Consider the following 144,179-nt stretch of genomic DNA (forward strand, 5'->3'; position numbering starts at 1 on the left):
ACAAGGAGAGCTGAGAGGCAGTAGCAAGGAGCTTCACGACGGGAATAAATCATTTGACCTCAGATCAAATTGGTATAAACGCCCGTGAAAATGACAGTAAAAAAAGAGAGAGATGAAAGTTTATTGACATAAGCGTTCTGTGCGCGTGTGATAAGTGATATCAGAAAGATCCCCGCTGATGTGTGGTAAGAATAACGTCAACCGACAGGGGATTATTTTTCATAGGATGAGCAAGGTTCAAACATTTTTATCATATTTCAGAAAAAGTTATTCATTCAAACGTTGCACCCTGCGCCCCCCCCCCCCCCCCCCCCCCCCCGCAGGCGGTAGCTACGCAACTGCAAAGATTGAGACTATCATGTGGTGTTATATCAGAATTATCGGCTAAGTTGACATTGCTAAACTTTATTTGGTAATTTGTTAATATCCCATTGAACCTAAATAATAAGTAAAAAGTAAAAAGAGTACTCGATCGCATCATAATTATAATTTTAGATGTGTAAGTTGTAAGTTGTGAGTACTGTAATATTATATGGAATATGATGTTTATAGAAAAAGTGTAACCGACGTTCAAAGGGACGTTAATTAGCAGTCGTACAATGATAAATGATCAGTCTGATTATGGTTATACTAATACAATCAGGAAGATCGTCACTGTGTTTAGTGGCCATTAGGATTAATGTCCTCAACCAACATATTTAGGGGGTGGGCAAATGTGGTACATCTAATTGCAAAATTTAGATATAAGGGGAGGAGTTTGGAGAGGGGGGGGGGGGAGATAAACAAACAAATATACATGTATATGTATATACATAGGGAGGGAGAGAGAGAGAGAGAGAGAGAGAGATCATACGATCAATTTACATTTTAATTCATCCATACTTATGGTTTTCTTCGGTGCATCGTTTTCTCCATAATTAAGATAATGACAAGGAAGTGTAACAAATGAAACAAAAACAAAGTAAAATTGATTGAATGTAGAAGTCGACTATGTTTTTGTTTTCCACGGAAATGTTAATGATTAATTGACAGTAAAGAACCCAAATTGAATTATCTTGAGAACAATGAATGATCAAGGGCTATCGTTTGCAGGCTACTGTTTGCGGACAACCGCTAACATGTTTTTACTTTTGATAACTGCTAATCCCATTGCCCCTGGTTCGCAGTGGACCTACGATTCCACACACCCTGTTACAGCTCCAGACAGGTGTTCTTATACCGTCTGCCCTTAACCATCCAACACCAGAGGAAGGGCTCTCTGCATGCGACTACCTACAGTGCTGTTAGAATAAACGTAACCTTTCGGAGTCTGGCTGTGATTTGTCGCTCTCCGTATATCACTCCCAATGAACCCTCTTTGTTGATCTATATCATGTTCTTGCTGTTGAATGTGGTGATTTGATCATTATCTGTGCTAGACAGCAGCTTTTGTATGATATAAACATGAATACGGAATGCATACTATATTCGAGGATTTATTGCTGCTGGAAGGATGGAGGATAATGCTGTTTTGAGGATGAAATCATTGTTTTATTCATAGTTTGAACGCGTTTAGTCGTAACAATGGCCAGGTATTATTATCTCATCAGTGTATTGCTACCTTTCTTGTGTTTCTCATTGTCTTTTGTGAGAGGACTCCCGGCAAGAGCTCCAGACTTAAAGCTGCTTCTCGCTTCAGGAGTAAATATCTCTTTTCCAGATGAACATCGCCAGCTGGAATTTGCGGATTACCCTCAAGCTGATGGCTTAGTCAGCCAGCCCCGTCCCGCCGACGATCCGTTGCCTCTCCCTCTCATCCAATCCTTATCCTACCTCGATATCGACCTGGAACAATCTCATCATGAGCTTTATGAGGCGCTCTGGAGGAACGCAGACGTTCCCATGGATACATCGTCTGCTACTAAAATAGATGTCCTCGGGTATCTTCTCAAGAAACAAGTAGAGAAACTCCGTCGTGTGAGCAATGGTCAAGTCGAGTTGGTCTTTCTCGTCGACAGCTCGGCCAGTGTCGGAATCGAGAATTTCTTCAATGAACTAAAATTTGTGAAGAAACTTTTGGCGGACTTTACAGTAGCACCCGATGCGACACGAGTAGCTATAATCACTTTCTCATCCAAACATCGAGTTGAGTTGAACGTTAACCAGCTTGATAATAGCATCGCAGGTAAACATCATCATAAATGTGCTCTCTTGAATGAAGACCTTCCCAAGATTACATACGTCGGTGGAGGAACGTACACAAAAGGAGCTTTCGAGCTTGCCAAGGTACGTATTGAATGGTTAAGAGATATTCATGATATTAAAACAAAATTTAATATGCTTTTTGTTAAACCTCATGAATCATCCTTTTGAAGTTTCACTACAGACGTAGACATTATATATTCATGTAGAGAAGAACTCCAAATCAAAAGATAAAAATTGGAAGATAGAATTACAGTCTTCAATTATGTTATACTAGCTGGTGCACTATTGTAGCCTGAATTACCATCCATTTAATTTTCAATAAAGATAAAATAAGATGAACAGTTGGCCTCTATAATTTACTTAAACTCGCGTAGAGTCTAATTGGGAAGGGAGAGAATGTCGGTATTAGCATTCGAAGAATATATATTTCCTTAAAATTTGTACATTGAGAGTTGATTTGTTCAACGTTGTGTAGCATTACATTTAATACAGATTAAACCAAGCGCGAAAACGGTTAGTTTTTGGCATTTATTTCTACAATAAATATCACGAACGGCGTATATATCGATTTCAGGTAATAATTTGGGGTCATCAATGAAAGGCTAAACCTCTTCCTTATAACTATTAAGGTCCCGTTAAAGCCGCCCAATAGAGCAATTTCATGTCTTATCTTTTGTTGGCAGTAATACCTACAACCGTGTAATATGTTCACGAACATAATTGCATGTGCAGTTTCTTCCAAGGAAGGGAGATTACGTCATATTGATTTCCGGGTGACCTGAAAGTAAATGGTATAGAGGATGATTTAAAAGTCTAGACGGAATAATCAACTTAAACCATGGTCGTACGTTTCGTGCTGCACAAAGATTCAATCAGTTTAATTTTGGCCATTACAACTACAAGTAGTGGGTTATTGATGTAGACAAGTGCTCATGTACTTGTTACAGCTCATTTTATGTATGTTATTACCAAACAAAAAGAGATGTCAGTCAGTCACTCAGTAGTGTCTGACAGTGAAGTCTAGAAGATAAACGGGCTTCCTTGCATAATTTTGATACTAGGACACTGCTAATGTTTGAATTTCACAGAAAGGACATACATGACATATTCATAATTCCTGCAAAGTTCTACGGAATTCGATGTTAGCTGCAAAAGGGACATAATAATAATAATAATATTTAGCTTTTATATAGCGCTTAATACAATGTCTCTAAGCGCTTTACAAATATACTATTACCCCGGTCATTGGATTCAGTATCTTTAACATCGAGAAATTTACACAAATCACTTCTGCATTTTGACCTTTAAATATCTGTGTTCTCTCTTTATGTTTTCGCAATTCAATCTAATACGATTTCCTCCACTTTGATTAGGAAACCTCTTTGTGAAATAAAATGTTGAGACTTTAATTGGTCATATGGGTTCTAAGTTCATCGATATATCAGGTACACCACATGCAGAGCAGTATGCAATTAGAAGTACATATACTCTCTATACTATATGCATGGTACAGAACACAGCATTGTTCAATTGCAGTAGAGAACCAGAAGGGCATATTAACAATTAAGTTAATGCTTTTCTCGCTCTAAACAGACGGTTTGTTTCATTTTTTAAAGAATATTTCACTCATGTCGCAACTTTCTTATTACGTTCATGCAATGTTCACATTTCATGAAATCTGTTCATATGGGAAAGAAAACATATCTATGACATCGTTCGATAGTCGCTTGATACAAAAAATTGTGTAAACGTTTGTGGTTAAGGCACTTTTTGACATCATGTTCATGGATATAGAAGCCAACCTTTTTTTTCAGAGCATACCTTTTGTCAAGTGTCCCCAATATATTGCTCGTAATATTGGGGAACTCGGCTATAGTGAGTTTGGCAATGTACTCGGCAATCTGAATCTGAAAGGGAAACGGTCTTTTCGTAATTACAGGGCATTAAACAAGCAATCAACCTGCAAAGAATAACAATGCGGTCTTTGCGGATAATATTCCGGTGTTTTGAGAGGGAAATCACGGCTGGATTTCTTTGGTCGCTTTCTCAAACCAAGCTAGTCCTAGTTTATATTGCAGCATATTGAGAGCTGCTTGCCTTGCACACATGGAGCACAGTGTGAAAAGTGTTATAATGCCATTAGGTTGAAAACATTGGCCCAATTTTAGTGGCACGTTCGGTTTTTTCCTCTTCTTCTTCTTTTTTTAAATACATTATTCACGTTAAAACTAGTTGTCTAGTTGCAACAACTGATTTTGTTCTTATCACCATTTCATAGATTACATTGAGGGATTTCTATTTTTACAAGATTATGAATAACCATCCTGCATAGGCCTTGTGATTTTTCTAATAATCATTGATAGCAATAGATTTCAACTCTTAAGTTCTTTATACCATTGACAGTGTACAATTATCAAACACTAGATTGCTGTGTCTGTTTTAATAGATAACTCTTAATCCCGTATGGATTGATATAATCATGAACCCTACAGAAAATGGCTTTACAAGCTAGGAATTCAAAGAACAGAATGGATATTATTAAACTATATTTCAACGGAAAGCAACCAAGAGATCGACTTGTGCGTAGTAAATCATAACACGTCTCAGAGAGTAAAATAATAAATACCTGCTTCTATTCCGGACCCCCATACCACTCTCACCTGTAACACACATGGATCGAGGATGTGTTTATATTACTTCCTCTCAGTATTAGGGGTGAAAACACTTGAAACAGGTGTGAAAAGAACATTCTGTTTACAAGAGCTTTTTACAGAGTGTTACAGTATATCCAGACATAAGGGCGGCGACATTTGGGGCGGCGGGGCTGATGCCCCCCCCCCCCAATCTGCATAGAAAAAAGTGAAAAATTCGAAAGCAGTTGTTGAGGAAAGGCAGTATACCTTAACTCAAATGTGGAGAATATGTGGGTGTGGCCCTGGTAAAAAATGATAACATTTACTTCTTTTTTTTTTGGTCGTACTTGTTCATTGTTCATTTGTTTGCTTTTTGGTATTTTTCCCCGTTTTTTTCTTCTTCGTTTTTTCATTTTTCTTCTTTAGCTTGTCAGCTCTTGAAACTTGTATGCTTTTCATTCCTAGCCACAAAATTCCGGATTCCCTAGTGGAAAGATGAAAAGGGGTCAGCCACCCTCTTTCAGTTTCCGTTCCCGGTCCCCCACCCTTAAACAGACACACACCCGATATTTCGTCGCCCCTGTTCACATCGTCAAGGGCGATAGAAGGACGCGCGTGCCCCTGAAAATATTTATGCGTCTAAATCTTTTTTTGTTGTTGCAAAGATCCAGAAATACCGAATCATTACGATTTTGTATGCATTTCGAAAAAAATAAAAACTCAAAGGAATATCTCTGCAGGTAGAAGAATGATCAATAATCACATGAAGAGCAATTAACCTACCAATTAACAAGAACGTTCAAGACAGATGGAGTAGGCTATTAAAGCCCGTCTGCACTAGTTTGGCCAGGGGAGATTAGACCTCTCTGCAAGCCTCATTGACAGGTAGTTATCTCATCAAATCACCCTCTCAATTAACATAAGAAAAAGGGGATCATGGGGGACCAACAGGCACCGAATAGGCATTGTTTGTTATAGGGCGGAAGTATAGCTAGTACAGAGTGGCTTTAAAAGTTAGTGACCGAGGAAGATACTTGTAAGATTTTTCGTGTGTTCAATTGATTATATCAGTTGAGGGCGGAAGAGGTGAGGTTCAGGTGTTGATTATTATCCTGATTGAAGTGTTCACAGCTTGTATGCCAGACATTACCTCCAAATACACGTCAATGCCATCGGAAGTGTTCACTCATACATATGACTTCACGGTAGACAAGACCTGAGTACACTGTTGGCACGTTGATCGGTCACGTGATCTGTACCATACAGTGGTTGGAATGGAGATTCAGACAAAAGGTTAATTAACACCTTTCGTGACCACACCCATTGTCATGCACAGCACTTTTAAAATATGTATTCAAAAGCGTAGCCAGGAGGCACAAGGGGGCCATGGACCTCCTCCCCCGTTCATCCGCTGAAGTGTGTTTGTGTTGACTTATTATGAAGATTGTAGGTTGATCGAAGTGATAAACCATATTTAAAGATCCATTTCCCTTCCTAGACCAACGTGCAATGTATTTTTTATGCAAACAACCATTGCAAATTAACTGACAATGTGCCATGTGGTGAGAACATGAAACAGCTCTGGGGCTTATATAATTCATATTGTCTAGGCCTCGTACTGGCAGATTATCATATTTCTCTTGATTTATGGTGAAATTTCAAAATACCAATCATTTTTGATAACTTTGAAGTTTCTCATTGGGGGGGGGGGGGGGAGCTAGGTGGGGTCGGGGAGGTCCTAATGAAAATTTCAGAAGTTGAGTATCGGAGGCAAAACAGTGGATTTAATGGGATAATATGAAATGAAATATATCTACTGTCGCTCAGTTTTTAAGGGTTTAGACTTTGATGTGAAGTATGACTTTAAAGCTATTATTGCATTTCCCACATTATAGTGATAATTTTCATTATGCATTTCGCTTTAAAAAGAAATTAGGTTGAGTTCCGGGGAGAGGTGAAAAAAAAAATATGAGCTTTTTCCTTGTAATTATGCAAGTGTGGAAGAACATCAGAGAAAAAAATTTCACTGAAAAGCATAGATCTTCAAATGCCTTTATATTATAAATATGACATGTAACACTAACAGCTTAAAAATGTGGGCCTCATTTTTATTCCACATGTTCGTGTAGTCCTACATATTTTTTCTGTGTACAGTGCTTGTTACCTTAACCAAGACTGGGCCAAATTTCGTATCATTTGATGACTCCAGAACTTTGCAGTACACACCAATTTAGTTATATGCTATATAAAATAATCAACCTTTTCTGATCGATTCCACACTGTTTCTTTCACAATGTAATCGCATGACCAGAACTCAACTTTATCTTTAAGTTGTCATATATCCTTCCCGTTTCTAGTTGTCCTCAAAGCACGTGCTGATTGGACTTTTTAAACTTCCTTCCCTAGTTTTGTGGTTTTCCTGTAAGAGCAGGTAGAAGCATTGGTGACGTTTAGATAAGCATTTCCCAGTGCGACATTTCTAGAAGAAAAAAAATATACATTTTGATATAGCAAGTTACCTCAAGACGATTATAACCCATAACATAATACAAAGTCAACTGTTAATACATGTAAATAGGAAAGTTGTATAATGTGTCCAAAACGTTTGCTTTGTATGTCCTTGTTTAACATCTTGAAATGATTCGAATTACATTGCATTGTTTCCTTATATAGTGGCGATGGAGACTGGTGGGAGCGCATTAAAATTATATGTGCAGCTCTCTATATGATAATTGATAACCTCTATTGTCTTTTACTCCGAAAATTTAAGGTCTTTTCCCCAATGTAAATTGGATGAGCTGAGAAATTTAATTTGCTTATTGAAAAAACGTAAGGTTCCCTTGCCTTATCCCCTGTTCTGACAAGCGCCACACCACCCCTAAGCCTTCTCCAATCTGTCAGGATAGACGGATCTAGACGGATATTAGATGTTACACATTTCTAAACATATCACCTGAAAAGGGATCAACAGAGGCCTTTTTTTTTTATCAATGAGAGGAACAAAATCAGTTTACTCATGAATGAATATATATGTACTTTAATCAGACGTGGCGGTTATTTCTATTCGATTGTGGAAAGGGTATAAAGGGTTGCGTGCCCCCCCCCCCCACCCTACCCACTTTCCGTACTCCGCAGCTGCCCCGTACACCTTTACCATTTATTCTGTAAAGAGTTTATTCTTATGCACCTTTTGCCAGAAAGTGCTGCAGGGGGCTCGTGCCAACTCGACCCAGGCCGTGTTCCTACTAACAGATGGTCTTTCCAACGGACCTAACCCCGTACCCGTAGCAGTCAGTCTCAAGGATGATGGTGTGGAGGTGTTCTCATTCGGCATCAGGGACGGCTACATCCCAGAACTGCTTCAGATGGCCTCGGAGAAGAAAGATGAACACTGCTATATTCTCGACAGCTTTGCAGAGTTCGAAGCTTTAGCACGACGGGCTCTTCATGAAGGTGATGTATACCATTATGACAGGCTTGTAGACAAGTTGGATTATTCTACCAAATACATTTTATTCTACAATTATATTTTACTTTTTGCTCGATGTTACGTCGGGCAACGATACACATACCAGATTTGAGTAATATTGCTGATAATGTTCTCCTTTTTTTTTGTCTCTGTATGTCTTGAAAGAGCGCTGTACAAATGAAATTTATTATTCTTCTTCCTCTTCCCCTTCTTCTTCTTTTTCGTCTTCGATCTTCTTTTTCTTCCTCTTCCTGTTCTTCTTCTTCACCTCCTTCTCCCTCTTCTTCTATTTTTCTTCTTTTCATTTTATTATTTCTGCATATTAGTGTGGAAGGAGTGCGGGTAAATAGACGAAAAAACCTCGATCTTGAAAAAGCGCTCTATAAATAAATTGTATTATTATTCTTCCTCTTCCTCTTCTTCGTCTCCTTCTTCCTCTTCTTTTCTTTTTTTTTTCAATTCGTGTTTTAAAATTATTTCTGCATATTAGTTTGGAAGGAGTGCAGGTAGATAGGCGAAATATATATTTCAGAAAAATGTGAAAGGCATGGTAGCGAATTCTATCTGCCTGAAATAGTGTTGTGTCACAGACCACGGAGATAATTTACAATGTCAGAGTCCTAAATAGATTTTACCTGTCATTGCTATCAGATGTATGTGGATAAACTCTGACAGTAGCTCTATGATCGAGGTCATACAATGTAAGTTCTTTGGATAACAGGTGTAGCAACATTTTCAAAGGTCAGCCCAACGTCCTTCTTGTCTGTGGTATTCTTCTAGTTATACTGAAATCATTGAGATCAGAAGACTTTTAATGTACAACGTACATGTATTTGCAATTTATGAAAACCCTCCTCATTCACAAAATATCTTTTTGGGGGCAAGGAGGCTTTCCCGATGCTGAAAGTAAATATTATCTCGGGTGATAAACCATTTTCGTAAAAAAACACATCTAAAAACATACTTCTACAATTCTTGATTTGTCTGTAGAGAAAATGTGTTGTATAAATCCAATTTATCTTCTACTTCTCCTTCTTCTTCTTCATCTAATTTCTAATTATTTGTAATATTATTATTCAGTATCATTAATATTGTTGTTATTATTATTATTTTTTCATTATCACTATTCATTATTCATTATTCATTATTCATTATTATTAATATTATTATTATTATGATTATCATCATTATTATTGTTATTAATATCGTTATCATCATCATCAAATTATAAGTATCCCAGTCTATCAATACATCACACACTTCTTCCGCAGATCTACGGATGGGGGAGTTTATTGAGGAGACGCCAGAGAAATGTTCATCTCGATGTCTAGGCGAGAATCACTGCTGTGATGGGATGGCATCGTGTAGGTGTGGTACTCATACAGGATCCTATGACTGTGTATGCCCTGCTGGCTTCTACGGCAGTGGACTTCGAGGGAAATGCACCCGTAAGTTCAAAGCATTACATGAAACGGGAATTGACCACCATTGGGAGTTGGTGTCGGGAGAACATGACCCCCCCCCCCCCCCCCCCAAAAAAAAAAAAAAAAAAAAAAAAAAAAAAATACTGTAAGAATTAGAAAAATTCATTATCAAAATTGTCCGTGTGCTCTTTTGTCTGGATTTGCTACCGGGAGCACAATATGTGCTTCATTTTCTAGTTGTACTTATGGTGTAAATTCTGCTCCTCTAGCATGGTGGCAGCAGTGGGATATATAGACTTCACGCTATCGGAATGACTGGTAATTGAAACTGGTGGAGGTGTAGTGACATAGTGGTTCACTCACTTGATTCTCAATTTAAGGGTCGAGGGTTCGAATCCTGAGCGTCCTTTGGCAAGATATCAATCCACATTTGCCACCCTCTACCCAGGTGCAAATGGGTAATTGGCAATTGTCTAGCTAGTGGAGTAATACTAAATGCAAGCCCCTCATGAAAAACAGTTTCGTTGCCGATGAGGGTTTCCTGGGTAAACAAATGGTTTTTGTTATTAAAAACCCATGATGAAATGTTTCATCGTATTGCCTTTATCGATTGTTCAATATCGCATGTCAATCCTGTCAACCAATATCACAACAAATAGAATTGGAAAGGAAATAATAAATATATATCCATATAAACAAAGAATCAGTCATTATAATGTCATGAATGTTATGGAAGTTAAGCATATTGAAGATTGAAAGTGAAAGAAAGTTGTTTTTAAGAGTGTCAATTTCATAATTCAATTTTAAAAGAGAAAAAATAAGAGGGAATATACCACATTATTTTGTTTCTATCTCGAAGAAATTCATTGACAAATGTTTCTTTGTATAACAACTTGGCCTGATTTCCCTCCTATTCCAGCTTGTCCAATCGGAAGCTACAAACGAGACGCTTTACCCGGCGGGATCAACACATGTTTACCATGCCCTGATCAAAACCATGTGAGCCCTTTTAACAACACTAGTCCTAACATGTGTGTATGTAAGGATGGATACAGATGGGATATAGCTACACACAGGTGCAAAGGTAAGCCCTCACCTCACCCACCCACCCCTCCCACCCCACCCCCATTCCCGTTTTACCAGGACTAAAAGGTGTACAATTGTGTTTTTTTTAGCTGCTGATAGTAAATTTTACTTTACTTGTACTGTACATGTAAGAGACCTGTTGCTGAGCTAGCGCCATGAGCGTCCCTCCATGGTGCGTGCGCTCTTTTAAGTTAACACTATTATTAAAACGATTTACTATTCACTTAAAGTGTATTTTTCCTGCAATATCTCCTTGTATGAGTAATATTTGAAGCATATATTTTGAGAACAGTATAGCGACATGGAACCCCTTACACGAAGAGCAAAACATGTTTCGGGGATTGGTACACTTGAACTAAAAAAAAGGTTCTGACCTATGGGGGGGGGGGGGGGGAATTGGCAATGCAAACATTTTCCCATCTTTTTGTAACCATTTTTCAAATATAGAAACAAAATTCCTGTTTAATATTGTTTTTTTGCTCTCCTAGTTATCCATTGTCCTTTACTACAAAGACCAGAGAGTGGAGAGTTCGTCGAGTGTAGCAACGTAGTGAATGGAGCCTGTGCGATTCGATGTAACCGCGGATATGAAGTGACGGGTAGCAGTATCCGACTCTGCTTCTCAAATGGAACATGGTCTGGAGAGGGTTTTGATTGTCGAGGTATATCTATCAATCATATATTAATTATGTCAGGCGTATAGTTAAAAAATACAAAAGCTCTTTGACATTTTCATGTGTAATTTTCGTAAGCGTTGAATATTCTGTAATGCATCTTATAATGATTGTATCAGTCTTATGTAACAGTTAATCAGGTGATAAAGAATCCCAGTTATATGTTTTAAAAAAGAAATACAGCATATTCTACAAAAGAGCAAAGAGAAGCATTCGATATTTCGATATATACCGTATAACTAACTATTTATGTATGATAATTACATCACTGGTCACTGTTGGAACTCGTGCAGCCCATAAATATTCCAACCAGGTCGGCACACACCAGTTTTATCTAGAGGAGGGGATTGCCCCGGGGGATTGACCCAAACATTTGACTGCTGTAGCGACTTGTTTACGATTCTGCGATTATTCTTTAGTTTTGTATACAGATGCACTTCTTTTTCGTGCTGATGTATAATGTTTCTGTTCTGTTTTTTATAATAGTGAATGGTAGTCATTCTCTACACTGCTAGATAGACGGACAGCACAGACTACAATTCGTAATAGTTCATATCTCTCCCTAGAGCCTCTTAATCTTTATTGGTATAAGTTGTTTTTCCCCTTAAAGGTAATACAAAGTTTTGGGAAATTTTGAAAATTGGATGGATAGTGATTCTTTACAATTTTGATATATTTAGATGCCCCTGTGGGTGTATTATAAGCACTAGAAAATTTAGCTCCTGAAACACTTTTGATTTCATGAAAAAAATTAATATAAAAATTTACCGGTGCTCCCGGTAAATTTGGATAAATTTCAAATAGCGCCTACGGCCGTGTCGTGGTAGCTGCGGCCATGAAAATCTCAGAATATGTAGTTGTGATATATAATTTCCAAACGGGAATTCCTAATCGGTCGATTTTAGTCAAGAAACATTGTTTTATAGCTTAATTAATATTTTGACCTGAAGAGGGAGCTATACAAAATAAAGAGTGTATTATTTACAATTTCATAACTTTAGACTCGATTTCAACCGCGATAACGATCACTGAATATTGTAGGATCGCATATGCTTCCAATATGTTTATTTGAACCAAATTCATGACCCCATACCAAAACTTTGTATTACCTTTAATGTTCATTACAGTAAAGACCTGTGAGGTATTGACTGCCCCTCTGAATGGATCCCTTCAATGTACCTCTGATGATTATGCGTTTGGTACAGTGTGTGCTGCTACGTGTGATTCAGGTTTTAAGCTCATAGGATCACACTCAAGACGCTGTCTACCTATCGCCCATTGGGATGGACTACCTGTACACTGCAGATGTAAGAATACCCTCATAAATGACATCTAACGCAATCCTAACAACTAGACCCTGTTTCATAAAACTTGTCATCGAAACATGTGCCACAGATCTATGATGAATCTGCTCTTTGCCAATCAACTGTAAGGATATCAGTAGCTTATAACAATTTGTTTATCTTGCTATCAGGCGCGTACGCAGGATTTTTTCAGGGGGGGGGGGGGTTAACATTTATAAATCAGGCCGAAAATTTCGCAACGACTCAGCTAGCCGCTTGATAAGCGGGGCGGGGGGAAGAGGACACTTTTTGTTTTCGTTGGTCCCCCCAAAATCGCAACGACTCAGCCGACCGCTGAATAACCGGGGGGGGGGGGGGGGGGGGGGGGGGGGTAAGAGGTCATTTTTTGTTTTGTTTATTGGTCCCAAAAAAAATCGCAACGGCTCATCCGACCGGTGAATAAGCGGGGGGGGGGGGGGGAGAGGAAACCATTTTTTTTTTTAATTTGAAAGTTTGCCATTTTGCCAAAGGGGGGAGGGGGTTAGGGGGGTTATGGGGGGTTTACACACATAAAAATACCAAAAGGGGGTTTAACCCCCCCCCCCCCCCCCCTGTGTACGCGCCTGCTTGCTATAATGATAACAATTTTTATGAAACAGGGTCCTGGGATTCCAAGACCTGATGATAAGTCTGAAATTGTAAGAAATCTGTTTGGAATATTGGCGTCCTTGAAACAGACAATTTATAGGATCAAACCAGACTAGAAAAGCCCTTGTGTAAATCTCTGTTTTCGTCCGTCTCTTTTTCTGTCAGTCTGTCAGTCTCTGTCTATCCGTCTCTCTTTCTTTCCCTTTCTCGTCAATACTCACATTCCATTCTCTAACTCTCTGTCTGACTCCCCCTCCCTCTCTCTCTCTCTATCTTGGAGGCTTTTACTCCCTTTATAAAATAAGATTTAGATTTCGTAACGGAAGATACAAAAGAGTTCTGACAGTAGCAATCATGGTGTAAATTCATTTCAGCCATTCAGTGCCCGACGTTGCCACCTATTCCCCATGGGTTCATGACGCCATCTCACTGCAGTACACAGCGACAAGACTATGGAAATATATGTAAGATTGCATGCACTCAAGGCTTCTACCGGAGAGGGCCTAGGAAGAAAGAATGTATGGCTAATGGGAGCTGGAACAATAAGTTTGATCCAAGTCAGGCGTGTATGGGTGAGTAGACGTATCCTTTCAATGAACAGGCAAAGAACACTTTAACAAATATATATATATATATATACAAACACACCGACAAAAAAATTAGCGCCACTTTTACCATACAACTTTTGACAGCTCTTTTAGTATCTTTATATCTCTCCTGCTCACACTAAGTCTTTATACTTATTACAAAACATTATGATTATCAAATTGTATCAGCAATAGTATCAACCACTTCATAGTAGCTCTCTTTTGTTTTTTTTAATTTTATGGTCGCCCTAAACTTTATAAATTCACTTAAATACAGTTATAGAACTTCAACTCGAACAGACATTCATTGTCATGTAGCTCTTCGATAAACGTGCCCTCATTTTCAACTTAGTTGCTTGGAAGTAGAATGATGATTTTATGGACCCCTGTTGTAAACAGCTATCAGCTGACAAGGGCAATCCAACCCATGAGTGGTAAATAAATAAACCACATATATCCAAACATTGCCTGTGTTTTTTGCAACCTATCCAGATTACATAGCACCTTCTTTAGAGTGTCCAACAGCCATCTCGACGGTGACGTCACCGCACCAGGATCGAGTAGTCCTCGAGTGGGACATACCAAGACCTACAGACAACTCCGGAGAGATGCCGCTCCTACGTGCTATTCCCAATGTACACCCGCCCTGGACATTCCCTCTTGGTCAATGGAATATCACATACAGCGCAACTGACCAGGCGGGAAACATCGCGCAGTGTGTCTTTAGTGTGACTGTTGAGGGTAAAGAAATATTGGCATACCGTTTTATAAAGTAATATAATTTTATATTCCCAAGTGCCAATACAAGCACTGCTTAAGGTAGGACCTGAATTCTAATTCATCAGATTTCGACTCAGTTGGAAAGAGAATTAAAAAAACACTCTTTGCACCAATAAATAAAAATCATTTCAGAGGCAATTAACCAAATGTCTTCAAAAGACTTGTTTACCATAGCACTGGTGATAATTCTTTATACCATTAACGTTTTTTCACTTGATTTTGTTTTTCTTCTCCAATTTGCTAGATCGAGAGCCCCCATCAATCCGGCGATGTCGTTCACCTAGTACCTTCATTACATCACAAAGAGAACATAGAGTAACTTGGGAAGAACCCTTGTTTTCAGACAACTCTGGTGGGGACATCACAGTGATAAGGTCACATGACCCTGGCAGCGTATTCCTATTGGGTACAACGCTTGTGGAGTATCTAGCGACGGATGAAGCCGGAAACACTCGTTCATGTGTAATTTATGTTGATGTACAACGTGAGTAAATATTTCTCTACAACCTCTAATCCGATATGAATGCTATGTTGATACTGATAAACATTAGATTATCATTTTTAAGCACTTCATTAAAACTAGCACCATCGATCATGGCTAAGGGATTAATCTTGTTTTCGAGTTTTTGTTTGTAATGCCATCCACAATGTAGAATTTCAGTTTGAGTATTATGTAAGCATAACATTGTATTTGTTTGGTTGTAGTTTACCTTGTTAAGGTATAGAGATAGTATAGTTATTATGCTCTTTATAAATTTGTTTTTATTAGCATGATTATTACTATCATCAATGTCATCACCATCATCATCTTCATCGTTCTCATGAGCACAACCACGACGACTTCGGACTATCATCATCACAATCAACACCACCACTTCCATCACTGCTCTCGTCGTTATCTGTTTTTCTCGAAGACGAACTTTCAGGGTATACTAGAGTTGATGATTTGTTTGTTACCCCCATACCGTCCGTTTCTATGCCGCTCTGAAGGGAGCAGCATGACTCGAAGGTCACGTTTATTTTAATTATTTGTAACTTGTCTCGCAAACGGAGGGCACGTATTGTACTCCAGAAACGCCTGCCTCTCTTACTGAAAATCTTTCTACTTTGTACTTTAAAATCATGTTTTCTTATAATTATGTTCTTAGAAAATTTGTGTCAGAAGCCACGTGACCCAGTAGGTGGATCTGCGATCTGCTTCCACACCACGCAGGGAATGAACTGCTCAGTGACCTGTGGACCCGGTTATGCTATGTCTACACGGCCCCGGAAGCTATACTTCTGTGCCCTCAACGGTACTTGGTACCCTGATGGCAAAGTACCATGGGACGACTGTTCAGGTAGATATAAACATTTCTACATTTACATTTGGGTGTGGGTGTGGACATGTGAGGGTGAGCAGCGCGAGTGTGCGTTCGTGCGTGCGTTTTGTTTTTGAAAGATATCAGTCAATGTTGATTGTGTACTACTAGGGACGGATCTTACTTTACATCATCATCTGTAACAACCTTTCGCACGCAATAGCGACTGACAGATATTTTGGGAAATAGTAGAGAATCACTATCAGTCATGGCCGTTCTCCCTTCGTGTTTAGAATAAGGTTTTCAGAAACGAAATGTATATAATTCTTCACTTGAAAGATGAATCTCTCAGATTCATGAGGCATTTCTCGACAGAGAATGAATGGTCATTTCGGACACGATCGATAGGGTCCGGAACGAGTAGTATATAAAGATATATTAAATCAACGAATTAACATAATTATGTTATCTTTTCCTCTTCAATACCTTTTTCCTTAATTCTAATCATGATTTGCAGAGACCCATCATGCTAAGAATGTTCTACAACCCATGACGTTTCTTTACGAGACGTCTGACTGTGACACTGTGTTTGCTCGGAACATCGAGAGAATATTGGCAACCAACCTTGAGGAACCGGTAAAACATATCATACATTCTGTTCTTCTTAGAACTTAAGTATGGCTAAAAAGGTCCGAGAGAATATTGGAGACCAACCTCGAGGAACCGGTAAAAGATATCATACATTCTGTTCTTGTTATTGGAATTGATCTTTATTTCATTCATCATAAAAACATCATAAAAATCATATAAAATACAAAATAAAGCGGACACATTAAAGAGGAACATTTACAATAGAATACAATAACAACCAAAATGTCATATGACTGTGGAGACAGCTAGGAAAGCCAAAGGCTTTATTGGTGCTGCCACCGAAACATTAAAACAGTATCATATTGATTATATTGAAGTTAGTACTTCAGTATGGCTAAAAAAGTCGGACGTTTCTTAAAGCGATGTATCGCACTGCAGTTGAAAGACAATGTGTGCTTAATGATGCAGCCGAGCGTATACAAAGGCTATGTGTTGTTATCCAAAAGATCTGAAAAATAAAACAAAGAATCCTAATGTTATGATAAATGTATCATTTGCCTATAACGCAAAATGTAGATATTTTCTGTTCTTTTTTTTTTCTCCAACAGATTCGTAATTACTGTGGAGAGAATGTACAATGTGAGCTTTCCAGTGTAAAGGCTAACTGCGAAGACAGAGGTAGGTTATACATATCTTTGCAATTTCTTCACGAACTCTACTACTACTAACAATAATAATAATAATACTGACGGTTTATTTCATTGCGCACATGTCCGTCACGTCAAGACGTTGCTGGCACTCCACATGATTATCTGTCATACCTGTCATGATAGCTGGCGGTCAAAATAATGTAGGGCTTTGGAATATAGGATGCTGATTTACACCCTCAGTTATTGAAACGAAAATGCAGTGTCCACACTCTGAAATATATTAAATTATGTTGAAGTTGGTTCTCATTTGACATGAGACAATTTGAAACAACGTGGTTCACGATTGAATATATTGTATCTTCCTTTTTGCATTTCCCGATCTTATTCGGTCCGGGGGTATGCTTCACTTAGTATGGTTCAGAGTTACGAAAATCAAAATGATTATGTTATAAAACTCCTCCATCAACACGGTTTTCTGTCTAATAAAAAACATGTTACCGTTTTAAAAAGCCTCCATAGACATTGTCACATACTTTCATGTTTGTTAGATCCTATACCGTTCTTACAAGGTGCACCATCTAGTCTCCAGCAAACAAGCCCAGGGGCAGATTCACGTCTAGCTCTTCAAGGTGCTGGTGAGGTTAGCGTCACTGCTCACAGACTCAACATCCTACAGTCTCCTAATCTATTCGTCAACATTGTTGTTAATGGTGAGTCTTGATTCGGTTTTGTCTTTTTCCAGATGTCTCTTTGTTTCTCTTATCCTGTATAATTATGAAATAGGAATAAACCTTTCTAAAATGTTACAAAAAATAATGGAAATATTCAAATCTGTATACTATATTATTGTTTTCTATATTTTTTATAAAACATAGAAGGAAAACCCATAATAATATTGCTTACAGTTTTTAATGCATTCAAAAGTTTACTTTTTCCTCAAATAAAACGAGATAATTATTTGAAAATTTTAGAATTATTGTTAGCATTTAGCAGATAGAATTGTAATGATATATTTGCTCCAAGCTTGAATCAATTAAAGATGAAACTAAGTACTTTTGAATTTCCAAACACTAGATAAAGAAGGCTGTATGCATTTAAATTCTCTTTTTCCATGGTATGCTGTCTAATTTTTGTTTGTTCTCGTCACCATTTTGTAAGGTTTCTCTTCCGCATTTTTGTTCACGCTTTCATTTTCAACGGTTTGTGTCTGACAATGTATTGTCTGTAATCTATGATATGGACCTTGACGCAGATTACCCTTGTGATAAACAATTTCTCCAATAATGTCCACTACCACTTATAATAATATTAGTTGTGGTACTTAGAAAGTTAGTAGAGTGAAATAATATATACGATTTATAGGGTAACCTTTCCAAATGATCTATATGTTGCAAGATTATAAAGCCCTTTTCAAAAAGCTTTTCATCTCTATAATCGGCAGTTCTCAAAAGTATAAAGCTTTTTTCATATTCTTATCGTCTGGTTACAGCATCTGCGAGTCCCAACGAGACAGCAGCATTAACCAGTCCGACAGATCAAACTTACCAAATGGTTGTAGAAGTTGCCGCTTCGGTTCCGGAGCAAATACAGTCTAATTTCGATAATGGGACCATTATGACCAATTCTAACAGGAGTAGCGAGAGAACATTTCAGGTCAATCGGATAACCGTCTATCGGGAGGATATTCAACCGGTTTGTTCAGCCGGTGCGGTTAGACGTGGTGAAGGTGAAGGCGCTAAATGCGGTATGTATTGAAACAAACACAAAATGATATGATGCCTAGGATATTAAAGATCAACTAATAAATACCATCTTTTTCGATACGTATGTTGTTTAAAATGTTTCCTTTGTAGGCTTTTTGTATGCATCCTGGGCTTCCTGGCGTTGGCCCAAATTCAAAATGAAAGGCACCAAAAACATATTGATTTTGTTTTCTTCTCAAAAGTGGGCCCTTTGAACACTTTTCGGGTCCGTTGGCAAAAGCTAATCAGATGTGAACAGAAGGAAGAAAGAAGCAGGTTTCCTACGAAGTATATTTCAATCATCCTGGCGTGATTAATTACAATATCATTATGTTCAGAGCGACAGGGAAATTTTATAACAAACCATACCTGAATAATAATTTACACGAATATCAGTACATAAGGAAAATGTTACACACAAGATAAATATTACTTAACAAAGAAAACGTATTTCCTCTTCTCTTTGTCAGTGCAATGCATCCCTGGAACATACTTCGATATAGTTACATCATCCTGTGAGTATTGTGGGATCGGTACTTACCAGAATCAGATTGGACAGTTGTCATGCTTGCATTGTCCAAATGGAACCTCTACAGTCAACACAAAATCCACATCACTGGCAGACTGCAAAGGTGGGTGAGGTATTAGATTGGAGGATATTTAACGTTGAGTGAGTTGTGTTAGATCATACATGTAGATGTTTAAGAGATTTCATGAATGATATTGAAATGCCACATTATTAATGTCACATTTAGTATTTTTTTTCATATCCAATGATCAAGAAATAATGAAATAATTCACTCAATATTCTGACTGGGGAATCGGTATGGAATCAAATGATTTCCGTCCCTTGTCTGAATAAGATTATAAATCATTATTTCAAGCATTTGTATTTGCAGTACATTCGAAAATTGTTATGTTCGACTTATTTCTATCTTGAAGACACAGCCACATGATGCAACAAAATCAAGCCATTTCATCTTTTGGTATGATTAAGTTATTTTGCACAGTCTAGACAAAACGATATGCTCTTCTAGGAGTGGTTGAGCAAATTGACTTCGATATCCAGTAGCTTTGATATTTTCAGGTTAGATTATTGTGTCATTACATGTGAAAGTGGATTCGTTCAAGATGAACAGTGCAGATATTGCTTTAAATTACAGGCGCATATGCTAATTGTATTGACAGACGCGATGGGCATAGCTTATAAGACAGTCAAATTTTTATATTCAATGGGTGTAGTGGTGTTTTTTACCCAATGGTTTCAGTGTGCTCGTCACATACTTCCATTGAAATTTATCGCCATGAATATTCAAGATTTAAGTTTTAAGTGTTGAAACTACTTGTTATATTAATTGATTCCACAGCACATTGTGAACCTGGGAGTAAATCATTAACTGGTTTAGAGCTGTGTGAGCTATGTCAATTGAACACCTACCAACCGAATAGGGGTAGTACTCAGTGTGTTGAATGTCCGAGAAGACGACACACTCCCTCGCATGGTGCAAGGAAACTGTCAGATTGCAAAGGTATCATTAAGAATAGATCAATGTGTTTATGAAAGCTTTTTCTAAGGATGACTTTGTGAATATTTTATGATGGTTTATATTTACAATATTGTCGTCATTTGTTTTTCAATCTCAATTACTGTACTTTTGGTCAATTAGTAAAGATCATAGATATGTAGTGCGAGACATGCCAATACTCTTCAATGACATAGGATTTTTATTTTGTATGCAATTCTTAAACATACTTCCCTAGCCTGCAGGTTATTTTCCTTTTGATGTCTAAGATTATTTATCTTGAAAATAATGCAAGAAAACAAAATCTATACTTCGACTAAATAACAGTAATTATTGCATGTCATATATTTAGTTTCAATGACAGCACGTTCATTGACTAGTCATTTCTGTCTGTTAAAAACAATTGATGAATACGATGCTTCCCTCCCTCGCAGCTTACTGCCCTCGCGGTAAAACCTCCGTCAATGGCTTAACACCCTGCCTGCCATGTCCGGCGGGTACATTTAAGATCAGCCAACGATCCAGCTACTGTCTACTATGTCCTGAAGATTATCCTCTCTCTAATCCTGGCTCTATCACAATCACATACTGCAGGAGTAAGTTCAAATTAATTTCAAAGTAGCCTAAAGATACTGAGAAATGTAGAAAAACGTAAAACCTTTATTTGCTTCTTTTTTTAAACAAAAGATTGCATCCAGCCAATCAATTATTGTCTCTCCTCTATCTCAAAATTTCTTACTGCGATAGGTACAATTGTTAATTGACCAGAAGCGACCTTTTGATAAATAGCAGCGGTGTTTTAAAAAAAATGTATATTTAGTGAACGCCGTATGTATTCTTTTTTTTTGGTGAATTTATATTCATTAACACACCTTTTGATCAATGCGGACTGAGCAATTCATTTTGAGCATTCCTTCGTGTCAATCTGCCAGATTCTTTGGATGGTAAGCTTGTAGTGCCATGAACTCAGTAGTAACAATCTAAGTCAATCTTTATCATTCTAATATCTCACCCTGCTATCCATATGGATTGCATTATTCTAATTTCAATCTGTGGGCGAGGTCCAATCTTCTACCAAAATCACACAAGGGGTCATTGGATATTACATGTATTCTTGTGTATGGATTAATGAACGCAAGATAATCTTCTCCTATCCCACTAAGATTCCGCCAATGAGCGAAGTCCAGCTGGACGTATGATGTCTTTGAGATCTCTACCATTCAGTGAATGCTTTTCATCACCCTGTCGTAATGGAGGATCTTGCGAATCTTCACCCGGCGGTTATGTATGCACCTGCCCTGCTGGTTACACTGGTATGCATTCATGTACATGGATTAAATGGGTTTATAGAAAGTAAGCAAGGTCTCAGGAAGGGAGCGGGTTAGAGAAACAAAGAAATGTTGATACAGACAATGTTCATTGGTTGGGGATAACCATATAATGTAATTTTTGAAGCTTCTACCAACCTTGAATTTTGTGGGCAAGCTTTTGTCCACTCCTGTGGACTTTCTCAAGCCAAGTGATCAGTCACACGTTTTCTCAGTCCTGCCTGGTGTTGTTTTTATTCAAAAGATATTTCCTTCTTATCATCAAATAAATACAAAATAATGAATACAATTTATATTTGTATAAATGGAGGAAAGGGGCACGAGGTTCGTAATGGGGTCGCCTGACGTAGATTCACAAAGCACAGTTGAAGATGAACTTTGATTCATCGTTAAGATGATTTGGATGCTGCCTTTTTTCACCAAAACTAGATTCTCCCCTGCATGTAAATTGTAAGCCTAGATTAACTTATTTGATATACTGCCCAATATCATGAAAGTAACAGAAGAAGAGCTTTTAAAGTCCGTTACAGAGGACTTAAAACCATCAGTAAGTTGCTTGCTTTGAAAGCATAAACATGCTTTCTTAGCAGTCGGATAAAACAAACCTATGCATATCTTTCCGTACATGATGAACCATATCATATAAAATAAACATAAGAGTATTTTTGTTATTAATTCTCAACAGGACCGCGATGTGAGACGGATATCAATGAATGTGAAACAGCAATGTGTATGAACAATGGTTCCTGCCGTGACCTCATAGATGGTTATATGTGCCATTGTCCAAGAGGATTTACTGGTGAGTACTTCATTCCTTACTGTCAGTTCTGTTCATCATTTTCTGAAAACTCAATCAGACATAATTATTGGTGACACATGTGGTTGATGAAAAAGAGTTGAAGATTTACACAAATATTTTATGACAATAAAAGAAGACTTATGTTTGGTATTTCTAGTCCAATTGGCTTAGAATTCAATTGTTATTTTCATTCTAGGAAGTATAGCCATTTATTGCTAAACAGTATTGTAATCAGTTTTAATTTCGTTTTATGTAGATATTAACATCAGAAGCCCTTAGCATTTTTTATAGTTTTTTCTAACTACTTTTTAGTCACATTCACATGATATTAGCAAAGTTGTTCATTTTATATCTTCAAAATATTGGTGATAGTATGACAAATCGTTTCATTTTAAATATTATAACTACTATAATAATTCTTTCAATCTACGAAAACTAGTATGATTAAAGAAAGAGTGTTATAATCGCTAATAATTGAAGATACTATCTTCTTGCTTTACTTCATACAGGTAGATACTGTTCAGAAGACGTAGATGAATGCCGTACTAATCCGTGTCATAATGGAGCGACTTGTATTGATGGACCACAGTATTACGAATGCGTCTGTCCTGATGGATATACAGGTTGGATTCATTTACTTACATCAGAATGGTTTATATGTAGACACTGTGTGTGTGTGTCCTCCTTAGCCAAGTTAAACTATTATTATACGATAATTGTGATTCATCTATCAATGCTACATCGTCGGAGTATATCTCTCTATGTTGGTTTGCTCGTTTTTCCTCTTTTATTTTATTTTTGACGTAAGGAGTCCTGATTATTGGATGCGATTAATATGCATTTCCGATCCCAAGTATATTTTCAGGTAGCTTAATGTGCATTTTTGTTCAAATGATGGTCTGTATATTTGTCTTTGTTTAGATTGGTTCAAATCTTACTTTGTATCTCGAGAATTAGGTCAATTATTCATCCTGTAGTCACTATAGTAACATAATTATGACACCCTTACTTTCCGCCACAGTTTATAATTTTACATACTCTATTTCAGGGAGAAACTGTGAGGAAGATGTTGATGACTGTGCCCTAGATCCTTGCTACAACTTTGGTACTTGTACAGACTTCATCGGGGGTTTCCAATGCACCTGTCAAGCTGGTTACCTTGGAGACCTTTGTGAGATGGAGGTTGATGAGTGTCTCTCCTACCCGTGTGATAACAATGCCACCTGTAAAGACATGGTCAATGAATTCCGGTGGGTAGTTCTGTTTCTGTATACATTGCAATTCTTGAGTTGAAATGAGAAAGACAATGCCGAGGTGCATGACAATTTATTCATTCACAGAATCCTCTCTCTTTTTTTTTCATCATCATTCCCCTCTTCTCTCTCTCTCTCTCTCTCTTCCCCTCTTCTCTCTCTCTCTCTCTCTCTTCCCCTCGTTCTCTCTCTCTCTCTCTCTTTCTTGACATGTAAGCTAACTAAATAACAACAGTACTGGTATAGGACATACCGCAAATAGGTTCTATTGATCACATCTGCAAGTTTTAAGCCTGTATCAGTTGTTTTAAGAGATGCTAACAAAAGTCCTAATTCGTCATTATTACATCATTCAACTTTATACTGAAGTTATTGATCACTCTATGTATCACAACTCTAATCATATGTCCATTGTATTTAATGGATCAAATGCACGTTTATAGATTTATTCTACCGGGTATTATACTCTTTAATCATATTAATTTTCCTGTGCAGATGTGAGTGTCTTGCTGGATTCTCTGGAACCCTCTGTGAAATCAACATAGATGAATGCGCAACAACTCCCTGTCTGAATGGAGCGACCTGTAAAGATCTTATCGCTGGTATCGAATGTGTATGCATGCCTGGTTATACAGGTGTATTCTGTGAAGAAGGTATGCATTCTTCCCTCTTGGAGCACCTCTGTAAACGTTTCTTTACATTCCATGAGACCTATAACAATTATGCCTGTATTCACATACACATTTTCCTGCAAGACAACACCCTTATTGTATTAAAAGTATGGTTTTATTTTTGGCATCATTTGTGATACTATTATAGGAATAATTCATTTTAAGTTAAGTGTATGTCTTGTCAAGCAAAGCATTCATTATGGCATAAACCACAGTGCTCGTTCTACATGCGCATGCCAATCAGAAATTGTAAAAAAAATGTATTTACATTAAATAAAAGACACACACCTTTCCTAAGTCTAAGATCACTTTCTAATATTACTTCCCATATAAAGATATATACACAATCGCCAAAGACCCCAAACTGACATATTCACATTTTCCCTCTACGTGATTCATAGTAAGTCAGATCTATTAGTGGTACTTTTACCAATTTCATTACCATTGATATCACCATACAGTTTTAGTTCAAGATTGAGGATCCCAGGGAGCATCCCTTTCCACAGTTTCCTAATGAAAGATACCAATGTTATATCACCTTAATTCTTTTGTTCACATGTTTCTTTTCATTGTTTGGCTTGGACCCCTTTGAAAAACAGCTATTATTTGTAAATTGCCACCCAACTCATGAGTTAATCAAAATCAAATCAAAAACATTTTCTATTTTTTCCAGAGATGACTTGGGATTTCAACATGGTGTTTGATAGAGGCGGTATAGATGATTTTGTAGTACTGGAACGTGATTTTCCAACGCTCACAGCTGTGACCATCTCGTTTTGGATGTTAACTGATAACACAGGCAACTCTGGCACTGTTTTCTCCTACGCTGTCAGTGATTCAAGTGATAATGCTTTGACTGTCACAGACTATAGCGGGTAAGGTAGTAGACAGCAATGTTTATGTTTTGAGTTTTAGAGTGGATGTTTGTTGCAGAAGTACATAATTTACATGCTTGAAAAACCCTATTTAAGACAGGAAATCATGTATCATTGTCATAGACCAAGGAAATTATTTTTGTTATCAAAGTATTCAGAAGAAGGGGATCAAGGTTACATCTTTCAAGGTGTTTTTAATATTGTTTTTAGAGAGGATGCTAAATATCAGTGTTTACTGATGCCATGATCTCCAAACCTAAATCATACTTGCTGAAACTATCAATTTTTCATAATCTTTTTTAATGTCACATAGAACTCTAGTATATTGAATATCAACTTATGCCTCTTAATAAGTGCAGAACAGGGACCCGTTTCACAAAGCCTTTCTTCAATGACAAATGACAAAAATCAGTGACAACTCTGCTGATAACCAATCAAAAGCAAGGATTTCAGTAGCTTATAAAAAAAGCTGTCATTTTTCACTGATGACAATTTTTGTGAAACGGGGCACAGGAGTGGTCTTCTAGCAGTATCGGATCACTAAGTCAAATACTGCATCTTTCCTTTGAACTTCTGTTGCTGTTCAATGTGTAGATTCGTCCTAAAGGTAAACGAAGAAACCATTGTGAGTGACATCACAGCGAATGATGGGAGATGGCACCACATAGTGGCCACTTGGGATTCCAATGGAGGAACCTATACAATGTACAAAGACGGTGTTCAACAGGCTAATGGTACAGGGCTTTCAAATGGCATGTCTATACCAGGTAATGAAACACTCCATTCGTGCTTATATTCGTGTACATCAATGATTAAATCTATCTAATTTTCATTATACAGCAAATGCCATAGTTGGATAAAGAAACCAGTCAAATCATAAGCGAATGTCTATTAAGAGAATTGATGTGTGGAAATGCTAGTTCTTTTAGTGCCGATCTTATCTTTTACCATTTAGATAGGGGTATGAGATTCATAATAAAAACATATCCACATGAATAGCACACTCATCTCATGTTTAAGTATGAAATTATTATCGATGTAATATTGGTTACCGTTTTGCCCATGATACATCATCGCCGGGAAAAATAATCTATTAAACTTCATGTTTTTTGGTAGGATTATCTTATTATTCAGAAATGGTAGTTCTCACTTGGAGCGCTTTGACAGTGAAACTCGAAGAATTACAGTAGTGCATAAATTTTGATTATATACAAAGAAAATGTATTATTTGTAAATAATTGCAAGCCTAATTTAATTAATAAAATTAATGGGCATTACATAAAGAGAGGGGGTACTTTAGTTATAGAGTGTCGCAATGGGTGTAATTATGTAACCATTGACTGTGTTACAGGTGGTGGAACGTTGATCCTGGGTCAAGACCAAGACACCCTAGGAGGAGGCTTCACACACCTTGAGTCTTTCATTGGAGAGATCACCTATCTTACTGTTTGGGAAAGGGCTCTAGGAGCGGCAGAGATCTATGAACTAGGAAGGACCTGTCAAAAACCATCAGATGTCATCATGGCATGGCCAGACTTTCTATCGGGAATGGAAGGCCAAATTGAAAAGCAGAATAATACCTTCTGTCAAGGTATGTGAGAATGCTTTATTTTTATAGAAATGATCTAATCATGAAGGTTCTTTTTTCCCTTCTTCTTTAGCATTTCATGAAAAAGAAGAAATCGTCACTTATTTCAGATGACCTCTCTAAGGGCATTATCAACGAAACTACATATATTAGTTTTTTTTTCAAATTTATATAGAGAAAACGACCTTTAATACTTGTATAACATTTTTCCTAATTGGGAGTATTATTTCAAGATCAGCAGTGTCTGTATTCGAAAGTATGCCATCAATTCAGACATATTTTTAAGAATTAGTACACATTCTATTTTGTTGTCAAATATTAGGGGTGACTACTCATGCATACTACTCTTGTATTTGTGTTTTGCCTTAACAATTATTGAAATGTCTATCTCTGGGTTATATATATGTATGTATGTATATATGCATTGCCGTACCTTGACTCATATTTTTATGCTTCTCGTTTTAAGGATGTCCCTATCCCACTGCACCTGAGGCTGGCTTTGTGAAGGGCTACCAACCATCACGACCTTTGACCTCCGTGACCTACCACTGTCAGCTAGGCTTTGAACTCCCCAGAAATGAAGTCACTCGTGCTGAATGTCAGGTATCAGGAGAGTGGAATCCGGGTGATCGAGCATATTGCGACAGTTAGTATTACATGTTAGTCCTAACCATTAACAATGATTAAGCATTATATTTCAAAGATATAAGTTAACCCTTGTATCTGATTTGTAGAGTTCTTGTTGATATTTCTTTATGCCATAGGGCATGTTAGTAAATGAAATCGTAATAGACTTTCCCGCAAAAAGTCTTTAAAAATTATTAACAATCATATTGTCGTGTCGTGGATGTCGTGGATGAGTGGATACGTCGCCGGACTGTCGATCACAAGGTCCGCGGTTCGAGTCCCGCCGCACCACTAATGTCCTTTGGCAAGATATTGATGTACATTTGCCACTCTCCACCCAGGTGTTAAATGGGTACCAGTAGGAAGGAATTCCTAAAAATACTGTGAGCGTCGAAATCGGCAGCCTAGCATAGCCGGGTAATGTTGGAGCGCCTTGAGGACCTTGTAAGGTCGATACGAGCGCTATATAAGAATCCAATATTATTATTATACCTAGGATGGCCAAAATCATAATGATACGTCTCGTCCTACTGACCTTGTAACCATCGTTTCCCCCAGCAGTTGCTGATCTACAGCAAAGCGAAATGATTATGTTAAATATATGAAATAAGATGATTTGCCCTGAAACCAATGCCTCGAATTTGGTTCGTCTTTTTACATCTTTTTTAATGTCATTAATGCAGGAATAAACTGTGGATACCCTGGACATCTTAAACACGGGTATGTGATTGGTAGGATGTATCTGTATGGTGACCAAGTTTTCTACACCTGCGTCGAAAATTTCACTCTTGTTGGTCCTTTGGCGAGAGAATGTATGGAGACTGGCTATTGGTCAGGTTTCACGCCAGAATGCAAATGTAAGTTCACAAATTGTATAAATATAGTTTCCTTTGAAGAAAATACTCAGAGTTGTGTTTTTCCATGTTCATTTTATCTTGCCGAATCAAATAGACAATGGGGAGGGATAGTTGCAATATTCCCTGGTCCAGCTAAACTTTGTGATTGCCTTTTCAACATTTAGCTATTTTCACGTTCCACTAGGTTTACTACATTCAAGAACAGCACACTCTCAAATATTAGCCTACCGGTAAATACTTTCAATGTCAGTTTGAATAAATGGATTTAGTTGTAATATCTTCATATATCTACTACTTACCTCTTCCTGACAGATGTGTTTTGCGGAGAGCCACCGCATGTTCCAAATGCTGTAGTCTTTTCTTCTGAGGGTGAGAGACCAGTCCACATGGCATTCCCAAGACAGAGCGCAACATACCAGTGTGCACGGGGTTACCATTTGATCGGTTTGCCTAACGTTACATGTCAGATAGATGGAGAATGGACAGCACCACCGACCTGCAGGATCGTCAGCTGTCCACCTCTGACATCATCTCCAAACTCTATGCTCATTACCACTAACGGGACTGTGTTCAGCAGCATCGCAGAATTCCGTTGCATCACTGGATACAGGATGACGGGGATGAATGTGCTTCAGTGTCAAGAGACTGGAAGGTGGGACAATGCAGAGCCACTTTGTAAAATTCTGTCTTGCGGACATCCACCTAATGTGCCCCTTGCCACCTCCACATATGACGGATTGACGTATGGCAGCAGTGTTTGGTATACCTGTAATGAAGGATATGAGGCGGACCGGACTGTCATCCATTGTGGAGGGAATGGAGTGTGGGAGCCTTCTCTTCCTGAGTGTAGACGCATCCAATGTTCCATGCCTCCTGCTGTGGCAAATGGCTCAATGATAGGAGGGGACTTTGGATTCAACGCTACTGTCATATATGACTGCGACAGAGGTTACACAGTCGCTGGTAATAGAGAGATTTCATGTATGAGCAACGGACAATGGTCAAGCAGCCCCCCTGTTTGTCAGGCAGTTTCCTGTGGAGAACCTCCAAAGATGAACAACCATCAATTAGTCGCAGACCAATCGCCAGAATTCACATATGGAATAACTGTGGAATACACCTGTCCCTCAGGATACCTGTTTGATTCTGACAGTACTAAATTGACATGCGGTGCAGGCGGACATTGGGTAAGTACCCTGTCCGACTGTATCCCTGTATCTTGTGGTCCTCCGAATGACATACCTAACAGTAACATCAAGGGTCAGGACTACACATACAACCAAACTCTGGTATATACCTGCAAAACTGGCTTCATCTTGTCTGGTGTCTCTGTCATCACGTGTCTCGCATCTGGGCAATGGACGGAAAGTTCTGTACGTTGTGATATTGTAGAGTGTGGAGAGCCACCTGCTGTTCCTCATGCAGTTGCCTCACATGGAAGACTTTACAATGAGTCAGTGACGTATGCATGTCAAGCTGGGTATGTTACCAGGAATGCCCCACATCTTAGGTGTTCTGCAGAGGGACAGTGGTGGGGTGAACTTCCAGTATGTGAACCTATCACTTGTGAGGTACCGTTAGCACCTGATCATGGCTTCATCGTTGGAACGAACTGGTCCTTCCAGAGTGAAATTGTAATGGAATGTGACTTAGGATATCGTCTACATGGTGAGGCAACCAGGCAATGCCAAAGCTCAGGCCAATGGTCAAACACCTCAGCTGAATGCATTCTAATATTCTGTCCAGAACCTCCTGTAATTCGCCATGGCAATGCTCATTTTGACAACCTCATTTATGGAAGCTCTGTAACATACAAGTGCCATGAGGGATACATTCTTGAGGGGGAATCGTCTCGAAACTGCTCTGCTCAAGGTGAATGGACTCAGGAACCCCCATCTTGCAAATTATTGGAATGTGGCAGCCCTCCTTTGGTAGAGAATGCATATTTCCTCGGAGACAATTTTACATTTAACAATACGCTTATCTATTTCTGTGATGATGGATTCATCTTTGGAGGTGATGTTGTATCCATGGAGACCACCTGTCAGGCTGATGGAAGGTGGAGTGAAGAAGAGATACGGTGTGAGGCTATCAGCTGTGGGATGCCAGTTACTCCACCTCAGGGTTTCATACTAGGAACCAATTTTAGCTACCTTAACAGTGTACAGTTCGTGTGCAACCCTGGTTATGTCTTGACTGGTATGTCAAATTATCTCTTTTGTTGCTTTATTTTAGAACGACATACTCAAGGATGTACAAATACTTTTATTAACAGCTAGATAATATTACAACGGTCTGTCCGAAATGATTTTAGGCCTGGTTATGATGTCAAATATTGTGATATGTCAGAGACAACATTTTGCGCTAGAGAGCTCACGGTGGATATGTAAATAAAATGCAATGATAGTCCTGTGCATTATCCTTAAATGATACAATTTGTCAATCAACGTTTTCCTTTCTTTTGTATAAAAAAAAATAGGCCAAACACCAATTATTTGATGGTTTTGATGTAGGGTATGATAATGATTTTATAACCAAAATATATTTAATCCGTAATAACTGCATAATTTATGTTCATCACAGGCTCTAAATCAGCAACCTGTACCTCCAACGGTACATGGAGTCACTCAGACACTAGATGCAAGCCGCTGGATTGTGGGTCACCTTCAGACGTCAACAACGCAGAATTTGAACTGAATACTAGCACTTATGGATCCACCGTAGCATACCAGTGTGATGTGGGTTACAAGGCCATCTCTAAGCTGATGATTGAATGTGATGAAACAGGTGTATGGAGTGGAAATGTAACCAACACAAGCTGCCAGCCTGTCCCCTGCTTAGAGATTCCTCTCGTTTACAATGGGTTAATTGAAGGTAACATTCTTTTGATTTTGTTTTCCCCCATTAATTCTTGTTGACTTTATGTTTCTAATTGATTGATATTGGACATCTTTGAAAAAGTTGGTGCACAACCACATGCAATTTCAAGAATAGTATATTTATAAGCATGGTGTCTTAGACATCGAAGATAATAGTTATCACAATGATTTAGTTGATCTCTTGATGCGATTCGGCTGTAGCCTTCTTTTACTAACCCGGCTAGGTGTTTGATGTAAACGCATATGCATGTAGCAGATAATGTTATGTAATTATTCAATTAAATCTTTCCTATTCTCTGGTCCAGGTGAAGGCCTTTTCGTGTATGGAGACATTGTCAGAGCTCACTGTGATGAAGGTTTCAAATACCAAACCTTACAGGAAATGCGGTGTTCTGAAAATGGAATATGGGATCCTGCGAACATCACTTGCGTTCCAATAACATGTCCACCTGTACTTCCACCAGACAATGGTTTCATTGCAGTAGATTCCAACTCATATGGAGAGGTGATGGTATTTGATTGTAACGAGGGGTTCTCCATTGATGGAAATGACACATTGCTGTGTGAGGAAGATGGAGAATGGAATGGAGACATGCCCCAATGTTTACCCATCATTTGTGAAGACTTGGCAATACCTCAAAATGGATCCGTACAGTCAACAGGGGTGTCCTTTGGTAGCCAGGTGGTGTATACTTGTGACGATGGATTCGAATTAGTAGGAACGAGCGTCACAGAGTGTGCCGGTCAGGGTGTCTGGTCACACCCACCTCCCGTTTGCACCCTCATTGAATGTCCAATGCCTATCAACCCCGCCCATGGTATTGCAATATTCCTCAACAATCGATACCTGGATGATGTGAGCTTTGGATGTGAACCTGGATATCACTTGGTAGGATTAGCAAGGCGCCGCTGTCAAGCAAACGGAACCTGGAGTGGCTATGAGCCAAAGTGTAGACCAATCGACTGCAGGGTAGAAGAAGCCTTCCCCCTTGGAATTGTCATACGGAATCACACTGTCTTCAACGGTGACAAGGTGAGATATCTTAGTCCAGCAACATCATTCATATACCAAAGAAAATGCAGTAGATGACAGAATATTGCAAGCTAACGTTTTTTTGCTTTCCCCAAGCATTTAATATTAACTTTTATTTCGTCTGACTTTAAGGCCATTGTGTTAAAATACTTAAAATTTATGTGGGAGAGAATAATTTACATCTCGATTCCAAAAATGACTTCATCTGTTTTTAACCAGAAACCAAACCATGCCTTACATGATTTTGTTACGTTTGATACCAAATATAAATGTTTATTTTGTATTTCATCCTTTGAAGGTCCTCTATTCATGCAATCCTGGTTACATGATAGCTGGTCAAAGTTTCAGGATCTGTGGAAATGACGGGATACTTAGCGGTCAACAACCTACATGCATCCGAGTAACATGTGGTCCTCCTCCAAACCTCTTACTCGGCAACGTAACATTACCTAGCGACAGGTATGAAAGCAATGCCACTTATTCATGTTCTTTGGGATTTACTCTTGATGGACCATCTTCAAGACAGTGTTTGTCGAATGGATCGTGGTCCTTTGCCCATCAGGATTGTAGAGTGATAGAGTGCCCCAGCCCACCACCGATTCGACATGGAACTCTACAGATGAATACCAAGATTCCGATATATAGATCAAGTGTAACATATACATGCGATGTAGGGTATGCTGTGAAAGGTGAGAGCATGCTAACGTGTGATGAACATGGATCATGGAGCAACACTATGCCAAGTTGTGAACTTGTTTCGTGTGGACAACCGCCGTTTTTGGAGAAAGGAATTGTTTCCTTTGATGTGACGACATTCAGTTCACAAGCAACATACCGTTGCTGGACCGGTTATATCATTGCAGGCGAAAGTGTAAGAACGTGTCTTGCTAACGGCTCATGGAGTTTGGTCAGTCAGGTGTGCAAACCCATATCTTGTGGACCGTTGTCTTTGCCATTGCATGGAGAAGTAACAAATACCAATATAACACTTGATGGCATTGCAAGTTACTCTTGCGATCATGGTTATGTGCTCATTGGATCTAGGACACGTACCTGTAGTGTAAGTGGAGAATGGTCCGGGTCTACACCTGAATGCCAACCTATCACCTGCCAGCAGCCTGATGATGTAGAACATGGTATCATTATCAATCTTGGTAATATGCAACTGTTGGATGAAATACAGTATCGCTGCAATGAAGGGTACAAGATGCGTGGAGAAGATAGGAGGATATGCCAGGCAGACCAGACTTGGAGCGGGTCTTTGCCTGCCTGTCGCCCAATATCATGCGATACACCGCCAATAGTAATAAATGGCGTACGTTCCTACAAGGCCATAACTTTCAACAGTACTGCAGTTTATGACTGTCATTCTGGCTACACAATGCACGGTGTCCAGGTCGTCAGATGTACAAGCGACGGGAGCTGGCTACCTTACCCTCCACAATGCCGACCTGTCAAGTGTGGTCCTTTAACCAACCCACATAATGGAAAGGTGATACTAGAAAGCAAAGTGTACCAAAGCCAAGTTCATTATATATGCCATGATGGTTACTCAACGAATCAGCCAAGAAGTAGAACATGCTTAGCAAATGGAACTTGGAGTGAGAAGGAGCCCCAATGTTCACCGAACCCTTGTCAAGCTTTACCTCGCATACCACATGTCATCTACCCGGCCGATAAGACAAGGTTTGTGGTTGGTGACTTTGTACAGCTAGAATGTGAGAATGGTTTTCAACCATCATCAGAAGGTATGGCCGAGTGCCTTCCAGATCAAACGTGGTCATTGACAGAGTTTTCATGCGATCCTCTAGAGTGTCCGCCACCTGAAGCACCTGAGAATGGCCATGCAGAATACAGAGCATTGTTCTTTGGATCCATTGTAACATATACATGTAATAGTGGATACACCCTTATAGGTCAGGCAACAGCATCTTGCAATGCGAACCAAACATGGAGTAACCCACTACCACTTTGCCATCTTGTGACTTGCCCAGATCTCCCAGTCAGTGAAAACATGGTTTATTCAAGTACTTCAAATGCAGTTGGAGACACCGTTACTATTTCCTGTAGCAATGGTTTTAAGCTTGTTGGAACCAGCAGGATTCACTGTACCTCCGAAGGGACGTGGAGTCATTCCTTGCCCCAATGTGAAGCCGATGGCTGCATACCACCTCCTCCGATCGATAATGGAAGAATGTTTGGAGAAAGCTTTTCTCCTGGAAACGTTGTCAGTTTCAGGTGTAATCGAGGATTCTACAGGGTTGGGAGTAGTTCTATCAGATGTATGTCAGATAATACATGGAATGACTCGATACCTAAATGCGTTGGTGAGTTAGAAATTTATCATCTTAATTTATAGTTTTTTGTTAATGTGATACATGTATATGGGCCTTTCTTTTTGTGGGCACCCATTTTCAATATTATGGCAAATTATTAATTTTTGGCCCAAACCTTTATTGTGCTATTTAATTGATAATTTTTTGTTGTTTTAAAGCCAGAAAAGCGGCTTTACACGATTATACTGAATGTGATATGAAATGAAAATAAGATGCCAATTGAATCAATCAATCAAAGATATTTTAGCAGAAAAGCCTTACAGAGTAAAGACCAGACAATTGTATGCTACACGAATCCAATTAAATCTATCTACTGCGTAATTTGTAGCGACTTTTGAAATATAGACGAAATGGGCATCATTTATTCCTCATGAATAGATATATATCTCATTTGTGGAACTCTTTCATAGAATTCACATTATTACACTATAATATTAGTCTTTAATCTCCTTAACTAAGTATGGTTAGCCCCTACCACTGTTTGAAATTAATGTGCAGTGTTATTAATTCATTTATTTTCTGATGATTTATTACTTTTTGTTCGTTTTTTTCTCCCTTGATAGCCTTTGGTTCTCTTGCATCTCTTGAGAGACCAGTATGTGTGTTACCCTGCCTCCATGGAGGGAAGTGTGTGGGACCATACAGCTGTGAATGTCCCTATGGATTTACTGGTTCTCGTTGCGAACATGGTAAGAATCAGTAGGCTTTTGTCTTCCATATCAATAACAGCTTCACAATAAATAAAAGATTGTCTTGCTCCTTAAATCATTTATATCTCCTTGGTCGATTTGTTGAACAAAGATTTCTACTCAGATTTAACAGAACTTTCAATTTAACCCTTACTGTACTGGGGGGGGGCCTGGGAGGCCCCCCCCTCGACATTTTCGGAGATTGCGCCGCAACCGCTTGGAATTTTGAATTGTCGTTTCATGACTATTTTCCCTCAAGTCTTACGCACATTTTGATACCATTTTCGTCGAAATCGGATATACCTGTAAGGAGTTACATAACAATTAGTATGCGCATGTCATCAAAAAAAAAAAAAAAAAAGTGAAAATCGCATCAAAATTTGCATAAATTATCATTATTAATTACATTAAAATAACTTTTTTGTGTTAGAAAAGAAGTTTCATATGAATAATGAGTTTCAACAATCAAAAAGTGGAGTTTGACACGTTTTCGGTAAAATGCATAAAATTAGCGCATTTTGCATAATTAATTAGGCTAACGACAAAAATTTGCATATTCGGAAAAAACTAATTATACCATCTTGTTCCTTACGTAAATATCTACAAACATGCAAATTTTCGTGTTCATCGGACAATCGACGGCCGAGATCATAGGGGGGGGGCCTCCCAGGCCCCCCCCCCCCCCCCCCCCAGTCAGTGGGTGCTCAAAATAGCCCAGTACAGTAAGGGTTAATGGAAATAAAGAATGCTTCAACACTGAAGTGTCATGGGGTCAGTTGTTGGTTAAAAGATGGGGAAGTCAAACTTCCAATCTTTCATATACAGGGATTATAGGCAACATTACATATTAAATGGTCAGTTTGCAACAGTTTATCTTTCAGTTTTCTACCACATTTATATTTCATCTTTCATGTTTTTTTCCAGTTCTCTGTACTACCCGCTGTATTGGAGGTGCACGTTGTAAAACTAGACATCCAAACTGCCGAACATGAGACAGTTGATGTGATGGAGTAACTGACCCCCTGAAATCAGTCTGAATGGATTCCGTATTTCCGAGCAGGATCTCCACCCACCAACCCTGACCAATTATAATAAACCAGCCCAAGGACTTCTGCAGTCCCATTTGTTGCAAGAGAATGTTAATTGTTGTGTGTTTATATATGTCGGCTTCGGTTGATCGGTAAAAGTGTCAAATATGAGGGACGTCAACTGTTAGGCGTTTTGTAACAGCCAGGAAATGCACCCTTTATAAATACTTTATGGAATGGTTTGTTTGTTATTCTTGTTGTAGATTAACATGACTATGGAGTATGCATTTCTTTTTCAGCTCTCAAATTTATCAAATTGAAGGAAACGTGTTTTTATCTCCCAACGTTACAAATATAAAATATATATTATTTTTATTTCAATAGAATACAAGGTGAAACTTCAACAACAGATTAACAAAACAATATGTGTAATTTAAGACACCGAAAAATTAATATATGATAGTCAGTTTGGTCGCTTTATTGTGAATTTGTGATGAGCATATTTAATTTTGTTTGCTATTTCTTTCAGCAAAAAAAATTCACGTTCCAAAGCCGAGAAGATAAAATTGCAGTAAAAACGATCAGTCAGTGAATATATAATTATCTTTTGACGTTTCAACCATGTACATCATACATTGTACATCAGCATTTGAATTATTTATTTTGCTGCACTTATATGGTTGAAAAAGTTTTTGTTTGCTGCTGTTTTATTGCATTGTCTTACGAATATGGTGTGATATAGTTTGGTTTTAGTGATCTACATTTCACGTATTTCCGACTCCATGATCTTGAAACTGCGATCCGTGCCATTACAATGTAAATACTGGATAACGCGAGATTGTTTTGCATTAACATTGGGTGTTTGTAAGGCCGTGTGCGCTTTCTTTAAAAAGAAAGCTAGCAGTTTTTATTTCTGATTTGTTTTCATATGTGTCCAACAAATTGTGATGTTATATAATTTCTACATTAAAAAACAGAAACAGATACAACATTGTATAATTATGGAATAGAAGGTTGTTCACTTCCCTTAGGTTTACTGTCTTGAATCGCAGTCCATGAAGACCCTAGCTAATCTGGACCATTCTATTTTCAATGCGCAGTTTTTACACAATTACAATACGTACATTTTTATAATCTCTTCCTTCTTTCAAACTAGCTTTATATCTTTCCAGTATAAATCAAAATCTTGTGATGTAGACTTTGATGTAATGTGAGCTTTGAAACTACATGTAGTTGAATAATAGTTCTAGTAATTCTAGTTTTTGTATTTCACGATATAATTGATGTTATTCACAAGCGCATGGCCACAAGATGGTTTAATTTATTTATGATTGATCTGACCCTCCCTTTATATATTATAATTTCAATCTCTCTAAAGTGTATCATATCTGCCTTCTCTCTGCTCCTTCTCTCTCCCGTTTTCTCTCAGTTCCTCCCTCTTGCTCACCATGATCATTTTCAAATCTTGAGGTCCCTGTATCCATCAACCCCCCCCCCCTTTTTTTTTTTCCTATTCTCTCTCTCTCTCTCTCTTACTATTATTTGCTACAATTCATATCCATATATATCTCCCCTCCCCTTCCCTCCCCCTTTCTCTCTCTCTCTTTCTCTATATCTCTTTCCTACCACCCGCATACATGAATTTCCTTTACCATTCTTCCACCTCAATGATAACTCTACCAGTGCAAATTATGACAACACCTACGTTCAAGGCTATTTCATCATCTAAATGTACATACTGTATCTGTATATTAACCTTGTAAATTCAATTTGAAGTAATAAAACCTGAAAAAGTATGAAAAGATTGTGTGTGACCATTATATGTAGAGTATGTGTATCTGTTAACTCTTTTTGTGGACAAAGAAAAACAATAAAGAACAATAGAAGGCAAGAAAGAAAATTTTAAAATTTGTAGATCAAACTTTTCTAACCATCATCTTTCTATTATGTTCTTCTTTTTTTTTGTCTCCCACAACAAATAATAAACAAAATTTCATACTTTGAAGTTATATATCATTATATTGGTATTTATTGGAAAAATCTTAGACTATTTACATGTATTTTATCCTTTGAATCATGTTAAGGTTTGAAAATATATACAAATAGTTAAAAAGTTAAAAATTTGAAGCAAATACATTGCACACAATATTAAAGAAAGAATTAGAAATCAAGTTTACATTCTAAAATTCATTGTTTAAATTCCATTAGTAAATTGAAGAAACCCGTGTCAAAATCTTTCGTGTGTCAAACCATGACAGCAAAGATGCCAACTTTGCTAATACAATGGCAGGATTCTAATGTATGAAAACAAATATTTTGGAGTTGGTATCTCTGTGGTATATGCAATATCGCAGAAAATACTCATGACTGTCTTAAATCTGTATATTGCCATTAGCGTTCAAATGTTTTCATATTTCAGTTTCATGAATACTACAATTCTGAACTTCTTAGAAACTCCCGATGCAGGGATATCATCCAAGTATACAGTATTTTAAAAATAATAGGTTCCCCCAAATCTAGGAAACACAGATCCCTTGAAAGTGGAGAAACATACAGAGTAATATGTTGAAACTTTACCCATGGAATTTTGTCACCTCATTGCTGTTAGTCATCAAAATAACCTTGGTTCACTACAGGAGAAAAGTGCATATATAGAGTCGAACCCTAATATAATTTACTAAATAAGACATGGCATTTCTTTTAACAAGGCTAAAAAATATTCAAAAATGTATAAACCTTGATAGAATATGCAAGAAAGGGATTGGCAGCATTACCTTGTTATAATGAACAATTGGTGTAATAGTGATCTTTAAATAAGGTTTTAATGTACAATTAAAATGACACACACATGTGCCTCACTGCCAGCATCATTAGTTTGTTACTCCCTGAAATGAGAATTAATTTGGTATTCCAGTGGACTTGAAATAATAATAATAATAGTAATAGTGGGTTCTTGTATAGCGCTCATGTCAGTCAGATTTGACCCTCCTGGCGCTCCCGATTATTACCCTGGCTTTAGCACGGCTGCCATACGGCGCTCTAGCATGATTGATTGAATGATTGAATGATTGAATGATTTGCAATTATGCATATCAGTTACATTTAAACATTGATACAAATAGATATCGAATAGACCATACATGTACAGAGGACCAATGGAACATCCCCATGCATATACTAAAATATTTCTCTATGCACACCATGTCCATGAATTGGACATTCAGATTTTTGTTTTTTCTTTGAGAAACTTTGAACAGATATTTCAAAGAATTGGGTCCAACACACAATGCCATTTACAATATCCCTGCTCTTAACATGGATATAGTTATGATGTCACATGTGTTGATAAGGAAAACACAAATAATCATTGTTAAAATACCCTGTGTGTTAAAACTTCTCTATGGAATTGGCTTGCACTCCTGATTCTTTCAGGAAAGTGATCATGTCATTTTCAAAAGAACGAGTTCCACAGACTAGCACCCTCACAGGTCGACCCATGGATGCAGCCACCTCTTTGGATAGTCTCTTTTGAGTAAAGCGGCCATATTGAATGATCTCTCCGTACTCTGTGGGATGGCTGCCTGCTAAGCTCTGCATAAGATGCAAATACAAGAAACAAGGATTACTTAACCCTTACTGTACTGGGGGGGGGGGGGGCCTGGGAGGCCCCCCCTCGACATTTTCGGAGATTGCGCCGCAACCGCTTGGAATTTTGAATTGTCGTTTCATGACTTTTTTCCCTCAAGTCTTACGCACATTTTGATACCATTTTCATCAAAATCGGATATACCTGTAAGGCGTTACATAACAATTAGTATGCGCATGTCATCAAAAAAAAAAAAAAAAATGAAAATCGCATCAAAATTTGCATAAATTATCATTATTAATTACATTAAAATAACTTTTTTGTGTTAGAAAAGAAGTTTCATATGAATAATGAGTTTCAACATTCAAAAAGTGGAGTTTGACACGTTTTCGGTAAAATGCATAAAATTAGCGCATTTTGCATAATTAATTAGGCTAACGACAAAAATTTGCATATTCGGAAAAAACTAATTATACCATCTTGTTCCTTACGTAAATATCTACAAACATGCAAATTTTCGTGTTCATCGGACGATCGACGGCCGAGATCATAGGGGGGGGGGAGCCTCCCAGGCCCCCCCCCCCCCCCCAGTCAGTGGGTGCTCAAAATAGCCCAGTACAGTAAGGGTTAAAGATAAAGTTGAGTTCTGGTCATGCGATTGCATTGTGAAAGAAACGGTGCAGAATCGATCAGAAAAGGTTGATCATCTAGCATGTAAGTATTGGTGTGTACTGCAAGGTTCTGGAATCATCAAAATGAGAAGAAATTTGGCCCAGTCTTGGTAAAGTTACAAGCACTGTACACAGAAATATGTATATTGGACTATACAAACATGTGGCATAAAATCTGTCCCGATTTGTATGCTGTTACATGCCATATTTAGAATATTAAGGCATTTGAAGAGCCATGCTTTTCAGGGAACATTTGTTATCTGATGTTCTTCCACACTTGCATAATAACAATGATAACGCTCACAATTTTTTTTTTCACCTCTTCCCAGAACTCGACTTTCTCTTTAACATGCAGGCAAACATGCTTATTTCCCACACATAATCAACCACAGATAAGTCAATGATAAGGCACACAAATTAACAAAATGAACCTGTCAGTTCAATTGAACATCAAAGAATGCATGGCTTTTTGGAAGAGCAATACTCATGAATCAACATTTTAAGCTCCCATTTCTCTGTTTCTCTGCTTCGGCAATAACAATATGTACATACACATAGGTACGTTTTTGCTGCAAATCCCAGAGCTCTTGCCTGAGCTAGCTGCATGATTTGTATTTGATTGTAAAATAAAGAAAAAACTCTTTGATCCAGAAGGGATTTGAACTTGCAACGTGTACTGCTATCTGGGCAGCAAGTATGCCACTAGGTCATTTCTGATCTATGGCACAGTTCATAGGTGACTGTACAGGGAATACTTATCAACAACTACCGGTAGTCAATTCCTTCTTGATGTACAAATGGATGAGTTTCTTAGCGCATTGAAATGTTGACAGAACAAAGAACAAAGTATTATATTATTACCTGAGTTAGATTAAAGATAATGGTGATATTCCAGTAAAGAGCCAACTCATTAAGAGTTTCCCTGAGAAGAATCTCATCATAGTTGCGACAGGTGTAGAGAAGTCTGAAGACTGTCTCATCCTCCTCATTCTCTATAATATGCCTCATCACCTGAATGATGGGAGTGATACCGGTACCAGCTGCTATAGCTATCATATAATGGCCCTGTTGATAAAAAGTTGTATTTTTATTTTTATTTTGTATTTATTAGAAAACTTCATTCACATGGTACATTAATGATGTGTTATACAATACATAGGCATAATAATTATTACAAATATGGAAAAACTCATGTGAAAGATACATGTAAACAATACCGGTATATACATGTACAATTGTATACACATGTACATGTAGGTATGTATTTACACATTATTTCAAATAAGATTAAATGTTGAGAAAATGACAAATGGTAATGAATATAAAATCTTTTGTGTACCGGTAAATGATTTAACTGCATGTTTGCATTAATAATGGAAAATTGTATATGAGTAAAAGATTGAAATGTCTCCTATTAAGTATCACTGCATGAAATTAAAAAAGTTTGGGGTAACATTTCATTTTGTACTTTTTTTAATAGAAAATGCTCTATTTCAGAAGAATATGTAAATCTCACTTATCTACAAGGTCATTTATTGAACTACTCTCTTTAGTTTGCCTAAGGCTTGCAACGTTCTATCGTGATAAACAAAGCTCCTCAATAACTCTTTACCTAAGGGTACGAGGCAAAATATTGGGAAAATGTATACACAAAACAGCTTTTTTTTTTACATATTTAAGGGGTCTGTGTGCATCGGATTTGTTATATTTGAACAATGGGATACATCTTTAGAAACTTCATTTTCTTACGTACACTCTTTAATGAAAAATAATTGAAAAAATTCTGAAGGAGAAATACACTTCATAAGTATATCTCTCTCAATCAATTTGATGAAATACTAAGGTAAAAAAAAGGAGTAACTTAGGTCTGGAAACCTTCCACAAAGTGCCAAAGAGGATGGCTGATGTTTTCAATAGAAAATCAAACCAAAATGAATTGTTCTCTGGCTCCTATGAACTGTTAGATTACCTTGTTTGGTTGGTATGTAAATTAATTGTACTCTGGCTCCTATGAACTGTTAGATTACCTTGTTTGGTTGGTATGTAAATTAATTGTACTCTGGCTCCTATGAACTGTTAGATTACCTCGTTTGGTTGGTATGTAAATTAATTGTACTCTGGCTCCTATGAACTGTTAGATTACCTCGTTTGGTTGGTATGTAAATTAATTGTACTCTGGCTCCTATGAACTGTTAGATTACCTCGTTTGGTTGGTATGTAAATTAATTGTACTCTGGCTCCTATGAACTGTTAGATTACCTTGTTTGGTTGGTATGTAAATTAATTGTACTCTGGCTCCTATGAACTGTTAGATTACCTCGTTTGGTTGGTATGTAAATTAATTGTACTCTGGCTCCTATGAACTGTTAGATTACCTCGTTTGGTTGGTATGTAAATTAATTGTACTCTGGCTCCTATGAACTGTTAGATTACCTTGTTTGGTTGGTATGTAAATTAATTGTACTCTGGCTCCTATGAACTGTTAGATTACCTCGTTTGGTTGGTATGCAAATTAATTGTACTCTGGCTCCTATGAACTGTTAGATTACCTTGTTTGGTTGGTATGTAAATTAATTGTACTCTGGCTCCTATGAACTGTTAGATTACCTTGTTTGGTTGGTATGTAAATGAATTGTACTCAGGCTCCTATGAACTGTTAGATTACCTCATTTGGTTGGTATGTAAATGATCCAAAGGGTCCTCTCCATTCTACTTCATCGCCTATCTTCCATTGCTTAATATACTGAGACATATCTCCACCGGGGTACAACTGCAAAAAAAGATAAATTTCATATCATGACAAATTAATAAGTATGTAGGCCTCTATAATCAAATTTAAGCACAATTAAGATCATGTTATGTTTTCTCATTAGTGTGAGGAAAGATTTATTCCTGTATATGTCCATTAAAAAAACTTGAACATACAAAGCAGACAATGGTCGAGTTGAGTATACAGGTGTAGATGTTGATATGGTAGGGCTATTAAAGAAAGAAAAACAAAATTATTCAATTCATTTTCTTCCTAGAACTGTAGCTATAAACTCTAATTTTGTTTTCACCTCTTACAGTATGCTTATAAATATACAGAGAGCAAATTCGATTAAAAAAAAAGAATCAGTACAAGTACTATATATATATATATATATATATATATATATATATATATCTTCTGTCCTAACCTCTCATTATGTTTGAGAGTTTCATACAACACAATTTAACAGCCTCTCACGAATGGAGTACCGAAGCTCTGACGTCATAAAAATCTAGTTTTAGAATTTTTCAATTTTTTCTTCTTCTTCATTTTCCAAAAGAGCATCAAAAATAATGTCTGAATGTCGAAAACCAATTGAATATGTTAAGTATTGGCCGAGATATGACCATCTGAATAAATAGATGTCCTATAGGAACTCAGTGTTATATTGCTCTGGCTTGTAATGTTATGAACCAGAGCAATATAACATTGAGTACCTATAGGACATTTTTTTATTCAGATGGTCATATCTCAGCCAATACTTAACATATTCAATTGGTTTTCGACATTCAGACATTATTTATGATCCTCTTTCTTTTGAGAAATTCCAATAATAGCTTTTGGATGACGTCACACTTCACCACTCTATATCCCTCTGCATACCTTAATAAGGACTTCAAAGAATCCTGCATCATGTGGTGATGAGATGGGTGTGTACTGCCTGGTTATCACCTTTCCATTGTGTATACCCCTATGAGGATGATACCAAAGGAGAAACAAAAAGAGTGCCACCTGACATTATACGAGATGAGCAGGTAGAGAGAACTTTTACACCACTCGCAGACACAATATAATACACATAAAAAGATTCTCAACAAGATAACAAGATACATGTACATGTACCGTAGACCCTCGACTGCGCACAGTCAAAATATGATGCCTCCGCCATAGAGCAATTTTACAAACCAAAACAGAAGCAATTTGTAAAAAAATTCAAGTTTGATTGTATGACCCTTTGATCTTTGACCTCGTGACCCCAAAATCTAATAAGTTCATTAGCTTTGCAAGATACATAAAGGACATAAGTTAGGCGGGAAGCCATCGATCGGTTCTTGAGATAAAACGATCACGAGAACGGGATGTACAGACGGACGGACGGACAACCCGAAAACATAATGCCTCCGGCTACCTTGTAGCAGAGGCATAAAAACTAAATAACTAAAAAATTAAAATAAGGTAAAAGCAAATTTAAACATTACAAAGGGAGAGATGGTGGCATGTTTATTAATCTTATAATATTCTAAAATAATAAACATTGACGTCCTATGAGTTTTACCTGAGGATGATATGCTTTGCAATAGACAGGTCCAGTTTCCTTCCAGGTGGAAGCATGAATCTGTACACAGCTGTATTTGCACAGACTGGAACAATCGATTGCAGAGTGTAATATCTGTAGTCCATCAGGTCCATTACAGTTGTATTGTCTTCAATCTTGAACAAAGGGAACATAATTATGAATTATTAGAAGTAGTTCTGATACTAAACATTTAAGAATATATCCAGCAAAAAACAAAATGATTTAATCAAGGACAGTAAGGTTATGTGTAGTTACATCTCAAGTTCTTTAATTATGAAAATGATATTCAAACATGATACCTCTTCTTCCATTTAAAGTACAGGGCACTGTAGTTCCCAGTATACATTAATTCCATTTCACTAAACTAATCACAGCAATCAGTATATTGAAAATTACAGAGGATTTAATCTAAGAAGTAACTGAAGCACAACTTTCAAGTTCGAGGGGAATAAATAAAACTCACCTGAATTTCCTCTGCACCATGTTTACGCTTGCAAGTCTTTTTCCACAGTTGGATCTCCTGATCATGAATATCATAGACACACACTGCACACCCAGAACCACAGCAAGAATCTATAGGGGGTGTGGCCGGCCGTATTGATTGGCACTGCTCACAAACATCAGGATCCATAGTCTCACTTGCCATGACTGTGGTGTACACAAAATGGGGGAGGGGGGGAGGAATTGAAAGACATGCATTTTTTAGACTGATATTCACTCTTTCATCTTTTCCTACATTTAAATTTTATGTAGATGTTTTCAGTCCATAAAGTGCAAGTTCCTTATGGCTGTGGAATTGAATATATATGTAAACTCGTACTGTAGTTTATTATTCATTTGACTGCAATAATCTACTTTTTATTCCTCTTTTCCTCCTCCTCCTCCTCCTCCTCCTCCTCCTCCTCCTCCTCCTCCTTCGTCTTCTCCTTCACCTTCTTCTTTTCTTCTTTATTCATCTTCTTCTTCCTATCCTTCTTCTTCTCCTTATTCACCTTCTGCAGCTGAGTTTTTCTACGATGGCTGAGCCCTTAGTGTCGACGTTGAGCTTGACGAAGAACGTTTCATCGGGTTCCCACTCATAACTTCTTTCTGGTATGCTGTGTTCTAAATCCCCAAATAAATGTAATAACATTACCTGAATAGTTTCCCTGCACCATTCGTTGTCCAGGAGCCTGAAACAAGGCAATGGATTGGTTCAATGTTCTGCTGGTATGGTAGTAGTCAGTGTTTTGCTCATTTCATTTATTATCTGAGTTATCTTTCTGGGTCATGTCCACTTTCCTCCCCTGTGGTTTGGTGTTATCTTGATGTACTCCTAGCATCATACATGTCCACCATGACTTCCCTTCTTCCACTACTTGTTTGTTGGTCGTAAGCTTGCTTGGTTCCTCTTCACTAGACTCACACTTCCTCTTCTGACCTCTTACTTTCTCTGATTCAACACACACAAAAGAAAAACAAAAGAATGTTTTTTATTAGGATGTTTAAAATATTATTACCGGTATTCAATTCAAGATTGGATGACCTGCAAATAAGGCCTTTTTTCAATAAAACTCTTGAAGTTTTAACAAAAACTTTATATTTATTACAAAATTTATAATCACTATCACCTGTTCATGTGGTCAACTGGGTTAATGGGGATATTGTCAGATTATAAAGGGTGATCATGCATATTTTAAGTCTAGAATTATAAATAAAGTTAAACATTTTGAATGTTGTTTACCTGTTAATTAGTTTGGATGGGAGGGTTCAAGCTCATGAAGTAAGTTTTTGAAAGATGATGCATAAGTTGTAACGGGTGCAACATGATTGCATGAGAGCAGCGCCAGAGATCGAGATCGAGAGAGACTAGTCACTAGGGCCATAGGGCAGCGTCTCACGAAACCGTCATAAGTACAAGTTCACGGCCGGCATCCCATTGAAATGTGTGTATTAAGTTTAACAAACGTTTCAATGTGTTGTCAGTGAACTTGTACTGATGCCGGTTTCATGAAACGCTGCCCAGGTCACTACTAGTCACGCATCAAGTCTTAAATAATTCAAGTAGACCTCTAGCCTAGGCTCTAGTCTAGAGGCCTTTAGAGTCCTAAACTAAGTCTCAACTTCAGCTTTGCCTTTATGTAGGTCTTAGTCATGGGTGTCGATCCCGGGGGGGATGGGGGGATATATCCCCCCCAATATTTCAGGTGGGGGGGATGGCCTGTAGCCCTGTACAATCATCCCCCCCAATAATTCACCATCAAAAAAAAAAAAAAAAAATGAAGAGAAAAAATTAAGGATGAGAGCCCGATGAGAGTAGTTAATAGTTATTACTCGCAAGATGACCATCAATATACACATTTTGCTATCTCATTTTCATAATACATACATATATCTGAAGTAAATAAGACAACCGTATATAAGACAAGAATAAATTGAATTCTCGCTCATACGGCTTCATCAGGAATTGATGAATTTATTCAATTTGTTCAATCAACAGCATCATAGAAATGCAGTGCGCCAAATGCAAAGACGCAGCGTCAAAAAGCAACGAGCTAAATGTTAAGCGCGAAGTGCAAAAATAGCAATCTGCAATGCACATCAGACAATCCTGGACAGTGTAAACATAGATGAACTCTGTGACGATTTCGTGATGAGATCGGAGACAAGGAGAAAGATTTTCGGACATTAGTATGACTTATAAAATAGTTCTCTAGTTGTTATGATGTTTCCGTTCACCCTTTTTAAAATTCACGTCATTGTATCTTTATTTTTGTTTTTTTCACTCATTTTATTTCCTGATATTTCCTAAAAGATTTTTCATTATTGGAGAAAGATTATTATGTCACAACTTATTTGTAACACAAATTATTTTCAGTGGGGAAACTGAATTCTGACAAGGATTAATATAGAGAACAGTACAACGAATCGTCTTCTTTCTCTAATAATTCAGTGAAAAGGGCAAAGTTGTCAGGGGGCAACTGAATTCAGACGTGGATTAAGCATAATAATCAAATGAAACGTCAAAGTACACGATACAACGAAGCGTCTTCTTTTACGAATAATTTAATGACACGTGAAAGCTTCCGCGCTAAGCGCGGAATGGGCGAAAATGGATACAGACAAGGATTAAGAGTCGAGAATGGTACATAGGATCGTCTTCTTTCTTTAATCATCTAATGAAACATCAGAGCTTCCGCGCTATGCGCGGGGAAGGGGGAATTTGATTCAAACATTAAGGATTAAGAGTCGAGAATGGTACATCGAATCGTCTTCTTTCTTTAATAATCTGATGAAACGTCAGAGCTTCCGCGTTACGTGCGGAGGAAGGGGAACTTGATTCAAACAAGGATTAAGAGTCGAGAACGGTCCAACAAATTGTCTTCTTTCTCTTATAATTAAGTGAAACGTCAAAGCTTCCGCGCTTCGCGTGGTAGGGGAGAAACTGAATTCATGAAGGACACGATACAACAACAAGTCTTCTTTCTCTAATGTGAAAGCTTCCGTGCTTCGCGCAGGAATGGGCGAAAATGAATTCAGACAAGGATTAAGAGACGAGAATGGTACATAGGATCGTCTTCTTTCTTTAATAATCTAATGAAACGTCAGAAGGGTAAGGGGAACTTGATTCAAACATTAAGGATTAAGAGTCGAGAATAGTACATCGAATCGTCTTCTTTCGTTAATAATCTGATGTTAAGTCAGAGCTTCCGCGCTATGCGCGGAAGTAGGGGAACTTGATTCAAGCAAGGATTAAGAGAGAGTTGAGAATGGTACATCGAATCGTCTTCTGTCTTTAATAATCTAATGAAACGTCAGAGCTTCCGCGCTACGCGTGGAGGAAGTGGAACTTGATTCAAACAAGGATTAAGAGTCAAGAACGGTCCAACGAATTGAAGTAGACTTGGGAGCTACTTTATAGACACCATAACCAGACATGAAATACTCACTGGAAATGTATCAGGCAATCAGGCTTGACATCCTTAACTTCCAGTAAAGGTACGTCTGTTCGGTTGAGGTGTCGGTTGCATGAGAGAGAGAGTTCAGGTTGACTCTATTCCAGGGAAGCTTCCAATAGGAATAGCGCCCTCTAGTGGTGAGGGTGGCTATTGTAGACTGCTATGCTCTGCTACACTCGTAGTCTGCTAATGCAGTCTGCTTCGTGCTTGTAGTCTATATCATAAACTACTACATTCCCCCCCGTTTTAAAGAACTCATCCCAGGGAGAACCTAAACCCCTCAAAAAAAACTTGGGTGCCACAATCAGTGGCTGAAACCCGCTAAGACCGGCTTTTGTAACAGCCAGGTCCATCAATCACAACATACAAAATTTAAACAAAACAATGTTGTCCTCCGGAAAAAAAAACTGTTTTCCTTTCCTTTCCTTGAACAAAACCCTCCTCCCTTTGCCAACTACAAAGGGCAACCCCATTATACATCCCATTATAAAAACATCACGCCCTCAAAGGGCAATTTCATTATAAACACAATATAATAGAAAACATCATGCCGATCCCCTTTCTTTGTACTGAAAAAAACAAACAAGGGTGATCCAAACAGTATAGTTTTTGTTTCTAAAAAAGGAAAATCGGAAGCAAACGAAATCAAAGGGTGACACGAGTGCCAGCAATGTGCAATTGATTTAAACCGATGTAGTTCAAATCAAATGGCCTCGATGAAACCATACCCAGTTTGCTAAATTTAAACAAATCATCAAAATATCCCAATAATCACAAACCGGGGTCACTAACCCCGCCATCCCAGAGGGAATTGTTCAAGGAATACCCTGAAAGCCGAAAGAGAGGTCGCTTACCCCTACTTCCCAATGGGAGCTGGTCAAGGAATACCTTGATAGCTAGAAAATGTGGAGTATACATCAACACCCCACTTAAAACATTACAGGGGTCAGTCACATCGACACCCCTCTCAAACACTTGCAGGGGTCTATCACATTGTCACCCAACTCAAAACATTGCAGGGATACTTATCGTCATCCCCCTTAAGTCACTTGAAGAACGAGGAAACCATGAACACAGGCATAAATATGGACCGTGCTAGATTTCTACAACAAGCAGCAGTGCTACATGTATACAGGGATAAGGACATGGAGCAGGAGGCTAACTTACAGCCAACTTTGACATGTCTATGGCAAAGTCCTTACTTTGCTATCCCAAGGAAAAGACTACTACAAGAAAGCTGAATGAGAAACTCTCCACAGAAAACTACCCTAATTACAAAAATGCCTGCCAAAAGGATGTGTACTGAAACATAGAGTAAAACGCATACTCCAAATAAACTCATTCACCCATTTGTCAAGATGATTAATGAATATGACCGACATGATTAGCATGTAGGACAGGTTTCACTCCAACGGAGAGATCCACATACATGTAAGCATTTTGACAAATTGTACTAATTCCACAAAACTAGGATTAAACTAATATACATCCATACATTCTGAAGTACATGAAGATCATATCTCCAGTATGCATGGACTAAGGGAATGTTTATGTGCTTTCATGTAGATAACTTAGAAGTGGACATGGTAGCCATAAGAAGATATTTTTGTCTTAATCCTCTTACTAGATCACATAAATATCACAGGATTCCCAACTATCCTGGAAATCATGGGAAAATCCATACCATACCCCCACCATGTATAACAGATAGTACAGGAACGATAAATTACATGTACTTATCAGTTCGAAGATGAAATCACCCATAAGGTAATCTAGTATGGTAAGAGGTAATTACCTAAGAGGAAAAAACAACTGCCACAGAACTAATATTGAGAAGCTTGCCGACATAAGCCTTTTCCTGAAATGGCAGGGAGGACCTCATCCATCCCTAACTCGTCAGACTTTACTACATCTGCTCCTCGACCAGGTACTTCTCGTCCGACCCTCGTCCGACCCACTGGGTCTTGGGCGGCAGGGTCTGTGAAATCCCTCGCGCCCCACCTAGAGCCTTGGCAATCTTCTCCAGGTTTTTCTCCAAACCGGATATCCGGATATCCAAACTGGAAGACAAACCAGATATCTGGCTATCCAAACTTTTCACCAAACCAGACATCCGGTTATCAAAGCTCTTCGCTAAATCGGATATTCGCTTATCCGATCGTCCCTCCAACTCTGACATCCGGGTCTCAAGTCTGGAAGGGGAAGGGGTGGAAGGAGTGCCCTGCGCCGGTCGCGGGGCAATGTCCACCCTTCGCACCTCGGGCCCTCTGACCTCGCCCGATTCGGTCGCCATCACTTTGGCCTGCCAGGTACGGCCGTACATGACCGTATGCGCGTGCTGGAACCAGCGGATTGCCTCCACTGCTTCCCCAACGTTAGAGAGGCGCTGATTAAGGGCATGACACCCAGCATCGCTGTCGATACAGCCCTGACATAAACGCAATACCAGTTGCCGCTGCACGTAAGTATCTGGGACCCCGGGAAATGCCCGGGATGCAAGCCGATGCAATTTGTCTGCCCATTCAGGCAAGGATTCCGTAAGACCCTGCTTAGCAGTGTTAAATTCAAGCAGGGTTGCCTCCGGAGGCTCCCGGTATCCAAACCGGCCCTCCAGCTGGCGTACTACCCCGAAATAACCCATATCGGGGTCCCGCTCCTGAATCCTATCGAAAAACTCGCTTGCCTGACCGTCCAGACACCAGCACAACTGGTTTAGGCGTTGTGGATAATCCCACTCGCAGGCATCCGCAAATGCGGAGAATTTTCGGAAGAACGCGCGCCAATTCCCGCGCCCGTCGAATCCGATCGATTTGGGGAGTGGCTGATAAGAAGCCCTCCCTCGGTTGCGTCCCCAATCTCCCTCCCCTCTAGACAAAGACGGTCGGGGGAATGCATCGCCCATTTCCGGGGGCAGGGTTGGAAAAGTCCGGGCCGGCCCTGGTAGGGAAGTATCTTCCCCACCTTCATATCTCCACGAATTCGCGCGGGAAAACCCGCCCGACTCTCTCACCGGGGGAGGATAACTGTCATGGGGATAAACCTGTGCCCCAAGACTTCTTCCTCCGGATTCTCCGGATCCTCTCCCCCGGAGCGTGCTACTCCAAAAATCGCCCGTTTGGAATATTGCCCTAGATGGCATCCTGGGGGACTCTCCCCCATAATCCAAACGCGATCGGAAGTCAAACCAGCCTTGCAGATTGCCTACATCCGCAAACATAGCAGAGGACTCCAACAGCTCAGGAGTAATCCCCCCATGCTTTTCCCGGAGTTCTAAAATACGCCCCGCTCGAACAGGACTTACCCCGGGCATGGCCAGCAACTCCTCAAACGTACAACTATTAATAGGGACCTTCTCCATATCCCCACAGTGCTAGGTTAAATCCTTCAACAATAGGACAAAACCTACAACAATAAAATAAATCCCAGAATATTAATTGATCTATTCAGCAATTATAAACACCCTACAACCGCAGGTGAATAATTGAAGTTATTGAACAGAACAATATACCAGGATATATAACCACCAATAAAATATATCCCAGAAGATTAATTAGACTACCCAACAATTATTAATACCCATACAACCACAGGTAAATAATTGGATAGAACACACTAGGATATTTTAGCACAATTGCAATCACAATCACAATCAAAACAAAGGAAACACAGACCCCTACTGCCTTAGATCAATTCACCGAACCGATATAAAATATCGACAAGGAGCCTACTTCACTCAAGAATGAGCTATTACTCCCCCGCCTGAGAGGTTCGATGAAATAAAAAGAAGGAGCTACACCCCTCCTTGCGCCCTAACCAATGCAATACACCAGAGACAGGGTAAGATATACCCACCCCGGCACTGACTGTAATAAACCCAATGTCCTACTAAATTTAATCCCTAATACCAGTATTAAACTCTAAGTCTATAATTATTCTTATATTCTAAAACAGTTCCTAAATATGAGAAATAACAAATACTATAATTGTATCTGTATAATGCAATAGATGCCCTAATCCTCCAACACTACAACTGCCCCACCTCCGCACCGCCAAGACTCACGACTACCCTGGGATAAAACTCCCAGAGCCAAGTCCTCACCCACGGTCACAAAAGTGCTATCTATTTATCTGGTATCTTCTGTTTCCCGGAAAACACCCCTACAACGGAGTTAAAACCGAACAGTCAACCAAGATAAACAAACAATCAAAAGCAATTCCAGTTATAGATTCACCAGAACAACATCACAATTAATACAGATTCCAACCAAAGCGAGTTATGTAATAAAGTACAAGTAACCTAACCTAGTTAGTAGAGGTCTAGAGTCTAGCCTCTAGGTTCTATTCAATTCGCGAAGGGAATTATAAATACAACTCCCTCCACCAACTAAACAAACAGACCAACAAATCTGAAATATTTGCCCTAAACTAACCTAAGGAGTAAGGATTGTTAAGAACTATTTAATAATTGGAAATTGTTTACACCCTACAATTTGATTAAGTTATTTTATATAATAATTAATAGAATCAACCTAACCAATCCTGCGAAGGAGACTAGAATCCCCTTCACAAGAGCAGGACTCCTGGGAGCAGCTAGCTAGCAGAACCCCCACGATATCCACTCAATCTATATTTATTCTCAATAAGCTTTACGCCTCTGAAAACAAATTAAACAAATCCAAAAAGCTTATGTTCCACAAATAATCACTAGCTTTATTTGTCTCCTATTCCCCCTTTATTTTTAATTATTTAATAATTGGCTAAAACACAGCCCCTGGCCCCTACCACCAAGCGGGTAGGTGGGCCTAGACGGAACTGCTGGTAACACGAGCACTCACACACGTATACAGCCAGTCCACGTATCAAAAAATAAACGAAGGAAAAGCCCGACAAAATCGGGATAAAGGAGAAAAAGCAATGATTAAAAGGCAAAAGCAACGGATTTCCTACCTTACGATCCACGAGAATCCCACCTCTCACAACTCCAAAAGTACTTGTAAGTTGAAGGAGTTTGCGATTTTGCAGGAGCAAGACTTTTGTTTGTTGTTGACAGTCGAGTCAATAAAATAGATCGCAACGCTCACGCACCCAGATATCCTCCGCTGTTTCCGAGAAATCTCAAACTCTCGCACCTGTTCAGAAATTGAAACTTCTCAACACGTGAGCGAATGGGGACGTACTCCGGAGGATCTGGGTGGGCGAAATTCCGCCGCCCTGATTGGTCTATCCCCTCCAGCGAACGTGTGCGAATCTTGAATTCCATTCTCCTCAAGATTCACGCTCGGGGGGATATGAATGGAAAAACATAACCCAGCCTGGGGATATATATACAACCATCCCCCCTCGGTTATTCCTGGAATGTTTCCCACATCCATTATCCATTGTTCTACACATCACATTAATTCACGCCATTCAATAACAATGCTTCCATAAACATTCAACATGGCTGACCATCTCATCCTGTTTAAGCCAACAGGTTGATAATGATATACCATCATTCCATCACACCCAACATTAAAAATACATAAAACAGGACATTCACCACACTTATATTAAAACTAGCCACAAATAACATAACACATCCACTCCCGGGATATAAAACACCGTATTTCACTGCAGCCATCCGGCCATGGGCCTACCCAGCCCCCACCGAACCTGTCAGCCCTTCACGGCGCTCGCTCCCGTAAAGGCACATAAAGTTTAAAATTCACCATTTTAAAACAAATGGTCGGCCGGAACTACGGGCAGGCAACGCCCACCACCCCCAACCGGAAAATTTGTTTCCACTAGGAAACTAGCAGGCATTACCCCGCACAGCTCCAAAGCGCAACTCGGCAAATTTAGGTCCACGCCCCGTTTTGACAAAATAAATTGACAAAACAACACAACAAGTTACCCCAAAACGGTGCATTTCGAGGTCCTAAAAGTCCGTGACGCCAATGAAGTAGACTTGGGAGCTACTTTATAGACACCATAACCAGACATGAAATACTCACTGGAAATGTATCAGGCAATCAGGCTTGACATCCTTAACTTCCAGTAAAGGTACGTCTGTTCGGTTGAGGTGTCGGTTGCATGAGAGAGAGAGTTCAGGTTGACTCTATTCCAGGGAAGCTTCCAATAGGAATAGCGCCCTCTAGTGGTGAGGGTGGCTATTGTAGACTGCTATGCTCTGCTACACTCGTAGTCTGCTAATGCAGTCTGCTTCGTGCTTGTAGTCTATATCATAAACTACTAATAATAATCTGATGTTAAGTCAGAGCTTCCGCGCTATGCGCGGAAGTAGGGGAACTTGATTCAAGCAAGGATTAAGAGAGAGTTGAGAATGGTACATCGAATCGTCTTCTGTCTTTAATAATCTAATGAAACGTCAGAGCTTCCGCGCTACGCGTGGAGGAAGTGGAACTTGATTCAAACAAGGATTAAGAGTCAAGAACGGTCCAACGAATTGTCTTCTTTCTCTAATAATTTAGTGAAACGTCAAAGCTTCCGCGCTTCGCGGGGGGAACTCCCCCTCCCTGCACGCAACCCTCTAGGGACCGCGCTTCGCGTGCTCACTACCGCCCCCTTAAATGAAATCATGGCTACGTGCTTGGGAGGGGTGCAACTTGCCACACGCTTCTACCTCTTGGTTGCTTTGATCCATTGCCGAAAATATTTTGGCACCTATCATCCCCCCAACCACGGATACAAATCGACACCCAGTTGGTCTTACTCTTACTCTTAGAATCTAGTCTTAGTCTAAAGTAAAACAGCAAAATATACCTCCAGATATATCATGTATAATAACCTAGAGCGACAATGAAAGCCCGGCTGGTGATATTACAAGACTCTTCTCCCAAAATCGGGTAGAATTAAGGTAAAGAAGACAAATGCATATGATGATGCATGACTGAAGTCATTTCCCAGTGTGAGCAGCAGTACCGTGGTTCTGCGCCCCACAGTTTCCCGTGGAGCCCCGGTGAAAACATGCCACTTCTGCGGGTTGCAAAAGTAACGCGATAGTCTATAGAAAATATATGTTTTCCGTAAATATATAGGCTAAATGTGATGCCCTGAGATATCTAAGTATATCAAAAACTATAAATCATTTTAAATATATTTACCGTCCATTCCAAAAATTGAAACATCATACAAAGCAGGTTAAAAGCGATGTTCAAACTTCCCAGACAAAATGCATGAATGTTTGCAGAGATCCAGTGGTGGATGGCTTTTCGTAAATGCTGTGCTTATGGTAAGCCACGGGGCCACTGACTGTCTGATACAGCGGGAGAGTTTTTCAACTTATTAATTTTCATGATTTCGGGTCTGAATGTTTTTTGTTTTTTCATAGGTTTTTATTAATTTCTCTCATAAACAAAATTTCACATAATTTATAACATTTTATTAAAAAAATACAAATAATCTTCAACTTTGCAAGCGAACAATTACTTATAAAGTTACAAATAAATGTTTCATATAAAATATATTTGCAGATGAAGTTACACATTCACATTTTAAACAAATCCCACATAAATTTGTTCAACAATTTCCTCGTTCAGCTTGCATATAGATTTCCAATTATTTCGTTTCTTTTCCACAATAATTTTTCAAAATTTCTACATTTCTGGTCACCAATAAAAAAAAATTAAACAAACTTTGGGGGCCACTGGGAGGGGCAAGGCCCGCTCGCCCCCCCCCCCCCCCCCTGGATCCGCGCCTGCTACATCCACCAAAAATATTTAAAAGGCATAAATTCATGTAAAATATTTGTGAAGGCTTAGATTTTTGTTAAAGAGTGATTTTATACTTGAATCAGCCAAAGTATCAGTCCAAACTGTAACTTAAAAAACGTGTTTTTCTCAGAACTTGGCTTTATAGATGTACCTTTTAGAACCGAGCTCTTCATAATGTGGACCGATGTTTTCAAGACTGCCCGTATACAAACTTTTGTTCAGTTAGTGATATGACAATGGGCTATTGCGTATAGCACCCTGACATAGCATAACGAATAGAAAATTGGTCTATTTAATTCAGTATGCGTGGAATTCCCTAACATGGCACCAGTGAAAAGGTATTGGGGCTATTCAATTCTGCTATCAAGTTGGCATCATAAATATTTTAATAGTTACATTAAAAATTTCTCAGAGTATTTCTGACAAGGCATCAATCAACGAATTGAAAAGAAATTGAACCAACCCTCCCTCCTCGCAAAGGCATGCATGTGTTCGTCTTTTATTGAAATGCACGTACATTCAAGACACAAATAGGGCTAGCTGCAAAGTGATTAAGTGAACGAGAGAAGAAAATATATATTTATTCGAGAGTTCCAATACTTTACAAAATAGGGACTTTTAGATTTGCGTGGACTGATACGTGTGACGTCCTTTCAAGGCAGTGCATTAACAGGACGTCGATCGTAGCAATCCACGTTGTCGTTCGGCAAATCTAAAAGTCCCTATTGACAGTGATAAAAAGGGCATACATCAAGTATAGGGCCGCTGTGCAAAATACCAAACAGAAGTAAATGTCCGCACTAATAAAACACTGTAGGCCTAATGGGGTCCAGAACTTTTTCTTCTTCTTTTTCAGGCTGTTAATTATTAAAAAAGAAAAATCGGTATGCAGTGAGTTTCAGACATAGCTCCCCCCCCCAAAAAAAAAAAAAAAAAAACAACAACAAACAAACAAAACACTTCACCTAAAAAAAAGCGGAGCTTTTTTGTCACCGTGCAGAATTACCTAAGGGGTTAAACTTAAAATACAATTCCTGACAAGATTATTTGTTGATGTTTTGTTCCTATTATGTACAATTAAAGCCTTTTCTCCTTGTCTTGGAGGACAAGCATTTTCAATATCCCTACGCGAAAAAAAAATAGGGCTAGGGCTAGTGATATTTCAAGAGAGAACAACATCTTCAAGACAGATCAAACTAATGCCCGGAAATGGAAATTAAAAACCTTTGAAACAAATAGGGCATGCATGAAGTTAAAATATTCAGAATTAGGGCGCAAATGTAATTGGGAACCATTACACTCTAAATCCATGGGGTAAAATATCGCCGAAGTAAACACAAGAGTGCTCAATATTGAGCAATAATGTACTTTTTACAACGTACAAGTCTCCTATATTGAGCAAACTCTGACTATTTACTCTTTTTTTTTCCTTTTTAAGTTTTGCTCATTCTTGTTGAGTAAAGTTTGCTCCAATTTTTGTCTATTTTTAGTTTTGCTCATTCTTGATGAGTAAAGTTTGCTCCAGTGGCATTAAATTTTTACAAAGTTTTGGTAAAAATATTTAATTCATCTGAAACTCTTTGATGTTATAACAAGATGCAATAGGAATATCTTTAACCAATCTCCACCGCTGAAATACTTTTTTTTTTTTTTAGTGAATTAAACAGTAATTAATAAATCAATTATTAGTTCCAAGCTGCCTGTATTTAAACCGGCTCATGATGTTGTATACTAGCGCCATCTACTGTTGTAAATGGTTCATGGTATAATCGATATTGAAACACTGTGTTACGTTCGCCCCGCCCGGCGCAAGCCACATGGACAGAAGACAAACAGCAATTTTGACACCGCGCTGACCCCGCTCCACGGCGAGGAAGCGACTGTATTCGAATGGCTTCGGTCCATGTTCTTTTTTATAGCTCCATGGTACCAGCATCTGTGTGCGTTTGTGTGAGAGCAAGTACCGTTCAGGATTGTATCGCACAAATCAAGGGAGTTATAATCTCCTTGCAGAGTGAGTTTGACCATAAACCTATGGTTTGACCAGGGAGGTGGAAAACAAGGAGTTGAAACTCGAATTGACGATACCCTAGGGTATCTTTCGTTGGATTAGAACTAATCAAATGGCTGGAAATGGCAATGATCAATCTGTCACACACAGCTATTTCAAAGCCACCGAGCTAATGGTTATGCAAGGTTACGCAACCGTCTCAATCTAGTCTCAGCTTCGACTGATCAGTCTTTTTGATATACATTTATAACAGACAATTTCAAGTAGGCCTACGGGATACATGAAGTCTTATCATTTTTTCCAATTGTTATGTCCGTGAAATGCATTCAGAAAAGAATATCAGAAAGAAAGCAATTTGAAAATGAATGACCACATAATCGTTCAGATAAACATGAAAGAAATACAATAAATATGTCTATCCAGATACCGCTCTCTCTCTCTATCTCTCTCTGTCCCCCCCCCCCCCCACCCCCTCTCTCTTTCCTACAGAAGTTCGATGTAATGTTCATCATATACCCTTGGAAGTTTCGAAAAAAATCATTTTCACCACATGGACCCTCTCTCTCTCTCTCCGAAATATAGACCCAGGCTCTCTCTGTCACTCTCTCTCTCTCTCTCTCTCTCTTGTTCCCTCTTTCCCTTCCTCTCGCACCCTCTCGATCTCCCTCTCTTCGCCTGTGCTCCTCTGCACTGCATGTTTGACTTGTTTTCTTTCATCCTCATCTACATTATAACCCCATCAAAAAACTATGGTCCTATCACGTGAATGAAAACTTCTATCGTCTTTGTGATTATTATTATCTTTGTCATATATTTATATGATCCTCATTTACATACACCCCAACAATGGTCCTATCGCGTGAATGAGAACTTCTATCGTTTTTACGATTATTATTATCCTTGCCAAACGTACTGTATTATCATATTCATTTACATGAACCACAACCAATTATGGTCCTATTACGCGAATGAGAACTTCTATCGTTTTTGTGATAATTATTATCTTTGTCATATAATTATATCACCCTCATTTACATAACCCCGACAAAAAAAATATGGTCCTATAACGCGAATGAGAACTTCTATCGTCTTTATGATTAGTATTATCCTTGTCATAAAATCCAACCAAAAACTACAGTCCTATCACGTGAATGAGAACTTCTATCTTCTTTGTGATTATTATTATTCTTGTCATATCATCCTCATTTACATAACCCCGACAAAAGAAATATGGTCCTATCACATGAATGAGAACTTCTATCGTCTTTATGATTAGTATTATCCTTGTCATAAAATCCAACCAAAAACTACTGTCCTATCACGTGAATGAGAACTTCTATCGTCTTTGTGATTATTATTATTCTTGTCATATATTTATATCACCCTCATTTACATAACTCCGACAAAAGAAATATGGTCCTATCACGCGAATGAGAACTTCTATCTTCTTTGTGATTATTATTATTCTTGTCATATATTTATATCACCCTCATTTACATAACCCCGACAAAAGAAATATGGTCCTATCACATGAATGAGAACTTCTATCGTTTTTGTGATAATTATTATCTTTGTCATATATATTTATATCACCCTCATTTACATAACCCCGACAAAAAAATATGGTCATATCACGCGAATGAGAACTTCTATCGTCTTTATGATTATTATTATCCTTGTCATAAAATCCAACCAAAAACTACTGTCCTATCACGTGAATGAGAACTTCTATCGTCTTTCTGATTATTATTATTCTTGTCATATATTTATATCATCCTCATTTACATAACCCCGACAAAAGAAATATGGTCCTATCACGCGAATGAAAACTTCTATATCGTCTTTGTGATTATTATTATCCTTGTCATAAAATCCAACCAAAAACTACTGTCCAATCACGTGAATGAGTACTTCTATCTTTTTTGTGATAATTATTATCTTTGTCATATATATTTATATCCCCCTAATTTACATAACTCCGACAAAAAGAAATATGGTCCTATCACACGAATGAGAACTTCTATCGTCTTTGTGATTATTATTATTCTTGTCATATACTCTACCCCAAAATTAGTGTCCTATCAGGTGAATCATAAGTTCTCTCGCATTCGTGATAATTATTATCTTTGTAATATTTTTACATCACCCTCATTTACATAACCCCGGCCGGCAAAAGAAATATGGTCCTATCACGCGAATGAGAACTATATCGTCTTTGTGATTATTATTATCCTTGTCATAAAATCCAACCAAAAACTACTGTCCTATCACGTGAATGAGAACTTCTATCGTCTTTGTGATTATTATTATTCTTGTCATATATTTATATCACCCTCATTTACATAACCCCGACAAAAGAAATATGGTCCTATCACGCGAATGAGAACTTCTATCGTCTTTGTGATTATTATTATCCTTGTCATAAAATCCAACCAAAAACTACTGTCCTATCACGTGAATGAGAACTTCTATCTTCTTTTTGATTATTATTTTTCTTGTCATAATATCACCCAAATTTACATAACGCCGACAAAAAGAAATATGGTGCACTCCTATCACACGAATGAGAACTTCTATCGTCTTTGTGATTATTATTATTCTTGTCATATACTCCACCCAAAAACTAGTGTCCTATCACGTGAATAATAAGTTCTCTCGCATTCGTGATAATTATTATCTTTGTAATATTTTTATATCACCCTCATTTACATAACCCCGACAAAAGAAATATGGTCCTATCACGCGAATGGGAACTATATCGTCTTTGTGATTATTATTATCCTTGTCATAAACTCCAACCAAAAACTATACTGTCCTATCACGTGAATAATAAGTTCCCTCGCATTCGTGATAATTATTATCTTTGTCATATATTTATATCACCCTCATTTACATAACCCCGACAAAAGAAATATGGTCCTATCACGCGAATGAGAACTTCTATCGTCTTTGTGATTATTATTATCCTTGTCATAAAATCCAACCAAAAACTACTGTCCTATCACGTGAATGAGAACTTCTATCTTCTTTTTGATTATTATTTTTCTTGTCATAATATCACCCTCATTTACATAACCCCGACAAAAGAAATATGGTCCTATCACATGAATGAGAACTTCTAACGTCTTTATGATTAGTATTATCCTTGTCATAAAATCCAACCAAAAACTACTGTCCAATCACGTGAATGAGAACTTCTATCGTTTTTGTGATAATTATTATCTTTGTCATATATATTTATATCACCCTAATTTACATAACTCCGACAAAAAGAAATATGGTCCTATCACACGAATGAGAACTTCTATCGTCTTTGTGATTATTATTATTCTTGTCATATACTCCACCCCAAAACTACTGTCCTATCACGTGAATAATAAGTTCTCTCGCATTCGTGATAATTATTATCTTTGTAATATTTTTACATCACCCTCATTTACATAACCCCGACAAAAGAAATATGGTCCTATCACGCGAATGAGAACTTCTATCGTATTTGTGATTATTATTATCCTTGTCATAAACTCCAACCAAAAACTAGTGTCCTATCACGTGAATAATAAGTTCTCTCGCATTCGTGATAATTATTATCTTTGTAATATATTTATATCACCCTCATTTACGTAACCCCGGCCGGTAAAAGAAATATGGTCCTATCACGCGAATGAGAACTTCTATCGTCTTTGTGATTATTATTATCCTTGTCATAAAATCCAACCAAAAACTACTGTCCTATCACGTGAATGAGAACTTCTATCTTCTTTTTGATTATTATTTTTCTTGTCATAATATCACCCTCATTTACATAACCCCGACAAAAGAAATATGGTACTATCACATGAATGAGAACTATATCGTCTTTATGATTAGTATTATCCTTGTCATAAAATCCAACCAAAAACTACTGTCCAATCACGTGAATGAGAACTTCTATCGTTTTTGTGATTATTATTATTCTTGTCATATATTTATATCACCCTCATTTACATAACCCCGACAAAAGAAATATGGTCCTATCACATGAATGAGAACTTCTATCGTCTTTATGATTAGTATTATCCTTGTCATAAAATCCAACCAAAAACTACTGTCCTATCACGTGAATAATAAGTTCTCTCGCATTCGTGATAATTATTATCTTTGTAATATTTTTACATCACCCTCATTTACATAACTCCGACAAAAGAAATATGGTACTATCACATGAATGAGAACTATATCGTCTTTATGATTAGTATTATCCTTGTCATAAAATCCAACCAAAAACTACTGTCCAATCACGTGAATGAGAACTTCTATCGTTTTTGTGATTATTATTATTCTTGTCATATATTTATATCACCCTCATTTACATAACCCCGACAAAAGAAATATGGTCCTATCACGCGAATGAGAACTTCTATCGTCTTTGTGATTATTATTATTCTTGTCATAAACTACACCCAAAAACTACTGTCCTATCACGTGAATAACAAGTTCTCTCGCATTGGTGATAATTATTATCTTTGTAATATATTTATATCACCCTCATTTACGTAACCCCGGCCGGTAAAAGAAATATGGTCCTATCACACGAATGAGAACTTCTATCGTCTTTGTGATTATTATTATTCTTGTCATAAACTCCAACCAAAAACTACTGTCCTATCACTCACGTGAATGAGAATTTCTCTCGTTTTTGTGATGATTATTATCTTTGTCATATATTTATATCACCCTCATTTACATAACCCCGACAAAAGAAATATGGTCCTATCACGCAAATGAGAACTCTTATCGTCTTTGTCATATATTTATATCACCCTCATTTACATAACCCCGACAAAAGAAATATGGTCCTATCACGCGAATGAGGACTTCTATCGTCTTTGTGATTATTATTATTCTTGTCATATATTTATATCACCCTCATTTACATAACCCCGACAAAAGAAATATGGTCCTATCGATCGAATGAGAACTTCTATCGTCTTTGTGATTATTAGTATCCTTGTCATAAACTCCAACCAAAAACTAGTGTCCTATCACGTGAATAATAAGTTCTCTCGCATTCGTGATAATTATTATCTTTGTAATATTTTTATATTACCCTCATTTACATAACCCCGACAAAAGAAATATGGTCCTATCACGCGAATGAGAACTATATCGTCTTTGTGATTATTATTATCCTTGTCATAAACTCCAACCAAAAACTATACTGTCCTATCACGTGAATAATAAGTTCCCTCGCATTCGTGATAATTATTATCTTTGTCATATATTTATATCACCCTCATTTACATAACCCCGACAAAAGAAATATGGTCCTATCGATCGAATGAGAACTTCTATCGTCTTTGTGATTATTATTATCCTTGTCATAAACTCCAACCAAAAACTATACTGTCCTATCACGCGAATGAGAACTTCTATCGTCTTTATGATTAGTATTATCCTTGTCATAAAATCCAACCAAAAACTACTGTCCTATCACGTGAATAAGAAGTTCTCTCGCATTTGTGATAATTATTATCTTTGTCATATATTTATATCACCCTCATTTACATAACCCCGACAAAAGAAATATGGTCCTATCACGCGAATGAGGACTTCTATCGTCTTTGTGATTATTATTATTCTTGTCATATATTTATATCACCCTCATTTACATAACCCCGTCAAAAGAAATATGGTCCTATCACGCAAATGAGAACTCTTATCGTCTTTGTGATTATTATTATTGTTGTCATAAACTCCAACCAAAAATTACTGTCCTATCACGTGAATGAGAACTTCTCTCGTTATTGTGATTATTATTATCTTTGTCATATATTTATATCATCCTCATCTATAACCCTAAACAAAAATGATATGGTCCTATATCACGCGAATGAGAACTTCTAGAGAGAGAGAGAGAGAAAGTTGGAGCGAAAGAAAGATGAAGGGTTGATATCATTGACCTACTATGGTGATAGTAAGTGAGAGACAGTCATCAGACAGACGGACACAGACCGACAGAGAGAGAGACTAACAAGTGATATGGATATAGAAATATGATACAGAAGGGGATGAACGAGGTGATGCGATGAGAGGGAGAGAGAGACACTCAGACAGATATATATAATTATATATACAATATACATCAAAAGAGAATGGTATGGGGTAGAGAAATAAAGAGAGAGGGAAAGAAAATGGGAGAAATAAAGATAGCGAGAGAGAGAAGAGAGAGAGAGAGAGAAAGGAGAGAAGGGATAGAGAGGGATACAAAAGAGAGATACAAAAGAGAGAGGGGGAGATGAGAGTGATATAGAAGCGACAGAGAGAGTGAGAGAGAGAATTTCAAGGGAGAGTGTTATAACAAGGAGTTACTACATGTAGTAACTCCTTGAGTTATAACATGGACCTGGTTGGGGGGCGAAGGATATAATTCAATTATACGGAAAGAGAGAGATTAGCCCAACACGTGTAGCAATTACTGACCTCTACCAGAGGTCATTTAGCAGGATAAACAAAACGTACTCGTGAACTTACTAAGGGATGATCTAAAAATAAGAATGTGCAGTATACACATGATCGACTGTTCGGGAAAACGTCAAGTCAACCTTATTATTGATTAATCTTCGTTTGTAAGATTAAACGTATCTTCCTTATTTTTAATAAAGAAATGCAAAATAAATAATGTTACGTTCTCTCTATAAATGATTACCCAAACTGTCCCTGTACAACGGCTTTGGGGAGTATTTTGAGATCATCCCTAAAAAAAATGTGCTAGGAAATTCTTCGGGCCAATCCGGCACATAGACTAATACACGTACACACGTAACATGTACTACACGTAGGCCTAATATAATGCACAGGGATGCCAGATCATGTCATCACGACCACTTGACTGACTTGACCAAAATACAGGCAATGTGTGCGTTCGTTCACATGAGAGCTGACGAACAACAATATTATCAAAGTCGAGCAATAACAAATGTATTTCAAAGTTGAAAACACAGAAACGATTAAGAGAGGGAAATGGAAAAATGAGTTGAAGAGAACAACACAGAATATTCCGGCCCGCACAGGAAATACATAGACTAACGTACGTAAGTACAATAAGATGGCGGCGGTCCGATCGATTATAAAAATTTATATAGCGATTGCAGTGTACAGACAAGTGTTTTTTTTCTTCAAATTTGGGAGACAGTATAAAAATCTTACACTAAGGCAACTCGACTTTAAAATAATTATCTTTATGATTATATATATTGTTTAAGTCTGGTAATATGATTTGGTGTCAAAACATGTTAATTACTACATTGACAATAGTGCTATATATGTGTTATGCTGTTCAGATGACATGTAAATTTTCGAACTGAGAGGGAGCTATACCAAATTTACCGGGAGTACCGGTAATTTTTTTTTATTTTTTAAAATTTTAATTACTCCAAATCAAAAGCTTTTTAGAGCCCAATTTTTTTAGAGTTGGGTGTTCTAACACTATGTTTCACAATAGTAATGCAAATTTTAAATTTCATGATCCAATCCTGATGAAATATTCCCAAAACTTTGTAATACCTTTAACTCTGAGTAAATTGCACTCCCAGATTTACACTGCCTCCACGAAAAGCCCTGCACAGCACGCGGCCGCATAGGAAAAAAAACATGTGTGCATAATACATGCATACGGTACCGTACCCTGCCCGGTTTCCGCCCGATGGGCAGTTTTTCTCAGATAACTTCTCTGAAAAGGAATTATACAGGCGCTAATGTATACCAATTTGTTGCCGAAATTCTAGCAAATCTAGCTATGCCATTCTTACGCCCGAAATCATAAGCGATTGTCCGTAGCGCGCCGTCTGCGTGAGGCATTTTCCTTGCCTAATTCCGCCTAGACCCGCCCTAATTCCGCCCGATGGTGGGCGCGCATCAAAAGTATAGAAAAAGGAAACATCTCGGGTACACGTTAGGCCAAATCAAATTGCTTCCCAGTAGAATTCGATCTACATGTTATTTTGATAATTGATATTTCTTTCTTTATTTCTTCCCTTGCCTTTGTAGGCCTAATGCAAGTGCACTGTTATTTATCAGTTTCTGATCTGGAAAAACAATTTTTTACTGCCTTTGGAAAATCCTGCGACTTGTCTATGATGTTTTAATAATGTGTTCAGTCAAATCTTCAGTGTTCTATCGCTAATCGGGAGAGGGGAAGAAAAAAAAATCCACAATAACAACATTTTGTCAAAAAAAAACTACCACTATTAAAGTAAACACTTTGGAAAGAGAGTAATGGCACTTCATTTTTTTAATTTTTTTTTTAAACTGCAAATTATTCTCGACATCTCTCAAATCTTGATTAAAAAATAAATTAGCGTATATTTTTAGGATATTGGTTGGAAAAGCATAGCATTTTCGTCATAGGAATTATCATCATCGCCGACATCGTCTTAATCATCATCATTACAATTTTAGGGTAGGCCTATGTGACGCAAATGTGGTTTCCTGTTTGATTATTTGTTCAAGACTTCAAGTTGTTGTGTTTTTTGTTTTCTAGTTGTTCTAAATTATGCAGTATTTTATGCATTCAATAATAATAGTTCAACTTGAAAGATAAAACTTTCCGAAATGATCTTGAAAACGAAGTCGTCGATTCACTTCCATGGGGGGGGGGGGGGGGGGGGGGGGGGGGGGGTGAGCACACTTTTTTTTTTTTTGATCCTCAAAAAAAATTCAATTTGCCCCCCCCCCCCCCCCTTGAGCGCCAGGGGGGGGGGGCCCAACCCCCAAAAAGGTAAAAATCACGTGATTTTACATGATTTTTTTTCTCAAGGGGGGGGGGGGGGGGGCCGGGCCCCCCGGGATCCGCCACTGCCCCCCACCCCCCCCCCCCCCCCCCCCCCACATTTTCTACATAATGCTACATGTTAAATTCATCCATTCATCTATATATTTATTCAATATTCATTCATTTTATTGCCGAGAGATATTTATGTTATGGATAGAGATGAAAAATGTTCACCTTTTATTCGCCATAAAACTTTCGCAAAACTAACAACGTAAGAATCACCTTAGCAATTTGAAAGGCCTGACAGGCGTATGCCCTTAATGTATTATTTATACTACTCTTTCGATAGCTATTCATATAGGTTTATTTCACATGAAACAACAGACTGGGATTTTAGTTTCTACCCCTATATTTATTTTATTCACAGTCAACTGAGGGAAATTTATGGCAGCGAAAATGTCATGATTCATGTTGGTCATGTTGGTAAAATTAGATAACACACAAACAATTGAAAAAAAAATTGAAAAATAATTATAGCCTAAAGCATAGAAGTATTAAGAAAGAAGGATATAAAATTGAAGAGGGAGACTAAAAGAAAAATGGGGAAAAGGAGGGGTGTAATCGAAGAAACATCCTGTATCGTATTATAAACAAGCACTCTTTTCGCTACAAAGCCACGACGCTGGATTAAAAGGCGACACAACATGAATACAAACTTTTTGCAAATCTATACCAACCCTGGCAACTTTTTTAAAAGCCGGACCTATTTTTTGTCATTGGGATCACTGTCGGAGAACCGAACTTCAAGCATTTCTTAATATCAATCATATCTAATTTTGTCACAAAATTTAACTTCATGACTAGTAGGCCTACATTAAATTACAAATCAATAGACCACATCGTTACCCGAAATTGTCGGTTGCTCGAACGAACGGCCAAACATCATTGCAACATTCTTCGGGGGGAGGGGGGGGGGGGGCTTCAATCCCGGCCTCCCACCTTATTCGCCTATCATAATAAGGACAATTACACCCCAGAAAACTACTCCCAAGGATAATTACCCAAATGACAATTACCCCTCGACGACTCAAACTACGCCCAGAAAATTACCCCCGATGACGATTACCCCCATCTCTGAAACTTAACCCCTATATAGGACATTGACCCCCCCCCCCCCCGGGACAACCAAGAACAATACCCCCTGTTCATTAAAGGGGAAGTCAACCCCGATAATAAGTTGGGTAATTTTTAGGGGGAGATCATTTTCAGGGTGGGGGGGGGGGGTAAAATTATTATCTATCCCAACATCGTATAAACGATGTTCACACAGGGAAAATTTACTATAAACATGTTTAAAACTGTTGAGTTAAACACGTTTATACTAATCATCTCTAGATACGATGAATTTTAGCTGTGTGTGAAAAGGCTGCATGTTATTGCAATGACGACCTTCGTCATTGCCTTGTTTTCGTTCACATTCTGCCCCATAAATATTCTTCTTATCTTCGTCAGAAAATCGCATTCGTTTTGCACGTAGTGCTTGTTATTCCTAGTTAGGTGCTTTTCTCATGTCCATTTCCTTTCAAATTTCGTATGGTCAAGGGTGAGTTTATGTTACCCCTGGGGGCAATATGTCTTTCTACACAGCCATTCTCAATGTTTTCAAAGTAGTAGGCGTCATGATTCTCAGTATCATTATATGGCTGTATTCCTCTTTTGTTATGTACATAACAAAAGAGGAATACACCCTTGTATGGCACGCCTTTAGGGAAACAAATAAATATATGCGACACTTTCAAAAAATATATTTCACTCAAATGTATATATTCGACACTTTCAGAAAATATTCGACAAGTTTTATTTGACAAGAATTTTATTCGACATCAATTTCATTCGACACATTGTTCGTCAAAAATTGTATTTGTCAACAAATTTATTCGACAAAAAATTTTATTCGACAAAATTTCATTCGACAAAAATTTCATTCGACACAAATTTCATTGACAAAAATTTTATTCGACAAAATTTCATTCGACAAAAATTTCATTCGACACAAATTTCATTGACAAAAATTTTATTCGACACAAATTTTATTCGACCAAAATTTCATTCGACAAAAATTTCATTCGACACAAATTTTATTCGACACAAATTTCATTCGACAAAAATTTTGTTCGACCAAAATTTCATTCGACAAAAATTTCATTCGACACAAATTTTATTCGACACAAATTTTATTCAACCAGAATAACCTGTACCGTGCACACCCGCACAACAGGCGCGTTTACGATACGAAGACTAGATCCACGTCGCGGCCTATAGCCTCTGGTCAATGAACAGTGGGTTTGGATTGTTTGAGGGTGATGAGAGATGAGAAGAGGGAGGGCAAAGTCATGTAGCCTGGATGGTTAGGGGCTTGTTGGGGGGGGGGGGGCGTTAAGGGGTACAAATTAGTGTCTATTACCTACTTTGTTCATTTTTTCATTTACTATAGATTGTTTTAGGGTGATACAAATGAAGGTGTGGGCATACTGATGTAGTCACCCCGGGTAAAGAGCTAGTGGATGGGGGGGGGGGGTACGTGGAAACGAAGTAGGTAATATACACTCCTTTATATTCCAATAACGCCACCCCCACCACCACCACTATCCCCTATCCATTCAATTCCAGTCTACATCACTATGCCCTCCCTCTTCTCATCATCCTCATGAACAATCCTACCCACTGTTAATAATTAATAAAGTAGGTAATATACTTATACATATACTGTATACATACTCTTTTGAAAGCAGGCCATTGAACTTCCATGCAATTCAATGTATTTCTCCACAAATGCCAAACATATAGGAAAATACATAAAATCAAATACATACATGCAATAAAACGACTCCAAGTTATGTTTGAAATAGAAACAAATCAGCAAAGGTAGAAAGGGTAGTCGGACTACCCCCCCCCCCCCCCAATAATAATAACACATTATACAATCAAAGGTAAATATAAAGTCAAATGATGAGGGGGTACCAATAACGAGAAAGAAGAGGGAGAAAATATCAAAGACGGGGGGGGGGGGAGTGCTTCCGTGAATGTTTAAAAAAAAATAATGATGGCCTTACTTGAGTATCAGGAATAACCTTAACTTAGCCTCAATGAATACAATAAAGGACAATTTATATCAGGTGGAACATGACTCCATAACATATAGGCCAATTGAAGGCTTTCCGTTTTTGTAAGAAAGTCTTAGCTATACTTATATTTCTTGCCATAGAAGAGTTCTGTATAAAAAGGTCATCATAGACAGGTGGCAAGTTGTTATGTTTGTACACCCGATACGAGCTGCGACATTAAAGTCATTGACCAGTTTTGGAAAAATGATGCAATATGTATTGACCCGTTTTTGTATCACATCCAACATGTGTTTGATTTGCGTCCAGTAGTCATTAACGCTATTTTAAGACCTACTTTTTGTGGTTAGAGTCATTAACCAGGCGACAGCGCCCAGCAACATTTTTTTCTACAAACGACTGTAGCGCCAGGTTACCCGGCCATACATCCAGGGGCAGATCAAAGACTTTACAGGGGAGGGGGGGGGGGGGGGGGGAGGAAGCTAGAAATAAACGAAATTGCGAGAATGAAGCCTTCAACTGGATGCGGTCCCCGGATAATCTTAGCCTTTTGGCAGATTCTGAGGCCTATCCAAATGCTTAAACAGAATATGTATGCGAACACATTTTTTTTCGGGAGAAAAAAAAGGGGGGGGCGTGCGCCTCCCAGTACCAGGCATCCACTGGATCTGGGCAGCGTTTCATGAGACCGTCATAACTACAAGTTCACCGACATCCCATTGAAACGTGTGTTAAACTTAATACACACATTTCAATGGGATGTCGTTGGACTTGTACTTATGACGGTTTCATGAAACGCTGCCCAGATCCCCGACACCGAACACCTGGGGAGGTTTCACGAAACCGTCATTAAGTCTAACTTTTTAGACATCGTATTGAAACGTGTGATAGAGATCTAACACGTGTTTCTACCAAATCTCCACGAGCTTAGACTTATGGCAGTTTCGAGAAACTAGCACTCGCTCTGAATCTGGCGCATCCACGGCCACGCTGGAAGCTCGGATCTGACCGCCTGCGATGCATGCCCCGGACGCGACGGCAGCCCGCTCTCGAGCTAACTCTCCATCGCATCGTGCAGCTGTCTTTCTTCTCTTTCACGAACACGGTTGCCCGACTGAAACAACTAGACCACATTAGTAGCCTGACATCAAGATAGGTCTCTATTATGTGCCCATCCGTCTGATTAAGGTAGGTTCTACAGTAACACCGTATTTTATTCTTTTTTTAAATAAATCTAACTTGCACATTCAAATGGAAATAATAGCCCTACCAGGTGCGCCGGGCCCGCCGCTCCCGCCCGGCAGGATACCTAGACTGGTGGACATCACGAGCCATGTCCCTGGTTTTGCCCACACATAGCTGCATTACTATCCTGGCTGTGCAGCTGTGTATTAAAAACTGTTCATATTGATTTTCAGCATTTCAAACTACACTGTACAAAACTCAACTGATTTCACTCAAAATCGGTACTTTAGTGATAGTTGATGCCCGCCCCCCCCCCCCACTCAGTGTTATTTAGGGTATGCATATGCGTGTCCCCCCCCCCCTTTGCAGCAAAAGTCCGGTGTGTAAAGTCCCTGACCCCCCCCCCCCCCCCCCCACTCAGTGTTATTTAGGGTACGCATATGCTCGTTCCCTCTTTTTGAAAGCACCCCCTATCTGAGGACTGCCAACATTTTCGAACCCCCCTTTCGCGGGCTTTTCACAGGCTTTTCCTGCCTTGGAGACCCCCCTAAAACAGGAAAAATGCTCAATGCACCCCCCTAAATTCAGAATAATTTCTCAGGAGTCAAAAGAGATGAGAGAAAAAAAGAAAAAACACCCCCTTTTTAAAGAAATCTCCGGGTGAAAAGTCAAATACACCCCTTTTTTTACAATTCTCGGGCCGGACTTTGTCGCACGAAAAGTACCCCTTTACCGGACATTTTGGTAACACGCATGCGGTCATTCCGACCCCTGCGTGGGGGGGGGGGGCCGGGGTAAAGTCAATACGGGTCGACCTTTTTCTTTTGTTATACAAGCCTTTTTCAGCAAAAGTCCGGTGTGTAAAGTCAATACGGGTCGACCTTTTTCTTTTGTTACGAAAAGGACATTTTGGTAACACGCATGGGGTCCATCCGTTCTCGGAGTGGGGGGGGGGGGGGGCGGGAGTTGATGATACCTAAATAGCATACAATTTTTTCAACTTAGGTCTATGTTATAGTTATACTTAGAGATCTAGAATCTAGTCTATAGTCATATAGATCTAGACTAGAAAGAAAAATTCAAAAATTCAAATCGTGAGTCTACTGTCAAACTTGCTAATCAACCACTTTGTATACATTGTGTGCATTAGTGTGCAATTGTGTGCAATGTGTTCATCGTGTGCTATTGCTGCCTCTCAGCACGTACATGTAACAGCGCTAGAGGACAATACGCCTAAGCATTAATTGACTCTAGCCTTGCTGGAGTGGTTTTGCCCTGCAGGCCTGGGTGGAATACGATATAAAATATCAAAAACTGTGACTCTAATGATTGCATTTTAGGCGTGGACTTTACGTAAGGTAGCATATGACGTTCAAATCAGATTTCTTAATAATCTTGCCATATGACCCATGTGCATCAACTTTTCACACGTATAGGCTACTGTCGGTGTCATCATGCATCCTCAGCTCATGGTAGCTGCTAGATGCAGGTTGTAGATCTAATAACATTGATATCACTTGGCCTATACCCATCATTTAATAATATTCAATCTGAGCTGTATGGCCCTACGTGTTATCAGTGCCTGTGATATGGTGTAATATTGAAGCCCTAAACAAAATTGCGCTTCAAAATGATCATGATAGAAATGCCTCAAAGAAGTAAAAATCTGTTAGTTTGAGTTACCATTTTTACCATACTCATTTTCCCCAAAAGACTGTAGTGTACATGAATGTAATAAAAAACTGTTAGGTAAACAAAAAATAAAATTTTGATTTCCAATCATAAATATCTGGATAATCAGACAGCTAGGCAATCGGCTTGTAAAGTCATGGGATTCCTGACTGACCTAAATGTTTGTAATCATGATTGCAGCATGAGCTAAATCCAGGAGTTTTTTTCTTCAGAATCTGAGGCAATGTTACCGAGCCACTTAATTGATACCCGTACCCCTATCAAGACTGATAATTGATATAAAACAAAAATTCAAATTTGTTCATAATAACCACTAGAAGTACCCACACTAAAATAACCTTACCCACTGGTGGTAGCTGTTAATACTAGTATGATTAGTATTACTATACTGTAGGACTAGTAATATAAACTCTTCTTTCTTCTCATACAAATCACTTTAAAATAATACAAACATTTAACAAAAAATGTAAATATTTGATACTGGAGGGATAGCAATTTGGTGTGTCACTCTCGATATGGGTGCCAATTAAGGCTTAGTGACATCCATATCATATTTCATGTTATCACCTAGCCCTAAGGCTATTCTAACCAGTCTAGCGAACAAGCTGTTGGTTGTCCCTGTTCTGTAATTGATCATCTTGGTTGCACTCACATTTATGGAAGTTTATGCAAATTTATGCAAGTTTATCCAAATTAATTGTTGACACTATTGGGACCTTTATGTGACTGTAGTGGAATTCACTGCTGCAGGGACGGATCCAGTCTGCAGAAAGGGAGGGGGCCGGCTGAAAGGGGGCCCAATTCGTGAAAAAATGTTGAGCACCGAGTTAACACCCACCACCCCCGGCCCCCTTTGCTCCCCCCTTTCTCCAGGGGGGCGTCTTTTTTAAATCTAAAAAAAGGTTAAATTTACCTGTTTATGGGGCCAAGTGAGGGGGTCCCGCGGCCCCCCCCCCCAATCTGGATCTGCCACTGCACTGCTGCAATAGTGAAAAACAGACACCATAATCTTTCTTCTCACAGAAGATTTAATATACCTAATATATATGTTAAAGGGAAATCCACCTTATTCTCTAGTATTAGCAAACTACCAGTGGAAGGCTGAACAAATATAAGAAGCACAATGGGGACAATTTGATTTAAATTTAAATCAGACTAAAAGTGACAAAGTTACATGTACACATTTTTGTTGTAAATTTGTAATCATTAAATCATGTAGGTATGGGCTCTTCAAATTGGCTGAATCAGTAACGTCTATAGGATGTAGTGGCGGACAACTTTTCCATTTGTTCCAACACACAGAATGACTAAAATGTAAATGAAAAAGAAAAAAAACATGTACATGTATGACTCAGAAGGTTCTTTATATCGTAAGAGGACCTGTAAATAAACTGATAATTTCCACAAGGAAGAAGGCACTTAAGATTATGTTTTGTATACAACAAACAGGAGAGTTATCCATACATGTCTACATCATGTATTTCAAACTTTTGCCATTCTCTTTTTCTTACAGTGTATTTTTTTTAAAACCCAATTTAGGGACTCTTCAACTCACACATGTAATGTAATTTATGCTACATGTATGTTTCAGAGGTGAAGTAGACAACAAACAGAAGAGTTATCAATGTCTACATGAATGTACCAAATTGCCAATTTGAGATTCACATTTATTTAGTGATCTCATACTTCAAACATTCATAACTCTTAGTATTGGTCTGATTTATTTCAAACTTTTGCCATTCTGTTTCTCTTACATTGTATTTTAAAAAAAACTCAATTCAGGGACTCTTCAACCCATACATGTATTGTAATTTATGCTACACGTACATATTTTGTGTTTCAGAGTTGAAGGGAAATTTTGAATAATTTTTTCCTCATGTACATTTATATATCTATGAATGGTCAATCCCTGCTATTAATACTAGAACACAAGACATATTGAAGCCTCTTCAACAGGTACATTTTGTAAAGCTATGGTGGAGTACAACTGCTGTGAGTATTCTCAAACTTGTGTGTGAGTTTTGACAAGGGAAATAAATCACCAGCCCCCCCCCCCCCAAAAAAAAAAGCCTCAAAATTTCACTTGATCAAGGTGACAGAGATCCAAGTTATGGAATTGTATGGAAATAAGATTCTAAATCGTGAAAAGGATTTATATTTTTTAATTTGTGAGATTTTTCTGGTGTTTTTAAGTACGCTTCAACAAAGAGGTAGGCCACCACCAAAATTGACACATCCCCAATTATTAATGATTTCCTGTCCTTTGGATGCTTCTTCTTTATAAAAAAAATGGAAGGTATTAGTGGGCAACTTCTCTGTGCATTAGTGAGTTTATGTCATTTTTGTTTTCTTACATTTTTATGTAAAACATGACCACCATTCGCAGTCATGAGGTGATATGAATGAGAAAATAAAGATAAACATAGTTGATTGTAAACATGGAGGATGATAACATTTAAGATAAAGAATACATGCGAAAAAGGTGTGAAAGAGAAAATGAGTGAAGGAAGAAGAACAAAGATAACTGTTTAGATACAAATGAGAAAAATAAAGGCACACACAGGGAAAGAGAGAAGAACCAATGATAGAAGACAAAAACTGAGTGAAAAGTCATATCCTATGTAGACAGAAATAGGGGAAAGTGAAAGAAGAATATAAAAAAACAGTATATGAATAGAAGATATTAAAGTAAAAGATAAAAGAAGGATAAAATAAGAGAACATGAAGCGAGGACAGAAAAAATAAGAAAAAAGATGTAGACAATAAAAAAGGAATAACATAGAAAATGAGAGAAAGAGGAAAACAGAAGGAAAAAAAGACTAACATAGGGTTATCTCAATAAAAGGAGAAATTTAAACAAATAATAAAACAGAAGAATAGAAAACTGTAAAGTGCTGCATGATATTGAATGTAAATATATGTCACAAGCTTTCTATCTGGGCAGATTTCTCCTGGGTACATTTTGAAATTCTAATCACCTACTCGTCATCACAATGAAATGACCTAATGAATAAAATGATGTGATTTTTTATTTTTCTCATCAATGACGATTCATTAATTTTCAGATTTCCTGTTCTTCATCCCAAGTGTTAATATTTGTATAACCGATTTATGTTCTATAGTATTTTGCTCCAAAGTTACTATCCCGTTTCATTCTATAAAATGCACGATAAGCAGACTCTAGATTTGTGCAGCTACTTTTACATACATGTACATGTCCACTTTATTACCCCGTATCTGTAGCTAGATATTTGGGATGCCAATTTGAAACAAAGTCTGTCAAAAGTACCCTCCTTAATACCCTATTTCCAATGACACCCATGTACCTTTATTCCTGTTAGGTGCTTAACATTGCACAAACTTAAAACCAAACAGTACCTGGAACTTGCAGCTGCAAAGAGAGAAAGAGAAAGAGAGAGAGAGAGAGAGATATTTAAAGAGAGAGAAAAGGAGATCATACATGTATGAGAATAATAAACTGGAAAGAGTGACTATTATTGATTGCAAAAGTGACTGCAATTATTTGTCAGTAAATAAATGAAATGTAAATTACTTTGGTATGTAGAAGGAAAATTGTAAGGTTCAGAATTCAGAATTATTTTCTAATCTGCCCTTCTCTATCACCTCTGCATTAACATCATCACCCCTTTTTAAATATCCATCTGATATCCCTCTAATAGAAAACTGAACAGCTTTTGAGCCATAATGCATGGCCATTCAGAGGATTTGTTTATGTTGGGGACCGGGGTAAAATGCAATAAATTTCATTTTCTGTTTTTTATTTTGTTTATGGAAACTGCCCCTATCCTAGCCCCCGCTTCGTACAGTCATGGTTCAGTGACAAAGCAATGGCCTCGTAACTGTGAGGCCCCAGGATCAAAACCGTGTCGATGTGCTATATTAGTGCCCTTTTGTGGGGCATTAATCCTCGTTACTGTCATTTATGACTTAAGGGCGTAGGTCCCCTATTTGATAAGCATAGTAGCATACACATGCTTTAGCAGTCACGCAAAACACACATTGTCAAATTATTATTCAATAAAATCGGAGAATGGATACTATTATCTAGATCTATTATTTTTAAATTATTTTAAAAATAATTCCATAAAGTGGGGTAAAACAAAAATATTTCAACTATATGAGCGACAGTGTATAATGTGAAGCATCCATGTTGCACTTTCTCCCTCTTCGTATTCTTATGCCATTTTAAAAACTATTTATTACAAATCTTTAATATAGTAAGACCCTACATGTACATTACATGTACATGTGCACATATTTTCAGAAGAGTCATATTATTGAGTGGAAAATACAGCTTTTCTATTCAATTTCCATTATGTTCTATAGATTAGGTAAAGCTAAATTAATTAATATAATTTGAGTTAAAATACATGTTTCTCTGAGGATCCAAAACCATTGAATACTATTGATTACCTAAGATTTAACTAACCATGGTCAGTTATCTTTCATTACCATAATATTTTGCAATTTGTCTGAATTTGTATAGAAATAAATGAAACTAAAGTATAATTTGCATATTAAAAAGATAATGTTTTTCTCCAACAATAATCAGCTGATTATCCTTTATTTTTGTTTGTTTGTAGTTGTTTTTTATTGATATATTTTATTTATTTCCTGTACAAAGATATTAATTGCATAATGTTTTCTCCTTTAAATGATTTGTTTTCTTCTATTTTGATCCAATTTCCAAAAGATTACCCCTTATCCCTACAGTATATGCAATCTCCTACATGTATATACTACATGTAGCATTAAAAGTTGGCCAGTCTTCCTTTTAAAATTATTGGATTTTTGTTTGTGTGTGTCTATGTCAAAGTTATTCTTATGCACATCTATTTTTCATTTATTCTTCAACTCTGGTATGATTTCCATTCAGTTTGGTATATATTGTATACAGTGTACATATTACGTAGAGCCGTTCCTTGGTTTTAGCGGTCTATGGTTTTAGTCTTTAAAAGAGGGTTGGGTGTGGAAATTTGTTTCCCCCCCCCCCCCCCTGTGCAAAATTAATGACTGCTGTGGATTGCAACCTGTAAGTTTTACAGTGCACATCAACTTTATAATTAAGTTAACAAAGTTGGAACTGGTACATTTTTTTATTATACGCACTGAATAGTAACTTTGAGACTAAATTTGCATAAAATCTGACTGTCCATACATTTTAGCAGTAATTTATTGTTTCCATTGTTGCAATGCCAAATGAAATAATAATTATAGCTTGCAGTAAAATCTTAGGATTTTTGTTTTTCTACAGGGTGTCTACTGTCTAAAAAGAATATGCAACAATATTTTTATTGGATACATTTTAAAGTTTTAAACGGTACTCATCCATTCATTTTGTTGGCAGTGCTGTGTTAGTATTATCTAAATACCATTTGTGTACAAGGAACAATACTACCCCACGAACAATATCTTAAAAACATTTACTTACCTGTAAGTCCTTTTCATGTGAAGATGATTCAAAGTACAACTATATTTATTTATTGTATAAAATGACCTGCTTTCATAAAGTCCTCTTGTAAAATCTTATGAATTTGAGTCCAATCCCCCCCCACCCCCTTCCTGTTTTTTCTGGCTTCTATGTATTCTTTGAGCCAGCCCTTTGACGTATGCTTAGATCTTTTAAGTTGCAAATTTAGAAATTGCTTTCTTCAGTCAGCAACATAATGCATGATTCACATAGATTAGGGATATGTACCGGTAACCCATAAGATATAAGAACAAATTGCGATAATGAAATGAAGTGTGGAAGAGAGGATCTGAGCTAGAAGACTATAAGGAGAATGCAGCCAAGGCTAAGCAGCAGGAACCAGTTTGGGCTTCACTCAAGACACAATATAGTTTTTGCAATGAGCTGTTAAATACTGGGTCTTTCCTTGCAGAGTAATAAGGGAGCAAGAGAAAGACCATCACCATGTATACACGTAGCAGAAACACAAAGCAAATAAATTTGAGACATGTTATGATTAATTATGTAGGAAGCCAAATCTAATTTCAAACGTCACTTGTCATCTTTTATGTGATAGATCTACAATTATCATAACAGTAATGTTTGTAGCCTTAAAAAGAAATTGCAAGAGGAATGTCAATAAATAAAGTCTACACCATTCACAAGATGCTAATTTGCATTTAACACCATTCCAACAACTTTCAAATCAACTCCGGCAATTATGTTCTGATTCTATAATACATCTTTGTAAATACATCTTTGTAATGTTTGCAAGTTTCAGAAGATGAACCCTGCAAGGCCATCAAAATTACGACAAGAGTTCCATATGTACACGTAACCACCACTAAAATTGAAGGAAAAACTATGGGTATGCTGGGTTTGGATTAGGATGAGAGTGAGGGTAGGCTATACAGCTGTGCATCGATTTTAGTGGGGTTATATATATGGAACTCTTTCCGAAATTGCCTGTAGTTGATTTTTTTCCTTTCTCTTTAGGTACACTCTTAAAATGTTGGGTAAATTTAGTTGGGTAATTGTTGGTTGGTTAAAAAAATTCGTTATTCTGGGCTATTATTACCCATTTAAGCATTTAAGTGTTTTAAACCAATATTGGGCAATTATTTTTACTTAATTATTGGGCGGATATTTACCAACAGTATTGGTAAATGAGGGTTGGGAACCAGTTGCCCCGTAGTTGTGTAATTTTGCCACATTTCCTTTGCGAGTTGGGTAAATTTTGTTGGGCAACTGATGGTTGGGTAGAAATTCGCCTAGAAATTTACCAACATTATTTTGCAAATTAGGATTGAGTAATTTTTGCCTGTAGTTGTGTAATTTTGGCACATTCCCACTGCGAGTTGGGTAAATTTCGTTGGGCAACTGATGGTTGGTCGAGAAATCGTTTCCAAAGTTGGGTAATTTTTATCCCAATCTATTTCAGGGCATTATATTTACCCAATTATTATACATTTAGCAACAACATCGTTCCAAGGAGTTGAGAGCAATTTACCAAGTAGTTGGGTAATTGTTAGATGCTGAGGAATATTACTCATCACCACTTACCCAATTTGACTTTGCTCAAATTTTTGTTTGCTCATATATTGGGTAATAAATGACCACCGCCTCTTACCCAATTTTACTTTGCTCAAATTTTTGTTTGCTCATATATTTGGTAATAATTGACCACCGCCTCTTACCCAATTTTACTTTGCTCAAATTTTTGTTTGCTCATAATTATGCTGAGTAATAATTACCCATCACCACTTACCCAATTTTACTTTGCTCAAATTTTTGTTTGCTCATATATTGGGTAATAAATGACCACCGCCTCTTACCCAATTTCACTTTGCTCAAATTTTTGTTTGCTCATATATTGGGTAATAAATGACCACCGCCTCTTACCCAATTTTACTTTGCCCAAATTTTTGTTTGCTCTTATGCTGAGTAATAATTACCCATCACCACTTACCCAATTTTACTTTGCTCAAATTTTTGTTTGCTCATATATTGGGTAATAAATGACCACCGCCTCTTACCCAATTTCACTTTGCTCAAATTTTTGTTTGCTCATATATTGGGTAATAAATGACCACCGCCTCTTACCCAATTTTACTTTGCCCAAATTTTTGTTTGCTCATATGCTGAGTAATAATTACCCATCACCACTTACCCAATTTTACTTTGCTCAAATTGTGTTTGCGCATAATTGGGTAATAATTGACCACCGCCTCTTACCCAATTTTACTTTGCTCAAATTTGTGTTTGCTCATATGCTGAGTAATATTTACCCATCACCACTTACCCAATTTTACTTTGCTCAAATTTTTGTTTGCTCATATATTGGGTAATAAATGACCACCGCCTCTTACCCAATTTATTTTGCCCATATTTTTGTTTGCTCATATGCTGAGTAATATTTACCCATCACCACTTACCCGATTTTACTTTGCTCAAATTTTTGTTTGCTCATAATTGGGTAATAATTGACCACCGCCCCTTACCCAATTTATTTTGCCCATATTTTTGTTTGCTCATATGCTGAGTAATAATTACCCATCACCACTTACCGAATTTTACTTTGCTCAATTTTTGTTTGCTCATAATTGGGTAATAATTGACCACCGCCCCTTACCCAATTTATTTTGCCCATATTTTTGTTTGCTCATATGCTGAGTAATAATTACCCATCACCACTTACCGAATTTTACTTTGCTCAATTTTTGTTTGCTCATACATTGGGTACTGATTTGACCAACGCCTGTTACCCAATTTCACTTTGCGCCTTTTTTTGTTTGCTTATATAGGGTAGTAATTGACCACCGACTTTTACCAAATATATTTAGCTCAATTTTCTTTAGCTCACAATATGCTGTGTAAATATTGCTATGAAAAATTGAAATTATCTCTCCTGTAATTGTAACCATTTACTTCTATTTTAAAATTATAATAACAGAGTGTTGAAGCGACGATGAATTTGTGCGAGTTTGATGCTGAAAGAGTCCAAGATTTATCTTTTGTGAAAACTGAGCCATCTTAACCATGTAGGCCTATAGAGTTACATAATCTACGTAAGTAATGATCATGGAACGTACACACTATCATCGTCAATTACGCGCATGCGTAAATGGCAGTGGAAACCTTCAATGGGGACTAGACTTACGTTTAACCAGACTTGGGTAAAGTTTGCCTGGTATTGGTCTTGGGGTAGCGCGCACATGGCCTGGGGGGTGTTTCATAAAGCTGTTCGTAAGTTACGCACGACTTTACGCACGACTGGTGATATGTTCTTGTGCTACATGTAAATGATTGAGAATCTGATTAGCACCCAAGAACATGTTCCAGTCATGCGTAAAGTCATGCGTAACTTACGAACAGCTTTATGAAACACCCCCCTGGTCTCTCGCGATCAGCATGCCATGCGCAGTACTATTTCTATTTACTCGGTATACTAGCCGGCGCGGCCGTCCCGGCCCGGGAGCTCGAGCTATATGATACACCAACGTAACTAGCAGCCTGTACGTACGTCGTACGTACATTACGCATCATATCGGAGTCTTGCATGCTAGAGCCTGAGGGTCTAAAAATGGAGCTCGACAACTGCTGCGGAGATAGTTCAAGTGAAGATGGGTTCATAGACCCTCTCACCAAAATCGTTCAAAGGTGGGGATGTCCGTCAGTGTTAAAGATACTAGAAGGTACGTTCACATCTTATTGAGATTAGAAGTTTAGAACATGATCAACAGGTACTTGCTGTAGACTTGTTCCCATATCCATAACACATGGGCAACATGTAGACTAGTTCTATATGCCTCAGCAATGGTTAATGAATACGCTTCAATTCAATTGGTCTATTAAACTTTGCCTCAAATTTGCTCTTTTAATGCATGTGTTACTAATCCAAACTAATATTTGATTGATATAGATATCAAATTCAAATTGTACTGTTTCCATGAATTTTAGATCACAAATGAATATTTAAAAATATTTTGTTCAAGATTTTACAAAACCCAAAGCCAGGCCAAAACCCGGATTTCTGTGCTGTTTCCTGCTACAATACATACATAACACAATACCCTCCATTTTCTATGGATCATGGGTTGTATGGGGTCCAATCACAGAACTCTTAAATACGTATTTAAGAGTTCTGTGGGTCCAATACATTGGACCACATACTTGTAGGTGTGTACCCAGATAGTATTACAGTACGTGGGACTGGTGTAATTTTGAACAATTATCTCTGTTATCTGAAATTGGTATTACTATACTAGATCTAGTCTAGGTCTAGATCTAGATCTAGGCCTACTTATATTTAATAATCAACACTGAACTGAATGATTCATCAGAAAATTGAAGTTGTCAAATAATGTACAATTTTATGAACATTATTTTGTGGAAGATCATCTTATGATCTTTCATTTTCCTGTAGATCTAGAAGTCTAGATTTCAAAAAGTGAGACAATTTGTCTTGCCCATTGCCATGTTAAGGATTTTGCCCTTTCATTTTCTACAGGACTTTGAAATCCAAACACTCTAAAAAAATGTTGGGCAAGTGCCCAATTTTTACCCAACATGAGGGCACTTATGTGTCCGACTAACTATTGGGTAAATTAAAGATTTTGCATGATTTACCCAGTGTTGGATGAAAAGAAAATACTCAACTTTTAACCAACAAAATTTACCCCAATAGGAAATTCACCCAATTCTCACCATAATGTGTAGTATATTCGACACTAGTTGGGCAAATTATTTCATCAGTAACTACATGGTTGGTAGAAAATAACCCAATTATTGGACAAAAATGACCAACTTTAATTTGCCCAAAAATATTACCCAATTATTTCATCGGTAACTACATGGTTGGTAGAAAATAACCCAATTGTTGGACAAAATTTGCCCAACATCAGTTTTACCAAGTAACACCTACCCAACTTATTTCTGACCTTTTATTAGGTAACTTCATACAGTAAATGGTTGGGAGAAATTATTTGACAAAAACGCGCCAAACTTTGATTTGCCCAGTAACATCTGCCTAACTTTGTTTTACAGAGCATAGACTCTACATCCTCTTGGTTTTAAATGGGGCTATTAATTATGTGCTATTGCGATATTCCTTGTCACAACTAAAAGGCAGTTGACCCACATTTTAGCCCATATTAATAGCCTAATTCAAAACCAAGAGGCTGTGGTGGTTTTCGAAATTGCAGTGACCTCGCTGTAGTACACGAATGGGCACAATTTTTAACATGGGTACATTTTTTCTCATTTAAAAAAATCTTTTTCTGAAAATAATTTTTAAATATGGAAAAATTACAGATGCTTAAGCCACCAAATTATGCCGACAAAATTGTACACTATTTTACTACATGTCCAGATTTCAATGAAATCATTAGAACCGATGGACGGATTACAATCCAAACTTGGGACATGTACATGTATCTTGCAAGTTGCAAAGCCAACGAACTGATTCGATTTTGGGATGGAGGTGCACATGGAGGAAGGACATTCGTTAGTACAGGATTAACTGTCCTATTTTGCTTCATATCAGTGAAATGTTCCAGCACATGCATTTTTTTTAATGTTTCACACCACTGAACAATAAGCTGTACAAAAGAATTATTAAACACCACAAATTATCTTTTCTAGGATAAACAATTGTCAGTTGCCTCTATTCAAGGTAACACACTATAATTTATATATGGTTGTATGGTACTGTAAGTGGCCTGTGAAAGGCTTGAGTGCTAGACTTTTTGAGAAACCCTGGTCAGATAAAGCTAGGTTATTTGTCATACTAAAGCTGAGAAACATGGCTACTAATGCAGACAATATCATGGCAGCCGCAAAAGGTTGAAAAAAACAATTACCGGTATGGCAGTTTAAAGTTGAAGTAATAGGCATGACAGTGCACATGGAGAAGACACATATGATTATCAATGAATTAGTAATGTTAATTAACCAATCAGCATACATTGACCTCTATGCTAACTCTCAAATCATTCTGATTCATTTGGTAAGTTGAATGACTTTCTTTGAAATCAAATTCATTGCTGATGCAACTAATCTTTATACTTTAAATAGGCCCCAACATTGTTAAAAATTAGGCACAATTTGACTAAACTAATGTGATTACTAGTATGACTTTAGAAAAGGTTTCCATTCTTAATTTGATTGTGTGGATGTTAGTAACATCACCTGAAAATAAATAGCAATTGGTTGATACAATTCGCTAGTATGATCTAAAAGTAAGTTTTCTATACGAAGACCAAATTTTCGAGAAAATCGCATTTGAAAATTCAGATTTTCATAGACCCTTGTGGAATAAGAAAACATTGATTATGCGATTTATTCAAAATGGAAGATATTTTAGCTGGAACATGAGCAAATGTTTACAGCTTATCATTATCTAAAACATATACTTTTGTTTAATTTGCGCAACCATACGTGTGTTTGTGGTATTATATGAAAACAATCAGTTTATGCTGCACTAAGCCTTATTTATCAATCTCTCCCTCTTCTTCTCCAGAAAATGAAGTTGATGTGGAAACCCTTCCCCTTCTAAGTGAAAGTATAATCACATCCTTCATACCCAAGATTGGACCTCGATTGAAGTTTCTCGCTGGGTGGCGTGCAGAGGTAGGACAATAGTGTGGCACAATATCTCACTATGGATAGTTACAGATGCTTTCAGTGTCTTGATTTAATTAGGGGGGATATTTCTTGCCTATTCCATCATTTAAAATACACACATACAACAACCAGGGGAAAAAATGTAAGTATAACATGCATGCAAGGGGCATGTAGACTAACATTTCGTACATTATCAGGATATAGAAAACATCTCATTTCAAAGCACGCTGCACGGATAAAGACGTCAAGCACAACTACAAAAGCAGTTCCAGATCACCAAAGTGAAACCTGTTATGAAGGATCTGTTCTACATGTAGGAAAGAATAACAACACTGAAGGGAATTTGGAACAACTGCACCAGGAAAAGGCATTGTTTGTTGGAGAAAGCAGTGAGCAGGAAGATGTCTCTTTTGAAACGCAAACAGAGAGACTACCTGATATTGCAGCAAAGTTTGTAGCAGAACTCAGGGCAAGGACTAATGTGCCTGCTTCACACACCAACAAGGTCATTCAAACCGCACAAGATTTGGTTATTTCTGTGTTACAAACTGTGCAACAGGATGTGATGGATATCTTAAGTGAGCCACAATATGCAGCTAACAGTGAGCTGAGATCTGATATACAAGATGTATTCGAGAATTCAAAGAATCCATTTTCAGAGCTCATGTCAGATACTCAACAGAAAAAATATTTCTCTGAGAAAGGTGATTTCATTCAGCCTTGTGAGGTGTTGTTGGGAACTTGCTTAAAACCAAAAATTGATCAAAAGACAGGTGATCCACTGCAAAGCACACAAAAAGAAACCTTTCAATATATACCACTAGCTGACACTATTAAACAATACTTAGAGCGACCAGGAGTAATGAACGCCATACTGTCTCAAAAAGGATCAAAAGATAATGATGTTTTGTATTCATTCAAAGATGGTCACTATTATAAAAGGCAGGAAGCTACTGCTAGACAAGACTGTGAATTCTTAGTGCCTCTGTTGTTGTACAATGATGAGTTTGAGACAGCCAATCCGCTTGGGTCAAAACGCGGCAAACACAAGGTAAGTGCCTTTTATACAAGTGTGTTATCCCTTCCCAGGAAATACCAGGCTAGGCTGGAAAATATCATGCTCACAGCTATGATCACATCTCCGCTTTTGAGTAAATATGGCATCTCAGAAGTTTTGAAGGTAATCAAGGATGATCTGCAGCAGATGTGGACTGATGGACTCACTATCAAGTGCAAAGAGTTTGAGGGTAGGGTCAAACCCTACTTATTCCAAGTTGTAGGGGACAATCTTGGCATTCATGCCATGCTGGGATGTACAACCTGTTTCCGTGCCAACTATTACTGTAGATTCTGTAGAGGGCATCGCTCGTTGCTTCAGAAACAGCCAAAAGAGGATGCCCAATATCTCCGTGATGAAATAAACTATGATACAGATCTTCAAAAGCCCTTGTCAGAATCTGGCTTGAAGCATGCAACAGTTTTGAATGAATTGCCTTACTACCATTCCACCCAAAACTTATGTCCAGATGTAATGCATGATTTTACAGAGGGAGTCTTGCCCCTGGAAATGCACCTTGTTTTGAGTAAACTTGTTCAGAAGGGTTTCATAACACTGGATGAGGTGAACAGTAGAATATCCTCATTCAATTTTGGCTTTGTGGACCGCAAAAACAGACCAAGCCCAATCAGGCAGGCATCACTGAAGAATCCATATTCTGCCAGTGGACAGACATCAGCACAGATGACGTGCCTTGCATACAACATCCCTCTCATGATAGGAGACAAGATTGATGAGATGTGTGATGAGTGGGAACTCTTACTGTCAATCATTGACATCTTCAAAATCATTATGAGTCCCAGTATCAGTAAGTCTGCCATCTATGTCCTGAAGGCAATGATTGATGATCACCACAGGCTCTTCATGCAGCTCTTCCCTGAAGCTAGTCTAACTCCGAAGCAGCACTTTCTTGTGCATTACCCACGTGCACTGAAACACCTTGGGCCACTGACCCAGTATTCAGCATTGCGTTTTGAAGCAATGCACAGACCTTTCAAGCAGATTGCCAGTGTATCTTGCAACTACCAAAACATTGTCAAAACATTGGCTAACAGATACCAAATGGCACGGTGCTACAGGTCAGTATCAAATCAGTCACTGGATAGCCAAGATATCAATGTGTCACAGCAAGCTGCAGCAATGCTTGGTGATCTACTTGATGATGAGGCACTTTGCAAAAAAATTAACTGTGGAAGGGGAACCGAAGTTACAGTTGCTGGGAAAGTGGACATTCATGGATATGAGTTCCGGGCAGGTGTTGATGTACTTCTATATTGGACTGATGATGATGGACCCACGTTTGGACGTGTTCAGCATATTGTAGTGGTGCAAGAAAAGTTGTATCTGCTCCTTCGGCTGTATCAGACCTTGTACTTCAACAGACATGTTGAAGCATTTGCAGTACAGGTGGGCAGAGAGGAAGCACAAGCTGCTGTTGAATGGTGTGACCTGTTTGATCACAGGCCAGTCAATGCTGTCCAGTCCTATAGTGGAAGAGGGCGCTGCTTGTATATTGTGGTGCACCATTCATTCATCTAGGAACAAGAAGGTACGTGTAGGCAACACGTTGCAAGCAAGTGATATATTTTTACAACTAGACATTACAGGTGCACTTGCAAATTTTGTCTTAGAGAACAGAACCAAAACAAAGCAAAAGAAAGAAACTGTTATTCCAATTACAATTATATCTATGAATCAGTTCTTAGTGTATCATTCTACACATTTTGATTGAAAAAATAGCTAAGAAGCTAACCTTGAGCGATCTGTACTGACTTGCTAAAATTTTTTGATTATTCCAATGAAAATTTTACAGTAAATATCTGGTTTGAATTTTTTAACTCGTTATTAACTTCATTGTTTCTGTATCTGAAAATGTGTCTGTTATATTTGCATTCATTCATATTATGTTGTAATTTCTTAAATGTACCATGACTCATGCCAAGTTTTTCTAGCATATGTACTTCATTGAGGCCCCGGAAATGTGCTATTTTTTACCAATGCATGTTCCTGCCTAAAGTGAAAGTTCCTAACTGGATATTATTATATTATAGATGTACTGAAGAAGCTTCGGCTCATGAGTGACCACTTTTCAATTATGGGTTTGCTTTAAACAGGACAAGGGTACAGAAACAGTGAGAATGATTTTCCCCTTCAAGGAATAAACTTGATACTAAAGTCTAACCTGGGGCTGTTTGTGTCATTAATAATGTAAAGAATAATCAGTCATTTACATGTACATTGAAAGTTCAATTATTTTTCATTTATTTATTGTAGTATCATGCTGCAAATCAACAAAGCATGGAACAAGCATCAACGTCGACAAGAAGCCCATCAGTGTTCTCCTTAGATGACTGCTCAGATCTCTCTTGTGTAACAGGAAGTGAGTGGAGTCCCAGACAAAGCCCTTCCCAGCCCAGTTTGGATACGCCACTTTACGACTCCCCAGAATCCAAGAGTCCTGATCAACATCCTCCCCTGAAACGGGTCAAGAAAGTGCATTTCGTAAGTTTATGTATATAGTGGGCTGATACAATTGAAGAGTGGGCATGTCGAGTCACCATCATTCATCAGTTTTTATGCCTCCCACACATAAGAGTGCCGGAGGCATTATGTCTTGGAGTTATCTGTCTGTCAGTATTTCTGACAAGCAGCAGGGCTCAAAGGTGAAAGGTCAGTTCAAAGGTTATTCAAGTTTTTACTAAAAATACCATTTTATTTCTACATCTGCAGAATGGCTAGTGATATGATTTGGTAGGTACATTTAGGTATGAATGAATAAAGGAATGTTATGGGAAATGTTTGGTTGGGGTTATGGGTTTTAAGCTAGTCTAAGGTCAGTTTCAAGGTTTCATTGAAATTTTTTATCAGAACAAAGTTTGGAAGGAATGCCCAGTGAGTGATTTATGATGGGCTTATTGTAGGAGGTCGGACAGCCAGAGATATACCCACCGACTGCATGCTGTCACATTTCACTTGTTTATTCTGAATTTACTGATCTTTAAAAAAAAAATCCTTTATCTGTTGCAGAACATTGCTTGTATATTGAGAGAGACCACCATGGGAAGAGCAGCATTAAGGAACATCAATGCTACAAATCTCTGCAGCAAAAGGGACCGGCATACTGTTGTGGATATGTTGACTCAGTACCTGATACGGGAGTATGGTACCAAGCCAAGCTCATTTGTGAAGGCATCAATGGCCCATGCCCTTGTGACAAGCTTTCCTTTCTTAAAAGATCCAGAATCTCCACTTGGCTATGTAAGTCCTGTCCATGAATTGCTTTCCTTAATATATGTGACCTCAGGTATGGCTCAGATCACCACTTTTTTCTGGACTGATTTATGGATTGATTCTTACCACAGCGGGCATTTATTACTTGGAGGTGCCTTAATTCTTAGGTTGTCCATCCATACCTCCATCTGTCCCTACCCCCACAGACCCCATTTACAAGAAAGTGAAATTTTATGAGAAGTTTCTGTTTGAGCCAGAAGCAATAAGCTACTTTAAGGTCTAAATCAAATAAATTATGTGTTTATGCAATAACTTTTGGAATACTGGATCATATTATTTTGTGTAACTTGCTATGAAGCTTCCTCAATTTTGTTATTCTTGTATTTATTATATTGGAGATGCTCAATCAATTGCATGTTGTATCACATTATCACAAGCATTATAAGAGCATCTCTGGCAATAGTAAATTTGACAGTAGACAGGCCTGAAAAGCTTACAAATAATGAAAAGCTAATATGGCATCAATCACTAAATCGTGCAATATTTTTGTTTATTTTTACCACTTGTTTATAAGTTATATTATCCAGTAATGACACATCTCTTAATATTTAGACTTTTGTCTGCATGCCATTGAGTAATGGATATTCACAGAATTATCCATCATTCACTTTGTTTTTGCAATGACCTGATGACATTGCTGGAATATAACAGTGTGCAGTTAGAAATAGGTACTTAAGAGGACAAACCTTGTTATTGCAAACACTGACATATGTAACAAAATATGTAAATGTACAGTTTACACTGGAATTTTATTGTGCTTTTATTTGATTATTATTAATGTTTAACAAATGTTGTTGAGCATTACTGTTTTTGAAGTTGAATTATGAAGGAATTTTAATTTATTTGAGCAGGAGGCCTGGTACTGCGTGGGGGCCAAGGGACGGCCAGCAACAGGCTACCTGGAGGAGCATCTGAGGTATGTCAGAAAAAAGGAGAAGTCCCTGAGGGTACCAGTAGCTGAAGACGAGGCAGAGTCTCAAAAGCAAGGTATTCTGGCTACTTTTTCATATAGTTAAAGTTATGAGTTATTCAGATCCGGCTGATGAAGTCATGCTGTGCCATAACAAACTGGTGGGGCATGAGCAATGTCAACTAAAACCCCCCTTCCAATACAATCATCAAAAACTTGTTGATACATGCTAATTGTTGATTGTTCTGTTGCATTATATCCAGGAGATACTGATCTTGAGTCTGTGAACGATGATAACATCACGACAATGGAAGAATGGCTGCGTAACAACAAGGAGCCAGAGGACATGGTGAAGGACTACATGAAACAAACAGCAACAAAAAGACATGACTGGATCAAGAGAAGTGACTGTTGTGTGAAGAACATTCTTACCACATATCCCAGACGTCTCGATGCTGGAATGGTATGTGGACCTTGATTTTTCTTCTGCATGTGACAAGAAAGGACATTAAATTAAACTAGAGTCGCATGTTTTGAGAAGTAACTTTTTTGTTTTTTGGTTGCATGGGCAGGTTTACTTTAGCAGTCTCCTTAAAGGGATCGTTTAACAATCTGAGATACACGGTCCTACAGAAATCGTGCATCCCTATTGAACCGATAATTGTTAGTGTGTACCATTCAAATCCTTGCAAAATGGTAAAGAGAAGATGCAAATGAAAGATATCCTACCTTTAATCTGGCTTCTATAACTATCCTAACAATTACAGATTGAAGGAGATTTTGCAGAATTGTTCCCAGAGAAAGCAAACGCACTGTACCAGAAGTGGCCCACATTCTGTAACAAAGTAGTGGACTTCACCGAGAAAACTGGCAACTGGAGAAGTGCAAGAGCCGAATTCGAAAACATTCATGACCCTGGGAAACTCAGTCTTGGTATGTGGTGTCAGAACACACATTTGACAGTATTAGTGAAAATGACTTGAGAGAAAGTCAAAAGAATTTATTTCAATTACACTATATGATGTTTATTTTTGTGGCCAGGACCAAACATTGAGTCTAATATCCCCCCTGTAAGGAATTGAACTGAAATAAATAAAAGTGCTCTGAAACATATAATACATGTACAACATATGATAAAAACATGATTCCATGACAAAGGTTTAGCATACTTTTACTTGCTTGTTTTGTTTGTTTGCTTTTTGGGGTGGGGATGGTGGTTTAAAGCTCATTGGGAAGGCTATGCTGAAGTTTGTGCAATTTTGATTTTCTTTACTCAGAAAGCTGAGCTCCAAATTACTGACTGACATTTACGTTGAGTGATTTTACCCATATTTGTAGAAAATAATTGTTGTATTCGACCGTTATTTTTAATTTGCTGTATATAACTGTACATTTTGTAAGATGTTCCATAATTGACCTGTTTGCTGTTGCACCTTTTCTTCATATGTAATTGGGACTTAATTACTTAACTCTTTCATTGTTTCCCTCTTTTTAGAGGAAAAGAGCAATCTTGGATTCTACATGCTCCCAGTCTTGTTCCGAGGAAGGAAAGATTCCAAGAGAGGAACGTACACCACTGCAGAAACATTGTCGTCCTTCATTGACGTTCAACCAGTAAGTATATGTGCTGGGGAGGTGGTAAAGTAATGACATGTAAGGCATATATTTTGGTTTGTGTTTAAAATCTTGCCATAGTAATCATATTTCATTACAAACAAATTCAATAGTTAATTTGTTAAGAGTTTCAAACCTAGGACAACTGATGAAATTGAGGTTGAAATGCAATACCTATATGTTCTTACCAGATAAGGCATTGCCATAACATTTTATTTGTGTAAAACTTGAAAAGCAACCATTTTCAAGTTCCTAGTAATGGGCACGCTGGTCCCCAAGGAGGCCCTGCAGGGGCAACACTAGGCGCTTTAATCTTAATAAGTCAGTTCGTCATTATCTGTGGTACAACTACAAATGGCCTCAGATTTGTCATCACATCGCATTTCACTCATGAATGCAAGCAAGTCCTTTAACCTGCAAATGACATGTGAAAAATGCATGCTTATATTAACAGGCTGTATATGCCTTCCAGCTTAGTTGATGTAATGCTCTGAACGTGACCAGTTTGGGTACAGTTGACCTTTGCCGCAGGGATATGTAAGAATACCCAGTAATGTTTTGATGGGACAGGGATGAACATGCATAAACAAATTTGGGTGTCCTGTAGGTGATTGTGGATTCATAAGCAGAAGCATTCGACAAGCATCAAATATATATATATCAATCCATATAATTACAAATGATTTCTTCTTGATTTCTCTTTGGACTACAGGAGGTTCTCGACATCCAGACTTATGTTGATAACATTGATGAAGCAGTCAGGTCACAGCCATTTGTTGTTGTGCGTGGGAACATTCTCACACCAATACAGGCGTACGTCGTAGTAGAGAGGAGGATACTTCCTGCCGCAACACTGCTTAAAGCAGTCGACTTGTGCTTTAAGGCACTTTATGTGATGGATATCGAATATCAGCCGCAAAGCTGTTCTGTTTGGAAATTTCTCCAGATTGTGGTGTTCCAGTTTACCGATGGGGAGCATCTTACACCAAAGCTGCGGGAGGTCCGAGCCTTCATGAACATGCCATAAGCCATCATGATGTGTTCACGCCAAGGATGATTACTGGTGATATATTTCCTACAGATGAAACTGACACATCATCGTTTAGCACATTTTGGCTACTTGAACCAGTTTATTTTGGGAGAAAAAAAACTGGAAAAAAGTATTATTTTGGACAAAATAACCTTAAAGACAAACTGTTATGAGTTGGATTCAGCACATTATTTTACATAATTTAGACATGTTTGTGTAAGACTGAAGATTTGAGGGTGGGGTGAGGATCGCTGAATAATATAAAAAAAAGAGAGAATTTATACACAGCAGAAGTCTTTGTGTACATTTTAAAAATGATAAAGGCCTAATTGTTTTATCCCAATCATTGCTTAACATCCCCACCTTGAAAGTTTAAGAAAACAAATGAATATATGCCAAGTATAAATACAAAACATATTATTGGCTATAAATCTTTTGCACTGGCGTATACAAATGCTTATCGTGTTTGGTCTTAATCCCAAGAGTACTGTTTCATAACTCGTACATCAAAATGATATATTTCTTCATAAAACATGAGCTATGATATTTATGACGTTTAAAACAGCAAGTGGGGTATATGATTGTAAATTACATATACCATTAATTTTCATGTAATGTGTATCGTCCATTGACCCTACGCTGAACTCTCTGCTGAATGGACTGCATGCATTAATTTACATCGCGCAAAGCAGAAGTAGAGAAGTCAACATTTTCATCTACATTTTGCAAAATTGTATTGATATTATTGATAATATCAATAAAATCAATCAAACTGAGTATAGCAGGTAGGGTCAATTGATTTTTGTTGTCTTTAATCTAATCAAAAAGTTATAGTAGGCAGTGTGTATCCTTGTTATTTGATCAGTACCTGTTCACCATCACAGATAGCCAAACTTTCATGTGGTACTTCTGCACATGTCAAATAATCTAGAGGGATTTGAATTTATTTCCTCTTTTTTTTTCACTTCAAAAAAATGTGTGCATGTGTAACACTCTAAGGCAGAGTATTGGTGTGTCAGGATAAATGAACACTATGCCACACATGGGAGTACATGGGATACATACAGTGTACATCAAAGTTGTCATGCTGCACCAAACAGGGGCTATATTTGCATTTACTTTTTTTAAAAGGTTGTATTTTTTTCACCAAAAATTGTAATGTTGTAGTTGATGTGAACAAGTTTTGTTTTTACGTTTCTGATGAAAACAACAACATGTGTTTACTGTGTATGTTATTTGTGTTTCAGTTAAGCAATTATTACCCTTTAGATGAGAAAAAGAGTTGAGCAAATAGATGTTATGGAAAAAATGTTGAGCAATGATTATCCAACAGACGAATTAAAAAGTTGGGCAAATGGATATTGTGGAGAAATAGTTGAGCAATTATTACCCAATAGATGGTTGTTTTGATAGTTGGGCAAATGGATATTGTGGAGAAATAGTTGAGCAATTATTACCCAATAGATGGGTGTTTTGATAGTTGGGCAAATGGATATTGTGGAGAAATAGTTGAGCAATTATTACCCAATAGATGGGTGTTTTGAGAGTTGGGCAAATGGATATTGTGGAGAAATAGTTGAGCAATTATTACCCAATAGATGGGTGTTTTGAGAGTTGGGCAAATGGATATTGTGGAGAAATAGTTGAGCAATTATTACCCAATAGATGGGTGTTTTGAGAGTTGGGCAAATGGATATTGCGGAGAAATTGTTGAGCAATTATTACCCAATAGATGGGTGTTTTGAGAGTTGGGCAAATGGATATTGCGGAGAAATTGTTGAGCAATTATTACCCAATAGATGGGTGTTTTGAGAGTTGGGCAACTGGATATTGCGAAGAAATTGTTGAGCAATTATTACCCAATAGATGGGTGTTTTGAGAGTTGGGCAAATGGATATTGTGGAGAAATAGTTGAGCAATTATTACCCAATAGATGGGTGTTTTGATAGTTGGGCAAATGGATATTGTGGAGAAATAGTTGAGCAATTATTACCCAATAGATGGGTGTTTTGATAGTTGGGCAAATGGATATTGTGGAGAAATTGTTGAGCAATTATTACTCAATAGATGGGTGTTTTGAGAGTTGGGCAAATGGATGTTGCAGAGAAATTGTTGAGCAATTATTACCCAATAGATGGGTGTTTTGATAGTTGGGCAGACTGGGAGTTGGGTAAAAACTGGTTGGGCATTTAATTAACCAACATTAAACTTACTCAAAAGTTGGGCAAATAGAAGGTTGGGCAATATCTAACTGGGTAAAATTGGTTGGGCAAGAAATTACCCAACTGAAAATATAACCAACTGTTAGGCAATTGTAGAGTTGGGTAAAATATGATGGGTCACCAACTGATGGGCAATTTGATTTGCCCAACCACATAGCAAACTGATTACCCAACATCAGTTGGGCAGATTTTAACCAATAGTTGTGTGGACCGTATGTTGCTCAGTGTTGGTTAAAAGTTGGGCATTTTTTTGCCCAACTATTTTAAGTGTGTAGTTGCAGACGTGTTGTTTTGGTCATTGAGTTTTTTGTCTGTAGTTTTTCTGCTTTTCTCAAAACCATCATTATATCAAGGTAGACTTCCCCTTTGATAACCAAGTTTCATCAGTGTGTGTAGTGAACATTCCCTCTTTTTCCAATACACTTTCGCAATATAATTAAATAGTTATAGATTAATTGTAATGCATCTTTGCAAGTTCATATTTTCATGTTTTCGTGATTTGATTTATAACTGTTTTAATGCTAACCCTGATGAAACAGTACTGTAATTATTATGTACCTACATGTAATATACACTCACCCATAAACTTTATCATATTCAGGAGGATATCCTGCAAATCTATGATCATGGTTCTATTAAACTATACAATTTTCAATTAAACCTCCTTTACAGAAAGGGGAAATCAACAAGTGGCACCATTCATGTTTTTTTTTATAACTTATATGTGTAGATAGAAAAAATGCCTCACAAGGCTTTTCAAGATGATGTGGTCATTACCTCTTAATAGATTATATGTCAAAGTGGTTACAGTATGAGAGAACCTTTTCCACGTATGTAGGAGGATAGCCTTTAGATATATATTTAAAATTGAATTTCCAATCATTCTCTCTATAGATAAATGTACAGTATATAAAGAATGATATCTAGGGACTTGATAATGACATGTTCGATAATAATCAGTTTGTGTTCTTAATTAGATGCATTCATTCATTCCTAAAAGAAAGGCTTTGGAGCATACATGAATTTAAAAAAGAAGTCTATCCCACTTTATTTGTTACATGGAGGTTAAATAATTGATATGATTTTAAATTTTTTATTAGAGACCTTTTGTAAAACCCTGATAGAATCAATTTTGATTTGTTTACGCGATTGTTGTATTTTTACCATTCACGCTATCGTTTTCTTCTTTTTCTATGCAGGCTGGAAGTAACACACATGTGCAGTGTTTCAGTCGAAAACGAATACCACCCATTCAAAATCGGTTATAGGATCTTGTCCATATGTCCATATTTTTGTATGCATGTGAAACATGGACCATGACAGCAGACATTAAAAGAAGGATACAGGCACTGGAGATGAAATGTTTCCGCAAACTCCTCAGTATCTGGTATAGAGATCACATAACCAACGAGGTAGTGAAAATCAGAATTGGAAACACCATAGGGCCGTATGAAGACCTCCTGACTTCAGTGAAAAGATGCAAAGTAAAGTGGTATGGGTATGTCACATGATCATTTGGACTGGCCAAGACTATTCTACATGGAACAGTACAAGGAGGGAGACCAAAAGGCAGGCAGAGGAAACGATGGGAAGACAACATTAACGAGTGACCTTGACTGAAACATCATACTTCGTAAAGCCAAGAACCACGAGGAGTGGAGGAAGCTGGTAGTATAAATCTTCAGTGGTGCCCCAAGGGTCAGCCAGACTGTGGGATAGGTGAAGGTGAAGGTGAAGGAAGCTAAGAATCAGATAGTTAGACATTATATTGGATCATTTATCCTTTCCTTCAAAAGGAATGTTGCTTTATACTGTAGCACATAAACAATGCTTTTTAATTGGCAATATTTCAGTTCAGTACGCTTGTTATTAATTTCATCAAACATTAAAATGTAAAAGGGAGAAACACTGTCATTTGAAAATCAAAATGTAAGTCATAAAAATTTCACTGTCTAACTATCTGAATCTTGTCAGGATCCATGTACGAGTTAGTGCAATTCTTTTCTCTTCACTACAACCGCATTGATTTACTTTAATAGCATGTTACTAGGTACATCAATTGATGAGAAAAAGCAGCAAAACGCTTTAAATTTGTTGTAGTCTTAAAATTAAAGTTGGAAGTTTCCTAAAAAGGGAATTTTAGAACACTCCTTCAACTGACATGCACGGATGTTATACTTCCATAATTTCCATACATTAATGTCTTTGTAATGCATGTTACCAAACAAAAAAAAGTATCATCAACCATTCTTGTCATTTCCTGTGCAATTATTTTCACATCCTGGCTTAACAGTACATAAACAGTGCTCTTTTATTTTCAATATTTCAGAAAAATGCATTTGCATTATGATACATGCAGGTATAGTTGGTCAAGTAAGAATATATTTACAGCATGCTCACTATGAATTGATTAAATCGCCATTGAATCTAAAAGGTATGTTATACCTCATTGTATATTCAGAAGGAAAAAGTGTGAGGATAGCTTTAAAAAAAAAAAAAATCATGAGTATACATAATGATGTGAATATGTACATGTTTGTTTGTTGCATATGATTCTTCCTTGGTATCAAAGCTGTAATAATTGCATATTTATGATTCAGCATAATACTTTGTTCATTACAAAAAAAAATATGTCATAATTTTCCAAAACGGTAGTGTAAAGAATAATGTAAGATTGAGGTAAGATTGTTACATATATTCTCTATACGTATCAACTAAAATGTAAGTTTTCAAATGAGATACTATTTTGTCCCCAGATGAAATAAGTAATGGATCTTTTTTGTTAAATGTCAGCAAATGATCTAAATGAACATGTGTTCGGGTATATCAAATCTTGTACATGTAGTTTCTATAGCTAATATAGTTTGGAGGACTTAAAGATAGAAAAACTGCTGATTGATTAATTACCATTGTTTGTATTGTTCACTATAACCAGCAAGTAAAGGGACATTTAGTAGATGCCAAGAAAGTATTTCCAAAGCAATTACATTTCTCTTATCCCGTAATGTATTTTTTGCGTCAATAAAAGCAAATGTGAGGGTTGTCCACATAACATCACAACTACAGAACAGTTTAATTGAAATTAACATACATATTACATGTATATATGTGTATTATGGAATAACTTAGAATATTTCATAATTTGTTATTATTATCCAGTTCATTACATTTTTACCAATGTATTTCTTCAATATTTCTACTTTTCCTCAGAGCATATGCTGTGAACTAATGGATATTCCTTGTCAGTTCCATCATGTTATGTCAATGGGCTTACACTGTATGCGTGTACATGTCCTTTTTGCAATGTACATGTGCTACGAAAATGTCAACAATATTGTTTGAGATATAAAATATAGAGTTAACAAGTGAATTATTCATACTCCTTGTAAATGTGATTTTTGGGGATGCATTTTTTTGTAACTGAAGAATGAAAGGTTGACTGGGTGAATTAGGGCCCTTTTAGAAATAAATGTACATGTAGTTGTAACGTTTTCAAATGGATGAAAGTTTTATGGTGTAATTGTTGAAATCAAGAATTTTAAATTCTGTTTTCATGTTCTCACAATAGTTGTGTTAAAATTACAATAAGAAAGATAAAACTTGTAAAAATATGCCACCTTGAAAATGGACTAGACTGAATAATTTTGAATTTGTAATATCTATGACAATTATCAACTGCTTCAAATTATGAACCACAGCATTAACAGAGATGCCAACCCTCCCGATAATTCACCCCAACTCCCGACCTTACGATCACCATCCTTATCCTCCCGATTTATTAAAAAAAAAAAAAAAAAAAAAAATGATTTTTTTTTTTTTTTTTTTTTTTTTTTTTTTTTTTTTTTATTTTTTTTTTTATTATGATTTTTTTTGGAGGGCGCTTATCAGTATATATATCTGTGAATTGAAAGAGAAATATCATCTGCTAACTTAAGCATGTAATAATTCCACTATGTTAAAAGACAAATTAAGAGTAGCGAAAGATTGTTTCAGCATATGGATCGCCGTAACCAATGCGTGGATATTGCCACAGAATCCAAATGGCGGAAAATCAGCAAAATAAGACCAGGAAATGGTCTCGGAAGTATAAGACCGAATACAGTATCAAGTACCTGTGTAATCGGAAGTCTGAAAGTAATTCATCATGCATTTTGTACAATTTTTATGTTATTTAAAAAAAAAGGGGGAATTATTTAACTAAATACACATGTAAAATGCTCCAAAATAAGGCTCAGATTGCACCAGAGAGCATCTAGAACCCCAGAGCTTCCAGGGCCCTAAGGCGGGCCCTGGACCCCGGCCGCATGTGTCGGGCGCTACGCGCTCGAGATGTGCGCTACGCGCACATTAATTGGTGTCGATTACAAATCCTCCCTATTTCTGATTTCCAAAAGTTGGCATCTCTGCATTAAGGGTGGTTTGCAGTGGAACTTACATGATTTGCATATTTAATATCAAAATTTAAACTGTAAGCTAACTTTGGCAGACAACACCGAATTCATTGAAAACTTTACTGTGAATAGATGAAGATGATGATGATAATAGTGACGATGTTGGTGGTGATGATGATGATGGGGATAATGATGGTAGTAGTGGGGATAATGATGGTAGTAGTGACGACGACGATGATGATGGTGGTGATGATGGTATAGTAATGATGATGGTGGTGGTAATGGTGGTAGTAGTGATGATGATGATAATGATGGTAGTAATGATGGTGGTGATGATGGTGATAATGAAAGTTGTAATGCTGGTGGTGATGATTGTAGTAGTGATGATGATGGTGATGATGATGGTAGTAGTGGTGATGATGATGGTAGTAGTGACGACGATGATGATGGTAGTGATGATAGTATAGTAGTGATGATGGTGGTAGTAGTGATGATAATGATGGTAGTAATGATGGTGGTGGTGATAATGATGATAGTGATCGTAGTAGTGGTGATGATGATGGTAGTAGTGATGATGGTGGTGGTGAAAATGATGGTAGTAGTGATGATGATGGCACCAAGGGTGATGGTGATGATACATGTATAATAATGATATTTATACAATAATATTAAAGCATGTACTAATAATATCCCACTCCTTAAAGCAATTTCCTTTATCAAAAACAAGTAAACTTATACCTTTTAATGTGCATTTTAAATTCAAATGTTTTGTATGACTAAATCGAAATAAGTACATGTAACTACAGAAAAAAATAAACCTTGTCGTGCAATTCAACAGGGAGAGTCATCATTGTCATCACCAATGTCATCATCACCCCTCCCCCTCTTCTCTCTCTCTCTCTCTCTCTCCCTCCCCCCCCCCCCTCTCTCTCTCTCTCTCTCTCTCTCTCCCAAGGCGGTATAAATCACATGAAGATAAATGTTTGTCACATTTTAACAATAAGTTGATCGGCATTGATGACCAAATAATAATCACCATAGTCCAATATTCAGGTGGCTTAGTGAAATTACCGTTACTTGCCAGATCAAAAGCACCATTTTTGGTATAGTGCTTCCTTAGGACCTACTGAACGATAGTAGGGTAGGAGCCTCGGCAAAAATATCATTTAAGGGTGTGGGCGGGGGCGTCGCCTCGTAGACCACATAAAATTCATAAGGTATTATAACATTGAGATTTGTAGTACAGTCATCCTTTTTGGTACAGGGCTTCATTAGGACCTGCTGAATCAGTGGTGGATCCAGGGAGTGGGGCCCGGGGAGCCCGAACCCCCCCCCCCTCCCCCTTGAGGTGAAAATTTTTAAATTTTCGACACTCCACCCCCCCCCCCCCACTGAGCGAATTCGGCCGGCGCGATTTTCTAATTTTGGGGAGCAAAACAAATTTAAAAAATAGTGCTCACTACCCCCCCCCCCCCCGGATCCGCGCCTGTGCTGAATGATGGTAGGGTAGAAGCCCCCGGCATAATTATTCATATATGTGCGATTTGGGGCCCCATGGGTTTCACAAAAACCCAATGTTATATTATCTTATAAAATATTTGGGGGCTACGGGGCGACGCCCCCACCCACACCCTTATATGATATTTTTGCCGGGGCTCCTTCCCTAATATAGTTCAGAAGGTCCTAAGGGAGCCCTATACCAGAAACGGCATTTGTACAGCAACAAATCAATGTTGTAAAATTATTTGGGGGCTCCAAAAAGACGCTCCCGCCCCCACACCCTTTAATCGATTTTGTTGCCGGGGGCTCTTAGCCTAATATCGTTTAGTAAGTCCTAACGAAGCCCTGTACCAAAAATTGTGCTTTTATCCAGCAAATAACGATAATCCATAAATTTGACTATATTCGGGTATAGCGGCGACTAAACAGCTTTGTAAAAACTTCTTCCTTTCATTTTGTTGTTGTCTTTTCTTGTTCTTTCTTTTCTACACTTTACAATGAATATGTCAAATAACGCTTCATATAGTAAATGAGCCTGAAGAAAGAGACTATGAGCCACTTGCGTAGTTCAATTTCTTTATTTGCGTCGATTGCAAAAGAGTCAATAGAGGGCTTTTTCCACTGTAAAGAACGGTACGTAGTCTCATAATTCTGTCGCTGTAAAATTGGAAGTAAAATATCCGAAGTAACTGAGACAAACCCCTATTTTTTTTCTTCAAATTTATCTTTAATTTTGTTTTGCAGATGAAAAATTTCGGGATGGGTCGCATATCATGATTGTTGAATAATAACAACACTCTCTATCATGATATTTCAAAGTGCATGTGTATTTACGTTTTTAATACTAATGGTTTAAAAAAAGGGTACTTTTCCGCTTTTTCTTGTTAGTGTCATAAACTTATCAATTGGCTTCATTTAAAAGAATTTTTTAACAGTTTTGTTTGTTGCATGATGCCTAATCTGCAAATTATTCATCAGGATAATCTTCCATTTAAAGAAAATATTTGTTCTTCTTGTTTTGACATTTGATCGATGGTCGTCTAATCGGACATATACAAAAGGAGCGGGGGTTCATTAATTTTTATTAATAACATCAGCTAAAACGGCCTATAGGGCTTAACTGCAGAATTATCCACCATCCATGATAATGAATTAGGGTTAGGATTAGGGTCAGTGACAGGGGCTGGGTTAGAAATAGGGTTAAGCTAGGATTGGGGTAAGGTTAAGTGTTATGACAAGGGTTAGGGGTATGACTAGGGTTAGGGCAATTTTAGGACTACGGTTGAGGTCACAATTAGTGTTGCTCTGTTCAACCCATGCAGCTCATTTTGGATTACCTAGAAATCCTTTTTTTAAGCAGGTTAAATTTAAGATTAAATGATTTGAAAATATTAATACATTGAGGATTGCCGTCTTTATCCAATTTTGTTTCCCTGATTATCAAAATTAACTATTTTTCAATCAAAATGCAATTGTTGATGAAAAATTCAAAAAAATATCCATACTGCCCCCCCCCCCCCGTAACACGCATCCAACACAAATTATCCCCCCTTCTGAATTTGATCGCCGTAAAGTCGATCGATCGACACAAATAAGGAAGTGGCGGGTAGCATTTTAGTTAAAACATCAGGCAAAACACCTGTTAGGGCAAACTGCAGAATAATCCACCATCAATAATAATGATTTTAGGGTTGAGGTTATGGTCAGGGAGAGGGTTGTTACTGGGGTGAGGTTCAGGGTTTAGAGTTAGGGTTAGGACAAGGGTTAGGACTAGGGTAAGGTTACGGGTTAGATCTAGGGTTAAGGATTATATCTAGGTTTAGGACTAGGGTTAATGTTACAATTAGTGTTACAAATTGGTTTACGTTCAACCCGTTCAGCTCGTTTCGGATGATTTATAAATTCAGTTTTTAAATAGGTTCAGCAAGGATGAATTAATTTGCAAATAGTAATCAATGAAGATTGACCGATCTTGTTTCCCCGATTATCAAAATTAACCATCTTTAATTAAATCTATCATCTTTACTTAAATCTAATTGCAACTTTTAATAAAAAAAAGCATACCCACCGTGCCCCCCGTTAATACACATCCAAGCCCATCCAAGCTCATCCAAGACACATAAACGGACACCAATCCCCCCCCCCCCGAGGCCAACTAGCTATAATGACCATTATTCATAAAGACCGCTATTTATTAGGACCATTATTATAAGAACCGCTATTTATAATTTGAGAAAAGGGTAATTATTCATAAGGATAGCTAATCTTAATCGAAGAGTGTCGATATTTATCATTTGAGAAGAGAGTAGCTATTCATAAAACAGAATGAAGGTCGCTCTTTATAATGCCGAATGGGGGTCGCTATTCATAAAAAAAATGAATAAGCAACAAAATGACAAGAGAGTTAATTGTTGGCTAGGAGCACCCCTATGGCTGTGGCGTATTTATTATGGAAAGCAACGCTTTTTTCGGATTATGAATATCGACCCTCTTCTCATATTATGAATAGCGACCCTCATTCTGCATTAATTATAAATAGTGCCCCTAAATTTATCTTCTGAATAGCGGTCCTAGTGACCCCCAATATAAATTATGAAAAGCGACCCTCATCTCACATTATGAATAACGGTCCTCATGCTTTTATCAATAGTTACCGCCTTCGTGTTTTATATACCGTATGCAGTTCGACGTTATGAATAGCGAGATTACCCCAACACCCTCTGGTGTTGAAGATTGGAGGCCTAACCAAATATTGAAAGGGGAAAAGACGGGGGAAAGGGAAAAATCAGAAAATCAAGGAAGATAAGAAGTGGAAGAGAAAGTAAAAAGGAGATGATACGACACCCTACGGGCCCCGTCCCTGCAACTCACTCCTACACCCCAAACTCTCACTTTTGCTATGCTACATCATCGCATGCCCTCATTACAACATACAGAGCCACAAACTGACTTATACACACAATCGTCTTACTTCCATCATTATTCTTCTTCTCCATGTCTTCACAGTTCATCTGTTCCATTCTTCTCCACCCCCTCCCCCTCTCTCTCTCTCTCTCTCTCTCTCTCATGCATTTCTTCCTTCTTCTTTTTTTTCTAACTTAACCCTCTCTCTTTAAATTGTTCTCTCCCTGACACTTTCTCTCTCTTTCAGTATTGTTCAATTATGTTTCTATGATAGATCCTCATATATTGTGTGTGACTGTCATGAATTACATTATAGAATATGAATAGGCAATAAATTTGCATTTTAATATGGTTCAAAATCAAACAAATCTTCAGTATTTACTTGTCACACACTCAATTAATCAGTCTCGATTTCTATTTAAAATATGAATATTCCTCACTTAACAATAATTATAAAAAATAATACCAATGACGAATCTATTCTATTTTTATCATCAATTTGTTTGCAAGTATGGAATAAGTAATAAGTTGTCACCTATTGTACTGTGTATTATTTGTACTTGTCTATATTAAGTTTTGTTGATAGGCTTTTTAAAACTGAGCTTGTAAAACTAATTCTACTACTACCACTACTACTACTACTACTACTACTACTACTACTACTACTATTACTACTACTACTACTACAGTCAGAAATATCAACATGCACACCAAACAAAAAATAAAGCACATACAAAACAGACTTTGTTTGGGTATTCCATGATGAATACTTAAGTATAATACCTCCTACAAAATGTGAGGAAAAATTGAGTTTTGTGACACATGCTCCTACTAAAATTGCTTCACAATAGTTCCCAACATTAAATGAATTACTAACTTTAATCCTGGACCAATACTATACCTAACCCTAAATCTTGCTTAAATATTAATCTAACCTTAACCCTAACCCTACAATTTTGTTAAACTAAAGCCCGGAACAATTGTCAACACAGCAATTCTCGAATTGCAGCAAACCAACATCGTGTTCCTGAAATCATATTTACTACATGGTAATTTTTCTTCATTTACACTATTATATTTCAGCATGACCTATGTACAATAAAACCGGTCTGATTGTATATTTTGAATGGAATGTATAGCACTATTATCCCCACAAAAAATAGCAAATGTTATTGAAATAATGTATATATTTACACAGGTGATATATCAATAGCCTCATACAGAAGCTATGCCGTAAACATGTTTACAACTTTACAATGCTTTCATTTGTTACATATTTAATGTACAAAGAGCAATAGCTGCAGTCAGGTTTAATACGCCCACACAAATATGGATGTGTTGCCCACACCTGAAACATAGCACAAGAGATAATAAGGCCAGTCAAAGTAAATAATAAGAATGAAGTACCGGTAGGCACTTGGTCACCTTTGAATTCAGAAAACTTATGGAGCTTTTAATAACTAGTTTGTGATATTTAACATGGTTACAGAAAAGAAAAGAAGCCATATAGGAATTTAGATGATGACAGGGGACTAATAATTGTCACCTCTTATGTTTTAGTACAGTATTCAACTTTTGCGAGAAATAATTTCAAGGAGCTTGTAGAATGGTAATCATCTTGCTATCTAGCAACACATATCAGAAAAACCTGAACAAATAGTTAGGCAGGGGGTTACCAACTTTTGCATGAGCTATAAGACACTACATGTAATATATGCCTCCGTGGCGCCTTAAAGTGATCTCATTTGGTTCTTGTGTACATACACATCTTTAAAAAATAGTATGGTTGAATGCTCAATATTTTTGCTTGTTTGGGTTTATTTTTTATGTTGAAATCATCTTGTAATACAAGCTTATAAGTGGTATACCATAACCATTCTCATATCCTTTTATCATTATTCTAATCATTTTACAAACTATTTAAATCACATATAAGGTTTATTAGTTGCAAGATGATTGTACACCTGAAGTTGACTTTTCCTGAATGTCATTACGATAATACCATCAAATAAATATTATCTAATGGACTTTACATAAAGTGCTAAATTATTAATGCAGTTTTGGCAGAGATAAGGTGCTCAAAGGATATCTTTCGGCACCCATTTCCTTCATCTGATGCCTAAAATAAAATAATAATAATAATGATTCCGCTTTTATATAGCGTATGATGTCTCTAAGTGCTTTACAGATATATTATTACCCCGGTCATCAGATTCAGGCTTACCCGCACACTATGTATGCACATTCTCTACTTCCTGGGGATCATTCCAGCCAGGTGTCATTTTTACAAGTGCACACTTGCTCATCTAACCACATTAACTTTCGCATCCTACATACCGGTAGCTCTTTTCCATTTTCGTAAGGAATTTTGTACATCATAGGGCCGGCAGAAATACATCTCACTTTTCAGAATACCTACGCTTATTCTTTAGGGTGAGGTTTTGTGAGGTTTCCTCCAACAATAGTGGATGATCGACCTTTCACAAAAATTTGTAGTATAATGAAACAAATGGATATCCCACATTTATCAAACTACACACCCTATTTGTTTAACTTGTATAATCTTAAATTGTTTGCTCTAATTCAAACCCAAATTAAATATCATCAAAATACAGTGATATTGAGTTCTGTAAACTCTTACAAATTACACTTTTTCAAATTTGTGTAACCTCCAAGAAACTTGCAAATTATTTTAAATAATTAAACCCTTTAGATATAAAGTGTGAAATTTTGTAGTCATAGGTTCTGAAACTTCTTTGTAAGAAATCAAAATATAGCGCTCTTTTCGATTGCCACAGCAGGAGCTTTTTTTTTCAAATCAACACTAGTGAACACATATTTTTTTACTTGAGACAATTAAATATCTGGAATTAAACATTAAAAAAATATTCACTGAAAAATCTCCATTTAATGTCTCGTTGAATCAACCTTAACCTTAGGCTGATCATACCAAGGGCCATGCTATTAGCCTCTGCCAGGTCCCTCTCAGTGCGTGTGTGAAGCTGCGTAGACCTTGTACTTAAAGGGATCCCATATGAAATCTGTTGGTTTGAAAAATAAAGAACAGAGCTTCCATTTATTTTTTGGTCTCAAGAACAGTGTGAACAGTGCTAACAATAATATATCTTGGAGTACAATTCATTCAAATGTCTACAATTTCTTCCGAGATGAATTTTTTCCCTATCATACCATACCATACTATCATATCATATAATATAATATACAAATATTGTCTAGTATTAAGTATTCTACAATTGTTGTAATCTTGTACCTGTACACTGTATTGCCAATACTAACAAATGGAAAGGTTCACATTGTTTTTCCCCAATAATTATCTATAACATAACAATCTATAAATTGTATTATATGCAATGCTCTACAATTTCTATGTGGATAAGTCACAGTACAGCATATATCAAATGAAATGACTTTCAGGAACAAAACAATAACAAAGTTGAGTTATTATCATATACTAGTATATATTCTAAGTAAAGACAAATATACTCAAGAGTTTGGTTTGATCGGTCATTTTCATACCGTAAATACATTTCATGCAAAAACATCTTCTTTACCTGCCTCTTAATAAATCATTTCATTCTCCTGCTTTGAAAAATTGTATTTCAATAATAAACACTTTCAGAATACCAATACCACGCATTACGTGTTGTTAGGTCAGGCAGGCCATAATGTTTACCCAACCTACATGTAGCAACAACTAATCCTCACAATTTGCATTCTGACTACTGGTATTGAGGTACAATAATAGAAAACAGGTGAATGTACATGTACATGTAATAGCTCATCGCAAGGTACACGTACATGTATGTTTACATTTGAATACATTTTGAAAATTGTCTACTACATGGGCATATTAGTCAATTATGATCCAAAAGCATCAATTTTTACATCCATTCATTGAAAAACTACATTGTACATGCATGCAGCACTTAATAGCCATCAATAAAAAAAATTGTGAAAAAATGGGGTAGGAGTCTTAAATACATGTACCTTGATCATTGAACACCCCTAAGTTTTTGTTACAATCCATCTACATTGTACATACCTCATAGATTTGCTGCTACTGTTACACTGGATCAACTTGATCTACCACTTTTTTCAAAGGATAATCAAGAGCCCCTTCTCACAATCGGTGGAGTACACATGCCATTTCTCCTTTATCTTGACAGTGACCTTGTGCCTTTGCGTTGATTGTCATCAAGTGTCTACCTGCCCCTCTGAAAAATGAATAAGCATTTTAAGAATTATAAAATTATATCAAATATCTAACATATCATACAGATTACATTACAGGATCAAAAGAAAGTATTCTTATAATATTTCAGTACACTACATACATGTACAGTACTGTATGTGTAGGTGATAGATCAATATGTCTACATGTGTACATGCTAAACCAATTAGAAATTTATTTGACAAAGCCAAAGAAATCCATGTTATGTAAGCAAAGGATATACAAATCTTCCAATAAATATTTGCGAAAAGCATCTCAAGTATACAAAACAGTGATAATTACACAAATCTTGTGTATGTGAATATTGTTGAAGATGTACAGTACATGTACATGTACACCCTGTATAGGAGGCAATTCAAATTTCATAAGAATGTGATTCAATCTCTGTATGACCATAGGATTGAATGTACATGTACATGTACAGAGTACTACAAAAAATTGCCACATTAAAGCTAATGTCAAAAGGACTTCACAGAGGATTTGAAAAGACTAAAATGTGATTTAAGTTTCATGAGCTGCTATGTAAAATGATTCAGCAGTGTACTGGAGTACTAGCACTATTCTAAAGGATTTTCTCAGTGTCACATTATAAGACATTATACAAAGCAATATTTTTGAATTTTTAACTAACAATTTCCTACTCGATTTGGTTTTCCTACATTCTTGTATGGCTGGTAGTTTGTCTATCCACAACATGTACTCTCTAGGTGAAATTTTACAGGAACCAGTAGTGAATTTGATCTTTGTTTGCTTTATTACCTTCATGTATACAGTAGCAGGTAATTTTACATGTACATGTACCATGCATTAAAATGCATATTTGCCCGGTCCGCAAACTAACAGTTTTGAGCGGGCAATATTTCCTGATAGTTTCTCTCTTTCGGGTTTCACCATTCACTTTGAGTACAAAGATTGTGTTCCATATTGGACCTTTCAAACAGCTAAAATCGCCGCAAAGTTTGAGCAGACTATCATGCGGCGCTGTAGTAGGGTATAGTGACCGTACGTGATTCACAAATGAATAGGTAATAATTATAATCTTTTGGGAGATACAGTGATATGCATTTATATGTACATGTATTGCCCTTACTGAATCAGTGAAGGCAATACAGGGTGTATTACCTTGTTTCTCCCTCAAGGCCAGTAATATTATGTAAATGACAATCATGTTAAGCTCCAATTAATGACAGGTTATGCCAAACTATACCATTTGAGAACCCTTCATCCCAAATCTTCTACATAGGTGAATTTCACATATCTTGGGGGCAAAGAATGTGATCCATAATAGCTATTCATAACCATGTACAGTATCATCATGATATTCAAACTACATGTATCACATCAAATGTAATACATACCAACATATTTGATTTAGAGAGGCTGTGTTGTTGTGAGGAAAAGTTTTTGCCCTGAATTTTTGTTAACATTTTTATTTACATAAGGGTGGTGTTGATATGCTTACTATTATTTACATAAATAGAAAATGAATTAATGTGACACCTACATGTACAGGGTGTATATCAAGATTTCTTTCTCAAAACTATTGCAGCTACAATGTACCATTTAAAAAAAAGGTAGGCTATTTGCTTAGAAGTCAGGGTCAGCAAGACAACCATTATTGGAAGACATTGGAAGATCACATTACCAAAACAAAGTATTCAGAATTTTGAACCACATTGCTCACTTCATCACTGTATGGAAAGAGAATGACTAACGGTAGTCTGATTTGATTTACATTTCTTTAAATATAGCCCTAAAGAATACTGGTACTATTTACATGTTCAGTGAGATGGAGAAAGGGAATGGCCCATCAATCGTAACTGATACCACTTAAATCTATAATGCAGCCTCACAGCTCACTGAACATTGTATAATAAATTGAAACAGGATTTTCCAAAGATTAGAATTTTATACTACTCAAAATAGTAGGCTTTTGACCACTTCTATTGCAGGTACAGGCCATAGTTCATCCATACTTCAGAGTTGAAGCTGCCAGGAGAGGAATTTAATCTATTTCTTTTTATTAGTATACAAATGTTTTAATTTTCTAATTATACCTCAGATCAAAACCTGTTTTGCTTTAAAAAGTGATTTGAAGAAAGACACTCGCAACCAATTTCAACCAAACTACCCGGTAGTAAATGGAGCTTCAAATTTAGATTGCATGTAAATGTCACAGATATTAAATATTTGAAGGAAATATGCATTTCTGAAACAATCCACCCTGTTTAGAAAGTTGGTTTTTGTTAATATCACTTATGAGAATATAATACTATCCTTTTTTATTCTGTAATACGTGTAGACCTATTTCTCTATGCAATGATACCCAATTGATTGTGGTGCTATTATTGAGAGTTATCATTTTGAGAGTTTCACCAGTTCTTTTGGATAACAAGACATCTGTTTAGGTGCAGAAATCTACAATCACTATGGAAATTAAGGACAAAGAAAGCGGACAAAATATACAGTTCCTCATTCTACCCTCAACAATTGCTATATATGGTAGACAAAGGAACATCCCTTCACTGCTATTATGTAAAAATGTGTAGAACAAAATGCATGCGACACCCGTTCTACAGATTTTTACATAATAGCAGTGAAAGGATGTTCCTTTGTCTACCATAGCAATTGTTGAGGGTAGAATGAGGAAATGTATATTTTGTCCGCTTTCTTTGTCCGTCATGTTCATTGTGAATTTCATTAATGTACATGTATGTATTTTAGAATCAACATTAATATTAAGAGTCACTATTTGTTTTGCAACATTGTCACTACATTGTATCATGTTTCCCATTCAGCAGTATACTGCACATATCAAAGTTACAAAATCCATATTATTTAGGCACCAATGTAAACAGAAATTCATTGGTTAAAGAATGTTATGCAATGCTATGCAAATGATGAATTAACAAACAACAAACTTTTAAAAGTACTCATACAATCATGTTGACAGAAAATTAAAATTAAAATTGCAGAATAGGCAAGGTCCTGAAGTTGGATGTCTTTTGATATTCTTGTCTACTGAAAATAAAGCTACAGGTATTTAAATTCTGTAATACAGCTTTTTGACAAAGCTTTCACAATAAGAGATAACATCATTTCCTACACTGCAAGACATAAACAATAAGGTGTCTTCATTTTTGTTGCCATGCATTAACAAATTGTGTTATGTTTTGAGCCTGAACTCATATCACAGAATGTTTGTTGTATGATTGCTAAATGTTGGTATTTTTATACACTCTACATGTAAAATGGATATTCATTATTCAACATTTGAAAAGTTCTTTAATACAATAATATCTCTAGGGTTGATAAAATGTTACACTTCTATTCAACATTAACCACAAAAACATTTTTAGCTGTTGGGTGAAATATTTGCTCACTGTGTTAAAAAAATTTCTACTAAGAGTTGTTCAGTAATTGAAGTTATGAAAATAATACAGGTAATCACTATTCATTCCATATTGTTGTTAACCAATTGACCTAGCCAATGACTTTGGACCAGCAATCCAGCGCGCATTCACAACAGCCATTTTCTCTGTAAAGTTGTTACAGTAGTAACAGTACTGCACACAAAATCATCATGCTCATGGAATAGTCAGACCGCAATGATTGACATATTAGCGGGTTTTCGCTCAGCAACATACAGACCTTCGCGGACGCAGAGCACTCAGGTTTACGGCCGTCGCATACAGACTGCCCTCAATACAATATGTGGTTTTGCTTTTCGGTGAATGCGTACGTATTTCTACGGAGGTATTGCATTTGCAATGCCATTAGGCAATTTTTGTAATGTAACCAAATTTAATGCAAACGTCTTTGTGAAGTGCCTCGATACAAAATATTTCTTTCACCTGATAAGGATAATAGTATTTCAATAGACAGAATCCAAACTGCATACATTAGTTGTTGCCAGTTCGACAAACATTAGGGGTATTTCGCAAGCTAATTGCGGACAGAGAATCTGCGGTTCGTGTGCAAAATCAAGAAGCTACTATAGTAACAGCAGGGTGATCGCTGAGGTACTGAAATCAAGAACGGGTTTTGGCCAAATCTATGGGCGTTCTCAAGTGAATAAACAGCCAATCAGCGAGCTTGTACCAAAGATGGTTATGAGAATTTTGTCGTCTAAAAACGAAGGATGACGAATTTTAACGGGCGGATCTAGCTTCTTTTCTATGGCGTGGGCGGGCGGGGTTGACATTTGAAAAATCGCACCAACCAATATTTTGCTTAGTGGGGGGTAGGGAGCACTAAAATTTGTTTTCAATTTGAAAAAAGTGCCAACCAATATTTCGGGGGGGGGGGGGAGGTAGAAAGCACCTTGACCAGCCAAAGGGGGGATTTAAACCTCCTAACCCCCCTAGATCCGCCCCTGGCACAAAGGACTCTTCGGTGAATTTTGTTTCTTCCGATTATTGTTTCTGAACAGTAACAACATGAATATGGATATGAATTGTTTTAAAACTTGACGATAAATTATTGTTGAAATTTGATAAAAAGCCGTTTTGTGGCTTGGTTGAGACAAGTTGTGCTAGTCGTGTAGTCCCGTCTGTACTGTATTGCGTTGAAGGGAACAGGCCATTTTCGTAATGTAATCAAATTTAATACATACTGTACGTCTTTGTGAAGTTCCTCAATACAAATTATTTCATTCACCTGTCTAGGATTCGCAATAGTCAGAATGCAAACCGCATGTATTAAGTGTGGCAACAACTAATGTATGCAGATTGGATTCTGTCTATTTAAATACTATTATTATCAGGTGAATGAAATGGTTTGTATCGAGGCACTTGATTCACTTGGGGCGTCATTGAGAACGCCCGTAGATTTGGCGAAAAACCCGTTCTAGATTTCAGGGCCTCAGTGGTCATCCAACTGTTACTATAGTATCTTCTCGATTTTGCACACGAACCGCAGATCTAATTCCGCAATGAGTTTGAAAAAAATTGCCTATTATTATTACCATGACGGCAAGAGAAAAGACTCAATGGCATTGGAAAAGTTGTAACTGTACAGGTGTAGTAACCATACTGCACACAAAACCATTGCGCTCACTGGAAAGTTAGATCACAATGATTGGCATTGTTTGCATGATGACAAGAGAAGAGACTCAACGGCATTGAATCAAAATCGTACAGTGTATGGAAATGATTATTCAAGGAAGTAGCAGTGGAACTTAAACTTTATTTTTAGACTGATGACATTTTTGTGAAATATTGACTTCAGACTCTTATAATGCTGAAAAACAGGTGATTATTTGTTCTTCGTTTATCTGTTGTGTAGTGGTGGTTCGTGCCTATACACGGTCGCAGCACTATTCTGGATAATAATTTAGCCTGGTTCTGCATAATAATTTATCAAATATCTTCTACACATTCTTACTTTTTTAAAATTATCTTCAGAAGCATTCATAGAATTCATTGCGTATCAACTATCAACCAAACTACATGTACAGTAACTCAAATGTCATCCAAGAATGGTGGTGTTGTTGTATTTTACAGCTATTTTCAGTTCATTCCTTTTTCTTTTCAGGAGATTTTTGTACATTGTACAGTACATCAACCTTTAGGGCCAATTAAGTGTCATCATTGATTTGACGGTATTGAAGGACTCAGATGGAGGAGTTATTATGTGGTTACTTAATTGGAAAATTGGAAGTGATCAGTTGCATCACAATAAAGAATACCAGGAGTTATACTGGCACATACATGTACATCATTACATATTAGTAAAGATTTGTTCAATCAGAGATGCAGTCTTGTTTAATAGTTACCCTGGTATAGAAAATGTGAGTAACTCATACCAACAAAATCATTACCACTATTTGGCATACATGTACATGTACATGTACAAATATAAATATGGTCAATGTTAACATTAATCCTTATATACCGGTAATCATCTAGTGTATAAGTAAATGTTTGCATGTTTGATTTGGGTTTCTGAATATTTAACTACTATCAGCTTGCCAATTTGATTATTTCAGTAAAAAGAGATTCAATATCATCTGACTTGAGGAGGCGCAATAGCTCAGTCGGTAGAGCAGTGGTCTCGTAATCCGGTGACCCGGGTTTTAAACCAAGGCGATGTGCTAGTTTGGTAAGGCATTAATCCTCACTACCAGGTTCCTCGGAGAGGACCTAAATCCGTCGGCCGTCTGGTTGCTTACTTACAAACATTTATGCATTCTTAGCAGTCAGATAAAATAACCATCACATTGACCGAGTCATGATGTCATCTCTAACAGTAATGTCAAGAGAATCTGAAATACCGTAAACATGGCATAGTGTAACCTTGTTTATTGAACAATAATGAAGTACTTTCATGAATCCATGTTTCAGAGAAAGCTAGTGAATGAAACCTCAAATACTACCAATATATTCACCAATCTCATTAATTTCTATGGAGGTTCCTTGAGTGAAATAAGGTTATACATGTATGTTAATTACTTAATTTGTCCTAATTAGGAGTTAAAAACGTCTAAATTAGTAATACAAAATGTACGTTTTCTGCATGCAACAGAAAAACAAAATTAAGTATTCTTTTTTTATCAATATTTATCCTCAAACACAACTTTTTTGAAAATCCTGGCAGAAATGTGTTTTAAATGACATCCTTGTCTTTCACATTATGATAAAATTTAAGTGAAATTTTGTCATCAAATTTTTGGCAAATTTGGGGCTCCCAACACTTTAGAGGGGCTTTAAACTGCAAGGGAAATGTTCACTATGGTTCATTGTACAAGATATGTACCAGCCAAATATGTAGTTGGGGGTATGTATCTAAATTATCCATTGCAGGCAAATGATCAAGATCTTCTTTGCATGAGATTAGCTTTTTTACATTTTTGTTATAATTTATTAAGGGGATGAGTTCAATAACTCATCCTGACTTGTCCTCCCAGTGGTTTAGGATGGGATCTTGTTGCGGATAGCAGACCAGCATTTTTCTTTTGATAGGGTCTTCTTGGATTGATTTTTTCCAGTAAGTTTTCTTCCACTCAAAGACCAATGCACTTTGTATACAAGATGAATTTAGCTGTAATTGGGCAAGATTTTGTCTCTATACGTACGGGTTAGTGAGGGGAGGCTATGCAATGCAGTTTGTGTGTGATCACCCATCTTAACTCGCACAGAAGCTTCAAGAAAAGCATCAGATAAGCTGAAAGTACATGTAAGTCCTTCTATTTCGATGTTCTACAATTAATGTTTTTTTCATAGTACCGGTATAAGAAAATTAGATTCATTTTGTTTTCAATCATTTTTTTTCTATATCATTTTGTCTAGATTCTGGAGTAAATCTCTAATTGACCCCCCCCCCCCCCCCAACCCCCTCCATTGTGCATATGCCAAGGATAACCGTAAATGTGTCGGTGTATGGGGAAGTTTGACAAATGTCAGTTTTATTTCAAAATTCCCCATACCAGACAGTTATTTTAGCACTTACAATTACATGTACACTGAATTCAGTTCCGTCGTGAGTAATTCTCCTGCTCGTTTGCTTGGAGTGACAAGATTTTGCGTGTATTTGTAGTATCACGTTCTTCAATGGCAGTTTGCATTCTTTCCATTTGTATTTTTTTCATTTGTAGAGGTGTAGATCTATGGACTTATTTTCAGCTTACTGTATCTGTCCAGCTCCAGTTTGTGAAGCTACTGAACTGTGCAGGATGGGTACGGCGCTCATGCACACACAAACTGCATTGCATAACCCAGGGCCGCCAACCCTCCCGCATTTGGAGGGAGTCATAATGCCACCACACTCCTTTTCCCGCCGTCCCACCAGCTCGTAGCAGGAGACTCTCGCCAACACGCCCTTCCTCCTGCTCTCCCGCAAGCTCCTGGTTTATGAAAAAACCTCACGCCAGACGTGTAAAATAAACCAGCGTACTTGTATCATATGGATTTTGTTTGCTCATGGGGGGGGGGGGGGTAGTGGGCACTTCTTACCCTTCCCTGTTGAGCTCCCCACAGCCACACTCAGTCAGCTCTGTATAGAGGCAGTCAGTGAATATGGAGGAGCCTGACGTAGTTATTTATCATGTTTAGATCTAGATCTATAGTATAGGCTACATGTAGCTAAGCCGAGTCTAGGCCTAGGCCTACACTGTAGTAATTAGTAGGTCTAGGTCCTATAGTATAGCAGAACAACCATAACCATTGATATCAGACTTTTCAGAGACCAAAGGCAAAGCAAAGGCAAGGCTTTCATCGGTCCAACATCAGGAACATGCAGGCTAGGTTCGCGCTCATCGATTGACGAGTACTTGTACTAAAATGCATTAATTAACTGACTAACGAAGTTATAGTCTCATCTTCTTAGGCCACCGCCGGCAGGCGGCCTGGCGGGCGCAGCCGGGCTCAATTCATTCAACCAATGGTGGTGATTTGGGGCTTTCCCTAGCTCTAGTCTGGATACTGCGTCTTAGAAGCACACAGTTTCAACTAATGAAGCTATGATAAGATATATATATATTTAATCTACTACTCTTATTGACAATTAAGGAAAAACCAAAACAAACCTTACCTTAAAACATCTCGAAAACACCATTTTAGCGGCTTCTGTGGCGTGGTCTGTCTCTGAGGAGGGCATGGGACGACGGATCGACGATGAACTAATACCCCATTCACAGTGGCCTCAAACACCGCGACAGCAGCGGGACTGTCCCGCTGCTGTCGCGGTGTTGTCTTCAGTGTGAAGGCTCGGACCCGTTATAAACTATCGCGGGATAACACCGCCTAGCGATAACGCCGACACAAACTATCGCTAGGGACGCCTAGCTACAGCAGCGGGACAGTCCCGCTGCTGTCGCGGTGTTTACTCAGTGTGAAGGCTCTCCGCTATAACACCGCGACAAACACGTGTGATTTGTTTACTTACCTATCACTGACCTCTTTTCTACAGCAATGGGGAACATAAAGTGAAATAGAAATAAAGTAACCAGTGGATTCAAATTGATTTTATTATTATGTAGGTATTATAATTATCCAAATAAAAATATTTCACACTTCAAAAAATTAAAATATTCTGACTGGAAGCAATAAAAATGCTAGTTTTTTAAAAAGTAATATGATCGAGGATACAAAAAGCAACTTGACATGTTTACCGCGCAATTTCAAGCAAGTATTTCCGGTCATATCGGGGTCACTCGCGGGTCATGAGCCATGCATACACGTGTTTGTTACGGAGGTAATAAAAATCACCCGCTGCAGCGTGAATGGGTACATGATATTTATCCCGCTGCTGCAGCGGGATAACTTTTCTACTGTGAATGCATTTGTAGCGGTGTTATGGCGGTGTCGCCGCTCCGCTACAACGCCGCTACAAATTTCAAAACCACTGTGAATGGGGTATAATAGTAATAGACTAGTCTAGTTCTAAGCACACGCAGACCGCTATTTGTGACATTAAGCTGATCAAGTGTGTCTCATGACTCTCATCTCGACTCCAACTGACCGTCGACCCTACGGCTATCCCCAGTGGCATATCTAAGGGTGGGGGGGGGGGGAGAGGGGGTCCCTCCCCCCTGGCCAAAAAACTGTTTTCAAATCAAAATGAAGACGGGCGTCCTCCCCTGGGGTGGGCACAAAAAAAAGGGGGTGGGGGTGTTGATTTAAAAAAAAAAAAAGCAGTGCTCAATACCCCCCGCCCCCCCCCCCCCTCGTTGCTCGTGTGTCAATCACGGAACTTCCGTGGTGTCCATCAGAAAGATCACATAATGTTGTTGTTTTATAGTTTTTATTGGCGTGTATATTTAGACTGCAATAGTCTTTTCACAAGCTTGACGCAAACATTATTTCCTATAATTTCATCGTCATTTCTCTCCATCATAAACTTTAATAATGTTATATTCCAATCCAACGTCTATTCTGATTAAGAGTATAGCAATTTAGAACAACAGTCTTAGAAAAACATAAAATTTGACCGGTATAATAATAGGCCCAAATTATCCTATTAAAAAAAAAAAGTTTATGGTAATGTTAAGACTTTGGAACTGTTCCTTAGTCTATTTTAGCAGTGTTGAAACCGTCGATACCCATGTACATGTGGCTGTGTTTTAGATGAATGGTCGAAACTAAAATTTATGCTGAACAAATAAAGCGACCAAATAAATGAAATGTTAAGCTTTGCTTATGATTGCGGTCTCCTGCACTTTTCCAACAGAATAGTTCAGATAATACTTTAAATTTATGATAATATGTTATGGAAGTAATAAGTTTCGTTATTATATGTACATTATGTACAAAAAACATTTTGACATTAAGAAATTATTGTTTGTTTATGTTTTATTATACCTTACATGTATTTTATGTTCTTTGTTATTCAGTTATATTTTATTTGGAAAATATGCAGAAATAAAATCAAATAAAAAATATACGAAATAAAACGGGTGATAATAGTGAGATGCGCCTACAATTTCATATTATTTTATTCTGTTCACCCCACGATCCAATTTGATGTCTGAGAAAATTAGACTAACTTCCGGCAACATGGAAAAAAAAAAAATCATTACTGCGTATAGTAGGTAGTCTTTAATAATCAACAGGTTACGACGTTACATGGTTGAATGTTGAAACGAGATGTTGTATATGGTCAATTTCTCTCTCTGACAAAATATACTGCCACATCTTTAGACACACGCAAATATTCCTCATGCTCCCTAGGCCCTGCCGAGGGCTAAGTCAATCAGAGATTATTGAGACAATATAATATTTAATTATTTCTGTTTTCAAGACTAGTACCATTTATCAATACATGTGTAGGCCATTTCACAATTATATACTTTCCACTTGAATAGCAACAATAAGCATTATCATAATTTAAGACTAACAAAATATATATTATTACATTAGCAAACCAAGGAATTTGTTTTTTCCAATAAAAAATATCCTTATTCCTGTACATGAACTTCAAATTGGCTACTTGCCTGGTTGCTGCAGAAAGAATAGATACGTATGTGGCTAAACGTCATCATAAAGCTTGGCCTTTTCTAAAAACATACTTATAATTGTACTTTGATGATTGTGAATAAGCAAAGAATCAATAACAATAAATAACAAAAGAGTGTTATTGATATGTATATTATCAAACAGTATTTATGTCAGTATTTTGAAGGGTACGACATTTAAAACGTGTACCAATATCTAAACAAAAATATAAGATTTACATCAAATTGGCCACATTTAACACCCTTCTGTACACATATAATTACGACTCAATGCTATTGATACAATACCTATCACAAGCTGGATATTTTGTAAAAGCAGTACGATATGCATTGTGCAATTATTCCACAATAGCTCAATATGTCATTGAGAACGCGGATCATATCGCCTGGTTTGTACTGGAACATGAATTGACCGAGCTGCATGAACATTAAAAATATTCATTCGTTTTAATAGGGGTGCAGTAAGTGCACACCCCCCCCCCCCACAAAAGTAGGTCTGTAGATTCAATAACCAGTGTGTCACTTTAACACCCGCACGTGCGTCTTATATACACATGTGCATGTAGAGCTGTTGACTGTAATAGTTAGGAACTAGAAATAATAAAAACATTTCTTTTTTAAACATCACTTTATTTTTCAAACTTGCACAACAAAGGAGAAGATACAAAAGCCCCGGATAATTCCATTTTACTGGAAAATGCAGGGCATTAAAAGTACATACAGTGTATAATGTTATATAACATCAACAAAGCAAAAGTATAGGATAAATTGATGGCCTGCCTGAGCCAGCTAGTCCGTAGCTGCGCTGCATGCCTAGACTACCTACATGCCGGTGCGTGAGTCCGACCAGAGGCTATATAGGCCTTCCTAGTCTTCGTACAGTAAACGCGCCTGTTGTGTAGTTTGCAGGCACAAACCCTGGTCAGTCTTAAAAGAGAGTCTGCACTATAAGACTACCATAGGCCATGTACTATAGCTGCTCCTGACACACCCAGTAGGTAGCTGGGCTAGGCTTCTCTCAAGGCACAATTATTTTTTAATAAAGTGTTAAATTAGGGTCTGTGCTTGCAGACTACCTGTTGCGCGCGCGTGTTCAGGTGGTTGTGTAAAGTATCGCACGTATTCTGGTTGAATAAAATTTGTGTCGAATAAAATTGTGTCGAATGAAATTTTTGAGACGAATACTTTTTCGTGGCATGCATTATGTATGGAACGCCGAATAGCTCCTTTGTTGAATACATCTTTTTCATTGAATACCTTTATTGTCGAATAAAAAGTAAAATAATTCCTTGGAATAATATTTTTGTAGAACAAAACAAAATGTGCCAAATAAGATTTTGTCGAACAAAATTTTTGTCGAATAAAATTTTGTCGAATAAAATTTGTGTCTAATAAAATTTTTGTCGAATGAAATTTGTGTCGAATGAAATTTTTGTTGAATGAAATTTGTGTCGAATGAAATTTTTGTTGAATGAAATTTTGTCGAATAAAATTTTTTGTCGAATAAATTTGTTGACAAGTACAATTTTTGACGAACAATGTGTCAAATGAAATTGATGTCGAATAAAATTCTTGTCAAATAAAACTTGTCGAATATTTTCTGAAAGTGTCGCATATATACATTTGTGTGAAATATATTTTTTGAAAGTGTCGCATATATTTATTTGTTTCCCTAAAGGCGTGCCATACCCTTGACCATTTTATTATTGTTTTGGTTTCGGCCAGGAATACAGACTGGTCAAATGGCCTAATCCATCAAAGTTATGAGTCATGTTTCGGGCTATACTGTAGGACTGGTAGGATTTCCCTGAATTCAAGTTCGGGGGGAACATGAAAGGAAGTGGACCTGTTGACCAATGGGAATTTAATATTGTATGACCCTTCCCACTTTCTCAAACTGTTGCCCACTGGCGTACCTATGGGGGGCAGGGGGCAGAGTGCCCCCCCCCCCCCCGACGGGCTCCAGGGGGGGGAAAGAAAAGAAAGGAAAGGAAAGAAAAAGAAAAAAGGAAAAGGGAAGAAAAAAGGAAAGAAAGAGAAAAAAGGAAAAAAAGGAAAGAAAAAAGGAAGAAGAAGAGAAAAGAAAGAAAAAGGGAAAAGAAAAGGAAACGAATAAAAATGGGGATTTTTTAAAAAAAAAGACCATGGTCGTACGCACCAGGGGGGGGGGGGGGCAGTTGACCCCAGATATTTTGAAAACGTACAGTTTTTTTCCTGAAAATGTAGTGTAGGCCTATACCAAATCCTTCAATTCTACTTTTGAAAATGCAAAAGTACCCTCTTGACCAGTTCGGTCGCTCGAACTCCCTTCACTCCTTTTGCTTTTGAGATTCTTCGAAAACTTTTAACGCATCTTTCCCCCTCCCCCACCAGAAAAATATTCCGCATACGGCCCTGAAAAATTAAAACAAATGAAAATAGGAAAATATAAGTGATATAACAAATTCGAAACTCTTCGCTGGCGCGAACTGCTTGCTAGCCTATTTTGTATTAAATGTTTTCACTTGCTCGTCCCCCTGAAAAAAGAAAAGGATTAGTATTGCCTAGAATACAATTGTGCCTGCCCCGACCTGCAACCATGGCAACAATAACACACAATACAGTGCGTCCCAGAAAAAGCGAAACCGAGAAGTATCGATGTTTTATCATAACTTAATCACAACCATAATGAATGAATGATACATATTTGGAAAGCTTAGAGTCTCCTCTTTCAGTTGATGCTACTCCGATGATGCATATTTCACGCATGAGTGATTAAAAGCAATTTGAAGGAAGGAAACCAAAAAGACATTTGGCGGGCGGTATCTGAATTTCGAAGAAAAATTCACATTTCTAGAAAGTTGAGTTTCTGCCCTTTCATATGACACCTCAATCAGGAAAAGTGAGCGAGGAATAACAAAGTTCTGTTTGTTTAAAGTAGCCCTTACATGTTCATAATTTTAACAAACGAATTCGTTTTCACTGGGTGCTTGCCGTAGCAAAAAGCAGATTTGACAAAAGACTTAACTCCGTTTCGTTGACAATCAGCCATGCATGAAGACTCTCGTCTACGGGTGATTGTCAATGAAACGGAGTTAAGTCTTTTGTTAATTTCGTTTATTGATACGGCAGGCAGCCAGTGAAAACGAATTCGTTTAATAAAATTATGGAAATGCAAGCACTACTTTAAACAAACAGAACTTTGTCATTCCTCGCTCATTTTTCCTGATTGAGGTGTCATATAAAAGGGCAGAAACTCAACTTTCTAGAAATTTTTCTCGAAATCTGGCTCCGTTTAGTCTCATTTCACAACGCCCCCTATCGTCAGAGCATGGTCAGATTCAGCAGCCTAACATGTTAGCCTATGGACGTTTTTTTTTTAAAATCGTTAAAAATTCATTTTTTGTTTAAACGAAAAGCACATCCACCCCGACGTACGTTATCACTAGCTCTTTCATTGGAGCCCTCATGTCTAATTGACTTTTGAAAGTTCACCCACCGTAATTTTTCAAAATAGGTTGCAAGCTCGTCATTGCCTATAAAACACATGTGAAACAAGTCTAACTTTGGACTCAGTTTACCAAGCGATTTGAAGATTATAGGTCGAGCACACGAAACATAAAAAGCATGAATTATCATAGATCACTTCTGCCTATTTCGTTTTGTCCATTTCATCCAAACCCCCACCGTAATTTTTCCATTTAGTAAAAGCAAACATTTTGCCGAGTTTAGCAAAAACATGAATATTCATGAACGGTACGTCAGACAATACAGCCTTTTAGTACGTAACGTATAGTGAATGGGAATGTGCGATGATCCGTGTAGGAGGTAGAGGTCAGTGGTTTGTGCTGGCAATGTTCACGCGAGCGAAAATGAGACAATCGGAGCAATATGTTGGTTTCCTTCCTTCAAATTGCTTTTAATCACTCATGCGTGAAATATGCATCATCTGAGTAGCATCACATGAAAGAGGAGACTCTAAGCTTTCCAAATATGTATCATTCATTAATTATAGTTGTGATTAAGTTATGATAGAACATCGATACTTCTCGGTTTCGTTTTTTTCTGGGACGCACTGTATATGTAAATGTTGCTAAAAGAGACTAATTCATTTTTCTAGCTCGCTACACTCGCTCGCAAATAAAATGAATAGACATTGCTTTGGAAACAATTGTGCCCACCCTTGACCTGCAACAATATCATTAAAAATGGAAGAGTTTTTTCGCCCTCTCGCCCTCTCGCCAAAAAGGAATTGAATCGCGTTAAACGCGATTGCGTCCATCCTGACCTGCCCCAATAAAAACAAGTTTATTTATTAATTTCTATTAAAAGAGAATTTTTTTTTTTGCTTGCTCGCTATGCTCGCTCGCCAAAATGGAGTTGCCACCGCTAACGTGTCCGCCCCAACCTGCAACAACCAGTTAATAATTATGTACCAAACGTTATTCAAAGAAGTTTTGGTGTGCTCGTGCTCGCCAAAACGGAATTAACATCACCTTAGACATGGTTGTGTAAGCCCTGCCCTGCAAAACAAAACAAAAAAACACAAAAAAATCTGAAATTTATGAACCAATTATCATTACAAAAATTTTGCTCGCTCGCCAAAATAGAAATAACACCGCTTTTAATAATCACGTCCCTGACATGGAACAATGAACCCAAGTTTAAATACCATATTTTCCCTATAAAAGAGAAGTGATTTTTTTTGCTTGCTCGCTACGCTCGCTCGCAAAAATAGAAATAACACCGCTTTTAATAATCACGTCCCTGACATGGAACAATGAACCCAAGTTTTATGTACCATATTTTCCCTATAAAAGAGAAGTGATTTTTTTTTCGCTCGGACCGCTCGCTAGCTCGTGGAATTATGTGCCCACCACTAACCTGCTACAATATCATTAAAAAGAGAAATGTATAGGGGGTTGCCTGCCCGCCAAAATGGGATTGACATTGCCTTAAACATGATTGTGCCCGCCCCCTACCTGCAACAATGAAACAAATTTTATATAGCAATTCATTGAGAGAAAGATGTATTTTCGCTCGCTAGCTAAAATGGGTATAAAATCACCCTAAACACAATATTGTTCCCGCGCACTGCATGGGACAATTGAACCAAGTTTAAGTGGCAATTATTAAAAAAGAAGAAGCTACACTCGTTTGCAAAGAAATGAAATTAACGTCGCTAACAAGTGAATGTTCCCACCCCCAACTTGCAACAATACCAGTTTATATACCAAACGTTACTTAAAGATTTTTTTTTTTGCTCGCTCGCTCGCCAGAAGTGAAAATTAGCATCGCCTTTTTTGTTTGTTTCGGTCGCTTGCCCCCCCCCCCTGACGGAGTACCCCAGGTACGCCACTGCTGTTGTCCAATAACATTTTAGGAAAGTCCTACACTGGTCCATGTATTGTAAATGTGGTATAAGTGCGTGTAAGGAGGAGAGCTCCTCAGAGGAATGATCGGCGAAGAATAATCGACGGAGAAGAGTTGACAAGAATAATTGTTAGAGTCGGGTTGAGAATCGAAATGTAGAACTCAGACTTTTAGAAGAATTGAGAAGAACTATATCAGTCAGATTGAGAATCAATACCGAGAATAGTGACAGAGCCCAGAACTAAGAACTCAGATTCCGAAGCGGAATCAGAATGGGAACATTGTGATTACTGAGCAACACTAAGACTCTAAATCAGAATACAACTACAAAGCATCGTTCTTCGCTAGTCGATATAAAGGGGTGTTGACGGCCACAGAATGCTGAACGAAACTTCATAAGTCAATGACAGAACTTCATTGATTCAACAAGTTGCAGTGACGGTGTTCGTGGTGATTGCCTAATCATCTGCTGGGCCCGTATTCAATAAACTTCTAAGACATTTTTCTTAAGTCTAAGAAAATGTCTAAGAATTTGTCTAGGTTAAGAAAGTTGCCTTAGCCGTATTCTAAACACGTAAAGCAGTTTGTCTTAGCCAAGACGAAAGATAAGACAAATTCTTAGACCCGATGACGTCATGTGGGAAAGTTGATGTGGTCGACTCGAGCGAATTAATTGCAACTCGATTTGCCTATGTAATTTGCGTGTTAAAATAAAAATCGCACCGCACGAAAATTATACACTAACATGTATGGGAGAGCGTAATTAAGGGAGGAACGATGCTCACATAATTATTTCGGGATTGACCAACTGACACTAAAACAGTCTAGTCAAGACCACCTGAGGCTAGATCTAACATCCACTGTAGGCTTTTTATACTTTTCTGTCAAACAACTCCGAGGAGCCCAACCGGGCTTACTTATTATGTCGCAGCCGCAGGTCTGTGAGTATGAAGGGAGCGCCGCACAGTGGGCCAGAATCGCCTCAAAGTGTGCCAAAATTCAAAATTGGTGAATGTGAATTTTTATATTTTTGTTATTCGCTTTGGGAAGAAAACATTCTAAGGAATATTTTCCCACCCATATTTTAATGTTTAGCGAGTTTTAAAAGTGTCATATACCCCTGCGAACATGGGAAAATCTATATGTTGCTCCAAAAATGATAAAAGATGCAACTTTGCAATAGGTGTTGAGAATTTATGAAGGGAAAAGCAATCAACTTGATACTGCGTGCACTTCTTGCCTATTGGTAACCCAATTAGAAAATACAATGACCAAATTTATGAAAGCTTCATTTTGGGAAAAATGAGCATTAAATTTCACAAAAAAGGAAAAAATTGCAATTTTTATATAAAAGTAGCATGTTTATTAGGATTCCGGCCGATTCCCGCAGTGATGTTAATCTCAAAATGTCCGCCCAAACCTAAGCTTTCCATGTATGGTATTTCTTTTTGCCAGAATTTGCAACACTGCATGTGCAGGCGCTTTTCCTCCCCACGTCCATCGATTATTATCAGGCATAATCGGTACACATTTGTACTATTCAACGCTCGTCCGCGTAACCATGGCAACGGTTACGTGCGTGTAGAGCGTAAAGCGTAGTGTATATTGCTTCCACACGTTGATGCAATTCGCAATCATAATGGTATCATTCTAGGAGAACTTGGATTGAAATAAACGATGGCGGTATTAAGAAGACAGCTTTTTCATGCTGTGCATTCAGCTGGCTTCATTTCAGACATCAAACTGGCATCCGAAACACCCATAGATGCATTATGTGCATATCATAATGTGGGTAACAAGTCAAACATCCCACAAAAACTTATCAAGAGTTTGTCAAAGACTATTGGACGCTTTCTGTATTGTATGCGAGAGAAATGGAACAAGTGTGGTCGTTACCAGGAATATTTCATGAAAGAAAACGAGGACTGGCTTAATCAGACATTGACATTCAATACTGAAGTAGAAACATTTCTTGCACAGCAAAACAGCACAGATACCGGGACAGAAACAGAGCCAACTTCAGACTTGCCAGGCACGTCACAGGGCGCATCCAATGTGGGACGTCCAGCTAAGAATTGGGACACCCTCTCAGATCGTTCTAAAAAAAGAAAAGCACACCACCTTCTAGAAGACAGGGAACCAGAGGAACTTCTATATGCGGCATCTCAAGGCGTGTATAAGAAAAATTCAAGTTTGAAATATGTGTTGAAATTCGCAATGCTAACACCATCAAGACCAGCTAAAATAAAGAAACTGATATCAGAAAAAAAGAAAGAACCATTAAAATTCTCAAGTGAAGAAGCTTTGTTACTTTTAGTTGAAACAGGAATGACAAAACAGGCATACCAAACAACCAGACTTGCTGCAAAAGATGTTGTCATCAGTCTTTTATCACTTAAAACTCCACAGCCAAGACCCCTGCCACGTGAAGTCCAAGAGATGCTGAAAGACTTTCGGGTCATTCAAGACAATGATTCTCCAGACAGTGACTCGTAATGAGAAGCAGAAGGACCCATACATAGAGATATGGCAAAAACGTTATAAAACGTTCAAGGGTATTTCATATTTTTAAATCATAATCATTTATTTGATTATATTCCAAATCCCTTTGAACATCTTCTGAAATCAATCGATGTCTCATTCTTTAAATTCATATGAAAAGGGAAACCCGATAAAATAAACAGAAAACAAGTAGTTTGTAAATACGAAAATAGTGGACTAAAAATAGTTGATGCCGGACACTTTTATGGAGAGAAATTTAAAAATGCTCTAATTGTGCATCTTAGGTCCAGAGACCCCTGAAAAGTTCCCCTAGTCAGTGTAATATGAATCTGTCTATGTGTTAAAATGATTATTTGCCTTGCCCAACCAGAAAACAGTATTTTGATGACGTCATAGAAATTTGAAAATGCTCCAACTGTGTTTCTTAGGTCAAGAAACCCCTTATAAGTTCCACTAATCTGTGTATTATGAATCTGTCTATGTGTTTAATACAATGAATATTTGCCTCGTCCAATCAGAAAACAGTATTTTAATGACGTCAGAGAAATTTGAAAATGCTCCAATTGTGTTTCTTAGGTCCAGAAAGCCCTTTTAAGTTCCACTAGTCAGTGTAATATGAATCTGTCTATGTGTTACAATGCATATTTGCCTTGTCCAATCAGAAAACAGTATTTTAATGACGTCAGAGAAATTAGAAAATGCTCCAATTGTGTTTCTTAGGTCCAGAAACCCCTTATAAGTTCTACTAGTCAGTGTAATATGAATCTGTCTATGTGTTACAATGCATATTTGCCTTGTCCAATCAGAATACAGTATTTTGATGACGTCACACGGATTTGTAAATACTCCCATCGAATTCTATGGGTCTGAAAACCCTTAAGATACTTTAACCAGGAACTTCATTAATCTTCTTCAATGAGAAATTAATTTTGGCACACTTTGAGGCGGTTCTGGCCCACTGTGCGCGGTCGCTAGCCGGCCGACAAGCGCTAGCTAGCATTGGATTTGGAGCTACCCTTTCATTGTTTTACATCGTCTACTGTTATGATGGCCTAAAATTAATCAAGTGGCTAGATGTAACCTTTATCAGACTCATACTATAACAAATTTTGTCTCACCTAATATTATGCCGATTGCACATTATTCCCTGTTTCCATACTTTAGCGCCAAAGACTAATAAAGTAAGAGACGGTTTCTTTATATACGACAGCCATGTCATGATTTAGTGTTATGCATACTTATGCTACTACCCGTTTAGTTGTGTACAAACAAACTAGTACAAGTACAAAGAGCCTATGGCGCTCCTGCGCGCTGCGCCGTCGACGCTGTATATTACGCGAAGCTTACGTTGTTATATAGGTCAACTGATAACCTGCGCTCGCGCTGCGCGCGCTGCATGCATTGTTTTTTTTTTTTTTTTTTTTTTTTTCTGTTTTTATTGTTATTTTTGAAAAATTAACAGAGTAAAAGCAGCAATATAAAATATAATATCATCTTAAAACTACAAAACAGGCACGCACTCATGCACCCATAAACATACACACACACACACACACACACATACTTTCCCAGAGGGCAAGTTTATATTTCAAAAAGTCAATGAAGATGTTAATGACAACAGAGCTTTGCAAGACTACTCCTAAATTTCAGTTAAACTTGATAGACCATTTCTTAAAATGGACTTGTAACTTATTTTTCTTTTGGGCAATTTTATATTCTATTTTTTGTTTGAACTTTACCATTGAAACAAATGCTTCGAAAATAAGTTCTTTTCCCTGAAACCTACATGAGTAAATATAATATTTTAAACATAAACAGAGAAAATTTATACAAGAGGCGTATTTGTCCCTTGACTGTATCCCAAACAAAAAATTAAATTTTGACAAAGTCAGATTATAACTGTGATCAGTGCCAGTGTTAATCTTATCCACCAATTTTTCCCACAGTGGTACAACTCTCCTACAGTCACAAAACAAGTGATCTAAAGTTTCTGGAAAATCTGAACAAAAATAACAATTAGCCGACTCCTTTCTCCCAATCTTGAACAAAAATGCATTAAAACCAATAGCATTATGGAAAATTTTGAAATAAAAACTCCTTAACTGAGTCTCAATCGTACAACAAAAGTTACTCGTATGAATAATCGACCAATCCTTCTCTTTGGGTTGATGGCCAAATAGTTCCTCCCATTTACTCTCCCTTTTGGCATTAGTACAACTATATTTCTTCAGCAAAATATTAAATGTATACTTAGACATTTTCTTTTGACTTAATAGATCTTTAAAAATTTGATTAAATATATTCTCATCCACATTAAGAGAATTATCAAACCACTCCAAAAATATGCCATTCATGAGGGAGTCATATTTTTTTTGGTCTCTAATAGGAATGTCAAACTCAATTACGAGGTCTTCAAATGTTTTGGGATTACCAAAACCATTATGTAATTGAAAAATGGAATGAATACCCCTTTCATACCAAACTGGATAGAAAAAATGTGTTCTATATTGCAATCTTACATTTCTATTCCACCAAATAAAATCTTGTAAATGAAACTGACATAAACCTAGTTCTCTTTTCATCTCTTGCCTATATAAATACCATGTCTTAATAGACGCTGTTAACTGGCAATTTTTAAGTTTTGCCAAAACCGAATCAGGGGCATCTGCCTTAAAAAGGGCAAGATGGTCATCACAAAAGGTAGAAAGAATATATATTTCTATTGTTTTCCAACAACTTTCATATTTATCGTCTAATAGTTTAGCCATCCACAAAACTTTCTGCGCTTGTGCAAAAACTAAAGGATTAATCATCCTTAGACCCCCTTCTTCATAATCATTGCATAATATATCTCTCTTAACTCTGTCATTGCCATAGCTCCAAATGAATTTAAAAAGCAAACCATTTAATCTTTTAAAGAAAGAGTTTGGCAGGTCAATACATAATACTGAAAACAAAAATAACATTTGGGGGAGTAAAAGCGACTTTACAACAGCAATTTTGCCCAACAAGGATAGGCTTCTATGCCGCCAACAATTTAAAATCTGTTCTATAATGACAAGTCTGGGAACAAAATTCAGTTCGTAAAGCATTTTTGTGTTCAATGAGAAAACCACTCCTAAAGCCTTAAACGTTTTTGATTTCCAATTCAACCCTAATGCATCTTGTGGAATAACTGTACTGCCTTTCAGCTTTCCTATATGAATTGCATCTGACTTACTTAAATTAATGCGACAACCTGAAAATTTTGCAAACTGAGTCAACGTTTCAAATAAATGTTTAAAGGAAACTGTTTCCCCATTCAAAAAACAAGTTGTGTCATCTGCAAAAAGACTTATCTTCTGTTCAAAGTTGCCAACTGAAATTCCCTTTATCCCCGGATTGTGTCGTACTGAAATAGCCAGAATTTCAATAGCTAGTATAAATAAAAGAGGGGATATTGGGCACCCCTGGAATATTCCTCTTTTAATTGCAACCGGATTGGACATAAAACCATTGTTTAACACACAACTAGTTCTATCATTGTAAAAAGTCCTTATCCATCTTATAAAATTGTCTCCAAAATTAAAATAGTCCAAGACTGAAAATAAATAATCATGTTCTATTCTATCAAACGCTTTCTCAAAATCTAACAAAATAATTGTAGCTGGCTCATTCATATAGTCTGTATATTCAATTAAATCAATTATAACCCGAATATTGGCCCCAATGTTGCGTCCCTTCATAAACCCTTGTTGATCTGTATGTATCAAAGAATTTATACAAGACTTCAAACGGGAGCTCATAACTTTGGCTAATAATTTATAGTCAACATTCAGTAGAGAGATAGGGCGATAATTCTTCACTAACAATGGATCCTTACCCTTTTTTGGAAGAAGCGTGATTATTCCACTTCTTTGAGATTGTGATAAAATTCCTTCTTGAAAGGAATAATTATAAGAGTGGAGTAATAAATCTATGATATCATTGAAAAAGGTTAAATAAAATTCACAAGGAAGGCCATCTAGTCCTGGACTCTTATTTGTTCCCATATTCTTTAAAGTAGTCCAAAGTTCATTTTTGGTTAAAGGTCTGTTTAGAGCAGAAATTGAATCATCTGATAAGGTAGGTATATTCAAAGGGGCGATAAAATCCTTGATAGTGTCCCTATCCTCAAGAGATACCTCTGAAGAGTATAAAGCTTTATAAAACGAATGAATTTCCTGAAGTACTCTTTTAGGATCAGTGATGATTTGCTCATTGTTCGCCTTCAGTTGGCGTATAGTTTTTCTTTCATAGGACCGTTTTTCTAAATTGCAGAAGTATTTAGAGCTTTTTTCTCCGTGTTCAGCCCACTTTAATCTAGACCTTACTATAGAGCCAGCAGTTTCAGTATCCAGAAGTTCATTCAACTGTGCTTCTTCAACTTCTAATTTGCTATATAATTCTTGCAGTTCTCCATTTGAACTATTATCCTTTTTCAATGAACCAATTTTTTCTTTAAGTAAGGATATACTCTTTAGTAAATTATTCTTAGTCAAATTCTTTTCTTTTTTCTTTCTACTGCAATACTCCATACAATGACCAGCCATTGTGCATTTGAATGCATCCCAAATAATATGTGGATTTAGATCACATTCAGCATGAAATTCCTTAAATTCCTTAATTTTGTCTTTAATGAAATTGCAAAATTCTGAATGTTTCAAATGTGCAGTGTTCAGTTTCCAGTATCCCTTACCCCGAGGTGAATCATTTAGTGACAGTGCTAGTGTTACCATACAATGATCAGAACAAATACCAGTCACAATTTTAGATTTCTTTACGCAATTCAACAAATCACTAGAAATAAAAATATAGTCTAACCTGGAGGAAACAAATGGAATTTTCTGATGGCGTGTAAAAATCTTATCATGAGTATGATCTCTTCTCCATACATCTACAAGACTTAGTTCTTCTACATACATATTAAAAGCAATTTTGGCACGAGCATTAGAGTGGGTTGCATTAGAACCCTCATAATCTAAAGGGCCTACCGCAATATTCAAATCTCCTGCTAAAATAACATGAGAGTTACCTATTTCATCTAACTTAGCAAAAACATTAACAAAAAAATCTGGTGAGTCTTTGTTAGGACCATATAAGTTGACAAGAATAAAGTGTACATCATTAACATTAACATGGAGGATAATATATCTTCCCTCAGGATCCAGGTGAAAAAATAAGACTGATATTTTCAAAGAAGCTTTAAACAAAATAGCCACACCTCGGCTATTGGAACAATAGCTGCCAAAAACTGCCTCCCCTCCCCACTGAGTACGCCACAGCTTCTCATCATCTATCCTAGAGTGGGTTTCCTGAAGAAAGATTATATCATACCCAAATTCTCTTAAAAAATTAAAAACTTTCTTTCTTTTAAAATTGTCATGCAGACCTCTGCAGTTAAAAGTATTAATCTGTAACATCATATAACAGTAAAAACCTAGAGTAGCAACAGTGAGTTGACAAAACAAGTAATATCCTAAAAATGTACACAATTTGATTCATGATAAAGGACCCCTGGGAAAAGGGCACACACCACACACTCAGTGAAAAAAGCATACGCACAAACACCCACCAAAAACAAAACAAACTGGAAAGGCAGCCAACGGTATGAGGCAAGAATGAGAAAACCTTAGAGCCTCATAATTAATCATAATGAACCAGTACCAACAAGGATAAGAACAATAAAAACTATTATCCCCAATGGTGAATCGTGGGTAACCAAAAACAAGGCACCTCCAGGGCACCCCGAGAATTCCTAAAAAAGTTTAAGTGAACAAAATATGTTTAAAAAGACCGACATCACTAAACTAATCTGGTGTCCAGCAAGTTAAAACGCGTTAAGTTCAAGGCATGTTATCTTGTAAAATATAAAAGTTTTCTGTGAAAGTCAGACGGTTTGTACGAGACAGCCACTATGATAATCACAGTGTTTTTATGGTGTACTACAGTTGCAATTCAAACACCTGGCTTGTGAACCTTCAGCTGGTGATCTTGGACATACTTAATTGTCGCAGGGTATACAAAGAATGCTCGCTTTCCTTGTTGCTGCAACATCTTTAACTCAGGCAGGAGAGCTTTACGGCGAGCCTGAACGCGATGACTGAAATCCTCTGCAACAAACAACTTTGATCTCTCTTTGTACTTGAACCCCTCCTTGAACGCAGCAACACATGCCTTCCGGACCCTCACTCGATCTTGAAACGAACTGAAGCAAACATGAATTGGACGATCCTTCGGCTTGTACTGGCTGCCATTCTGGGGATGTCCACGAGATGATGGTGGACCTGGCGGCGTGCGGTGAGCCCTCTCGATCTGAACATGCTCAAGATTCTTGTCAATAGAGGCCAAAAAAGATGAAATCAACTCACTGCATCCACTGGCAGAATCAGGCTCCTCACCTTCAGGGAAGTTGAAAAAGATTAGATTGTTTCTTCGAGATCTATTCTCAAGGTCGTCAATCTTATCAAAAGCTGCAGCCAATTCCTTTTCCAGATGTTGGAACTTTTCTTCACAAGCAGCTTCATGAAAATCCAGTCTCTTATGCAGGTCATCAAACTTTGAATCCAAACGCCTTTCATATTCTATGAACCAAACAGGGGCTGCAGCGGCCGCGTCACTCACCCGGGAGCTGCAGGGGCCGGCTGGCGGAGACATGGCGTTGGATCGCTGACAATCAACGGGCAACTTTCTTTGCTTTTTCTCGATCGATCCACCGTTTTTGGACGGGGAGTTTAATCTCTTGTCCGGCATTGGGAAACACTAAATCAAAGAGCAGTAAAATCAGAGCTGAAAAGGCCTTCAAAAGTCCTGTTGGATCAAAACTTTGCTAAAGAGAGGCTCGTGTGTTATTTTCTAGAAAGGCGCCATCTTCGATACTTCTGCATGCATTGTTTTTATTCCATTTGATCGAAACCCGAAGCGGTTGCTTGCAGCATCACTGAGCTGCCGGTGCCAAAGCCCCATTTAAGCATCCTCGTACTACGAGGATGCTTAAATGGGGCTTAAATATAGGGTAGATTTCTTACTTATCTTAGATATCTCGATTGTATGCTACTACATGCTACTTAAGTCCTTTTTCTTAGATAAAATCTAAGAATCCTTCTTAATCTTAAGGCAAATTTCTTAAGTCCCCATTGCTGTTATAGAATACGATTTTTGGCTAAGATTTTTTCTTAGCCAAAATTTAAGAAAAAGTACTTAGATTTCAAGCTTAAGAAGTTTATTGAATACGGGCCCAGAAGCATGACTGACGTAGCTAGGGAGTTGCAACTGGACATCCAGAGGACGACAACCACGATCGCACTTCGAATCGGATCCAGTTCGTTGTTGAACTTTTAGAGAGCTCTCGCGCGCACCCCCTCGCTTGATTTAAGTAGCGGTACCGTGAGTAGATTTAAAATGAGATTGATATTTTGCTGTTTGATTTGTTGTTGATGATGATGAATGTTATACTTATATATTTTTAAAGGACCATGTATTAAGTAAATATAATTATACTTCCTATCGACCATTATTTAAAAGTCTACTTACCTCAACATAAGACGTGAGAATGTGTGGTGGTCTATGTGAGTAAAGCCAGTCAATCCTTTGATAATTATTATTACCTGAACCCTGGCATAATAATTTAAAAGTGGTTTCCCCTGCCACTATGCCACGGGTTACATATCAATAGTCATATCTATCAATAATTCTATAAATTCAAATTATGAAGTCATTGACAGTTCCATATTATCTTTTGGATATATAGGCTTGTGCAATGCTGGATTAAGAACAATGACTAAACTTCTAGACAAGGAAACATATTTCAGTAAATACATAGGACTGCTACAAAGCTACTGAACCGCAGTGCAGTGCACAGCGCAAGTTGAGCAATGCAGATGACGTATCATGACGTCATATAATCATGTTTATTCATGTTCATACGCTACCATAGAGATATATACTTAGTATATTAGTTCAACTCCGCTTCTGCATCCGTCTAGCCATGGGGAGATTTTGGAGGGTCAAAAGTGCACACTGCTTCCACTTTTCATGTATTAGCCTATGAAGACGACAAATTTTTAGTGCACCAGCGAAATGGGGATTTTGGACTGCGCGTAGCGCGCAAAATATCTAAATTAAAATTTTGAATATTCATGACTCTTTTCCACTTATTAGCATATTATCGCAATGAAAAAAAGACAATGCGCATGCGTTACTATATCGACATAATCCTTAATTGGGCTAGCCTTTGGACAAGGCCTCGCGCGCTGCTTGTCTGCCGAGCAGGGTCTGAAAATAGACTAACGCAGTGTGGCTTTACAGCAGTGATCGCTGGACCGAGCCGCTTCAGCGGCTTGGCCTTTGCTAAATTGCGGAGCTCATCATTATGTGCATATGCATGAGGGTCTTACATATACAGCAGCTAGTGATGATCGTGGCCAATCCTAATTGTTTTAACCGCGCGGTGTTTAAAATGGCTTCGTCCATGAAATTGTGGGGGAATCGGTATTCAAATGTACTAAAAAAAATAAAATAATATCTAGTTCAATTTCGAATAAAATATGAATTTGTCAAAAACAATATTCTACTTATTGACTAGGGTATTTATTATTTTGCTACTTTAGTAGATTTATAGTAAAATTTTGTTCCCTTGTTTTTCATTTTAACCTACGCATAGTGGTTCGCACGATCAGCTGGTCGGAATTTTTATTGCATATGGAAAACTTACGCGCATCTGCTCTGCGCCTCGTCGCTTATCCTGTTAAGCACGGGGAACGTACACCAAAAAAGCCATGTTTTGATATAATTGCTGGTATTACGGGAAAATCGAATTTTTAAAAAAAAATCTTCGGACGGTTTCTTATAATTTGAAATGTCGTCTTAAAAATGATACTAAATTTGGGATTATTCTTTCAGGGGAAACGGTTGCACTTTTCCCCTAAAAGTTTTGACTTTTTCAGCCTGCCTATGGAGATTGCACTGTTTTTCCCCTTTTTTGTCGGGTTTCGCTCAGTCAACCAGTCGGCAAATCTTACACGAGTGACGTATAAAAAATCTTCGGACGGATTCAGAAACCTTGACATCCCACCTTTACGTTGGTATAACGATTGTTTTCATTTGTGGAGGGGAAACGGTGGCACTTTTCCAACAAATAAAAGGTAGCTTTTCATAGTAAACCAAGGTGACTGGGATAGTGTAGCGCTATAGCTACTCACAACGAGTGCGCCCGCGTACCGTACAAACAATGCACAGTTATAGCTTCCGTGCAATCGCTGTAGAGGTCATCAGTGTGTGTATTTAACGCAGTGCGTACAGAGTGTGTGCGTTGCGCTCAAAATCTCGGAGACCGCATTACGCGCATCATGTCTATATGCGCACCCGAATGGGTCATTGCACTCCAACTAGAGGGAAGTCAGTATAATCATTGGCAAAGGGAATGAGTTCGATTTCGTCTACGGTGTAATGGCAAGCCTCTGCTGGTGTAGTCTACCATAATTTTGCATTTATTTAACTATAGGTGAGTTTCATTTCTAATTCTAGTTTGTTAGTGTTAGTAAGTAGTCAACGAGAGCAAGCGCTCGCACCCCTGCTTTGTCGCATTGAACTAGTCCGATCAGTGTACTTTCACGCGCGCACTTGAGCGCGCTCTCTTCGTTAGTGCTGTATTCTTTTATGCGCGTTTAGGGCTAAAAGTTTTCCATATGACAACACTCGAATCTGTGTACGTGTGAAAACGATGCGTTCATGGAGCTTTGAATTTGCAGGGCTAGCTGCTGAGCTAGCTGCATGCAAGTGAATTAAAATAATGAAAAGGACATCAAATTCTGGTAATTCTGCTTAGGTCTATAATGTAATAGATGTGCAAAAAAGGGTAGATATCTTCTATGCAGTACATTCTGCATGGTTCCTGTGCAAGAGTTTTCCTAGCTATTTCTTATACTGAATATATCATTTTATTGTGTGTGACAAGTTTGGTTCACATTCCTTCATTAAAGAAATAAGAGGTGAAACGATAACTTCAATGGACAGTGCAGTGCGGTGTGAGTAGTACCTCCCGGCCCCCGAACTCTGGGCAGCTTCGGGAGTAGACGCCGATGGGGATGGTGTGCTGGCAGCGACTGTGCATGGTCGTCCGCACAAAGAAGTCCTTGCACAGTGAAATGGCTTGAAAATCGCAGATTTGCCATAACCCGTTGGAAGATTAACAAATACATCTTCCCCTTTCACTGCTGATTTTATAGCTTTTGATTGTAACTCCTTAAAAGATGATAATTTCAACCTTTCGACCGCATATTCAAGGCTCTTTGATAAGAGATCTCCTTCGTCGTTCTGTAACCGCTCAAAAATGTATTTATGATTATACATGTTGATAATGAATATGCATGAAGTTTTCTCGAATCGTCTACTCTGATTGGTGCGTCGGATTGGAAGGGGCGGTTTGGCCGGTTTTCTGGGTAAGATACTTTGCATCTAATTATCTCCTGATTCGGGAGCGGAAATATAATACAAAACAAAAGAAATAAACTACAACAACCACTCAGGTTAGTAAAGGCCGAGCTGCTGACGCACCTCGTCCCACAGATCACAGTCGTCGCGCGATTAGTCTATGTATTCAGGCGCGTTTAGGGAAATACAGCACGAGTGCCTTGACTAAAGGCTATAATTGGGCCGGATAAATGTAGAACAAAGGTCATGCAGAGTTGTGGAGGTGTGTGTGTTGGGGGGGGGGGGGTAATAAACTTTTAAATGGTTGACTTAGTTAGGGCCACAAACTTCACTATCACCAGGATGGAAAGTACATTTTTAAAAATTCAGTTCAGTTAAAAGGCAAAAATAATGACCCCATTTCACTGTTGTACCTTAATTCATTTTTTACCCCTTTTTTTTGTTTGTTTATTAACTTAAATAGTTTTTAAATCAGAAAAACTGCACTGATCATTTAGCCGACTTAACAAGTGATATATTAATATTTTAAGTGTCCAAATAATGAATCATTCTCACCTCGACTTCAATGTTCTTCATATCGTGCCCCATCCCCAATGAAATTTAAATTTTTGCATTCGTCGTCACTGATTTTGGGGAAATTTGCCCCCCCCCCCAACAGTAACATTTTCAATACAGGGACCCCTTCCAATATTGACATTTCCATAGGCTCTATTAACCTCCCTCCCCCATCCACACCCCAATTACCTATATGCTTTCATCATTTTGGCATTGACTTATTCTTTATTTAACCCCCCCCCCCCCCTCATCTTTATTGTAAACCATTTTTTATACTGTATTTATACATTAGTCTTGCCCACTCTCTTGTTACATTTCCACTTTCTCTCATTAGGAAAGATGGTTAAATCTATCTCGCTGATACCAGATATAAACAAACATCAAAAGGTCGAACACCATACTCAATTCTACACAAGACTGCATCAGACCCCATCTCACCTCAGTCATACAGCATTATCATTACAGAGTGCCTACATCATCATAATCACCAGCATCATCACATATATTTCACAAAATAAGAAAATGAAAAGAACAGAATTAAGCAGTATCAACTAATTTATTAACATTTATGAACTCATTTATTTTTTTTATTGTTTTTTGTTTCTATAAAGATCTTTTTAAATCCAACATGACATCAACAAAAGGATGGCAAATGGATGGGGGGGGGGGGGGCTGTCTCTTGAATTCAAATTTTTCAGTTGTAAAAGTTTACTGTAGATTTTGAAAAAAATATTCAATAATATCAACATGCTATTTTATTATGTAAAGAACAGGTATACTGAGTTTTATGAGTACTTTATCTTACATTGGACATTATTGTTGTTGTTTTTACTACTATCTGTATTATCATTATTATTACTACTATTATCATGATCATTGTCATTATTGTTACTATTAGTTGGAATATTTTTGTTTTACCCCAATTTATGGAATTATTTTATAAATAATTTAAAAATAAGATCTGAGAATGTATATTATTATCTAGATCTATTATTTTAAATTATATTTAAAATAATTCCATAAATTAGGGTAAAACAAAAATATTCCAACTTTATGAGCGACAGTGTATAATTATATTACTACAGTATTACTATTGAACTACATAATTTTATAACCCCCCCCCCCCTTCAATTTACTATCCAGTACAGCATCCCTAATATTTTTGTCAGAACTTGACTTCAGATTAAATATCAAAAAACTATATTCCATGTACACGCATTTAAAAGAAGATATGATTACTTTCATGATCCTCGATATATCTTCTTCTTATTCTTCTGGTAATCTTCAAAAGGCGTTGTAGCCTTTCACGAAGATGAACTAATACTAAAGATTACAAGTGGTGTTGCATTTTAATTTTATTAAAAAATGATAAACTTATGTCTATCTGATAGGGCCTTTTTTGAAGAGAAGAGTAAAGGTTTAAATGTATTTCCAATTATTTTAAAAGTAATTTCCAATTTATTTTAAGTTATTATTTGCTAGACTTTTGTGAACAAAAGTTTGTTAGATATAATGTAATATTTAGGAAAAGTACCTTTGAGTACATCTTTTAATATGCTGAGAGAATAAACTGTAGCAACACCATAGTTTGTCACCTAAATAAAAGCTAGAGAATAATTGAGAATTACAAGATATAATGCAACACAAGATGACAGTTCCCCAAATCTTTGTATATAGTCCAAGTCGAGTGTGGTGTTCGCATGGGCTTAGATTTATATACAGCCTGAATATTTTCGAACTTCATACAAACATACCTTGCCAAAGTTCAACTTAGGTCTTAGGTGTCCTGTTCCTGATTAGATACATTTGTTGATCAGGTCCTGGTGCTCTTTGTTGCACTTCTGTGATCATTATCTGCTTCTTTGTTCCATAGCATCTACAATTAAAAGAAAACAGAAACTTAGTAAGGTTCTTGCTAATATCATAATGCATGCATAAGTTATCTGTTTATAACTTTGTTCATGTCCTTTAGAGAAAGAAATATCCATGTCATATGTAGGGTTGGATCCAGAATTCTCACCAACATAAAACTAAGGAGTGGCATAAAATCCTGAAAATAAACTAATTATTTCAAACAAGGCACAATGACATAACTAAGAGCGAAATCAGGGGAAGTGGGAGGTGGGGAGGGGGGGGGGGGGAGAGACACCTTTTTTGTTTTGTTTTTGTTGTCGTTGGTAGATCTAGCCTAGATCTACATTCAAACTAAGCTGAATCTGGACCTGGATCACAATAATGACACATGTGCACGACTAGTCTAGTCTAGTGAATCAAAAACGAGCCTAGACCCATGGCTTTGGAAGTCTTTGCTACAAGCTATAGATCTAGATCTAATTGCCTATTTTTAATATTAGTGGCTCTGGACCTAGATCTAGACCCGTCCCTACGGCTATGCCACATCTTAAAAAGGGGGCACAGAATGATTGTGCACCCCCCCCCCCCTCCATATTAAACTTCCACATTGATCCACCTAGATCTAGAGGAAATCTACATCAGGCATTTAGATCTATTTAGAATTTTTGTTAGAGTACATATTAGGCCTAGAATCTAGCCCTAGATCTAGGCCTAGATCTATACTAGATTCGGGGTTAAATGCTGTTTAGGTCTAGAATTCTATAGACTTCTAGATCTACTTAAGACAGTGCAACTGCTAGATCTAAAGTTAGGCCTGCATAGCCCGAATTTTTCTGTCTCTTTCGTTCGTTAGCCTCCGATTTGGGTAGGGTCGGCTAAAGAGAGGAGCCGACCCTACCCAAATCAGAGGCTAACGAACGAAAGAGACAGAAAATTCAGGCTAGAATATGCTATGAATACTAGTCTAGATCTAGGCTTTACTGTAACACTAACACACTGTAAAGTCATAGCCGCACCAGCTCAGGAAACGCAGTCGCTTCTTGGTGTTTCAGCCGGTGTCATAGGCGATTTGTTCCGTGCAGGCGATCGGTTCCTCCGGAACCGATCGCCTGGATATGTACCCGCCGATTTGTTCCGGATTCGTAGATTCGTTCCGCTAGTCACAGGCGATCGGTTCCGGCCAGGCGATCCGTTCCGAATCTCATCGGAGAGCGTGCGTGCTCACGTATTATTGAATACACGCCATGGTACACCCCTAAAGCAAAATGAACTATTCTGGTCGGCCTTTGCAACCAATCAAACTTCTCCAAATTAGCTACACCAACGATTGCCAATTTGAGAACTTTGTATAGAAATGCAGATTCCCGTTGTTCAAATATGTTGATAATTGCGGCCAATGATTGACCACAAACAGCGCCGTCGCGAAGCGACGGGGACTGGGTGGTCTAGCAAAAAGGGCAGTTGTTGCCATAGGCTTAGTTTGCCTGTAAAAGCAGATGTCGGGGTGTTTTCTAATCAGGCCTTCTAATTTGGTTTGAATGCTGCTTTATATGATATCGTGTTACGTCAACCACCTATTACCGGGCTTCGATCATCACAGAATCTAATTTATGCATGTGGGCTGCATGCATGATGTACATGTAGACTCTAGTTTAAATGAAAGAGATGCGGGGTGGGGTGGGGGGGGGGGGCCGGGGTCAACACAAAAATATTTCAAAAAAAATAATATTGGTTTTCATTGCAACAATAAATACAAAAGTATCAAGATAAAGCTAAAATTTATTTTTACCATGTTTATTCGACACAAGTAATAAAAATATACGCGATTATATAAGCAGAAACGTTCGGCCAATGTCGGATAAGAACGGCGGCTTTCGAACGTATCTGCGAACGAGTCGATCCAGTAGATTCGTTCCGAGGAACAAATCGGCGCGCCGATTTGTTCCGCGGAACCCGGAACAAATCGCCTACCACACCGGCTAGCACCGGCGGGTTGAAAATCACATTCTGCTCGACGAGATCTCATCGGCTTGGACTAGCAATGAGCCATTTGCGCAGTCTACAACAGATCCACATCTACGACCGATTACTATCGGTAATCAAGCTATGAACTGAACTTAAAATTATGAGATGCGCTCTAATGAAATAACCTACGGTAAAATCCTGTTGTTTCTAAAAATATTACCGTCGATGACTTAAATTAGAGTTCATTCAATCAGTTAATATTCTTTGGTCAGAAGAAAGAAAAGAGGATGGGGTAGGGGGTTAACCGGGTAATACGTTGTGACAATGCGGGGAGCCGCTCACTGCAATGACGAACACATCACAATAATTTCAGAGACCTTCAAACAAAATGGATCTTTACTTACTTTTCTTGATATCATAGGGTATCACTTCGATGTCAATGTTCGCCTGAAGATTTTCTGCTTCACTAAGATGTACTTGACAAACTTCTATTATAATAGAAATTCACTTAAAAGAAAAATGTTTCATTGTTCGTAATTGAATAACTTGAAAGTCGCAGTTCATACAACCGCCATTTTCGTGCTCAAATCGTAGGGAATTCTGGGAATGAAAAAAATGTTTTATGCATGACCTAATACATAAAACATTTTGTCGATGGCCAATCAACGAACAGTAGTTGGCGTATTTTTTACGTCATTGCTCATGAATATTCATTGACCCTCCAAAACCGTCGTTCAAATCGGACAACCTATGAAATGTCAAAGGTCACGATTTTAGTTGGCCCTCTAGTCCTCTTACGAAGGACATACTGTGTATGATCCATAGAGATATATACTTAATAAGGCTAGAGTGCGGACTCTTCATACGCGCCCGTTCAAAGCTCTGTGCGCGCATGGAGCGCGGTCCGCCATTACTAAGGAGGGCACAACATCGAGAAATACCCGGATGTTCCCTTCGAAACTGTGCTACTGATATGCAATGTGAAGCTTCATTTTTCGGGTTGATTTATCGGTTTTCGAGTATGAAACGTTATAATTGTGGTATTTTGCATAATGCATGAACCCTTCTCATGCCTCAGTCATGGTATCTGGTGTAGGTCAAGATTAATTACGGATGTTATGGTGAGGTAAAAGGGACACAAAAAGCTATTTATATTTCAGTATATCTTCAATTTTCATCCTCTTGTTCAATATAAAACTGCGATATTACGACATTAAATATTACTTGGCTTTCAACCAATCAGAATCAAGCATTTGGGACTTGTATTTGATATTTATGTCATGATATTAAACAAAGTTTTATGCTACAGGGCCAATGCCGGGGGCCAATGTCTTTCTAATTCAGTTATTATAATAATAATAAATAATAATAAAAACGTTACTTATAAAGCGCTTACCACCGAAGTCTCTAAGCGCTAATTATGAGAGCCAAGGTTTATTGATTTAAAACGCTTTAAAGGTAATATATTCATTTTATGTTTATGGCTATTATAAACAGATTGATACTTATAGATTTGGGATAGAGATGGGTATGTAGATAGCTAGACACATAAATAGATGGATAGATAGATATAATATAGAAGGATAGGTAGATAATGAAAATGCAGATAAAGGACGATACTGAAGATAGGAAGAGGGGGAAGGAAAGAATTATACACATTTATTTTTAAAAAATTATGTTATTTACTCATCCAATCATTCATCTATCCATCCCAACATTCTTTTTCTTCTTCTCTCACTCATTTTATATCA

At 37.5% G+C, this 144,179-nt stretch overlaps 3 protein-coding genes and 2 long non-coding RNA genes across 6 annotated transcripts; 3 read left to right on the plus strand and 2 right to left on the minus strand.

The window, feature by feature from the left end:
• The first annotated feature begins 1,171 nt into the window (after positions 1-1,171).
• LOC587461 (sushi, von Willebrand factor type A, EGF and pentraxin domain-containing protein 1) lies at positions 1,172-37,988 on the plus strand. Its single transcript, XM_787189.5, has 33 exons — positions 1,172-2,265; positions 8,015-8,270; positions 9,558-9,734; positions 10,630-10,794; positions 11,285-11,458; positions 12,598-12,777; positions 13,776-13,973; positions 14,481-14,729; positions 15,013-15,252; positions 15,917-16,108; positions 16,587-16,705; positions 17,269-17,338; positions 17,859-18,020; positions 18,800-19,054; positions 19,523-19,684; positions 20,420-20,581; positions 21,010-21,171; positions 21,739-21,888; positions 22,589-22,702; positions 23,212-23,325; positions 23,751-23,952; positions 24,451-24,608; positions 25,300-25,501; positions 26,096-26,268; positions 26,853-27,092; positions 27,556-27,735; positions 28,400-28,573; positions 28,886-30,772; positions 31,157-31,447; positions 31,758-32,485; positions 32,784-34,812; positions 35,385-35,510; positions 36,435-37,988. Exons 1-33 carry the CDS (start codon positions 1,564-1,566, stop codon positions 36,500-36,502), a joined length of 10,461 nt encoding a protein of 3,486 aa, XP_792282.4. The 5' UTR covers positions 1,172-1,563; the 3' UTR covers positions 36,503-37,988.
• Positions 37,989-38,581: 593 nt separating this feature from the next.
• On the minus strand, positions 38,582-56,269 carry LOC762388 (NADH-cytochrome b5 reductase-like). The gene is made up of 8 exons (XM_030989957.1): positions 56,165-56,269; positions 46,259-46,555; positions 45,587-45,771; positions 45,103-45,257; positions 44,430-44,517; positions 43,461-43,565; positions 41,657-41,860; positions 38,582-40,129 (listed from the first exon to the last, which is right to left on the minus strand). Exons 2-8 carry the CDS (start codon positions 46,278-46,280, stop codon positions 39,926-39,928), a joined length of 963 nt encoding a protein of 320 aa, XP_030845817.1. The 5' UTR covers positions 46,281-46,555; positions 56,165-56,269; the 3' UTR covers positions 38,582-39,925.
• A 15,073-nt stretch (positions 56,270-71,342) lies between these two features.
• LOC115925926 lies at positions 71,343-99,130 on the plus strand. The gene is made up of 2 exons (XR_004064863.1): positions 71,343-71,846; positions 96,953-99,130. It is a non-coding gene; the product is annotated as an uncharacterized LOC115925926 (long non-coding RNA).
• Positions 82,406-94,890, plus strand: LOC105437410. 2 transcript variants are annotated; one of them, XM_030989964.1, is made up of 9 exons: positions 82,406-82,700; positions 85,526-85,635; positions 88,961-89,188; positions 89,714-89,944; positions 90,829-90,964; positions 91,151-91,350; positions 91,655-91,820; positions 92,383-92,501; positions 93,214-94,890. In XM_030989964.1, the coding sequence occupies exons 1-9, from the start codon at positions 82,565-82,567 to the stop codon at positions 93,526-93,528; spliced, it is 1,641 nt and encodes a 546-aa protein (XP_030845824.1). In that variant the 5' UTR covers positions 82,406-82,564; the 3' UTR covers positions 93,529-94,890. The 2 variants fall into 2 exon arrangements, with proteins under 2 accessions (XP_030845824.1, XP_030845829.1); XM_030989969.1 differs by lacking the exons at positions 82,406-82,700; positions 85,526-85,635 and adding an exon at positions 85,644-88,235.
• Positions 99,131-106,901: 7,771 nt separating the features above from the next.
• On the minus strand, positions 106,902-117,435 carry LOC105444752. Its single transcript, XR_973187.2, has 3 exons — positions 117,330-117,435; positions 108,612-108,783; positions 106,902-107,589 (listed from the first exon to the last, which is right to left on the minus strand). It is a non-coding gene; the product is annotated as an uncharacterized LOC105444752 (long non-coding RNA).
• Positions 117,436-144,179: the final 26,744 nt, after the last annotated feature.

This window comes from Strongylocentrotus purpuratus, unplaced genomic scaffold (assembly GCF_000002235.5).
Source record: "Strongylocentrotus purpuratus isolate Spur 01 unplaced genomic scaffold, Spur_5.0 spur5_contig_843, whole genome shotgun sequence".
Classification (NCBI taxonomy): domain Eukaryota; kingdom Metazoa; phylum Echinodermata; class Echinoidea; order Camarodonta; family Strongylocentrotidae; genus Strongylocentrotus; species Strongylocentrotus purpuratus.

Bases quoted from the DNA above. Each gene is read 5' to 3' on its own strand.
- LOC587461 (XM_787189.5), top strand. From the start codon at position 1,564: ATGGCCAGGTATTATTATCTCATCAGTGTATTGCTACCTTTCTTGTGT. The intron at 11,459-12,597 runs GTATATCTATCA...TGTTCATTACAG, and splicing joins AGAGGGTTTTGATTGTCGAG to TAAAGACCTGTGAGGTATTG. The intron at 13,974-14,480 runs GTGAGTAGACGT...CAACCTATCCAG, and splicing joins TCCAAGTCAGGCGTGTATGG to ATTACATAGCACCTTCTTTA.
- LOC105437410 (XM_030989964.1), top strand. From the start codon at position 82,565: ATGCTAGAGCCTGAGGGTCTAAAAATGGAGCTCGACAACTGCTGCGGA. The intron at 91,821-92,382 runs GTATGTGGTGTC...CCCTCTTTTTAG, and splicing joins CCCTGGGAAACTCAGTCTTG to AGGAAAAGAGCAATCTTGGA. The intron at 92,502-93,213 runs GTAAGTATATGT...TTTGGACTACAG, and splicing joins CCTTCATTGACGTTCAACCA to GAGGTTCTCGACATCCAGAC.
- LOC762388 (XM_030989957.1), bottom strand. From the start codon at position 46,280: ATGGTGCAGGGAAACTATTCAG. The intron at 44,518-45,102 runs GTAAAACTCATA...TCATCCTCATAG, and splicing joins GCAAAGCATATCATCCTCAG to GGGTATACACAATGGAAAGG. The intron at 41,861-43,460 runs GTAATCTAACAG...TTTTATCAACAG, and splicing joins TTACATACCAACCAAATGAG to GGCCATTATATGATAGCTAT.